The sequence below is a fragment of the Neofelis nebulosa genome, chromosome 3, assembly GCF_028018385.1.
Source record: "Neofelis nebulosa isolate mNeoNeb1 chromosome 3, mNeoNeb1.pri, whole genome shotgun sequence".
In the NCBI taxonomy this organism is placed as follows: Eukaryota; Metazoa; Chordata; class Mammalia; order Carnivora; family Felidae; genus Neofelis; species Neofelis nebulosa.
This window is the reverse complement of record NC_080784.1, coordinates 165,800,773-165,944,951: the sequence shown is the minus strand read 5'-3', so window position 1 is coordinate 165,944,951 and position 144,179 is coordinate 165,800,773. Positions and strand designations below refer to the sequence as shown.

General features: G+C 42.0%; 1 protein-coding gene across 2 annotated transcripts; it reads left to right on the top strand.

Annotated features, from left to right (window-relative positions):
• Positions 1 to 63,440: 63,440 nt before the first annotated feature.
• Positions 63,441 to 120,903, top strand: CWH43 (cell wall biogenesis 43 C-terminal homolog). 2 transcript variants are annotated; one of them, XM_058722628.1, is made up of 16 exons: positions 63,441 to 63,569; positions 65,394 to 65,585; positions 70,045 to 70,165; positions 70,547 to 70,701; positions 73,278 to 73,479; positions 78,088 to 78,176; positions 83,292 to 83,549; positions 85,862 to 85,984; positions 89,981 to 90,060; positions 97,385 to 97,490; positions 98,567 to 98,702; positions 100,400 to 100,549; positions 105,870 to 106,014; positions 110,827 to 110,888; positions 117,264 to 117,419; positions 120,639 to 120,903. In XM_058722628.1, the coding sequence occupies exons 1-16, from the start codon at positions 63,527 to 63,529 to the stop codon at positions 120,715 to 120,717; spliced, it is 2,097 nt and encodes a 698-aa protein (XP_058578611.1). In that variant the 5' UTR covers positions 63,441 to 63,526; the 3' UTR covers positions 120,718 to 120,903. The 2 variants fall into 2 exon arrangements, with proteins under 2 accessions (XP_058578611.1, XP_058578612.1); XM_058722629.1 differs by lacking the exon at positions 63,441 to 63,569 and adding an exon at positions 63,672 to 63,959.
• The last annotated feature ends 23,276 nt before the right edge of the window (positions 120,904 to 144,179 follow it).

Here is a 144,179-nt window from a genome sequence, read left to right as displayed (position 1 = left end):
TTACACAGCTGCATGGTCCTTGTGGTTCTAAAATGGAAGCCAAATATTGAAGCCACCACCATGTGCCTTAAATATATTACATCCAGCTTATTACAGAGCAGAGTCAAGATGGGAAGAAAGAGGTTCTTATTACATGATTGAGGATGTTGGGTGAAATTCGAATAACCAGTCTACCCTTATTATAATTTGTTTTCCCCATAAATCCAGAAAGATGGAGTTGACGTCACAGGAGCTATGGATTTTAATAAATATTTGAGGGCCTAGTAAAGTACCCAGACTTCTGTAAGTCATAGGGGACACAGCTGTGAACTGAACAGAACAAACATCCATATGCTCAAGGAGTTTGTATTTTAGTGGGAGGAGGCACACCATAACCAAAATAAATAAGTAAATCATGTAAATAAATACATCAGTATAATAGTACAATGTAGTGGCCCAGTGTCTGAAATCAAACAGCCTGGGGTCAAGGGTCCATCACTTACAAACTGTATGACCTCTGGGAAAGTTCTTAACTTCTCTGTGCCTCAGTTTCCTCATCAGCAAAATGGGGTTAATTAAACTTGAAAAAAAGCAAGACAGGAAAGCAGAAGAGAGCAGGTGAGGGAACCACGCAATGGCATGGCCTCAGTGGGTACAGCCTGGCCCATGGGGAGCTCCGGAGGGGGAACTGCACGTACAGAGTGTGTCCCCCACTTTGGGACAGGTGGGCTGGACTTTGGTGTCCTTGTGTCAGTGAGTCATTGGCAGCGGGCTGCCAGGTGAGGTGGTGGCTTCGTCCCTTTGGGCTGTTCTATCAAAACCACTGACTGGGTGGCTTGTAAACAATAGAAACTGTCATAGTTCTGGAGGCTGGAAGTCCAAGATCAGGGTGCCAGCGTGGTCAGGTGAGGGCCCTCTTCTGGGACGCAGCCTCCTCATTGTATCTTCACGTGGTGAAAGGGGGCAGGGAAGTCTGTGCGTTCTCTTCTAAAGCACTAATCCTATTCATGATGCCTCCACCCTCATGACCTAATTCCCTCCCAAGGGCCCCACTTACTAATGCCATTGCACTGAAGGTTAGGATTTCAACATATGAATTTGGCAGGGACATAAACATTCAAACCATAGTAGGTGGCTCCCATTGGCCAAGGGCAGTTCCCAGGACAACGAGCTGCCATGAGCTATTCAAAGCAGCTGGAAGGTGGTGCACGAGCCTAGGGAAGGGCATCTAGGCAGGACTCAGAAATGTCACTACAGGAGGGTAATAGGAGATGAAATCACTTTTTCTAGGGGACTTGAAGGTCTTTTGTATCACAGTTCTCAAAGATTGGAACCTGAATGCGGTAAGAGTCCCTCTGTCTCCACTCCAGGAACCAAATCCAGGCATTGTGAAGCTACATACAGTCTTCTCACTTCTATTTTCTTTAGAAGTTTATTTATTTATGTCATGTCCACCCCCAACGTGGGGCTCGAACTCACACGCTGAGATGAAGAGTCAAATGTTCTTCTGACTGAGCCAGCCAGGTGCCCCTCTTTTCCCTCTTTTCACTTCTATCCTTATGCTTCTGAAAAACTGCACAGTGAAGGCAGCATGGTGCTTCTACAGATTTTTGGTTCTGACTTTTGATAGGCCCTTGATACTGCTTTAGAAAATTATGCCGTAACTCCCTGGTTCACCCTGGCTGTGGGTTCAGGACTAGTATGGGCTAATGAGAGGATGAGAGATTCCCCATCAGGTGGAGGCTCTCGCTTGCATGAACCTTTTCTCCAGATGGGGTGCCGAGTGCAAACACCAGCACTCCAGGAGGCCTTGGAAATGATCCTCTCCTTTTTCAGATAAGCCAGGGAGAGGATGTAGGAGTCAGCCTGAGACCCCTCCTTGCTTCATGGGCTTTTCTGGGAGGAGCAGAAGCCTGTGGTGGGACCCTGTTTCCAGGCAGACGCAGAGAACTTCATCGGAGGTAAGCTATCTCAGTCCTCTGTTGGAGGGAATCCTAATGCTGCTGACTTCTCAGAGGTAGAGCAGTGAGCTGAGGACACCCCAGACCCAAGAAAATCTCCTTGAAGCCGTCTTTGGAAGAAAAGTGAATCAGATGGTTAAATTATGTGTTGGAGGGGTCTTCTAGGAGGATTTCTACAGACAAGTTATGGGCTTGCGAAAGAATCACTGTCTACTGAGTCTCAGTGGAAGATTCAAGACCACCTGGTCCCTGGTTCAAAGCAGAGCACGAGACTCATGCTGAAGATCTCTCCCTGAGTTGACCCTTCTAGATAATAATGGGCACATAAATAAACAGGCTTGTAGGTTCCTTTCTGTATGCTAAGCACTTTTCTAAACACACCACTTCAGATGTGGTAACTTATTTAATCCTCCTAACGTCCACACTAAGTATTGTTATTACACTTCCTTTTACAGATAAGGAAACTAAGGCACTGAAAAGTTAGGTAACTCACTTGAGGTTGCCCAGCTTGTAAGTTGTGAGGCCAAAGTAGAATCTATTCAGGCTCTCTCTGTGATCTGTGTTGTGCACCTCGACAGCATCCTGCCTTCCAAACTACTCCCTGCACCTGCTGTATGGAATTCTGTTCACCTGGCTTTCCCCAAATCCCATGGTTGGGTGGAGTGGAGACAGGGCCTGACCTAGACATCTGCTGTTCCAGGCAGGCTAATAATTTGATGCTTCTCCAAATTCTTCTTCTTTTTCTTCTCTTTCTTTGAAGGCGACCTGAATTTAATTTTTCAATTTTTTAAAAATACTGAAACACGAATATGGCTCAAAAATTCATATTATATGCAAAGGTATACCTTGAGAACTCTGGTTCCCATCACTGTCCTTGTCCACCACATTCTTGTCACCCTACCCCCACCCCATAGGTCACTACTTCTGTTAGTTTCTTGTAACCTTTCAATGCTTTGAACGTACGAGCAAATCCAAGTGTGTGTAATTATTTTCCTCTTTGTCTTATATAAAAGTGAGCACACTCTAAACACCGTTCTGTCATTGAATTCTATGCCACATTTTATTTACCCAGGCCCCCATAGATAAATGCTATGGTTGTTTCTAATTTTTGCGTATGCTGCAATGAATACATCAATAGCAGAATTTTGCACATGTGTAGGTATATACAAGTTCACATAGTTGGTAAATGGTGAGGGCAAAATTCTCAGCAGTGGGATTGTTGGCCCAAAGAGTAAGTGCATTTATTGCTTTATTTTATTTTATTATTTTTTAAGTGTATTTCTTTTGAGAGAGAGAGAGAGAGAGACAGTGCAGGGGAGGGGCGGGGTGGGGTGGGGAGAGAGAATCCCGAGCAGACTCTGCACTATCAGCACAGAGCCCGACTCAGAGCTCAAACCCACAAACCGCGTGATCATGACCTGAGCTGAAATCAAGAGTCGGATGCTCAACTGACTAAGCCACCCAGGCACTCCACATAATTTTAGGAGCTGTTGTAGATTTCTCTCCAAACCTATATTCTATAAATGATTCCAGGTTTATTTCTAGGGAAGCTGAACCCACAGTAGGCAAAGGCAGCTAAGAAGTGTCGTAAGAGGCATCCCACTGCCTCACTCCATGATTCCGGTCTGGTTCCAAACTGGAATATTCCACCCACCAAGCAATAGCCCTGCAGGGAGACAGCTTCACATCCTTAGAAGGCGGCACAGTTATCCTGGATTGTAATTGGAGCTAGAGCTTTGGGTGTCTTACATGCTACCCTGAGCAGCTTATCAGACTACTTACTGCTTCCAGCCACACAGTGTTTGTCTCTGAGAGGAGCTGTGCTGGCTTTGTACAATGTCGGCTTAGCTAAATTGAAACTGCAATTTCCAGATACCCAGATACAGGAATACCTTGTATGGCTCAGAGTCACTACCCAGTTGCCACAAGGGACATTTGTATGATATTTGAGAGCCAGAAATGAAGCAGCAGCCGTTACATTTTGGAAATCAGTGGAAGTCGGTAGGGACAGCTGCAGAGGCCCCAGCGGGTTCCATTTTGTTCATGCTTTTCCTGCTCTGACTCCAGCTCTTCTTCCCGACTGTTGGCCCTACTGACCAGCAGTGACTCCAGATGCACCATGAGATGCTTTGCTGTGAGCTCACAGAGGTGGAAGCCACAAAGAGCCAACAGCTTTCCAGATGCTTCTACACCAGCCTCCTTCGTGGCTCCTCTCCAGCGGATGGATTCACCAAGCATCAACAAGCTCTGACTTGTTCACCAGCCACAGGGCCGGTGAGGACTTTTCTGTGATACTTTTGGAAACTTTTCTTCCTCAACTCCTCCCCAAATTGTGTGAGGTCTAACACTATAATAACTAATCTATCCTACAATACACATAGTGGTCTTGCTTCCCTGATTGAACTTTACTGGAGGGAAATCTAATTATCTTCATCTTATTACATTTCCAGGGACATTTTATCATTCTTTATATATTGCCACACAAGACATCTTTCTGGATCGTTGTCCTTGAATATAATCAATATATAGCAGTATGATCAGTGTGACATTGAATACAATGTCCTTGAATATCTGGTAGGGGAGGCACAAAAGAACTCTTTCCGGGAGAACCTTAATGAGTCAATCTAAAGATCCTTGTCGGTGAGGGATGCCTGGGTGGCTCAGTGGTTTGAGCATCCAACTCTTGGTTTCGGCTGGGGTCATGATCTCACGGTTTGTGAATTTGAGTCCCGAGTTGGGCTCTGCGCTGACAGCATGGAACGTGCTTGTGCACTCTCTCTCTCTCTCTCTCACTCAAAAATAAATGAATGAATGAATAAATAAATAAATGAATAAATAAATAAATAAATAAATAAATATTAAAAAAAAGGATCCTTGTTAGGGAGACAAACAGTACCTGGGGGCTGGAGACACAGTGGAAAGACCAACTATTTCCCCTCATATCTTGCAAAGAGCCAAAAATCTCCTTCCATCTCGAGGGCTGAACGTGTCACCTCCTGGTTTCTGCTTGTTGTTTTGGCCTGAGTATTTCCCCCTCATCATATAGCACTATGCTGAATGGAGGCCAGCAGGACTTAACTGAGTCACAAAATTGCTAACTTTCCTCATTCGTAATCTTGTGGTGTAATGGGAAGCATGTTGGCCTGAGGCACAGGGGATCTGGTCTCTGGTCCTAATTGCCAAGAGCCATCTGTGGGATTAGGGGAAAGTCGTCCAGCCTCTTTGGGCTTCAGTTTCTTTGTAATTTGTTTTATGATAGCAAAATGGTAATTGAATAGATTATAGATCTTCTGCCACATACCTGAATTCATTGCTCTTGTAAAGGCCTTTTTAGATACTTGCATTTCAATTATTTACACAGTATTCCCCCCTTATCTGCGGTTTTCGCTTTTTGTGGTTTCAGTTACCCACAGTCAACCGCAGACTGGAAGCAGATGATCTTCCTTCTGACACGTTGTCAAAAGGTCAGTAGTAGCCTAATGCTAGGTCACAATGCCTACGCCATTCACCTTGCTTTATCTCTTTACACGGGCATTTTATCATCTCACATCAGGAAGAAAGGTGAGTACAGCATGGTAAAATACTTTGAGAAAGAGAGGACATGGTCACATAACCTTGATTATGGTATATTGTTATAATTGTTCTATTTTATTATTCTTGTTAATCTCTTATTGTGATGAATTCATAAATCAAGCTTTATTGTATGTATGTATAGGAAAAATATAGTACATATAGGGTTCGGTACTGCCTGTGGTTTCAGGCACCCGCTGGGGCCTTAGAAAGTATCCCCACCGATGGGGGGGTTGTATTATAGTTGTATGGAGTATGACACATGCATCCCAGAAGCATTATAATGTTAAACATATGGATTGACATAGACAGCCTCACTTGATCCAAACGTCAGATGGTCTTGTGTCCTGGTTGTATCACATGGAGCCTCTCTGAGGAGAGACTACTGGGAATTCTAGAAGATTGAAGGTGGTTTCCTCACTCTTGCATTTGTTTTTAGCACAGTATGATGCATCACCATTTTGCCATAAAAGCCCTTTGTTTTCATTGCATTAACTATCATAAAATAGACACATGACTTAAAAGGCATTTCCTGCAAGGGAACCATGGATTGAAGTGAAAACAATAACACAAGTACAAGCAGACAAACAACAAAAGTGACAAAACAGACACTCTTACTCCTAAAACAAATGCTTGGCTATCCACATTAAAAAATAAAAAATAGGGGCGCCTGGGTAGCTCAGTTGGTTAAGTGTCTGACCCTTGATTTTGGCTCAGGTCATGATCCCGGGGTCATGGGATGGGGCTCCATATTGGGCTCTGTGCTGACAGCATGATGCCTGCTTGGATTCTCCCTCTGTATCTCTCTCTCTCTCTGTCTCTCTCTGTCTCTCCCCTGTCCCTCCCCTGCTTGTGCTCTCTCTCACTCTCAAAATAAATAAATAAACATTAAAAAATTTAAAAGGTAAAAATAATGCAGGTCAAATTAGATCTGAAAAAAGTCAGGCAGGGGTACCTGGGTGGCTCAGTCGGTTAAGCGTCTGACTTCAGCTCAGGTCATGGTCTCATGGTTCGTGAGTTCAAGCCCCGCGTCGGGCTCTGTGCTGATAGCTCGGAGCCTGGAGCCTGCTTCGGATTCTGTGTCTCCCTCTCTCTCTGCCCCTCCCCTGCTCATGCTCTGTCTCTCTCTGTCTCAAAAATAAATAAAAAACATTAAAAAAAAAGTCAGGCAAAAATACTCAAAATTATCAAGAAGTTTACAACTGGATTTGCATCTACTATCACTAGCGAGGAATCTTTCCTGAAGGGCATCTTGTGTCCTAAAATATTTTTTTTTAAATTTTTTTAACGTTTATTTATTTTTCAGACAGATAGAGACAGAGCATGAACAGGGGAGGGTCAGAGAGAGGGAGACACAGAATCTGAAACAGGCTCCAGGCTCTGAGCTGTCAGCACACAGCCCGACGCGGGGCTCGAACCCACAGACTGAGAGATCATGACCTGAGCTGAAGTCGGCCACTCAACCGACTGAGCCACCCAGGTGCCCCATGTCCTAAAATATTAACTAGGGTAGTATGATGCCATTGTGATTAGCAAGGCATTTCAAAATGTTATTTATTTCACTTTTACATGATCTTTTAATTTTCTTTTTTGTGTGCATTCATTGTAACGCTCATAACACTTTGGTAAGTATGCATATTGGAGGCATGTACTGAAGGCTTCTTACTGAATAGAAGGGCAGGACCAAAATGCTGGTGACCACTGCTTGGGACTGAAACTGACGTGTCCACATGTCCATCTGACATATGATGAAGTGGTGTGGGTCCTGGCCCAGCTCAGACTCTGCCTTTCAGCTTTCAGGATTGTTAGACATTTATCACTCTACTTTTTATGACCTATGACATAATTGTGGAAATTAAGAGAAGGATTATACTTTAGAAATTCAGTGTTTTCTTTGCATGGTCAGACCTCTCCCTCCCCCAACTTCTATGAAAAACAACACTATGTTTAGCAATCTTTCAGTGAGTTGTTTTCTTTCTCACTTTCACCCAGGTCAACATCTAAGTAAATCACCATTTCTAACCTGTTGGTTTTTTGCAACAAAGGGAAGCTGTGAAGATTTTTCACATGCAGAAAAGACTTCTGTTAGGGTGTTGAATACGTGCAATATTTATTTTTAAGTCTACTTTGCAGATCTAAAGTTGGGAACAATAGGAACAACAAACTCCTTGGTTTGCTCATAGATTATTTATGGTATACTTTTTATTTTATTTTATTTTATTTTATTTTATTTTATTTTATTTTATTTTATTATTATCTTTTAAATAGGCCTCATGCCCAGCACACAGCCCAATGCGGGGCTTGAACTCATGACCCCAAGATCAAGAGTTGGACACTGAACCAACTAAGCCCCCCAGGCCCCCCAATGGCATACGATTTAAAAGTGTACTTTGTGCAGAGAATAGCCATATTTAATACTCTAAGTTATTTTTAAATTTTGCAAAAATATAGACAGAGACAGAAAGGAAACAGGATGTGAATGAGGGCTAAATTGTGCACCAGTAACAGACAAGCCCCTAAATCTTAGTGACTCAATGCCATAAACGTTTATTTTTTACTCATACTATGTGTCTAGCGCTGCTTGGCAGGTGGGGTTCTGCTCACTGAAATCTCTCAAGGACGCTGGTAGAGGGAATAACGGTCTCCAAAGATCTCCACATCCTAGTCCCCAGAACCTGTGAATATGTTACCTTATATGGCAAAAGGCTCTTTGCTGATGTGATGAAGTTAGGGCTCCTGAGATGGGGAGATCGTCTTGGATAAGCCAGGTGGGCCCAGTGTAATCACAAGCATCCTCAAAAGAGGGAGGCAAGCAGATCAAAGGCCATAGCAGGAGATACGGCCGTTGTAGGAGGAGGCTGGAGTGATGCAAGGGAGAACCACAAGTCAAGGAGTGTAGGCAGCTGCTACACCCTATGAAAGGCACGGAGAGGATTTTCCCCTGAAGCCTCTAGAAGGAGCCAGCTGTCTGGCTTAAGTCTGGCTCTGACTTAAGCTCAGTGATACTGATTTTGGACTCTGACTTCCAAAACTGTAAGATGACAAATTTGTATTCTCTTAAGGCAATTAGTTTCTGGCAATTTATTACAGAAGCAATAGGAAACCAATAGCGGGGCCTGTGTTCCGGCCTGACAGACTCTCTCAGGGGCCCCAAGGCTGAAAACAAGAAGCGGTGAATTATGTGTCTGCTCTTAAAGCTTCAACCAGAAGCAGCAGCATGTATGCGTCTGCTTGCGTTTCATTGGCCAGCGTAAGTCACGTGGTCGCACTTGATTTCCGAGGGTGGGGGGTGGTGTGCGGTGCTGGCACAGTGGGGAGCCAGAGCGTCTGTGAATAGCTGTAGGGACTAACATGCAGGAAGAGCAGAGCTGGAAAGAATGGCACTTAGAACAGCAAAAGTGTGACTCATCACAGGAAAACTCAGTAGGTGACTTAGTGGACACCATCAGACTTTTCTTAAAAAAAATTTTTTTTTATGTTTATTTATTTTTGAGATAGAGACAGTGTGAGCAGGAGAGGGGCAGAGAGAGAGGGGAAGACACAGAAGCAGAAGCAGGCTCCAGGCTCTGAGCTGTCAGCACAGAGCCGGATGCGAGGCTCGAACTCGTGAACCGTGAGATCATGACCAGAGCCGAAGTCGGACACAACCAACTGAGCCACCCAGGTGCCCCAGAATTTTCTAAAAACCAGTTCAAAATTTCTCACTACTAGATTTGGAGTGGGCACTGGTGAATGAGGCGGTGGCTGCCAAGACTTCGTCTGAATCCCAGAGACAGGACGATTCCACCTCTCCTGGGCTCTGTGGATCTAGAAGAGACAGCCCACCCCTGAGAAGAGAAGGGGCCCTGAGGATCAGGGTCGGTGAGCTCAGACTGTTTTAGACTGGCTGCAGTTCTCAGGTGTCTTAGATAGTTACTGCCTGGGTTTGGCCAGTGGGAGGCACTGGTAGGAAATAGGCTGGTGGGAGGAGCCAGCGTATTTCTCTCTCCTTTTCTCCTTAGGTGGAGACAGGCATTGTATCTCTTTTTGTCTCCTGCTTCTGCTGCATCAGGCTTCTTCCAAGGTAAGGTCTGCCAGATGACCTCAGACCTTGGCCTCAGTAACCCCATCCCCTTCTTTTGTCCCTCCAGGCTAGGGATGGGAATAAACGTTACCCTGTTACTAATCTGTGAGTTACTTCATTATTTTCTGTTTCTCAAGCCTCTTACATCATCTGTAGAGCCACTTCTCTATATTAAAATTCCATTTGATTTCTGGTTTCCTGGTTGGACCCTGAGTAACCCAGAATCTGACAGGCACACTACCATCAAGGGCAACTCTGGACAAAGGAACGGCCTTCTGGTTCCAAGCAGTAGGTGGGAAGAGACTGTAGTGAAAACAGCACAAATCAGCAGATTGAAGACAGAGTGGGTAGAGATATAAGGTGCCCAGATCAAATGTAGGTATGTTTCATGCAATTTATAAACGATATAATTTTTTGTTGTCAGGGCTGTCCCATGTATCATATGATGTTTAGCAACATTTGGAAGATACTTGCGCTAAAAGATTATGCATTGTAGGGGCGCCTGGGTGGCTCAGTCATTAAGCATACGACTTTTGATTTTGGCTCCGGCCGTGGTCTCATGGTTCCTGGGTTCACACCCCGAGTTGGGCATTGCGCTGAAAGCATGAAGCCTGCTTGGAATTCTCTCTCCCTCTCTCTCTTCCCCTACTCCACTTGTACTCACTGTCCCTCTCTCAAAATAAATAAATTCACTTAAAAAGAAGATTATGCATCGCTTGTATGAAATTCAAATTAAACTGGGCATCCTGCATTTTTATTTGCTAAATCTGGCAACCTTAATAGAGAATAAGCTCATGTTGTGAGCTGGCTTCAATGCCAGATGCCCAGGCATAAATACGGGGGTACAAGGGTTCAGTGTTGGAAAAAAGTTGGGTGCTGGAATCAGACCTTGACTGAAGTCTTTGTTATAAACTACAGTCATTGTGACTGAGGCAATTAGGAAACATGGAGTAGTCCAATCAGAGGACTGTGGAATGAAAACCCTGAAAAATGTCCGTGCATATGTGTTTGCATGGTTAAATGTACAAATGCATTACAGGAACTCACCTGAAATAATGGCCTAAGTCTAGCCATTGCTAGAGAAACATTCTCAATTATTTGGGAGTTTAAAGAAATATAGATAGTGACCTAACATGTGCTTTTTCAGGACAATGATTGGAAAAAAAGGTATCTTTTAAAGACCAAATGTCCAAACTTGGTGATCTCTCTAAACCAGTGGTTCTCAACTGGGGGAGTTTTGTCCCTCAGGGAATACTTGGCATGCCCGAACACATTTTTGATCATCACAAATGGAGGAAGGTGCACCTGGCAGCTAGGGCGTGCATACCGTGTACAGGACAGCTCCCCAAAGAATCCCCTGGCCCAGAAGGTCAATAGTGCCACTGCCGAGGAACCCTGGCGTAAACGCATATGGAAAGGGAGTAATCAGCACACATTCCGTAAAGGCATCTACAAAATGTGCCATCCTAAAAGTGAAACCAGATAAGAAGGCTGCAATTCCATGAGGACAGATTCCACACTGAAATAGAAGCAGCTGGCCCCACAGAGGCCCCTCATTTGTCATCCCATATCTGGGATTTAGCCACCTCCGCAGGCAATCAATCACCATTGCATGGCATCGCTATCCTGTGTAATCAGTATCCCTGAATATTTTAACCGGAATACAGTGCCACTGTTTCTTCAGGATGATTTATAATGCTGAATGATTCAAGAGATGGATATATGCGTGGCAATATGGTTCATGTTCAAGGAGTTCATTGGGGGAAGTTGTAAACTAAACCAGGCCAAGGACATGGCTGTAAACCAAGAGAATTTCAGTCCCTGGGAAAGGTAACCGAATGCATTAATCAAAGCTGTGTCGAGTCCAGGGGACAGAAATCCACTCCAGTTGGTTTAAAAGCGGAAGAGAATATATTGGTTCACACACCTGAGACAGTTCTGGGTTAGTTTATAAGCTTGTACGCAGCAGTGCCTGTTCCCGGGATGGGGCACCACCAGAACTCTCTTGTTTTCTCACTGTTTCTCATCTCTGATTTCATTTTGCAGACACGTTTTCTCCCCAGGCTCATAATAGGGAAGATGGTTGCTGGCAGCCAAAATGTCACAGCCTCCCAACTTGGAACTTCTCTTTCCCGTTATCCACGTATCAGACTCAGGAAAGTCTCTGGCTCTATTTGAGGCATCACCCACTCCTGGATTACTCGTTGTGCCTGGGGAAATGCGGTTATGATTGGCCAGGTATGTGTCATGGGCCCACTCCTGACATCAGGAGTGAGGTTACACTTTCAGATAGTAGAGTCGGAAACTAGAATCACTTTCCTGGAACCACATTACTATGCATTTTCTAGTCCTGATGCCTCTTGACACAAGAAGGCACCAGCTGCTGGCAGGAGCTGGACTGGTGACAGCTTTCATCCCTGGCTGAGCGGGGCTACCTTGGAGACACTGCCCTGAGCTCTTGGGCTCTCTTCATGCAGGGCAACTGTCCTGCACTAATGAGCCCTTTGTATTAAAAAATTACAGAATCAGGGGTTCCTGGGTGGCTCAGTTGGTTGAGCACCAGATTTTTGATTTTGGGTCAGGTCATGATCTCACAGTTCGTGAATTCAAGCCCTGCATCAGGCTCTGCGCTGCAGAGCCTGACTGGGATTCTCAACCTCTCTTTCTCTGCCCCTCCTGTGCGTGAACTCTCTCTCTCTGCCCCTCCTGTGTGTGCACTCTCTCTCTCTCAAAATAAATAAAATAAACATTAAAAAAAGCATGACAGAATCAGAATCACATGGTAGGAACTCAATGATGCATGATGGTGGGTTAATGGCATTTTTTTTCGTTTCTGTTTTTGTTTCCACGTTTATTCAAGAACTCATACAAAACGTTTCAAGTAAACAAGTTTTAATCCCATCTTCCTCCCCTTCTTCATTGTGGTTAGTGTGGTTAAGGTATTTGGTAACTCTGTTTCCTATTAGCAATTACATGCAGCCAAGCATGTTGATTATTGAAACATATATTATATATATATATGATATATGTACATATATATGTATATATATGTATATGATATATGTATATATGATATATGTATATATCATATACATATGTATACATATATGTATATATCATATATATCATATGTATATATGTATACATATATGTATATATCATATATATCATATGTATATATGTATACATATATGTATATATCATATATATCATATGTATATATGTATACATATATGTATATATCATATATATCATATATATGTATACATATATGTATATATCATATATATCATATGTATATATGTATACATATATATGTATATATATCATATATCATATATGTATATAGATCATGTATGTGTGTGTATATATATATATATACATTATATATATATATATATATATTTTTTTTTTTTTTGATGAGATACTTCAAATACTTTTTAGAAAAAGTCACTTCAGGAGTTAAGGTGATCTTGCTCTTGCTCCTTTCAAGGTATACAGCCCCTTCGCCAAGATTCCCAGCTTTTCCATTCACTTTGATTCTTTCCCCAAAAAATTGTTCCACGTTGGCAGCAGCCTTGATTCCATCTTCTACAGGGTGGATGCAGCCAACGGTGAACTTCAGAACCCGCCTCTTTATTTGCCCCCCACAAGTTTTTTCATGGGTGCCATTGAGGCAGTGGAGGCAGAAAAGGGTTAATGGTATTTGCATACCTCCTAGGGTGCATGAGGGTAGTGGGCAACACACAGTCTGCAGCCCCTGGAGGCTAATGGCTTCCCCCAGTCATTGAGTGATGTAAGAGAGAAAGCACAGTCTGTGGGGTCCTGTAGACTGAGTTCCATCCCAGTTCTACCACTTACTAGCTGAGTGACTTCTCTAAGCCCCACCTTCCTCACCTGTACAATGGGCCAACAATCCCTACCTCCCCCGGATTCTGACATGATCTATGAGATTACCTATGTACCGTGCCTGCATACAGTAAGTGCCCTAAAATGCTTCCTTCCTCTCTCCTCTTCTGTAGATTTTGGCCTGCTTTTAGCAAATTTGGAAGGTGCTGGATTTCTTTCGGTTTGGTAATGGACGGCTCCACCTGTAGGAGCAATTTGGAATGTTGAAAAGAACACCCAAGTAATATATTTGAAACTATCTAAATAAATTATACTTTAAAATAGAAGACATCATACATGATATTTTGGTAAGTAAACTAAGCTAATCATAATTCAATCTTTATGTTCCCGGACAAAATGACTTTAGATCTGAAGGGATACTAAAAATAAATATTGGAAAAAATTCCATTCACTTCACCCCACCCTTCCAAGGTCCAAATTCTATTTTCACTCTGAAGTTTCAAAATGGCTATAAATTTCCCTTCTCTGGTGGGTGAACTACCACTAGGGTGTAAATGTCTCACAAATGCTAACTCATAGGATGCTCTGCACACCATCCCAAGTTACTAAGAATAAAGAACATAGAGCCTTTCCAGAACAGTGCTATCTGAATAAATATTCTGGGGAAAGTACTTTGAGAACGGACTGTATTTCTAAAGATTTCTTAGTAATGATAATTCATCTCAGCCTGAGCAAGAATGGAGATTTGTACTTTAAAATAAATGGATAATGTATCCTAGCAACCTGGGGTTTAAAGCTTTTTATTAGTCTTCCTCTGCACTTGGCATATCTAAGAGGAGAAACCCAAACATCATTAAATAGAGAGTTTATGTGTAAAGTGTGAGGTCTAAGAGACCTTCATTTTCTATTGCAGCTGAGAATATCTTTGTCTAGAGTGTTGGTTGGCATACACAAGATGAAATATACACTTAAATTATGGCTTGACAAGTTTTATGTACCCGAGGAAGGTCTCAATTCTCGTTGATGGTTTTTGGGTTTTTTTTGCTGTTTCAATTGGTTTACTTATAAAGTGAGTATGTTATATTTATGCAACTATGTTGAATTTATGAACTTTATTTCTCATTTTATTTATCACCCTACTTCAAAAAAAAAAAGAAAGAAATTGTGCAAAGAATGCATACCATTAGCGTCATCATTTATTTAACTGGGCAAGAGTCAATAAGGGGAATTAATTTATCGGGATTATCTAGGATTCTTCATTGCCTTACTTTCTTTAAAAAAATTTTTTTTAATGTTTATTTATTTTTGAGACAGGAGTGACAGAGCATGAGAAGGGGAGGGGCAGAGAGAGAGGGAGACACAGAATGGGAAGCAGCCTCCAGGTTCTGAGCTGTTAGTACAAAGCCTGATGCAGGGCTCGAACTCACAAACTGTGAGAACATGACCTGAGCTGAAGTCAGACGCTCAACCAACTGAGCCACCCAGGCACCCCATTATTGCCTTACTTTCAACTGGGGTTGGTTTCTCTTCCTAAGGAAAGATGTCCCTTCTTCCTGAACCAAAGACCACTAAGAAGATTAAATGAGATAGCATGTAGTCAATATTGGCATAAAGCAAGTTTTCAGTAAACATTGCTTTTCTTTTCAGCCCCTTCCTATAACGGGTCGTCATGCCTTCCCATAACTGCTGACTTAACAGACGAGTAGTTCTCAAATTTCAGAGCATATCAGAATCATCCCAGAAATTTGTGAAATATACCACCACCTGATACCCACTTCAAAAGCACAGAATCAGAATTTTCGGGACTATATCTCACAAGTATATCTACGTACTTGATGGACACCAAGTATCAAAACTGCTGATCATAAGCTTTGTTTAAGTCAGAGCTGACACCAATTTCTGGGTTGATTTTGTCTCCCAAGTGTTGAATGAGTTCTGTATCAATTACAAAGAGAAATTTGGAGCTAGAAAGGAATTTAGAGAGTATCTGTTCCAACTTCCTCTTTTGCAGCTGAGACCGAATGCCAGAGAGGCTAAGTGACTTGTTAGGGGCACCCAGCCAGTTGCTGTGCATGGCATGGCTATTCCTGGATGCCATCCCACACCAGGGCTGGCTTTGAGCATTAAGTCCTCCGTGGCTTTATGTGGTAGGAACATTCACTTCGGGATCAGATTTTCCTACTTTTGCTGCTTCTACATAGGTGGCTCCATCCTGAATATGTCACTTTTAGGCTGTCCTGTACTTTTAGGCTGTACTTTGTACAAAAATAGCTTCCCAGTTCTTATGGATGGCTATTTCTCACTTTTATTACCTGATATAATTACCCCTTGCCCAGTCTTCTGTGTGGTTCATGTGATTCATGGCTGTTATTAGCTGCAAGCCCAAATGCACTTTGGAAGGAGTATTATGAGCAAGGCCATTGATCAGGTGCTGTACAATCTCATTTGATTATTTTAATGTCTCAGGAGCACCGAGAGATTTAGGTAGATACATTTTGAAAAGATTGTTTCTTTTTATAGTTTCCAGGCAAGTTGGCTTTGGGGAGTATAAAGCTGTCCCATTTTTCAAATACAGGAACAGAATTTTTAAACAGCCACCCACCTATTTAAGAATTGTATTCTGTGAACGCTGGATAAAAGACCATCATGTGTGATTGAGAGTGATGTTTTTGAAGTTTAATTCCCAAAACTGAATGAGTAGCTCAGGATTAGGTATTACCAACGTGTCTCTCTTTCTCAGCGATCTGAATTGATCTTTCCTTCCTGTAACTCACATTATTGTTCCTGGAGATTAGTCCCTCGCAGCCTGTCCCTTAGTGATTTCTGAGCCATCCTCAGGATGTACGTCCCACACCTCGCCACCTGTTCCTCCTGCTGTGACCTTGTCTGTGGCTGACCCTCAAGGGGGTCTTTTCTGTTGGTGGAGGTGCTCTTCTATTACTCACTGAGGATATCATCTGCACTCTGAGCAGGTGAAGGGAATGCAGCTTACACTCCTATCGCTTCATTCCCTATGCCTCTATTTTAAGGATAGTTTCCTGGAGATTTGGTAATAACGAAAGGGATGTGCAATATAGCAGAGAAAGACCAGAAAGACTCAGTTTCCCTAAAAGTACTCAGTGTCCCTGCCTAATCCCAGATGTCCCTGCACTAGGCGGGGGCAGCTCGCTCTCTACCGGAGGTTCTAAACACTTCGTGTTTCGTACCAACTGTCTCCCATCCCTAGAGAGAAATGGGAGCTTCTTCCTCGCTTCTGTCCTCGGCCTGCTTGCTGCAGATGATTATTCTATGCACGAATGATTAAGAATTGGAAATGATCATTTCTTACTGGGGAAACTGTACGGGAGAACATGGTCTGGCCCTATGGCATCAATAACATAATCCGGTCATGGCCTCATGTTTAGTACATTTCCCAAAAGCTGGTCTATTCAATCTAAAATAAAAGCGTGTAGGAAATATCAAAAACCCAATCCAGGTTGAGTTGTTCCAAGCTCAATCCAGATAATTCCATCTCTTTTCATCAGGCGTTCATAAATGGGTAGGGTGAGAGGTCTAGTGGTTCCCGCAGTGTCTGGTGACACAAAGAAACATTTCTCAATGCAGCACTTTCCAGAGTGTAGATATAAATGTGCCTTCTCTGTGAAAGCTGCACTCTGGGGATTCCTCCACCACTCTGATATTTGAGTGTCCTCTCTTCCCTCATCCCTCCTCACACACTCTTCTCGAAAGCTGAAGGCCTGAATGGACAAGGAAGCCCAGTGGGGAAGTCCCTAGGGGTCAGCCCCCTGGAACACAGAGCATGGCAGTAAAGGGCAGTGGGGGCATCTGGATGCTCAGCCGGTTAAGCGTCCAGCTCTCGATTTCCACTCAGGTCATGACCTCGCAGTTGGTGAGTTCGGGCCCCGTGTTGGGCTCTGCGCTGACAGTGGGGAGCCTGCTTGGGATGCTCTCTCTCCCTCTCCCTGCCCCTCCCCCACTCATGCTCTCTTTCTCTCTCTCTCAAAATAAATAAGTAAATTAAAAAAAAAAAAGAGGAAAGAGCAGATGAATTCGGTGGGGCATGTGGAGAATAATCAGCACAGTGCCTGAGGTAAGAGTATTTAGGGAAATTCTGATCCCCACTGGGAATTCTCGAATGTTATCGCTCAACCTAGACCTTGGATTTTTCTTAAAGATAGGTTTCATAACTGTAACCTGGCTGTATCTGTGTGTATGTGTCTGTGTGTGTGTCTGTGTGTGTATGTCTGTGTCCCTCTGTGTGTCCGTGTGTAGGTATGTCTGTGTGTGTGTGTATGTATGCCTTTGTGTTTATGTCGGTGTAGATGTATGTCTCTGTATGTATTGTGAGTGTCCCTGGATGTGTGTGTGTGTGTGTGTGTGTGTGTGTGTGTGTGTGTGTGTTTCCCTGAAAGCAGGGGCTTGGGCTGGGAGAGAAAAGAGGGGAACTTCTGAGGTGGAGGGCCCAGAACTCACATGCTGTGATGGTTCTGAGTCCATGAAGCAGTGCATACTCAAAGCTGACCTGGCCAGGCATCTTGGGGGCTGACCGGTACCCGGGAGAAGGATCTTGGGGGACTGAATGATGGTGATTTTGATTATGCAAGGCAAGTTTTGTTGTGGCACAATAGGATCATCCTTCTTAGAAAAACCATCAGGCCTGGACTGCCCCTAATATTTGAGGGGCTCATTCAATAGTATAAATGAAAGCCTGCATGCCACATCTCTAAATGTTCCAAAAGTATAAATCAAGCTCTGTTGCAGCCTAGCCCTTGTGCCCAGCATGGTCACAGCACTCCCCAGGGATTATCCTGGCAATTTAGAGGCTAAGGGAGACATACCCGCCCCCTGCCCTCAAGGGGTAGTTCAGCTCCCCTGAGGTAGGCAGCACAGACAGGCCACCGCAGCCCAGGCTGTGGGCTCAGACTCTTGTGAGTGAATTCACCTGCCTGAACTGGGGACAGGCCCTGACGTGGACCACGCTTCCTGGGGAGTTCTCAGCTGTCAGTGCGTCCACCATCAGAGCAGAAGGATTCTATTGTCCAATTGCTTTGGGGGATGCGACATCCCAATCTCTGTGTTCCCCCTTTTGGAGATACACAATTCATATTATAGTGTAGAGTAAAAGTTATGATAGATCATACGATGAGAAAATCTGCCTGACATTGTTTAACTCAGCATTTCCTAGATGGAGTCCTTTTTTGGGGAACCTTCTTTTTTTTTCTTAAGCCTTAGTAATATCCTAGGGCATTAGGGCTCTCACCTAAGGAACTACTTTTTTTGAGAAGGTTTTTTTGTTTGTTTGTTTTTCTTTTTCTTTTGAGCCTGGGCTTCAGCCATTTTTTCCTCTTCCTGCATTAGGCCAATGTGTAAGTAATACTGCTCCTTAGCCTTCAAAGGCACTGCAGATTTTACTGACCCCTTTCTCTCCAGTCCCTCCCTCAGCTGACCTGGAACATGTTGTTCACTCATTATTCCAGAGAAGGTGCCACTGAGCCTTAGACTTTATCATCAGAAGTTCAGGCCTGTTGTGCTGCCTGTGGAAAAATCCCACGTAGCCACAGTCTATTCAGTTCTAAATTTGCTGTTTTTCTTATGACTATGCAGTGAATTGGTTACAGAATTTTCCCTCTAGATCCCTTGAGGTCTAGGACTTTAGAGAGCAATCAAATGATAGTGAGTCAGTAGTTTAATTCCAATGCCTGGCCCCCAACACTAAGGAAGAGTTTTTGGACCTCAGGTGCAGAGGACTGAATGAATCATACTCCTCAGTTTGTAGCACATGATTATTCCTGGTTCATACAAAGCCCCTCTCTAATTCAGTCATTCATTATCTGGAGCCAATTTATCATCGGGCACAGTAAGCCTGGTGCTTTAGGGCTGGTCATTAAAAATATGATTTATTTTAAAAAATTTTTTTAGCGTTTATTCATTTTTGAGAGAGAGACAGAGTGTGAGTGGGGGAGGAGCAGACAGAGAGGGAGACACAGCATCTGAAGCAGGCTCCAGGCTCTGAGTTGTCAGCACAGAGCCCAAGGCAGGGCTTGAACCCACGAACCGTGAGATCATGACCTGAGCCAAAGTCAGATGCTAACTAAATGAGCCACCCAGGCACCCCTAAAAATGTGATTTTTAATTTTTTTATAGAAGGAGCCACAAATGCCAAAGGCCCCGATTTCCCAGGGCCTGTGTAAATCAGAATGTAGCCCTGCATTTATGTATTCTCTTTATCGTATGTCTCAGTCCTATTGTCTCCAGTAAGTTACCCTTTTGATGTGTACATTTATTTTTTTAAGTGTATTTGTTTTTATTTTGAGAGAGATAGGGTGTGCAAGCAGAGGAGGGGCAGAGAGAGAAGGAGAGAGAGAGAGAGAGAAAGCATCCCAAGCAGGCTACACGCTACATGAGCAGAGCTTGATGCGAGGCTCAAACTCGCGAACCACGAGATCGCGACTTGAGCTGAAACCAAGAGTCAGATGCCCAACCAACTGAGCTACCTAGGTGCCCCTGTGTATATCTCTTCCTATTTTGTGTTTTTGAAAAATGTATATTATTGCCTTGTGTAATATAGTTTTTATTTAAGTGATGTTGTATTATTCTGCTTCCTGAATTTCTCACTGAGCACTATGTTTTTAAGATCAACCCATGCTGCTGTAAATATGTCCAATTCATTGCTTCTGCTTCCTGCAAAATCATCCACGTTATGCTCACACGTTTCCCCATTCATTCTCCCAGTGATGCATGCCCAAGACCCCAGCTCCCTGCCACTACTATGCTGCAGTGACCTACAAAGTCTTTTCATGGGCCTGGGTGGGAATGTCCCCAGGAGGTATGCTCAGCAGTGAATTTTTGAGTCAGAGGGCACACACATACTTCATTTGGCTAATAAAACCAAAAGGCTCTCCAGAAGGAATGCTGTTTTCATATATTTTTTTATTTTGGGGGTTAGTCACGTCAGGGTTTGCTATCAGTTATGTTATAGAATAAATTGGGTAGTTCTATTTTATCTGCCAGAGCAACATACGCTGCACTGGAATTAATTGTCCTTTGAAAGTGTGAGAGTGTGGGCTGTATGACTGTTTGGTGTTAAAGCCCATGGATACAGCCAATTCTCTGAAAATGTTTTCAATTTCTTCCGTAGGTGTTGGGTCTAATAAATTTCAATGTTTTTTTTGTTTTTTTTGTTGTTGTTGTTTTTTAATCTGATGTTGGCACCTCGGCAGGAAAAACTAGGTCCATGTGACACCAGGATGTATATTTCTGTTATTTATTACTTTGTAACTTGCTGTAATACTTGAGGAAGATGCTCTGTGAGCACTGGATGCCTCCAAACACTAGGATTTCATTCTCTATGTCTTGCATAAGATTGCCCTGGTCAATAAATGGGTTTTAGTTATTTTTCATGATCTCAAATTTTTGCTTTTAAATTGATGGTGATTTCACGTACTTTTTAGGTATTACATGTATATATATGTATACATATATAATTATAATAACGTAATTGTATATTATGTTACATATATAGGAGATATATATATATATATATATCTCCTCAAGGATTTTTCCCTCCTGAGGAAGCGAATGCTGGCAAATGACTACTTATAAATCATGTGATACTTTTGGAGTCTGAATCATCCTGACTACCCAGAGAGCATTTTCTTCTTCCTTAATAATAGGCATTCCAAAATTGCACTTGTATCACAAAACTGTCCTGTCCTAAATCCTGTTTCAGGAATGACTAGTTTAAAATTTTTTTTAAGGTTTTTTATTTATTTTTGAGACAGAGAGAGAGACAGAGCATGAACGGGGGAGGGGCAGAGAGAGAGAGGGAGACACAGAATCGGAAGCAGGCTCCAGGCTCTGAGCCATCAGCCCAGAGCCCGACGCGGGGCTCGAACTCACGGACCGCGAGATTGTGACCTGAGCTGAAGTCGGACGCTTAACTGACTGAGCCACCCAGGCGCCCCAGGAATGACTAGTTTAGAGAGTGTGTGCCCCATTCCTGACTAATCACTGCACTGGAGACAGACATGTTTCCAAAAAGGAAGTCATCAGTAAAGATGAGTTAAGTGTTTTTAATTTCTCAAGTTCTTGGCAAATTACATTATTCAGATACACTCCATTTTAAATAAACCCACAATAGCTAAGTTAAAATTTCTAGAATTATGTAAGAGGGGGCTCACATGTCTTCCTGAAGACTGTTCTATTGGATCTATCCATAAATGATTCCTCCAACCCACCCAAGAAATATGCCACTAATTTTGCTAGGCATTGAGAGAATGAGATTTCCTATTCAGATATGACTACTATAACATATTTTGCTGGAATATGACTATTATAAAAAAGAAAAGGTATGACAATTGGATACTAGGATCCAAAGTGACTCAGAGGCCCAAGTTTCTTCCTTTCTCTGACGTTTTCCAGCAGTAACCTAAAATCCTAGGTGTTTAAGGGAAGTTTCCAGAAGAAAATCCTGATATGAAAGCAACTTTGTGGACTTCATATCATTAATTCCGGGCAAGAAAGCACAAAGCCCATTTTCTAATCTTAATTTGTTGTACTTGGGTATCTTATGGTGTCTTTTGGTTATCTGTGGGAGGTTGGTGCTTTAATCTACTAATCGACTCAACAAGCACTTATTGGTATCTCCTCTATGCCAGGGATACAGTGGTGAAGAAGTTCAACCACCAAAAACAATCCCTGCCCTCCACAAGCTTGCATTCTAATGGAGGAAACAGACCACAAGCAAAGTAACAAGGGCTGTTCTAATTTGGTGGGGCTGCTGTGTGGAGTATGGAATGTGATGCGGGAGGGAGGAGGGATGGCTAGTGGCTGTGACTGCAGACAGAGATGACTGAGACAGAGAGGTGGTGCCTTGGATAAGAGTGGTAGCAGTGGAGACAGAGAGAAATGGGCAGATCTGGGATGGAGTGTGAAGCAGAGCTACAGATCTCAAGCAAATGATGTCAGGCTACCTAGGTTAGACTCTGGAAACAGATTCTGAGGTGGAGGTTCAGGGGCAGGACTTGCCTGAGGGGTGCTCTTGAAAGCCCATGAAAAACTGAGGAACATAGATAAGGGGTGCCTGGGTGACTCAGTTGGTTGGGCATTTGACTTCGGCTCAGGTCATGATCTCAGTCCGTGGGTTCGAGCCCTGCATCAGGATGTGTGCTGACAGCTCAGAGCCTGGAGCCTGCTTTGGATTTTGTGTCTCCTTTTCTCTCTGTCCCTTCCCTGCTCATTCTCTCTCTCTCTCTCTCTCTCTCTCTCTCTCTCTCTCTCTCTCTTTCTCTCTCTCTCAAAAATAAAGTGAGGAGCATAGGGTAGGGCGCACAGAGAAGTGGAGCCACACTTACAGCAATGGCCTCAGGCAATTGCAGAGGAAGACCAAAGCTGAGATAGTCCCTGTGACATGTCCCCAATTGAAGCAAGGAAGGTGTAGGTCTTTGTTCTCCCAGTGGAGCAGTCATTGGAAGGGGGCTGCTGCTGGAGGGAGGACATTACCTTGGGCACAGCTGCTCCCTTCACTTCACGGGAGGGCAATGGCCGCAGAGGGTCTCAGCTGGGAGTGGTCCTGGGCCAGCACTCTCCGCAGCTGGGGAGATGAGCGCCCAGGCCATAACTGAGCATTTGGATGCTCAGCACCCCTCAAGCACACCATTCATTAGAGCCCACGTAGCCCTCACTTGCAGCGAAGTGGATATGGTGCTGTATTTTATCCCAGGCTGATGAAATGCTAAGCTCAGATTTTAAAGCCTCAAAATTTTTTTTTTCAAGATTTTATTTTTAAGTCATCTCCATACCCCACGTGGGGCTTGAACTTACAACGCCGAGGTCAAGAGTCGCATGCTCCACCGATCTAGCCAGCCAGGTGCCCCTAGATTCTCAAATCGGAGTGAGCATCAGCATCATCTGAGAAGTGAATCCAGACTCCTAGACCCAGTGCCCCCAGAGAGTGGTTCAGGGGTCTGTGGTGTCACCAGAGAATCTCCAGTTTTAATGAGTATTCCAGGTTACTCTAATGCAGGAGTCCACAGACAACACTGTGATGGGAGAATCCTGAGAAGCTGCCCGGATGTCCTGCCTTTGGGGTACGCATCCAGCAGGATCCCAGGATTGTGAATGAGGTGGATTTGACTCCTGTGATTACGTTAGATTATGCCGCACAATTGATTATCCGGGTGGGCCGGACCTGATCACATGAACCCTTTGAAAGTGGAGAGTTTTCTCAGGCTGGTGGCAGGAGAGGAAGTCAGAGCTCAGAAGCACAAGAAGGGTTGTGGTGGTGTTGCTGTTTTGAGGAGGAAGCAGTAGCAGGGAGTATGGACAGCTTCTAGGCAGTGAGAGGGGCCCCCAGCTGACAGCACTGAAACAGGGACCCCAGTTCCACAATGGCAAGAGCTTGACTTCACCAAAGACAGGAAGGATCTTGGAAACAAATTTTCCTCACATCAGGCATGCTGAGCTAATAGATGGGTATTGTTTTAAGCTATTGAGCTTCTGGTATTTGTTGTGCAGCAATAGAAAAGTAAACCCACGGGCTCCTGGGTGGCTCAGTCGGTTGAGTGTCCGACTCTGGCTCAGGTCATGATCTCATGGTTCGTGGGTTCCAGCCCCGGTTAGGGCTCTGTGCTGACAGCTCAGAGCCTGGAGCCTGCTTTGGATTCTGTGTCTCCCTCTCTCTATCCCTTCCCCACTTGTACTCTCTCTCTCTCAAAAATAAACATTAAAAATTAAAAAAAAAAAAAAAAAAGAAAAAGAAACCCATACCATTGCATTAAACATATCCTGGAGAGCGAGCAGAGAAGAAATAAAAGGGACGTGATTCTGCCACCGGTCGATCTAGGGGAGCGCATGGCAAGAAAGAGAACCTCCCCCTAGGTTCCTCCCGGTAAGCTGGAGATGATAGGCTCACCCTGCCTCCCTCATGGGATTTTGGGGACTCCAAACCAGTTATAAAAATCAGATACGAAGACTGACATGTTAAGACAATATAAGCTCCGGGACTTGTAGCAAGCTTCCTCACAAGGATTCTTCTACATTGACTATATCGCTTTTTGAGTGAAACAGTTGCTTTCATTCCCGAAAGATACACAGAAAGTACTTCCCCTGAGACCGAAACAAATTACAGAGCACCAAGCTATCCACTGGGGCTTGTCTGCCGAGTGCCAACAGGCCGTGGTACCCTCGCGAGTTTAGATTCATGCGCAGTCTTGAGCCTGGGATTCCTCTTCCTTGCACCTTGTAGGGCTCGGTCTAGAGCCTCTTCGTGGAAGCAGCCGGGATGGGCAACAGGGAGTGGAGTTCACGTAACAGCCGGATTCATGCAGGAAAACAGAAGCCACGTTGGCTGCTACAACAGAGAGACTTTAATATAGAGAATCGTGTGGGAGGACTAAAGGAGCAAACAGGGCACACCGGCCTTAAACACAGAACAACTACAGGAAGTAGTACCCCACCCCCAAGGGCGGCTGGAACAAAAGGGAGCGGTGGGGGTTGCCAGAACCCAGAAATTCAGAGGACGGGCCTCTGGGAGCCGGGATGTAGATCTCTGAGTTAGAAGCCATGTCCCCGTGGTGCTGGCACCACCGAGGGCGGTAAAATGAGGCTGTTTCCAGGCAGGTTGGAAAAAGCTGGAGTCTAAACCACTCCAGCCTCTGGGGCAGAAGGCCGCTGGTTGTTTTCCAGTCTCTCTAGTGCCCTCTAATGGCAGAACCAGGGGAGCAAGCAGGCAAAAGAAAAATCTCGTTTGTACAGTCCAGCCTCCGCATTCCCGCTTCCGAACCGGCGGGTTTGGAACCGAGAAGCAACGCCTTAATAACCAGCACAGATGGTTTTCCATTGCAAGCCGGGGAAGCCCAAGCTCATCTGAAGGTCTGGAAGACAGTGGCTGGGGATGGGGACGTGAGAGGCTTATTTTCAACTCCCCTTTTGCTCTAAGCAGAGATCCATGATCCAAGGTCATCGGAAGAGGACAGATTTCTCCTGCAATAGAACCCCGGTATGAGCTAGAGGCGTGGGGGGTGGCGCTAGAGAGCACCCGTTAGGGGGCGCTCACGTGAATGAGGTTCCCCAGCACAGCTGGGCGGATGGCCTAGGCTTTTGCTTCCCCAACAAGCGTGCTTGTCCCCTGGAAGGATCCAGAAGAATGCCAGGAAGTGCATGAAGCTACAGGATAAGCATGATGCCTCTTATTGGAATGTCAATATTCCTAGAGCGTTTTTAGGGAAAATAATTTTCATATGGAAAAAATATTATGGAATGGAATGCCAAATCTATTTAGATTAAAAAAAAAAAAATCCAAAGAGAGTGGAATTGGCCATCTCCACTACCACCCATCCTTCTAGAGCACTCCTCCTCATCATGATCTGTTACCTGAATTTTTTTTTTAATGTTTATTTTTGCGAGAGAGAGTGGGGGTGGGGGGCAGAGAGACAGGGAGACCGTAGACCTGAGGCAAGTTCTTTGCTGACAGCAGAGAGCCCCATGTAAGGCTTGAACTCACCGTCGGTGAGATCATGACCTGGGCCAAAGTCAGACACTCAGTGGACTGAGCCACTCAGGTGCCCCTGTTCCCTGAGTTTTTGAATGTTCAGGAAGTGGTCTTTTTGTCTGGAGAGGACTATTTACAGGTTTTTGTTTTGTTTTTGTATTTGAAATTCCAACTGTTTAAAAGTCATAAATATTAAACCGTCATTTTCTTAAGCCGTTATGTTAAATTTAGAAATCTCGTTAGACTTTTTATAAACCTAATAAAATAAGATCAGGTTAATGTTCGATTAACTCAATTTGAATAGATTAATGTCCCCCAAACATTGGTCCCACTTACAAATTTAATTAAATTCCCTTAAACATTTTCAACTCTATTTATATATGTAATATACTTAATTTTCTTAAGTGCTTCAAGTGTCTGACAAGGCAAATTTATCACCTAGGAAGCAAAAGCTTTCTAAGCATTTGGATAACTCTTGTACATTCAATAAATTAAATTTGTAAACGTAGTTATCTTTTTATTCTCTTAAGTAGTTCAGTACTGGTTAAATATCTCTTCAAGTTTTCTTTTGCTTTTCAACTTAAAATTACAGGTCAAAAGCCCATTACACCTTTCAAATTGAAGCCACAAGCATAATCCAGTAGATTTTTGAATCTGCCATATTTGTGAAACTTTTCTTAATATTTTTAATGTTTATTTTTTTTTATTTTTGAGAGAGAGAGAGAGACAGAGGGTGAGTAGGGGGTGGGGCAGAGAGAGAGGGAGACACAGAATCTGACGCAGGCTCCAGGCTCTGAACTGTCAGCACAGAGCCTGACATGGGGCTTGAACCCACAAACTGTGAGATTATGACCTGCGCTGAAGTTGGACGCTTAACCGACTGAGCCACCCGGGCGCCCCACGAACTTTCTAATAACACCTGCAGATAGTCTTAGTGATTATAAAACTGATTCCTAAAGTGAATATAAAGCTGTTATGTATAGCTTTGATTTGCTTCATCTGTGTTCAATTCCAATCTTTTCTAGGGTTGAAAAAGCGTTTACCCAATTACCAGAAACAATTGTACCACCGTGCCTAGGTCCAGATTACAGGATTAACCATTCCTGAGCACAACATTGGAGTTTAAACAGCATACAGACCTGCAGGCTCCATGCTGCATGTCACAGATGATTATCTTGGATCCTTGCCATAACATTGGTGAAGATGGAGTTTTGTAGCCCCCTTTTGGGTTACATTTAACTAATTTATTTTCTAGCTGATTCATTTCTATATTTTTCTACTATATTTCTACTCTTGTCTGAGTCTGATCGTCATTTAAAGACGTCCTCATTTCTTATCTTCTGGCTTTTCCAGAAGAGCATTATACTCTTGCTAGTCACAGGATGGCAGATATGGATACATGTGGGAGAAGGCCTTCAATTGCTTCCTCTGGATATAACCTCAGGTGCAGAAAAGAGATGCTTAGGGCAAAGGACCCAGTGTTTGTTCTGAAGGAGGGAGGAGAAGCATGCCCCTGAAGGAGGGGCACTCACCCCTCTCATTTCCCCTCTCGTCATTGCCATGGAAGGGGTGTAAAATTTGTGCTTCCCGGACAGGAGGCTTGTGCTCTAAAAAGTGCCTCTTGACACTCCCCTCCCATGAGGGGGTTTTGAGCTTAGAGTATGGCCTCAAACAGATTTGGGCTTGAATCTTGCCTTCACAACTTAAAAAAAGCATGCCTATCGGGAAAGTTATCCAACCCTCAGATCCTATTTTATTTAATTCATTATTATTTTTTTAAAATTTTTCTTGAGAGAGGGAGAGACATAGGGGGAGAGAGAGAGAGACAATCCCAAGCAGGCTCCATGCTAGGCATGAAGCTTGACACGGGGCTTGATCCCAGGACTGTGAGATCATGAGCTGAGTCGAAATCGAGTCGTACGCTTAACTGACTGAGCCACCCTGGTGCCCCAATTTTCTCAACTTAATTTTTTTTATAACATTTATTTATTGTTGAGAGACAGAGACAGATAGTGCATGAGCAGGGGAGGGCCAGAGAGGGAGGGAGACACAGAATCCGAAGCAGGCTGCAGGCTCTGAGCTGTCAGCAGAGAGCCTGACGTGGGACTTGAACCCGCGAACCGTGAGATCATGATCTGATCTGAAGTCGGACGCACAACCGACTGAGCCACCCAGGTGCACCTATTTTCTCAACTTTCAAGCACCCAATTCATGGGATTATTGTTATAATTAGTTGAAAGTATGTACATAAACCAGACAGCATTGTGTCTGGCACGCAGTTAACTATAATCACCAATAACTGCTTTATTCTTATCATCCATGTCTATATTTTTTGTAAATTAACTTTTATTTTTTAAATTTACATCCAAGTTAGTTAGCATATAGTGCAACAATGATTTCAGGAGTAGATTCCTTAATGCCCCTTACCCATTTAGCCACAACCCCTCCAGTAACCCTCTGTTCTCCATATTTAAGAGTCTCTTATGTTTTGTCCCCCTCCCTGTTTTTATATGACTTTTGCTTCCCTTATGTTCATCTGTTCTGTGTCTTAAAGTCCTCATATGAGTGAAGTCCTATGATATTTGTCTTTCTCTGACTGACTAGTTTCACTTAGCGTAATACCCTCTAGTTCCATCCACGTAGTTGCAAATGGCAAGATTTCATTCTTTGGATTGCTGAGTAATACTCCATTGTGTGTGTGTGTGTGTGTGTGTGTGTGTGTGTGTGTGTATATATATATATATATATATATATATATATATATATATATCACCTCTTCTTTATCCATTCATCCATCGGTGGATATTAGGGCTCTTTCCATACTTTGGCTATTGTTGATAGTGCTGCTATAAACACGGGGGTGCATGTGTCCCTTCGAAACACCTGTATTCCTTGGGTAAATACCTAGTAGTGCGATTGCTGGGTTGTAGGGTAGTTCTATTTTTAGTTTTTTGAGGACCCTCCATACTGTTTTCCAGAGTGGCCGCACCAGCTTGCATTCCCACCAGGAATGCAAAAGAGATCCTCTTTCTCTGCATCCTCGTCAACATCTACCGTTTGTTGCCTGAGTTGTTAATGTTAGCCATTCTGACAGGTGTGATTTTGATTTTATTTTCCTGATGATGAGTGATGTTGAGCATTTTTCATGTATCTGTGTGCCATCTTGATGTCTTCTTTGGAGAAGTGTCTATTTTGCCCATTTCTTCACTGGATTATTATTATTATTTATTTTTTTTTTTGGTGTTGAATTTCGTAAGTTCTTTACAGATTTTGGATACTAACCCTTTATCTGATATGTCATTTGCAAATATCTTGTCCCGTTTTGTCAGTTGCCTTTTAGTTTTGCTGATTGTTTCCTTCTCTGTGCAGAAGCTTTTTATTTTGATGAGGTCCCAATAGTTCATTTTTGCGTTTGTTTCCCTTGCCTCTGGAGACATGTTGAGTAAGAAGTTGGTGCGGCCAAGATCAAAGAGGTTTTTGCCTGCTTTCTCCTCGAGGATTTTGATGTCTTCCTGACTGACATTTAGATCTTTCAACCATTTTGAGTTTATTTTTGTGTATGCTGTAAGAAAGTGGTCCAGGTTCATTCTTTTGCATGTCACTGTCCAGTCTTCCCGGCACCACTTGCTGAAGAGACTGTCTTTATTCCATTGGGTACTCTTTCCTGCTTTGTCAAAGATTAGTTGGCCGTACGTTTGTGGGTCCATTTCTGGGTTCTCTATTCTGTTCCACTGATCTGAGTGTCTGTTCTTGTGCCAGTACCATACTGTCTTCATGATGACAGCTTTGTAATACAGCCTGAAGTCAGGGATTGTGATGCCTCCTGCTTTGGTTTTCTTTTTCAAGATTGCTTCGGCTATTCGGGGTCTTTTCTGGTTCTATACAAATTTTAGAATTTTTGTTCTAGCTCTGTGAAGAATGTTGGTGTTATTTTGATAGGGATTGCATTGTATATGTAGATTGCTTTGGGTAATATTGACATTTTAACAATATTTGTTCTTCCTATCCAGGAGCATGGAATCTTTTTCCATTTTATTGTGTCTTCTTCAATTTCTTTCATAAGCTTTCTATAGTTTTCAGTGTATAGATTTTTCACCCCTTTGGTTAGATTTATTCCTCGATATTTTATGGTTTTTGGTGCAACTGTAAATGGGATCAATTCCTTGATTTCTCTTTCTGTTGCTTCATTGTTGGTGTATAGGAATGCAACCGACTTCTGTGCATTGATTTTATATCCTGCAACTTTGCTGAATTCATGAATCAGTTCTAGCAGTTTTTTGGTGGAATCTTTTGGGTTTTCTATATAGAGTATCATGTCATCTGCAAAGAGTGAAAGTTTGACCTCCTCCTGGCCAATTTGGATGCCTTTTATTTCTTTGTGTTGTCTGATTGCAGAGGCTAAAACTTCCGACACTATGTTGAATAACAGTGGCAAGGGTGGACATCCCTGTCTTGTTCCTGACCTTAGGGGGAAAGCTCTCAGTTTTTCCGGATTGAAGATGATATTAGCATTGTGTCTTTCGTGTATGGCTTTTATGATCTTGAGGTATGCTCCTTCTGTCCCTACTTTCTTGAGAGTTTTTTTTTTTTATCAAGAAAGGATGCTGTATTTTGTCAAATGCTTTCTCTGCATCTATTGAGAGGATCATATGGTTCTTGTCCTTTCTTTTATTGATGTGATGAATCACATTAATTGTTTTGCAGATATTGAACCAGCCCTGCATCCCAAGTATAAATCCCACTTGGTCGTGGTGAATAATTTTTTTAATGTATTGTTGGATCTGGTTGACTAATATCTGTTGAGGATTTTTGCATCCATGTTCTTCAGGGAAATTGGTCTGCAGTTCTCCTTTTTAGTGGGGTCTTTGTCTGGTTTTGAATTCAAGGTAATGCTGGCTTCATAGAAAGAGTTTGGGAATTTTCCTTCCATTTCTATTTTTGGGGACAGCTTCAAGAGAATAGGTGTTAACTCCTCTTTAAATGTTTGGTAGAATTCCCCCTGGAAAGCCATCTGGCCATGGTCTCTTGTTTTTTGGGAGATTTTTTGATTACTAATTCGATTTCTTTGCTGGTTTTGGGTCTGTTCAAATTTTCTATTTCTTTCTGTTTCAGTTTTGGTAGTGTGTAGTTTCTAGGAATTTGTCCATTTCTTCCGGATTGCCCATTTTATTGGCATATAATTGCTCATAATATTCTCTTATTATTGTTTGTATTTCTGCTGTGTTGGTTGTGATCTCTCCTCTTTCATTCTTGGTTTTATTTATTTGGGTCCTTTCCTTTTTCTTTTTGATCAAACTGGTTAGTGGTTTATCAATTTTGTGAATTCTTTCTAAGAACCAGCTTCTGGTTTCATTGATCTGTTCTACTGTTTTGGTTTGTTTTTTGTTTGTTTGTTTGTTTTGTTTTTTGGTTTCAGTAGCATTAATTTCTGCTCTAATCTTTATTATTTCCTGTATTCTGCTGGTTTTGGGTTTTATTTGCTGTTCTTTTTCCAGCTCCATAAGGTGTAAGGTTAGGTGGTGTATCTGAGACCTTTCTTCCTTCTTTAGGAAGGCCTGGATTGCTATATACTTTCCTCTTATGACCGCCTTTGCTGCATCCCAGAGGTTTTGGGTTGTGGTGTTATCATTTTCATTGGCTTCCATGTACTTTTTAATTTCCTCTTTAACTTCTTGGTTAACCCATTCATTCTTTAGTAGGATGTTCCTCAGTCTCCAAGTATTTGTTACCTTTCCAAATTTTTTCTTGTGGTTGATTTTGAGTTTCATAGGGTTGTGGTCTGAAAATATGGATGGTATGATCTTGATCTTTTTGTACTTGTTGAGGACTGATTTGTGTCCCAGTATGTGGTCTATTCTGGAGAATGTTCCATGTGCACTGGAGAAGAATGTATATTATGCTGCTTTAGGATGAAATGTTCTGAATATATCTGTTAAGTCCGTCTGTTCCAGTGTGTCATTCAAAGCCATTGTTTCCTTGTTGGTTTTCTGATTATATGATCTGTCCATTGTTGTAAGTGGGGTGTTGAAGTCCCCTACTATTATAGTATTATTAATGAGTTTCTGTATGTTTGTGATTAATTGATTTATATATTTGGGTGCTTTCCACATTTGGAGCATAAATGTTTACAATTGTTAGGTCTTCTTGGTGGATAGACCCCTTAATTATGATATAATTCCCATCTTCATCTCTTGTTTTATTTTATCTTTATTTTAAAGTCTAGATTTTCAGATATAAGTATGGCTACACTGGCTGTCTTTTGTTGACAATTAGCATGATAGATGGTTTTCCATCCCCTTACTTTCAATCTGAAGGTGTCTTTAGGTCTAAAGTGGGTATCTTGTAAACAGCATATAAATGGATCTTGTTTTCCTATCCATTCTGTTACCCTACGTCTTTTTAAAAAAATGTTATTTTTTTTAACGTTTATTTATTTTTGAGACAAGAGAGACAGAGCATGGGGAGGGTCAGAGAGTGGGAGACACAGAATCCGAAACAGGCTCCAGGCTCTGAGCTGTGAGCACAGAGCCTGACACGGGACTCGAACTCACAGACCACGAGATCATGACCTGAGCAGAAGTCGGCCACTTAACTGACTGAGCCACCCAGGTGCCCTACCCTATGTCTTTTGATTGGGGCATTTAGTCCATTGATGTTTAAAGTGAGTACTGAAAGATATGAATTTATTGCCATTATGTTGCTTGTAGAGTTGGAGTTTCTGGTGGTGTTCTCTGGTCCTTTCTAGTCTTTGATGCTTTTCGTATTTGTTTGCTTGTTTGTTTATTTATTTATTATCATCTTTTCTCCCCTAAAATTTCCTGCAGGACTGCTTTAGTGGTCATGAACTCCTTTAATTTTTGCTTGTCTGGGAAACTTTTAATCTCTCCTTCTATTTTGAATGACAACCTTGCTAGATAAAGAATTCTTGGCTGCATAGTTTTCTGATTCAGTACTTTGACTGTATCCTGCCACTCCTTTCTGGCCTGCCAAGTTTCTGGGATAAGTCTGCTGCAAACCTGATCTGTCTTCCCTTGTAGGTTAAGGACTTTTTTCCCCCCTTGTTGCTTTCATGAAAGCAATACTCCTTGCCCGAGTATTTTGTGGATTTGACTATGATATGCCTTGTTGGTGGTCAGTTTTTGTTGAATCCAATGGGAATCGTCTGTGCTTCCAGGATTTTGATGTCTGTGTCTCTCCCCAGGTTAGGAAAGTTTTCTGCTATGATTTGCTCACATAACACTTCTACCCCTATTTCTCCCTCTTCCTCTCCTGGGACCCTTGTGATTTTGATGTTGTTCTTTTTTAATGAGTCACTGATTTCTCTAATTCTTAAATTGTGCTCTTTTGCCTTAATCTCCCCCTCTTTTTCTGCTTCATTATTTTCCATAAGTTTGTTCTCTATATCAATGATTCTCTGCTCTGCCTTATCCATCCTTGCCACCGTGGCATCCATTTGAGATTGCAGCTCAGTTATGACATTTTTAAATTTTATCCTGACTAGCTTTTTCTTCTCTTATCTCTACAGAAAAGGATTATAATCTATTTTTGACTCCAGCTAGTATTCTTGTTATCGTGATTCTAAATTCTGGTTCAGGCATCTTGCTTGTATCTGTGTTGGTTAAGTCCCTGGCTGTCATTTTTTCCTGCTCTTTATTTTGGGATGAATTCTTTAATTTTGTCATGTTGAAAGGAAAAAAGGAATTAATGAGGTAAAAAAATATTAAAATTAAAAAAATTAAAATTAAAAAATTAAAAACAACACACACACACACACACACACACACACACACACACATCAAATAAATGATGCTAGATCCTAGGTGTGTTTTGGTCCAGGTACTGAAAGGGGCTTGACAGATTAGAGAAAAAAGGGGAAAGAAAAAAAAAATGTTTGAAAATATGAAAAAATGAATACACTGAAAAAGAATAAAATGAAATGATGGAAGTAAAATAGAATTTGAAAAAATTTGCACAAAAGTAAAAAATATAGTAGAAAAAAATTAAGGAAAAATATTTTTAATAAAAATTGAAAATAAAAATGAAGGTTTCTCTTTCTGTATTCAAGAAAAAGAAAAGAAATGAAAAAGAGAAAAAAAAGAAAATTCAATAGATGGACCAATGAACAGACTGAAATACAATTGAAATTACTTCATTTTCCCCTGAAAGTCAAACTATGAAGTGCTTTATAGTCCATAAACTAAGCAGGCAGAGAGATTTGTGTTCCTGAAGAGTGAGGTTGACCCAGTTGGGCGGGGCTTAGTGTAATGGCTCTATTCTCCACTAGATGGCTGCTTAGCTTAGGGGGTGGATTGTTGTGGCACTTTTAGGTGCGTATGTGCATGCTTGGGAGCGGTGAAAATGGCGTCTCCCAGCTACTCAGTCTCTAGTATCCGAACTCTGTTCTCCCCGATCAGCAATTGCGTGCCTGTCCTTTGTCTTTGGCTTCTGTCCACTCCCTGCTTTTACACTGTCTGTGACCAAGTCCCAGGCAGCATCTCCCTCCTGCATTTTATCTCAGATGCAGCTATTTTTCTCGACCCCTTATTTCTGAGGGACTGCAGCTTTGACCTGCTCAGATCCTCTGGAGGAGGGTCTCACTGAGCAATGGCTGGGTGCTGGCCACACCCAGGAACATTCACAGGACTGTGCTGCTGCCGATGCCCAGAGACTGCAGTTGGGTGCCAGCCCATCCCAGAGAAAGTTCATGCAATCATGCAGTAGCAGCATTTCAAGGATTATGGAAAATCACAACATATATCCAGCACCACACTTTACCCACAACGACCTTGTTCCAGAATGTGGTTGTTCTCCTGGGTCCACTGGGGGTTTTGCCTGTGGGGGGCCACACAGCCTCTACCAGGTGACCTCCTAGCAGGGGAACCATCTCTCCCTGTGTGGCCCGAAGATCCCCGGACTTCACTCTGCTCCTGGGGATTTGCCCTTCTCACCAGAGCACTGCCAGGTATTGAGCTGAGGAGTTTTAGACTCTGCATTCCCCCTGTTTATAGAGTCTTAATGGAATTTAAACCCTCTCCTTTCTTCCTTTTTAGTTCAGTCCCTGTGGCTGTTCCACTTTTCCACTTTCTCTCCAGCTGCTTTTGGAAGGGGTGCTTCTCCCCCCACCCCCTCCCGATCTCTGTCCTCTCTCTGCAAGCAAAAACAGCTCCCTGCCCTCTGTGGCTTCTTGCTCCCCAAGTTCACCTCTCTGCACTGCGTACCTGCTGAATTCTGTGGTTCAGGTTGTGCAGATTGTTGTGTTAATCCTCAAGTAAGTTTTCTAGGTGTGCAGGATGGTTTAGTGTTGATCTGGCTGTATTTCATGGATGCAAGACACATAAAAACTCCCGTGCTCTTCCGCCATCTTGGCTGCTCCCCCCTGATCTAAATCTGTCTTGCTCAGTGTGCTCTATCCAGGACCTAGCCCAGGGCTTGGCACCAAGACTTGAATGACTTCCAACCCATGATAATATTTGGGGTACTCTTCCTTAGTTCCTAGAACTGTTCATGTTGGATGTTACTTGTGCCTGAATGATATGCTTGAGGGCCATATATGGAGCATTGGTGTTATGTCAGTGTGATGATAATTGTTTTGCATAATGTATATTTATACTGTTGGACATAGGCAAATCCAGTCATGTGGTAAGGAGTGAGGTCATGCCTAAAGGGTAAGATAATTCATTGTGTCATCAACTAGGCAACAGACCTTGATCCCAGAATTGGGTGAGAGAAGTGTAAGGGGGTAACAGAATGGGGATCTTTCTTTCTTTTGTGTTTTTAATGTTTATTTATTTTTGAGAGAGAGAGAGAGAGAAGGGGCAGAGAGAGAGGGGGGCAGAGGATCTGAAGCAGACTCTGTGCTGACAGCAGAGAGCCCAATGTGAGGCTCGAACCTGGAACCCAGGAACCCTGAGATCATGACCTGAGCCGAAGTCAGATGCTTAACTGACTGAGCCATCCAGGTGTCCCAGGGTCTTTCTTTCTCTTGGACATGATCACTGAGATGTCAAGATGATTACGGAGAGACTTTGAGAAGGATGTCTTTACATGACGCCATCCATGTGGCCACTTTCTGTCTGAGTCCCAACCCTATCTTATTGTCATTGCCATCTGAGATAGCTATCCACTGATTCCAAAGGGCTGGGACCTCTTCTTTCTCCTGGTTCCTAACCTGTGACCAGGGATTCCCAACTTCATCACTACTGGGTTTTTGGACTGGATAATTCTTTGTTGCAGGGGGCTGTTGTGGGCTTTGTAGGAGAGTTAGCAGAATCATACTTGTAGGTACTGAAAGCAGGAAGAAATCGAATGCTCTACCCACTGGATAGCAATAACACCTCCCTGGGTGTGACATAAAAAAAATGTCTCCAGACATTGTCAAATGTCCCCTGGGGAAGCCTGTTTGAGAACCACTGAGCTAGACTGTTTCTTATGCTTTTGTACTTACTTCCCTTGTTTGACCTTTGGCATTTTGTAAGGTCTTCCTCAAAATTCTGTCCTGTCTCGGCTGTGCTAAGGGGTAAGGAAATGTTCCTTGGATATGCACAAAACAGGTTCTTAAAGGTGGAGCAAGCAGACATTGGAAGCCATGGGGACTGGGGTGGCAGTAGAAATCAAAGCAAAAGAATTCTAAGGGGAAATGAAACTCCCTGGTGTCCCACCTGGAGATTCAAAGATTCAATTTCAAGAGTTTATTCAATTTCAAGAGTTCATCGCCTTAAAAAGGGATGGTGGTTTTGCTTATATTGTTTTTTCCCCATGAATTTTTGGATTCCCTCCCCCCTCCGCCCCCCACTGTGAGGCAGGTGCACATTTAAGAAGTTCTGAATAAATGTCATGCCACTTTATTGAGGCCTCATTAGAGCTGAATTTTATAGTTTTTAACTGAGAAGGGAAAATACAAAGGGTAAAAGTTTAACATGGCTGAAAGCCCAAGAAATAAATTTGCAAAGCACTTTATGGCCTTTCCAGCTATATTAGAAATTAAGAGGGGATGACGGTGCTGTTTCCTAATGGCCGAGCATCTGGAAATGTTTTTTCCCTTGTTTTCATGGGCACCATGGCTGACTCACAAGGGACTCTCCCTCTTGGCATCTATTATGTGGAGTGCTAGTTGCAACTTGTTGGCACAGGTAAGATTTATGGATCTTTCAATTCCCCACAGCTTCTTTTCCTTGCCTGTTGAAACATTCCACCCAGACCCCGAAGTGCAAGCCAATGGAACACAATGGAATAGCTTGCAAAGCAGGTCCAAAGTGTGGGAAAAAATTTAATACAGATATCTCTGGACAAATGACAACTCAGTCCATATATGTGCTAGGGCTAATTTGTATTTGTAGACTTGAGACACTATGGAATAGGTAGGGACAGTTTGCATGTGAGATTGATTCCAAGAAACAGTATTTAATGATGCAAGGGATTGGACAAGACACTGGGGAGGGGAGGGGAGGGGAGGGGAGGGGAGGATCAGTCAGGCAAGATTGCTGTCAGGAATGTACGCATTTTGTAAGGGAGTGATGTCTAGCTTGAATGTAACTATGATGTATTTTAACACCCTGTGGATGGTCAAAGGCTGTGGGAAAGAAGAGGAGGGAGAGACTATTTGTGGTCCCGAAGGACATGGGGTGGCCTCATGAATGAGAGAGCATTTGAGTTGAGTCCCGAAGCTGTGTATTATTTTGATAGATGGAGATGGCTGGTGGTAGCAGCACTGTACTAGGGAGGGATGGAATAGTATGAGCAAAGGAACAAAGATGGGAAGGAGAAGGCCATGTTCTGGGGTTTAAGCGTGGCTGGGGTCTAAGATATGTTAAAGTAGCACTTTTTATCCACTAAAGACAGGAGTGGAAGATAAAGCTGGAAGGACACATTTATGTGTTTAGTAAATAAATACCCATTAGATGAGTACATTAAAGGCAGGCTGTGGTCACATCAGAGAGGCACTGAATGCCAGAATCAAAGAGCTAAGCAGTTTGGCTTTCCTGTTATAGGCAATATGGGGGAGTGGGCATTGAATATTTTTGAGCAGGAAAATAACATCAAATTTGTGTTTTAGGCAGATTAGATTAGCAAATGCATGAGCACGGGCAGCCGCAGAGTTTCCAAAATATGGTTAAGTGAGTGCACTGTGTGGCCGCGCACAGGATGATTTTAGGTGGGCTGGGCAGGGTGGACCCTCAGCTGGTAAGAATCGATGGAGCTCTGCTGCTCGTTCGTGGCCCCCCTGTCACTCTGCATTATTAAATGGTCCTTACATGACCCCCTAGGTACACGGACATGGAAAATGTTAATATTTGCATTCAACCGTGATTTAAAACTAGCGTCTAATATAAAATCTTCTCTTAAAATACACTTACTAAGAAGAAGCGTGAGTTGTTTTAAGAAGAAAAATTAGGGGCGCCTGGGGGGCTCAGTCGGTTAAGCGGCCGACTTCGGCTCAGGTCACGATCTCGCGGTCCGTGAGTTCGAGCCCCGCGTCGGGCTCTGGGCTGACATCTCAGAGCCTGGAGCCTGTTTTGGATTCTGTGTCTCCCTCTCTCTGACCCTCCCCTGTTCATGCTCTGTCTCTCCCCGTCTCAAAAAATAAATAAAACGTTTAAAAAGAAATTAAATAAGAGAACAGGTGGACAAGCCAACATCCTGAAGATGACACATGGGATTTGGGAAACACTGGATTAGGACCAGAGGTTAGAGGAAGATGATGGTTCATGGTCACTGAGCTACCTCCTGTGCCGTCTGAGTGATGGTGGCTGGTCCATGACCTGTGGCATGACAAGTTTGCAGTATTGAGCTTTTTATCTTAATTGTGCGTGAAGAGCACGATTCCAGTTAAAGGGATTTTAGGCATCAGGGAGCAACATGGGGAAAACTTGTGGGGCTGGAGGAATCCCAGATTATCAGGCTAGACTTTTTTTTTGTGGGGGAAGGCAAATGTTAAGATCCTTTTACAGAGAACTGTGGGGAGGGGAGGTAGCTAGAAGGAAGTGTCCTAAGTCTTTTTTCGCCATGGGTAATTGCTCACCCAGGGGACCAGCCCAGCCCAGCTAAGGCTGGAGGTCATGCCTCCTGTGCACACACACCAACTCTTTTTTTTTTTTTTAATGTTTATTTATTTCTGAGAGAGAGAGAGAGAAAGTGTGAACAGGGGAGGGGCAGAGAGAGAGGGAGACAGAACCCGAAGCAGGCTCCAGGCTCTGAGCCATCAGCACAGAGCTCAACGCAGGGGCTCCAACTCACGGACCGAGAGATCATAACCTGAGCCGCAGTCAGACGCTTAACTGACTGAGCCACCCAGATGCCCCACAAATTTTTGTATTCTTACAAAACAGATTAATAAATAGCTCCGTTAAAAACGAACAGACTTGTGAATGAGTCTCTACAGACTTTAAGGATGGTTTCTCAAGGGGAAAGAAAAAAGTCTCCCTAATTTTAAAGTATTAGCATTACAATTGGCTAGATAATTCCTGCTGTTTAGGGTTTGATAAAGGGAAAGGTGGTGAAGGCCTTCGAGGGTGTGGGGGGTGGTGGAGAGAGTCCCTTTGCCTGGATATTAAAGTTTTTACTGTCAAAAATAGTTACTTAAAAAGCACAGTTGCATTGAGATATACTTTACATGCCAAAAAAAATCCACCCTCTTAAAATGTACAGCTCAGTGACGTGTTTTTTGTTGTTGTTATTGTTTTTGGTAGAGTCACAAAATAACACAACCAAGGATAATCATTCGAAAACGTTTTCACCATCCCCCAACCCCCCCCCATACCCCTTTGGCAGTTACTCCCCCCTTCTTCCCCTTCCCCCCAACTGCTAATCTACTTCCTGTCTCTCTGGATTTGCCTATATTGGATATTTCATACCCATAGAATCATATAATGTGTGGCCTACTGTGACTGGCTTCTTTCACTTAGTATAATGTTTTCAAGTTTCATTCATGCTACAGCATACGTTAAGAAAGCGTTTTTGGGGGCGCCTGGGTGGCGCAGTCGGTTAAGCGTCCGACTTCAGCCAGGTCACGATCTCGCGGTCCGTGAGTTCGAGCCCCGCATCAGGCTCTGGGCTGATGGCTCGGAGCCTGGAGCCTGTTTCCGATTCTGTGTCTCCCTCTCTCTCTGCCCCTCCCCCGTTCATGCTTTGTCTCTCTCTGTCCCAAAAATAAATAAAAAAACGTTGAAAAAAAAAATTAAAAAAAAAAAAAAGAAAGCGTTTTTGAAAAACATTTATCTTTCTCATTAAAAAGAAAAAAAAAAAAAAAAACCTCCGGGTTCCTGGGTGGCTCATTCGGTTAAGAGGTTAAAAGGCCCTTGGTTTCTGCTCAGATCATGATCTCAGGGTCGCGAGATCTGTGCTGACAGTGGCGCCTGTTTGGGATCCTCTCTCTCTCCCTCTCTCTCTACTCCTCCCTCACTCTCTCTCAATAAATAAATGAACTTAAAAAATTATTTAAAAAACCCAAAACCTTCTCATTAGCTTCTGACGGGCATAACAACACATTCTTCCCAGAAAGGTGGCTCTTTTCCTCTCTTCCTTTCCTTTCCCTTCCTTCTCCTACCCTCTCCCTCCCATGCCCCCTCCTGCTTCCTCTTTCCCTCTCCCTCTCCCTCTCTCTCTCTGTCTCTGTCTGTCTGTCTGTCTGTCTGTCTCTCTCTCTCTCCTCCCTTCCTTATTTCCCTCTTTTTTCTTATGGAAAATAACCATCTGCCTGCTGGAAGGTCTTCAGGTCTTCTTAGCACATCTTAACGATCACATCCTTCACCTCTTTCCCCTTTTCTGCTCCAGTCCCCATCCCTTCCAGGCTTATTTAAAAAAAAAAAAAAGGAACAATCCCTTTTTTTAGCACATGGCTTTCTCATCTGGGTCTGCTGACTGATCATAGGAAATGTTACCTTATTCTGGGAGTGATGGTGGGGAACTTCCTGTCTGGACAATGTTGTATGAAGGGCAGGCAAGCCCTTTTTTGCAGAAAGCCAGAATTTTCTTAAATAACCTAGAAACAGGCATTTGCTCAGTGCACGACACCATACGAGGTGCTCTGTGGAATATAAAGTTGAGAAAACCAAAGACCTGCTTTGGGTAGCTTGTATTCTTCAAAGCTATCTAAAATATTCTTGATGATAATGATTCGTAGTTGTTCATTGGACTGCACTGCACTCCTAGATAGTAAACTCCTCACAGCCTGGAGCCATGTTCTGTTAACCTTCCCAGCACCTGCAATGCTCTGCGCAAAGTAGGTCTTACTTTTGTTAGGATGCCCTAAAGAAAAGGTACATAAAGTGCTGTGGAAAGTCAGATGAGGGGTGGGTTACTTCTAGATGGAGAGGTCCCAGAAGGCTTCATGGAGAAAACGGTTTCTGAGGTAAGTAGTGAAGAATGAGCAGGATTCAGGCACATGGAGTGGGAAAGAGAATTCTAGGAAACAAGGAAGTGTACAGAGGTGAAACAGTGGGAGGCATGGAAAGCAGATCATAAGTCAAGTTGATGATGAGTTAACTTTGGAGTAGAAAAGAAGGAAGTTGAGCAGATCACAACAGAGATGGCCTAAACTTTCAAGTAAGGAAAGAAATAAGAGTGTATTCAAAGGAGGAAAGAAATGGCGTGGAATTTGACTCCCAAGGAGTGTGGAAAAGGTTTGGCTGTAGGATATGGGTTGGAAACTCGACTAGACATTAAGACATGAGATCTTCAGGTGTTAATAGGTCATACAAATGGAGAGATCTACAAATATTGGATCACTCTGGTTATAACTCAATGAATTTCTTAAATATGTTGGCGCACATATTTTACATTTTAATAATTTATATTCTATTAAAAATTAAAATAGAATATGCATTCATTATTCATCGTCTGGTCAACAAATATTATTAAGCACTGCTTTAGATTCTGGGGATACAGCAATGAACAAGATAGACATTTTTGAACATGTACATTCCAGTAGGAGAGACAGACAAAAAACAACAACCAAAAAGCCTCAGTAACAGAAATGTGTCCAATACTAGCAGAAACAAGTATAGTTAAACATCATTAATTCAAAACTATTTATTGAAAATAATACACATTAACAATGACCTATTTTCTAACTCACCAAGAGCTGTTTTCTAATACAAAAAATAGAAAATCCAAACCCAGTTCAATCAAAGCCTATTTTCTCTAGTCCTTCATATGTCATATTAAGAAGGCTTTATTATATCAAGGCAGGAAGTTATTTGGCACAGTATGAAAGGCAGTCTGAAAATGTTGGAGACACTTTAACACGAGTATACTGAGAGTTAATTTCCAGAGAATCATGCTAAGAGTCATAAAGTCTTGGTAACACCAGGTAACACTGTAATTTTTTCCTCCTGAATATATTGACGTACATATTTAGATGCATCAGATGCAGATACATAGAGCATCCTTCCTGCTTTCAAAAAAGCTCCCAGTCGATAGGGAGAAAGAACCCACCAGAAAACCAACAAGACCCACTGTGTAACGCTGGTTCCACGTATTCCCCCAGCCCTCAAGGCAAGGCTCAGCCCTCAGTGAATGTCCCAATGTCACAAACAACTATTGGACTGACCTTGGAGGATGGTGGAGGGGGGTTCCTGCTCATGTAGAAAGTGCTGCATTAACAAAAGTAAAGAGGACGTAGGTATAGAGAGAACGAACTAATGTTTATTGCGTTCTGAATGTAACATTTGGTATGTAGGAGATACTCTAGAAATACTTGTTCAGCGAGTAGCCATCCTTGTGAGAAAAGGATCATCACGGCCATTTTGTAGATGAAGAAACTGAGGCACAGAAAGATGAAATAATAGTTTGAAAGTCATGTAACTAGAAGCGATGGAGTTCGATATCGACCCCGGTTCGATATCGACCCACGGTTATATTCTTTGCCAGCTGTGTGGCTAAGTGCCCACGTGTGGCTGACACTGAGGGTGTCCAGTGAGGGAACAGAGCCGGCCCTGGAGCCAGAGCGGGAACCAGCCTGCAGCCGTCCCTAAATGACATACTGAGGAACATACACGGTCCTCAGTGAGAAGCCACCAAAGATCTTCGAGTAGGAGAGTGACTCTGCTGGCAGTGTGTATTTGAGGGAGACGGGGGTGGGGTGGGGGGTGGGGTGGGAAGGGATAGGGTGGCCGGTCGGGCGGTGGAATGGGGCAGGATTTGAGGGAAAGGAAGGGAGGCAAGGTGGGGCTGGGATCTCCAGCTTGAGTGAGGGACGAGGCCATTAGCTGAAACAGGGTATGAGAGAAGGAATGCAGTTGGTGGGCAGAAGATAATATTGGGGCCCTTGCAGGGGACACATCTAAAGAGACATGTAGGAGGGACCGCAGGAAATAAGAGACAGGAGCAAAGGAGAGCCGCTGGAACCAGGAAGGGTTAGACACCTCCAGTCTGCATGTGGCAGTGAGGTTAGAAGGATGAGAGGGTCAGGGAGAGGGGTGGAGAGAAAAGTGAAGAGAAGAAAAGGCAGAGGAGGAATCAGCACTCAGGGCTAAGGAGGGGAGGGCAGGGCGGTGGGAGGAGGCCCGGAGGGAGACATGTTACACGAGCCGAGGGAAGAGGCAGGTCCCGGTTTGGGCTGATTGAAGGTTCTCGGGAACCTCAGGAATTTCAGCTTCCCAGGAGTGGATGGGGCGAAGCCGGGTCCGGGAGCGGGGGGTGAGTGGGTGACGAGGCGGCGGGCAAGGTGGGACCCGCCTAGTCTATCAGCGGTGCGCAGCTAGGAGAGCAGAGACTCCGGATAACCGGAGGGGAGCACCGCGTGGGGAGAAATCCCAGGGAGATGCCGTGTGGAGTTGCAGCCAGAGCTGGCAGCTGGCGGGGGCAGTCACTGCAGAAGAGACGGGAGGCAAGTCGAGTTCTCTCTCTCCCACTTCTGGGCGATGCAGGTTTCTGAGCATGGGTTGGGGGGGGGGGGTGGGGATGAGACTGAGCAGCAGCGTCCTCTGTAGCATTGGTAAGAGACGGGAATATGGCAATATTACTGTTTTAGGGGGATGTCCTGCTGACTATTTTACAATGACATTCTCTTTGGAAGGGATACGAATAGGACCGGATTTATAGCAGAGACAGTAGCAGGTGGCTGAAGTGCCTCAATTCGTGAAGCAGCCTGTCTAGGCTCAGAGCCCAGCCCTACCCCTTCCTGCGTGGCGTGTGGCAGAAGGCAACATATTTAACCTCACTGTGGCCCCGTTTCCTCATCTGAAAACAAGAGTAATAACAGGACCACCTGATAGGATTGTTGGAGCATTATTTAAACTGAATCAACACTGTGAATGACCTGGAACAATGCCTGGCATGGAGCCAGCCCCATGGAAGTATTTTCCTGTTAATTGTCATGTCACCCAAGGATCTAGGGTGTCAGCGCTGGAAAGAACCCTGGTGTTCAACTGACCACAGTCTTTCCACCTCCCGCCAGCCTATGCTGCTGCTATGGTTGCTTTGGCTGTTTTTCATCAACACGAAGTTCTCTTAGCTTTGCGTGTAACAGACGCTGTAAATTAGTATTTGCTTTTCCAGATTAGAAGAGGCCGTTCTTAAGTGGAAAAACAGCGGCTTCTCCTGCAGGGTAATGAGGAAGAAGACACCTTTTAGGAGAAACTGGTCGGGGTATAGTAAAACTCTGAAGCACAGTGCTCATCGTGGTATAACAAAATAATTATAACACGGCAGGGGGAGGGGGGTCTACATGCTATTAAATATATTATTGTTTTGGTATATTTTAACTGGTTAGGAAGGCTATATTTATGCTTCATATCTTTCTTAAAAATTCTTCCTCTAAAATACTCCGAAGCACCAAAGTGGAAACATCTGGTACCAGGCAGTATGCAAAAAATAACCTGTTACCTTTCAGCTGTTTTTGATGGCAGCTGAGGTTATTTGGAATTGCTCTCCCTCACTGCCACCTGCTGGTCAAGGCCCAGTCCAACTTACAGTCCCAGGACCGCAGGGTTGGGCTTCTGAGGGCTCCCCAAAGGTTGCAAAAAGAGGCCCTCATTTCTTCCTATTAAGAAAATACATTGCCATTAAAATTTGTTTTATTAAAAAAATTTTGTAATGTTTTTATTTTTGGGACAGAGAGAGAGAGAGAGACAGAGCATGAGTGGGGAAGGGGCACAGAGAGAGAGGGAGACACAGAATCTGAAGCAGGCTCCAGGCTCTGAGCTGTCAGCACAGAGCCCAACGTGGGGCTTGAACCCAAGAGATCATGACCTGAGCTGAACTAAGGCCCTTAACTGACTGAGCCACCCAGGTGCCCCTATTGCCATTTAAATTTAAATCCAGGGCCAGGTCCTTGTTTTGTGAGACCTGTAGCTCATTCAATATGAGGGACCCTCTTCAAGATGAAAGAATCCAAAATTACAAATACAAAATCAGATACGGAAGAGAGTAATGATCACAAGTTAGTAATGATCACAAGATGAGAAATGATCACAAGTTACAAGTCTCAAAAAGTGGACAACTACTACAAACATCACACAATCTAGAAAAAGAAAGTATTTTTTTTATTAATTATGTCTCACACACCTCTCTTAACACTTTTCCCCGACATGTAAACAATTATTTGTCTCTTCATAAAAAATGATTTTGTAATATTTTCTATGTGAGAGTAGAAAGATTGTTCACATTTTCTTCCATCATGGCTCAATGACATTTGTTTACTACTGACAGTTGAGAAGAATTTTCCTCAGCTTCACAATTCATTTGTAATGTCATGTATACATTGAGGTTTGTGGTCAAATCTGGGGAAGTATGTTATTCATATATCTGCTATATGATTTCAGGAAATTTTCTAGCTTTCTTGTACAGTGTCTAATCTAAAAATTTTTAAATGGTTATTTATTTTTGAGAGAGAGAGAGAGAGAGAGAGAGAGAGAGAGACAGAGCACAAGCGAGGGAGGGGCAGAGAGAGAGGGAGACACAGAATCTGAAGCAGGCTCCAGGCTGCGAGCTGTCAGCACAGAGCCTGGCGTGGGCATGAATTCACGAGTTCATGACCTGAGCCGAATTTGGATACTCAATCGACTGAGCCGCCCAGGCACCCCAGTGCAGTGTCTAATTTAAAATACTGTTGCGGGCGCCTGTATGGCTCAGTCAATTAAGCATCTGATTTCAGCTTGGGTCATGATTTCACAGTTCGTGAATTCGAGCCCGGTGTCCAATTCTTTGCTGTCAGCATAGAGCCCACCTCAGATCCTCTGCCTTTCCTTTTGGGAGTATACTGTGATTTCTGATCTTTTCAGATGCCACTCTTTGATGACAAGTTAGCGAGAAATTTAAATATCTTTCCAATTTACATATGGTTCTGTTCCTCTTCATTCGTGGGATTGTTAAACGATCTGAAAACCTACATATTACTTCTATTTGAAATTTACCTTTTCCTCTTGATGCATTACTGCTTTTGGTATGATCTGAAAAGAATTTTTTGTCACAAGTTTGCTTCTCAATGTCAGATTAATTTCCATTGATTTCATTCTTCATAGTAACCAGTTTTGTTTCATATTCTTCTAAATTTTTAATCTGAATTTTCTTTCAAAAGAAAAACTATGTGAGGTGAGGGATATGTTAAGTAACTTTATTTATTGGGGCAGTCATTTCATAACTTCTACATATATCAATCCATCACACTGTATACCTTAAATTTATGGAGTTTTATCTGTCAATTACACCTCAATAAAGCTAGACAGTTTTTTTCTTCTGGTTCTTTAATAAATTAGAAGTCCAATGATATCTGTTGTGTCTTACTCATTTTACTGAAACTTTCCAAAACACTTTCCAAATTGCAAGTGACACGACATATTCCCCACTCAATTCCTCCTTAGCGGGATCCCAAAATTTCTTGCAGATGCTCTAATACCCTTGCAGCAGCGAAATGTGACAGACAGGAAGTTGGAGTGGAAAGGGACAGTGGGTTGTCTGCACCAACTGTAGTTAAAATAGTTTATCTTTGGGACGCCTGGGTGGCTCAGTCGGTTAAGTGTCCGACTTCAGCTCAGGTCATGATCTCTCGGTCCGTGAGTTCGAGCCCCGCGTCGGGCTCTGGGCTGATGGCTCAGAGCCTGGAGCCTGCTTCCGATTCTGTGTCTCCCTCTCTCTCTGCCCCTCCCCCGTTCATGCTCTGTCTCTCTCTGTCTCAAAAATAAATAAACGTTAAAAAAAAAATAGTTTATCTTTGCAAATTGTATGTAAACATATGCCCATGAGAGCACATTGCTGGGGCCCTTTGCAGGGGTCACTGGGTCCACTGGAAATCTCCACACCTTACTGTAATTACTTCTGTTCCCAGGAAGTGCCGCGGTGTGTGGACAGCTTTGTGTCACTTCCTGATTCTGTTCTGCGGTTCCTGTCTGTGCAGAAAACTGCTTTAATTTAGATCAGGTAGATGGAAAGTCATGCTAAAGTAGAGAAAATTCAGAAATAGGAAATATTTTTAAATACACATTTTAAGGTATAGGCTAGAAAATAAGAGACTGGTCTGGTTTTGTCCCTGAAACAACTTGACCTTGATTCATCTGTAAAGTGACTTTACTCGTCTGTAAAGTGAGAGTACTTGGGTATCCGCTGAACTAAATAACTAGATGATTTCTAAGATCCTTTATAACTCAAAAACTCTGTGAACTTGATGTACATAAATACACATACACTGAGCTGTTTCTAAGAAGAGAACAAATCAGACCTTTTTCTCAAAAATGAACTTGCAGTAATTATTTATAATTAGGGGGATCATTTCTTATTTGTGTGCTACTAAGCTTGAACATTTTGGTTATAATAAGTGGTCTAAACATTTGCTTTAGTCACAATCTTAATATTATAGATTCTTCTGTTATAGTACACAATTTACTTATAGCTCAGTTCCATGGCGATTACTAGTGACTTATATTGTCCAATGAATGTTTTATATATATATAAATAATAAATATATACATATATAGTATTAGCAGTACTAGCAAAACATCATTGTCTCATTAGACTTTCTTTTGTATTGTTGAAAAATAATGAAACTTCTAGGGGAAAATGTTGTTTTGAAAATAAATAAAAGATAAAAGTCTTTTGCTTTAATCGGCTTTGCATTCCCAAATTGTATTGTCTCTTGGAAAGATTGATGCTATTTCCACCTCACCCAGCCAGTTTGCAAATCTTCAGATTTCTTCTTTCTTTTTTTTTAATTTAAATTTTAGTTAGTTAACATATAGTGCAATATTGGTTTGAGGATGAGAATTCAGTGATTCATCACTTACATACAACACCCAGTGCTCATCCCAACATGTGTCCTCCTTAATCCCCAGCACCCATCTAGTCCATCTCCCACCCACCTCCCTCCATCAGCTCCGTTTGTTCTCTATTGTTAAGAATCTCATGTGGTTTGTTTCCCTCTCTTCTCCCCTCACCTTCCCATTATAATCATCTGTTTCGTTTCTTCAATTCCACATGAGTAAAATCATATGGGATTTGTCTTCCTCTGATTGACTTATTTCGTTTAGCGTAGTACATTCTAGCTCCATCCGTGTCATTGCAAATGGCAATATTTCATTATTTTTGATGGCTGAGTAATATTCCTTTTATATATATATACTGCATCTTCTTTATCCATTCATCAGTCAATGGACGTTTGGGCTCCATAGTTTGGCTATTGTTGACAGTGCTGCTATAAACATTGGGGTGGGTGCAACCCTTTGAATCTATGTCTTTGTATCCTTTGGGTAAATACCTAATAGTGCAATTATTGGATTATAGGGTAGTTCTGGTTTCAGTTTTTTTGAGGAATCTCCATACTGTTCTCCAGAGTGGCTGTACCAGTTTGCATTTCCACCAACAGTGCAAGAGGGTTCCCCTTTCTCTGCATCCTTGCCAACACCTGTTCTTTCTTGAGTTGTTAATTTAAGCCATACTGACAGGTGTGAGGTGGTATCTCATCATGGTTTTGGTTTGTATCTCCCTGATGATGAGTCATGTTAAGCATCTTTTCATGTGTCTGTTAGCCATCTGTATATCTTCTCTGGAGGAGTGTCTATTCATGTCTTCTGCCCATTTCTTAACTGGCTTGTTTGTTTTTTGGGTGTTGAGTTTGATAAATTCTTTATAGATTTTGGATACAAAGGCTTTGGATTTCTGAAAGCAATGTTGGATTTCAGAATTTATTCTGAAATATCCAAAATGTTGGATCCTTGATTTATTCTCTCCCAGAAGGTCCTGGGCATTGTGCAAATTCATTTCATCTCTCTCCAGCAACCTGCTTTGCACTCTAGAGATCTCTGGGAGTTGCAGTGCTGGGGTTCATTCTTTCTGATGCGCCCTTTGCCCTCCTCCAGTGCCACCTGGACAATGTATATCATATGATCAGATTATTTTCCTGAGGACAAGAAGGTGCACTGAAGCTTCCATCACCAGAGAGGATCAGCTAGAATAACTGAGCACTTCTGTTCAATGGACCTCTTATTTCAAGTTGACCTTGGTAAGTTCTCCATCACATAGGCAATCCAGTGCACACATGGTTCATAATGCCACATATTGGGGGAGGGACTTCTTGGCCCCTCAGGACACCTAATAGGCAACACATCTTGCTTCTCATGCATCCTGCTCAAATGTCTCCAAGGTGCTATTGATTTGGGAAGGAGTTCCTAGCATACAATGCTCAGTCCTTCCTCCTCCCTTTCTCTCTGGAATCAATCTGCAGAAAGCAGGTGCTCTGTTCTGCAACTGGCCACCCAATGAAGGGTTTGCCCAGTAGGTGGAGACCTGTGGTTTCCTAGGGTGCTTTGTAGCTGTGTGGGTGAGTCTGCCTACTTCTTTCATTGTTATTAAGACATCTAGGGTTGTTGCCAATCTAAACCACATGCTCCCATTCAGCTTTTTACCTGTAATTAAGCCGTTAATTTTTAAATCTCCATCTGCTTGTTTCCTTTGTATTTCTCAGTTGGTTTAGGTATTGAGTGGGGAAAAATGGTGCTATTTATTGATCCTTCAACCCTCACACCATGTGCCAAGACACAGGGAACTACATTAATCAAGATGGAGTTCCTTCCCAAGGTGAGTGGACAATCTAGGAACTATGAAGATGTAAAAATGACAAATTTACATGGGTAACATTTACCCCAAACTGAGCAAGCCCAACTCTTTCCCCCTTTATCCACCAGCACAAGCTATTCTTCCTCTGGATGAGCCATCGGGGCTACTCCTGGACATAACTGTGTATGATGAAGCTAATGGTGTGGGCAGTGTTGCAAAATATTTTCTTTGTGTGTGTTAGAATGGGAGAAAATAGACAGGAGATGAGAGAAAAGGAGGAGGAAGCTAACTGGTGTGAGGAATAAGTTTAGGAATTCCCCGAGCCTGCACCAATGGGTTACTAAGGCATAAAGAATTAGAAAGCCATAGGATGTTCACACCCAAGTTTGGGTAAACAAGATTAGGTAAATAAGATTAGGTAAGGCGGGGTAAAGGCCCCAGTAGGACAAGGTATATGTCCAGTAGGTATATGAGGTAAACAAGATTAGGTATTCAGGGTGGAAATCCCCCCCCCCCCACCCCAACTTAGTACTATAGAAGAAAGCTGCTTTCCCAGGAAGGAACTACCAAATTAGGTAAACAGGTAAGTAGGGCTATAGACAGTTGCCCAGAGTGGAGCTAATTAGCAAAAGATAGGTGCCCTGTTGACCCTGAGGTAGCATGCTCTCTTTCTTGTCCCCTAGGCCAGTTTAGGTAAACAGAGGTGGTGCCTCACATCTGCTCTAAACAACCTTCTGCCCTATTTTGTTTTGTATTGACCCAAACCCCTAACACCACATATCTTCAAAACCCCCTTTCCCTGACGCCCATGACTTAATGTTCCCGATTTCATTGTCTCTTTGTGCACATCCATCACCATGTTTGTAAGCCTTCTGATCCTAATAAAAATGGAGCAAGAACGCTTACTCGGGGCTCTTGTCTTCCCCCGGACATTAGCCTCTCTCGCATTTTTAGTCCTGTGTCCCACTTTCTTGCTGGACAAGAAAGAACTCCAGACCCAGAATCTACAACAAACTGGAACTATTTCAGGTTGATTCTGGTCCTAAACGTGTTTTAACTTGCCAGGGAGCAGTGGAGTACATTATCACATCTGTCTAGTCCTTTTCACGCAAGTCAGCAAACTTCATTTGAGCCTGTGTTCAGTGGCAGGTACATTTCACATTCTTCGTCTTTGGGTTCAAGGTTTCTTCGTTAGACTGTGCTGGCATGCTTGGTGAAACTTCTGTTTTAGATCTACTGGTCACTCCCTGAATTCCATATACAAGTTTGCTTTTCCTGACTTTGTCCCTTTTCTAGATGTCATTCTGCTTATCTGGAATGGGCTTCTCCCAATCCCTGCCTTTTGGAATCCCCTTCCTACCTGCAAGCCCATCTGCCTTAATCACCCTAGCAATATGAGATTTTGCTCTATGTGAGGAGGACGCTTTCTTTTCTCTACTTAAATCTGTTTCCTTAATGAGCTACCTGTTTGAAGTTCCTTTTATTCTTGAAGTTTCTCTAGTGGGGCCCCTGAATTGTTTTTTTCATAGTTTTGTCGTGTAGGAGTCTACTAGGAAGTGATTTCATAAACACAGAAGCGATCTCTTACACTTCTCAAAAGACACACCTATGGATTTCTATTTGATTGATTTGCTCAAGTATTTTGTTTCAGCTCAGGTTACATACTCTTGCAGGGATGTTATTTTGCATCTCCCGAGATGCTTATTTAACAACTGGTGTTCAGTTAATGGCAGAAAAGAATGGACAAACCTCCTTCCTCCTCCAGCAAATTCTGGAGCAAATTCTCCTCCAGCAAAGACACACGACAAAGAAATCTACTATGAGCCTCAAGTGCTCTATCCTGAAACTTCATAAGCATTCTGCATCCTTCTCTGTAGTATATCCACATCTATTTTAACATAAAAATGTGATGAAATGCTTACATGTCATGAAAGACATGTGATATTGAATTGCCGAGTCTCCATATTCAGTGTATCAGAGAGATACACTGCTGCTCAGCCCTGTTGTTTAGTCCAGTTTGAGAAGCACGGCTCAATAGATGTTCAACAAATATTTATTGGATGAATATATGATATCCAAATTGGACAATACTAATACTAGGTAACTCTTTCTGGAAATTTATTATTTTGGGTCACAGTCTTCCAAGGGAGCTCACCTTTGTAGGTGGGCAAATGGAGGCTCAGGCATGTAAATGAGCATCACATTATGCTACAAGTAAATAGACTCTAACAGCCATGCCTCCAAAGGCCTGCAGGCCTACTCCATCCTGTGAGGATTTGCAGCACTTTCCACCCTGGGCTGTTAGTACTTGAGCAATTCCACTCGACCACTGGACCATGAGCTCCTCCCTTGTGGGACTATGTCTCGATGCTCTCTGTGCACTCGGGGATGACAACATCCCCTCCCACACAGAGGGCTTCCAGGAAATGCTAGAATGAATAAGTAAAAATGTATAAAATGGGGCGCCTGGGTGGCTCAGTCGGTTGAGTGTCCGACTTCGGCTCAGGTCATGATCTCTTGTTCCATGAGTTCAAGCCCCGCGTCAGGCTCTGTGCTGACAGCTCAGAGCCTGGAGACTGCTTCAGATTCTATGTCTCCTTCTCTCTCTGCCCCTCCCCCGCTCGCACCCTGTCCCTCTCTCTCTCTCTCTCTCTCTCTCTCAAAACATAAATAAACATCAAAAAACATTTTTTTAATGTATATAATGTATTCTTGACTTTCCAGGCCTGTCTCCTAAGTAAGTCTTCTTTGTGACCTGTGCTAAAATAGTGCTCTTGATGATAAGTTTCATTGAAAGAAAACCTAATGCTTACATTGCATTGTGAACTCATTATTTCTCACGACTTTCTCATTGTATTTTTACTGTATTGAAAATGTTCACTCAAGCAGATCTTCTTTACTTTGGCCAACATGACTGATTTCCTTTCAACTCTTCGAGAAACCCCCGTGTCCCAGGCCACAGTAATTGTTTCTGCTGGTCTCTGAGAAGGGGCACTTCCTGCTCTGCTGTTGCAGGAACACAACCTGCCTTGTGTCCTGTGGGGATGATCGTAATCTTACAGGTGTAAGAGTGAGTGAGTGTAAACTGGCTCCAGGTAGATATAACGAGAATCCATTGCTAACTATTTGATAGGCACAGAATGAAATTCTACAAGTTATACTGGTTTTTAAAAACAACTTTATTGAGATACAGTTCACATACCCTAAAATTCCCCTATTTAAAATATATGATTCCATGGCTTTCTGTGTGTTCGTAGAGTTGTGCAACCATCACCCCCTGCCCCCCCCCCCCCCCCCAGTTCTGGAACATTTTCATCACCCCGAAAAGAAACTTTGTATCCCCTATCCATCACTCCCTAACCTCTCCCCAGGAAACTAGCGTGCACAATGAGAAAGCTCTGTTGCAATTACAAGAAGGTATTTTGTTTGAATATGAGCTAGTCAAGACTATTGTGTTTTCAAGTGACAGAAACCTGAATCATGCTGGCTTGGGCAAATGGGAGGATTTATTGTCTAACACGTTCCATGGACGCATTGAACAAGCAAACTATGGGAAGGCCATACATGCAGCTGGATCTTAGAAACATAGAATGAGGGACTTGAACACTTGCCAAGACTGTTCTTTCTTCTCTGCCCTTCTTTTCATGTGGTCATTTTTCCCAGTGCAAAGCACTTTCTTCTGCGAGGTGGGAGACATGCACCACTTCCCTGCCTTACATTGTGTGACATCCACCACCAATGGAGCTAACTAATTCCGAAGCCTAAAGCCACCAACACGGACAGAATTCCCATGGAAGACAACAGGCCAGCCTTCAAAAGTCATTAATCTGTGGGATGGGTTTTCCTCTGTGGGTGGTGCTGATAATTGTGCTTCAAATTGGGTATAACTTATCAAACAGAAGCGCTGGTTGGTGAGACCCAGCATCTGGGTTGCAAATTGAAGATACGAACGTCATAAAAATTAAGATGCATGGTTACTTCACACCATGTCCTTAAAATACAATAACAATCATGATGCAGACATAAAGTACAATAAAATCTGTGTAAGAATAAAGTGAAAAACCAGGGTAAAATAAGCAAAGAATGTCAATGCAATCATATGATGGAGTTCTGGTCAATGAGATGTAAGTGGAAGCAGTGGGTGCAACTTTGAGGGAATGTCCTTCAAGGGCCATCGTTTCTCCTCCTCCTTCTCCTCTTTCCTTATTCTTAGTTGTTTTTTTTTTAATGTTTATTTTTGAGACAGAGAGACAGAGCATGAATGGGGGAGGGGCAGAGAGAGAGGGAGACACAGAATCCAAAGCAGGCTCCAGGCTCTGAGCCATCAGTCCAAAGCCCGACGCGGGGCTCGAACTCACGGACTGTGATATCGTGACCTGAGCTGAAGTCGGACGCTTAACCGACTGAGCCACCCAGGCGCCCCACCTCTTTCCTTATTCTTGTTGGCTTGACTGAGCATATGAAGTCTGGAGCAGAAGCAGTTATCCTGGGTCATGAAGTGGGATCTGCCCATTGAGGATGGTGAGCTACAAGATAGAGCCTAGGTTCCTGATGACTGTGGAGCCATCAAACGAACCCAGGGTTACTGATGCTGACATTCATGTGAGACAGACAAAACCCCAACTTGTTGAAGTCACTGCTATTTTGGAATTTGTGCCATTTTTGGTCAAGCCTTGGGATGAATCATTGCAATGATATGTTTCCTATTCTGATAATTTCTCAATCTCAGGGGATTGTATTGGCAGGGTGGATAATAACATTTGCAGATAAAGCCTCAAAAAACCTATGTGCTTTCTATGTCCTCTTTCTCAGGAAGTCACTGGAGTAAACCAGTCAAGAGGAAGACATGGAATCCTGGGAACAGGGAGTCCAACACAGAAGAGAGGTAAAAGGAGTATCTCCCATGGCGCTGATGGGAAGCTCTGGGACAAGAGCCCCGGAGAAGCCTGGAAGGCAGCCTGCCATGACTGGAGCAGAAGAGTGGAGGGAACCAGGAGAAATGATTCCAGGGGAAGAAGGGAACTGGTAGGATATCTCATGGGTTTGACTATCAGGAAGTTTTACAACTCTGGGAATAGTTTGGGAATGTATCTGTGGTTGTCACAGGTAAGTAAATGAAAAAAAATTAAATCAATCAATTATAAACTAAAGAGGACACAAAAACTATAGGAGAAATAAAATAGAATTGCAGTATTCTGCAAGGCTCAGCAGTGACATGATCCTAATACAACAAACACACTGCTAACTTATGAAAAGTTTGTGAAATCACTGTAACAACTGTACTGGATAGAAGGTAAGAATTATGTGTGTGTGTGTGTGTATATGTGTCTATGTGCATAGGGAGAAGAGATTTAAGCCCGCATGTTCTACAATAAAAAAAATCAACAGTGTCCAATATTTTTATTGGACACTTGATTCTAAAAAATCAAGAAATAGAAACAGGAAAGTAAATACCAAAAAAACTAGCTAAGGAGTTGAAACCGGTTGCCTCTGAGGGATGCGGATCAAGGGTGGGGAGGGGTGCACCAGGGGAAAGATCTTTTGTCCTTACTATGTGACTCTTAAAACCATATATTCTATTACTTTGATAAGAATAAAGATTAAATTAATGAAATAAAATGATTTGACTATATAATTCCTATGCTCTTTGGAGAGGTTGGATTGAATGTGAGAATATTGGGAAAAAATAAGAAGGGAAGACATTATCAGAGAGGAATAATCTGCAAAATAAAATCCTAGTTTAAAATGATTTATGTAGCTTTGTCTTTGTTATCTATCCTTAAGAAAAAATAGTTTTATCCATTCATTCATCAACAAGTGTCTATTGAAGGCCTGACATATGCCGCGGTTCATACTGAGTGCCAGGCCTCCAAGGATGAACACAGCAGAGTGCCCACCCCCCCCCAGAGTGTATACTCTAATTTTGGTGCTCCTTTCTCTGTTCACTACAAAGTAACTATAGCATTGCTCTTTTCTCAGAGCCTACTTGGGCCAATCATTTTCCATATAGTAATGCAAATCTTCCCAATGACTCTGCAAAGGACGCTTTACAGATGTGGAAACTGATGCTCAGGAAGGTTAAATCACTTGCCTAATTTCATTGGAAGGCTGGAGTCAAGATCTGAGCCAGGGAGAGACTGATTTAACAATGAATCCTCCCATCACCTTCCCTGACATCCCTGGTGTGGTTAGTGAGGAAATCAGCTTCCATCCATCCAGGGTCTGTTACACACCAGGCACTGGGCAAAGTGCTTTGCATATTTTACACTCATTTATTTTGACCAATATCCAAGAAGACTTTTTCCTCCTTTGGTGCTGAAAATGCCAGTCACTTGCTCCCCTGGGCTTCCTTGCAGTAAGGGCACGTGGTCTAATCTCCATCAATCAGACTTTGACTTAGGAGCCAGTGATGCCAGAGGAAAAGATGGGAGCGCTTCTTTGACAGCAGGGAAATGTGCCCCTCAGATCACCCTTCAAGAGAATCTTGCTGTGAGGAGTACAATTAGCAGACAGCCTCTGGCATCCACTGAGGCGTTGATTCCATGTCTCTAACCAAGCAACTCCATTTAACAGAGGGGAAAAGGGGTGTACAGGGGGGCTGGGCTACTTCTCTCCCATGCAGGATCCTCAAACAGGCTCCTATTCCATCCTGCTGAGACTTTCGCGCGGTCACTGCAGTCTTAGGTTCTTCTCACCCCATCCTCCTTCCCACCTGCTCTCTTTTCCTGAGTGTCAGACCTGCATCACCCTCTGAAGGCTCTCTCTGCCTACCCCTGCTCCCTCCCCTGTTGTTTTTCATGAGTATTTCCCCTCATAAATATCTATGGGGAAATAGGTTCTATTTATGTAAATGGTTAGAAAAAAGCTTAGGTTGAAAAGCCACCACCACGGGGCAAAAGCGCCTGGGGTTAGCTAGCGAGATATTATAATGGAATCATGAGTAGCTTGTTATATCACCTGCAGGGAGTTACTTTCCATCTGACACCAATGTACTATTGTATTTTGATCACAAACTCCGCTTGTCCCCTAGACCCTTTGCTTCTTACACACACAAGTTGATTACTATCTGATTGTTTCCTTCACGTTCACCGTGTGTGTAAGATCTTGAGCACTCAATAAATATGGAGCTGAAACCCCTGTTTGGGGCTTTTGTCTTCTCATAGATGTCAGCCTCTCTCATAGTCAATTCTGTGTCTGCTCTCTTCCTGGACAAGTGAGCACCCCAGACGCGTAGTATGCGACAAATATCTTTCACTTCCAATTCTGTCCTGGTGTGTGCTTCCTCGCTAGGGACGTTAACGGACACACCCTCTCTGGAGGTGCTGGCAGATATGACAGCCAGAAAGGGATGATCTGGGGGCCATGGTGGCTCTGATGCCGGTAGCAGGAGCAATTGCAGGATAGTTGGGTTTCTGGCATGGACATGTCAGTGCAGCACCTGTGGCTATTGAATATGGGTTGGTTTATCTCTGAAGCCCCATTTAAAAAAATTTTTTTAAGTGTTTGTGTTTGAGAGAGAAGGGGGGGGAGAGAGAGAGAGAGAGACAGAAAGAGGGAGGGAGGGAGGGAGAATGAGCAGGGGAGGGGCAGAGAGAGAAGGAGACACAGAATCCAAAGCAGGCTCCGGGCTCTGAGCTGTCAGCACAGAGCCCGACATGGAGCTCGAACCCATGGACTGTGAGATCATGACCTGTGCCGAAGTTGGACACTCGACTGACCAAGCCACCCAGGCGCCCCTAAAGCCCCACTCTTAATAACTGTATTATGGTTCCCATTTTTCCAGTTCAAATGAATGTGATGATTTTATAGGTAACCTTAGTTGAAAATCTGATAGAAGACTCTGGCGATTGAGGAGACTGATTTCCCTAGAGAGTGTTTACTGACCAAATATTCATGAGGGGCAGCATCACAATTCCTAGAGGACAAATTAGTACAAACATCACACTCACATTTTGTAACCTGATTATTCCTCGTTCTCTTTTTTGTGCCTAGAAGGGCACAGGATGAGTGCTTAATGGCATTCCCTTAAATTTACATACCCACTTAACCAATATGTGGTCATATTGGTTGGGGCAATGCTAGTTCTCTAATGAATAAACCCCAGCATTTCAGTGGCTTAATCACATATACCAGTTCAAGGTTGGTGTTCCCAGTCAATGGACTAGTTTTCCACCGTAATGAGTCAAGGACCTAGGCCCCCCTCCTCTTGTGGCTCAGTCTTTCCCTGGGGCCTCATTATCACAAGCAGAAGAGGAGAGAAGGGGAGAGGGCAGCACGTTTCAACCTCCTGTCTGGCAGTGACACATGTCACTTGGTCACATTCCACTGATGAGAACCAGTCACACAAGACCCCGTGGAGATGCCAGAGAGCTGAGAAGTGCAGCCTCTGGCTAGCAGCTCCTTTCCAGTAACAACACTATCCTACGGACAGGGGAGGACAGACAGGAATGTCTGGTAGATAGCCAACCTTCTCCACCACGGAGAGCTTCCACTTTGCTTCCATTCAAGGAAAGAAACTTAGTCATCCAAAGGGGAGAGAGGCAGGCAACGAGTACTCTGTTTCTTCACAGGGACAAGTTGAAGTCAGCTAATCTCAAGTAAAATCCAGTGCCTTGAAGACATTGGCTAAAGCAAAGCCAAAGATCATCAGCTTCTTAGAGAAGTTCATTACTTTTTTCATTTTGTTAAGAGACGTGTAAACTCTCTCTTCTCATGTTTTCTAGGTAGGGAATCTGTTTATTGAATACTATCATAAACAAAGCAACCTCAATATCCACCAAAAGGGGAATGGTTAAGTAAATGATATATAACCATCCTGTGAAATAACATGGCCATTTAAAGTCACATTGCAGAAGACTGTTTATGGACAGGAAAAAATATTCTCAATGTATTAGGTAAAAAGAAGCAAATAATCAAAGATAATTAAATAACTACTAATCAATTATTAATTAAAATGTAAAGGACTAACAGAACTATAAATTTTCTGTATATGGCATACTCCCTCTATGTGTGTATATATGTATATTTATATGTGTATATATATATATATTTATATGTATATATACATGTATGTGTGTATCCATGCTGTAATAGATTGCATTATTGTTCAAAACCCTTCCTGCCTCTTTTGTACAGACTTTGCCCCACTGAGGTCGGCTTGACCACTGTATTTGCTGAGTGTGATTGGAAGAAATGTGGTTTTCCATGAGACCCACAGATAGACGCTGCTCCTTCAGCCTGAGTCCCAGATTCCTGATGATGGAAAGCCGCCGCAGCCGACCCACCATGGACATGTGATGTGAGGGAGTAATAAACATTTGTCATTGTAAAACATGAACTTGGCTTATATGAAGCAGCACAGACCCTTTTAAAAAAATCATGAGCATAATTGAGGGCTTGAAGTGACATGAAGGACTTTCTTCTTATTTTGCCTCTTCAAAGAAAATCATTTCTGTTTTTTGTTAGACCAGAAGATCTTCATGATTCCATAAAAGTATTATCTTCTAGTAGAGATTCTTGTCTTCTGATACAAATAGTCTCAATATGCTCAGGCTGACCTTGACGTGTTCAGGCTCCAAGTAATAGGGAAAGAAGAAAGAAGCAGTGGGCAATGCCATAATGGGTTTCATTCACTTCCGTGTAAAATAAGAATGCAAATAGCATTTGGAGGTCAAAGAAGAGATAATGACAAAAATGAAAAGACCATGGCCTTTGAAATTAAATTAAAGCCAGGCAGATTGTAAATACAAAATGTGAGGCAGCAGCAGTGGATTATATATAATAGATGCATTCACAGAGCAGGTCAAACTGAATGGTGGTGATATCAGCTATACAGTAACATATTCTGTATGTAATTAGTAAAAGTTATATCATAACAGTAGTTAAATACCAATGAAATTCAATGGAGAGCAAGCTAATTAAAAGTTCATATAAGCATTCTATTTGACTTACGATATTTGGGAATGAAATTAAAAGCAACTTCATAATTAACCTTCTAAGGGAACAATAATTCAAACTACACTTACAAGCTACATAGGAAAGGATCAGGAATCATGATACATTTTCCCACAATGCGCCACAGAGGGACAAAATGGTAAATCAGAAAAAATTACTGCAAACACAACCGAAATATTATTATCCCTTTGTAGAGGGTAAGGGGAAAAAAACCTTTGATGAAATTTTCATTGGCATACTGACGCCATTCTTCTCTCTGCAGTTGGAAAAAATTCAGAATATATTGGAGAGTGCCTAGAAAAGGCAATTAACATGAGCTCAGGATGGAGAGGCTATTGACGTAATGGTCAAATGAGTACTTACCTACAATATGCTTAGCATGAGGTCAAATATTATGAAGGAATATACAAATAATAATGCAAGCTACCATTTGTTAAATACCGTAAATACCATAGGCGATGTGCTGAGTGCCTTAGTACGAGGTCTATTTAAACCTCAAGTCAACACTGTGTATAAAGTAGGTGTTTATAGCAAAGGCAGACAACTGCTCACCATAACTTGGTTTCTTTCCTTTCTGGGCCCACAGCTAGACTGCATTTTTCCAGATTCTCTTGAAGTTAGCTGTGATCAAACAGTTAAAGAGGAAAAGAAAATACTAAGACTAAAAACTGAGCTCTGAGTGGAAGAGAAAACACAGTGTATCCTTAATAGAAGCAAAGTTTTCCCTAAAGCTTAGCTTTGAAACCTACATGGCACACAGAGCACTAGGTTAGATGCTTTTCATATGGGTGTATGAAAAATAAACCTATGTGGGCAAAAAGGGAGGAAAATGCAGTGTGTGCTGTTTATATTCGCTGAAGTCCCTCACATGTTGAAGAATGGCTGATACCAAATGACTGAAACTCAGCCAAAACATTTTTACAAAAGAAAATAACCAGAATGAATTGCATTTTCAAAAACTGTCTTCTTTTTTCAAAAAAAAAAAACTATCTTCTTGAGATATAATTCACACACCCATAATTCACCCATTTAACAAGTATTATGCAATATTCTTAGTGTATTCATGGAATTGTGCAACCACTGCCCCAATCTAAGTTTAGAGCGTTTTATCCCCCCCTTGAAAGAAACATATACCCACTAATTCCCTTTCCTTTGCCACTTGGCCCCCAGCCCTGAGCAACTATTAATTTACTCTTGGTCACTATAAATTTGCCAGTTTGGAAAATTTCATTTAAATGGAATCATACAATATGTGGCTTACATTGTGATTGGCTTCTTTTACTTAGTGTAATGTTTCCAAGCTGTATTCATCGTGTAGCATATATCAGTACTTTATTCCATTATTGCTAAATATTATTCTATTGTTTGGCCATACCACATCTCGTTTATCCATTCAACGGTTGTCGCGCATTTGGGTTTTCCCACTTTTTGGCTATTCTGAATACTGTTTCTGTGAGCATCTGTGTACAAATTCTGCACTTCCATTTTTCTTAGGTATACATACTCAGGAGCAGTGATAGGTCATATGTTAACTCTATTTAGTCATTTGAGAAATTATCAGACTGTTTTCCAAAGTGGCTACGCCATCTTATATTCCCACAGACAATGTAGAAGGGTTCCACTTTCTCCAAATCTTTGCCAATACTTGTTATAGTCTGACTTTTTGATTACAGCCATATTAGTGAGTGTAAAGGGGCATCTCGTTGTGGTTTTGACTTGCCTTCCCCTAATGAAATGATTTGAATATTTTTTGCCTGTGTTTATTGGCTACTTGTATATGTTCTTTGGAGAAAGGTCTATCACATCTCTTCATCTTCAAATTGGGTTATTTGTCTTTTCACTGTTGACTTGTATTTTTTTTTAATACATATTCTAGATACCAGTTCCTTACCAGATGTATGACTTGACAACACTGTCTCCTAATATGTGCATTGCTTTTCCACTTTTTTGATAGTGTCCTTTAAAGCACAAAAGCTTTTGGGGTGCCTGGGTGGCTCAGTAGGTTGAGCATCTGACTTTGGGTCAGGTCACAATCTCATGGTTCATGGGTTCGAGCCGTTCATCGGGCTCTGTGCTGACAGCTCAGAGCCTGGAGCCTTCTTCGGATTCTGTCTGTCTGTCTCTCTCTCTGTCCCTCTTCGGCTTGTGCATGTGCTCTCTCTCTCTCAAAAACAAATAAATAAACATTAAAAAATGGAAAGCCCAAAAGCTTTTAATTTTGATGAGGTCCAACTTACCTCTTACGTCTTTTGTTACTTGGGCTTTGGGTGTCATTCTTAAGGATCCACTGCCCAACGTAAGACCCTGAAGATTTACTCTTACGTGTTCTTCTCAGAGTTATAGTTTTATGTCTTACTGTTAGGGCTTTGATCCATTTAGGGTTAGTGTTTGCATATTATGTGAGGTAAGGGTTCTACCTTATTCTTTTTCAGGTGGCTATCCAGTTGTCCTAGAACCATTTGTTGAAGACCATCCGTTTCCCCATGTAATTGTCTTGGCAAGCTTGTTGAAAAGCATCTGACCCCAATGGAGAGGATTTCTTTTGGGGCTCTCAGTTCTATTCCACTGATGTATATGCTATCCTTGTGACAGGAGTACTAGGAAGTAACTAAGTGATTTTGGAACTCTTTGCCTAAAACTCCTATGGACTTTTAGCAACAACTGCTCTTAAGGGATTCTGAGGCTTTTAGGCAACTCATCATTGTTTCATTTCAGAACAAACTTTCCAGCAGTGATAAATGATGAACTCTTCTAAAAAATTAAAGCGAATTAAAATAAATTGCTCTGAGAAGGTTCAAAAAAAATTTCACGACATTCTGGGGTGTGGTAATATGCGAGCGAGAAACCACCGGCCTTCTTCACTGGCTCCGCTGTTGATTGGAACTCCTCTCTCTTTCCCCTTAGGGATGGGCACTCTCAGACATCATTATTCATGAAGTTGAGGAGGGCAGAGTTTGCACTCACCTCACCTGTTTCCTCTCCCCTGAGCAAGTGTTGCAAGGTCTCTACAAGCCATAGAAAATCCTGGAGCCTCTGGGATTTTCGGACCACCCTTCCAGAGTGCAATTTGTTTACCGCCCGGCTGAAGAGTAGCTCAGTCTCGGGAGGCTAATGCCGCCTCCCAAGCGTTAGCCCCGGCTTAAAGAAGGCCCACGGTCCTGTTGTCACCTGATGGCCCCGGGCGCCGGAGCCCGTCCTGCAGGCCCCCTCCCGTCCAGCCTGCGCCTAGCAGCGCACCACCGTGGGGCTCCTTTTAGACCCGGCATGACCGTCCTCCGGGGCTCCGGCAGCGCTCCATCCCCGCGCTGCTCTGCGGCCGGGCCGGGCAACCCCACCTTCGCCCCGACAACGGGGTTCCAGGCCCCCGCGAGTCTGCCTGGCGCCGCGGCGCGGGGCGGAGGCGGCCGGCCGGGGGTGCGGCGGCGGAGCGAGCAGGTGGTGCGGGCCCGGGCAGGCTGGGCTGGGTGTGGTGGGCGGGGGCGGACGCGCGGCGGCCCCACCCTCTCCTGGGCCCGGCCCGGCCCGGCGCGCGGGCCTTGGGGCTGGAGGTGGCAGCAGGCTCGGCGAGGGAACGTGCGCGCGGACCCGGCCCCGGAGGACGCGGCGGCGGGCGCGGGGCGTGCGCGGCGGGGCAGGCGCTCGCTGCTCTCTCGGGAAGCGCCACTGCGCGTCGCGGCCATGTCCTGGCTGTGGCGAGAAATCCTCCTGGAGAGCCTCCTGGGTAAGCTGAGGCCGCCCCCGGGCGCGCGTTCGCGGGGGCCTGCCCCCCACCCGGCCCGGAGCCGCGGCGCTCGGCCGGTTGGCTGGGCTCGGGAGGGAGCGCGCCGCGCGCCCAGGATGCAGAAGTCCTCTGGGAACTTTTGCTACCGCCGTCAAAAAAGACAAGACCTAGACTGAGGTTCGGAAGCCGAGGATTCCGTGGGGGAGACGGTGCCTCCGAGCTCCACTCCACCCTGGGATGGCGCTCTATTCTCCACGTGTCGACCTAGACCCCGCGCGGCTGGGACCGCTCCCGAACCGGCCCCCTCCGCGACCTTTACGTTAGTAAGATTCAGTACTGGACCTTAACTTTCACAAGGAAAGGGGTGCCCGTGTCCCCCAGCGGCTTGAGGTGAGCACGCAGGGAGGCAGCTGCTGCCTGTGTTGGCCCCGCACGAGTGGCCTCGGTGGCGGCTGCTCGTTTGGGCATTGCGCGAAAAGCGTCGAACTGGGGTCCCGTGTGCGCACCTCGCAGCTTTGCAAAAACCCCAAGGACAATTATTGGGCAATTCTCTCGGAGTCGTGTGACTAAAGTCAGATTTCCCAAATGTTTGGGACAGTGTTAAAATCTCGCTGTTCATTATGAAACATTCTTTTCGCTTGGGAGGGGCACCTTCCTAAGAACTTGATTTTCTGGGAGCTGCTAATACTCGGGAGGGTACCCCCCACTTTTTTTCCCCCCTAGCTTCAAATGTATTAAGTACAGCGGTGTAAAGTGAATTACGTTCAGTAAGTACCCAGGGTGCTAGGTATTCTGTGTACTGGATCTCATTTAATCTTAGCAACTCGGTGAGGTGGCTGAAAGGACTACTTTGCTGGTTCAGAAAGGGAGCCTGAGAAGTACCTCGGGAGAAAGTTACTACACGTGACGGTTAGATGGCTACGTTTGGAGGCAGTCTGCGTGGGTTTAAGTTCACTCTGCCGTTTGCCACTTTTTCAACTTTAGACAATTACTTTCTGAATCTCAGAAGTTTTTCTGTTCGTTTGTTTTTACGCTTGTAAGAGGGGAGTAAAAAGTGTCCATTTCCTAGGACGTGAGCTGTAGGAGGAATAAGATCTCTGTAAATACTTAGCACAGATGCTGCCGCATAGTAAGTGCCCATTAGGTAATTATTGTTGTGGAAGATTATACAGTCGGTAGTTGGCAGAAGTGAACCTGACTCCAGATCCCGGAATTTCACTACGCCATACTGTCTTATAAGGCTAGGTTTAAAAAAGTCTACTTAAAAGTAAATGATTCTTGCCTGACTAACCTGCCTTTGGATGTAGTCTGGAGTGGGAGCAAAGGAGGGGCCACCTGCTGTTTGTTCCTTTTTTTTTTTTTTTTTTTTTTGGTAGTTATCTCTACACCCAGCCCAGAGATCAAGAGTGGCATAGTCCTCCTTTTGAGCCAGCTGGACACCCTTGTTAGTTCCCCTTTTTGATTTTCATGTTATTGCTCTTTATAGAATGGTTGACTTAGGTAAAGAAATTTTATCAATTTCAACCTAGATGGTCCAAATGAAGAGGTTTCAATAAAGGGATGACCTGTGTGGGTGTGAACAAGGTTAAAGGAATAAACAAGGGGTGTCAAGGGACTCACAACAGCAGGAAGCCATTTTCATCCTGGGACATTCTCTTCTTGTGGAGGAAGGGGAGGAATTAATTCTGTACAGGAACCCAGTTAGGGTCAGAATCGTGAAGGAGGGTGGTCAGCTGGAGCCCTTATAGTGGAGGGGCAGGGCTACTGTTTGAAACAAAGTCATATTTACAGTTTCTCCTTAATCATTTTTTTTTTTTTCCCTAGGGTATGTTTCTTGGTCTCTCTACCATGGCCTGGGACCGATGATTTATTACTTTCCCCTGCAAACTCTAGAACTCACTGGGCTTGAAGGTTTTGGCATAGTGTTTCTTTCTCCAATATTCCTAACGCTTACTCCTTTCTGGAAATTGGCTAACAAGAGGTGGATGCTAATCCTGTTGCGGATAATTACTATTGGTAAGATTTAAAAGTGCTTCTTGAAGGTGTTGTGTGTGTGTGTTTATTTTTTGTTCTTTTGTTGTTTTTTTTTTTCCAAGATCAAGTGAAAATATGTACACTGTTCTTTGTATGCTAAATGATTAAATGAAAAACAAAGATCACTCTTTCTCTTACTCCTATCTTAAAGAGTTTTACTAGAACTGGAAGACTAGACCAAGAGCCAATGGCTTTTACATTTCTAACTTTTCTGTCAGATCGGAAAAGCCTAAAAAAATCACTGAAATCAAGAGGGAGAACAGGTCAACTCTTGAAAATTTTGTGTACTTTTTTTCCAACTATGACAGAAAACTCAGAAACCATTAAAAATTGTTGAATCATACTGCATGAAAGTAGGAAAATTATACACAATGAACACTATAGTAAACAGAGTCAAACAAATTAGGAAAGATATTTGTAACTCTTTTGTCAAAGGGCTAATATCACTAACATGGAGTTTTTACAAACCAATAATAAAAAGGAACAACAATTCAATAGATAACAGAGCAAAGGATATGATCAGTTTACTGGGAAAAAGGTAATTTTTTAAATATGTATTTTAAAATTAAAATGTGTAGAATACAACTTACACACACACACATATTTGTATGTAGCTTCATATACTGGATTGCCAAAGAACAAAGTCGAGTAACACTGTATTGTAAGGATGGGAAAGCGGGCACTCAGACATTGCTGGTGGGAATGTAAATTGGCACAAGTTCTGCAGAGGATAATTTATCAGCATTTATCAAAATTACAAATACGTATATACCCTTTTGCTCAGCAATTCCATTTCTAGAAATATACCCTACAGATATACTTACATATGGCTTAAAATGGTAAAACTAGGGGCACCTGGGTGGCTCAGTCAGTTAAGCGTCCGACTTCAGCTCAGGTCATGATCTCGCAGTCCGTGAGTTCGAGCCCCGCGTCGGGCTCTGGGCTGACGGCTCGGAGCCCGGAGCCTGTTTCAGATTCTGTGTCTCCCTCTCTCTCTGACCCTCCCCCGTTCATGCTCTGTCTCTCCCTGTCTCAAAAATAAATAAACGTTAAAAAAAAATTTTTTTTAAATGGTAAAACTATAAGGTTGTTAATCATTACAGCAATATTTGTAATAGCAAGTTTGGAAATAACCTACATGTCCTATATATGGGATTGGTTAAATAAATTATGGTTTTGAAAATTGGAACACTGTAGAATACTGGGCAGCTATATAAAAGAACGAGAACATTATGTATGGAATGGAATGGTCTTTAAATATATTATTAAGTGAAAAAAAGTAATCACTAAACAGTGTGTGCAGAATACTAACATTTGTGTAAGAAAGTTTAGATGGAAATATATTTAGCTTTTAATGCATTAGATGGCCCTAGAAGGATTTAAAAAAAAAACAAAAAACAAAATCCTGATAGCATTTTAGTTACTTGAAAATGGTATCTAGACACAGACATAAAAGGGAAACTTTGCAATACATACCTTTGGTATCTTTTAGATTCTGAATTTGAGTATGTTATGTCGCCATTAGCAATTATCAATTAAAAATTTTGAATGTACACTTACTGTCCCAAGGAATTGAGATTATTAATATAAATAAATATTGAGAGACCTTGAAGAAGTACTGGGAGTAAAAGAGTAAGAGGGTGGGGTCATGGAAGAAAAGGTTTAGAAAACAAAAACACCAGACTGTGATCTGGTTGAATCTGTAGCTGAAAACTCCAGATGTCTTACTCTTCTGTTACAATGCAGTGCATTCGGTTTCTCTGGAGTTTTCCAAGTGGCACATATTTCTTCTCTCTGGATACAGTCATTTGACTTTTTTTCAGAAACAGTGACAGGAATTACTATGAAATTGCCTTCTGCTTTTCTGTGGGCCAGTCCCCGAAGAAGGCAGAATGAGGTTAGGGCAGTGAGTTCTGTGGATACCCGCAAGGGTGTAGGACTCGGCTTCTCAAGATCTTGGGCTCCGAAAGGATAGTGGTAAAGAGCACTGAAAAATGCACCCTTTATGCAGACGACGTCCAGAGAAATGGAAAGACCAATCAAATGTGAAAATGTCAGCTCCAGAAATAATAGAAATGAGGCGTTCTACCCTGAGTTGAGGGTATAGTGGCCAAGCTACACTGCCTTCGGCTTACAGTACCCTCCTAGGAATTACTGTGGCCTGAGTGTTGCAGGCTTCATTTTCTCGTCACACTCCTTGGTTGGCTTTATGGGAGTGGTCTCATCAGTGGTACTTCTTTGTTGCCTTTGCTCAATGCTGCCTGGGTCAAGCCTTATCTACAGAGCTATTGACTGAGAGTTACTGGGGTGGTTTTTTGATTGTTTAAATCCACTTCTGGCCCAGTAACTTCTGGTGGCTATAAGGGATGTTGATATTAATAAGTTTGGGGTGTGTATGGTATTTGGGATGCTTCCTGTTGTTCCCATTTCACCTCCTTCCTCTGTGCAGATCCATCACTTGAGTTGAGGTGGAGATCAATTTGAGAAAATGGAGTAGGTAGGAAAGTGATGTAGAGTTTGAGGATGAAGAGACTGTTTGGGCCAGATCCTCTTCTGGGTAGTCACTGAGCTCTGCTGATGCTAGACAGAGGCTGCTGTAAGCCGTGGCTTACCTTAAAACTCCCTTCAGATGCTGCTAAGGAAATGAAACAACTTTGTCTTTGAAGACAAAGTCCTAAGGAATCCTTATATAACGACAGAGAAGATCTGGGTGTTACATGCTATCACCTCATCTGGCACCTCAGACGTTTTGGGTTAATTACTATGTACTTAACTACAAACTAGTTCATATTCCTATTGGTTTAGGTTTTTTTCTTGCCTGATAAATTTTGACCCACTAGGATGGCTCTAATCAAAAAGATAGGTAGTGATGAGTGTTGGCAAGAATATGGAGAACTTGAACCCTCACACATGACTGGTAGGAATATAAAATGGTGCAGCTGCTTTTGAAATCAGTTTGGCAGTTCCTTGAAATGTTAAGCAGAGTTCTCATATGACCTATCTATTCCACTTCTCAGTATATACCTGAGAAAAATGAAAACCTATGTTCATATAAGACCTTGTTTGCACACAAATGTTTATAGCAGTATTATTCTTTTTTAAAAAAAAAATACAAATGTTTATTTATTTTTGAAAGAGAGAGAGAGAGAGAGAGAGTGTGTGTGTGAGCAGGGGAGGGGCAGAGAGAGGGAGACACAGAATCTGGATGCTTTTATTTTTTATTTTTAACGTTTATTTATTTTTAAGACAGAGACAGAGCATGAACGGGGGAGGGGCAGAGAGAGAGGGAGACACAGAATCGGAAGCAGGCTCCAGGCTCTGAGCCATCAGCCCAGAGCCTGACGCGGGGCTCAAACTCACGGACCGCGAGATCGTGACCTGAGCTGAAGTCGGACGCTTAACCGACTGAGCCACCCAGGCGCCCCGAGGGAGACACAGAATCTGAAGCAGGCGCCAGGCTCTGAGCTGTGAGCACAGAGCCCGATGCAGGGCTCGAACTCATGAACTGTGAGATCATGAACTATGCTGAAGTCACTTAACCGACTGAGCCACCCAGGTGCCTCCAGTGTATGATTTATATATTTATAAATGAATGATTAAGTTAATAATTGTCAATGTTTTTTCTGCATCCTGATTTTAAAAAAAATAGTGTTCATTTAGTTTTGAGAGAGAGAGAACACGCATGCATGCAAGCAGGGAAGGGGCAGAGAGAGAGGGAGACACAGAATCTAAAGCAGGCTCCAGGCTCTGAGCTGTCAGCACAGAGCCTGACGTGGGGCTTGAACTCACGAACTGTGAGACCACGACCTGAGCCGAAGTCGGACACTTAACCGACTGAGCCACCCAGGCACCCCTAGCAGCATTATCCTTAGTAGCCAAAGAATGGAAACAACCCAAATGCCCATCACTGATGAATGAATGAAATGCAGTATATCCATGCAGTGGATATGATTCAGCCATAAAAAGGAACGAAGTACTCATACATGCTATAATATGGATAAGCCTTGAAAATATTCTGATTAAGTGGAAGAAGCCAGTTACAGAAGGCTACCTATTATAGGAGTCCACTGATATGAGATGCCCAGAATGGGAAAAATGTATACGACAGGAAGTAGATTAGTGATTGCCAGGGGCTGGGGCAGTAGGGAGGAGGAAAAGGGAGTTTCTTTTTGGGGTGGTGAAAATATTCTGGAATTAGTGGTAATAGTTGCACAACTTTGTGAATATATTAGAAACCATTGAATTGTATAGTTGAATGTAGTGAACGTATTGTTAAGAATGACATCACAAAAAATTAAAAATTTTTTAATTTATACACACAGTCCATATTTATCTTCCTGGGTGTAGAGGTGGTATCAGACGCAACAGTTATCGAATGCAGACCATTGTGTTCCAATGCATGATTGCCGGAAATGTTTAGCTCTCTTTAATTTGTTTGTAGGCAGCATAGCCTCCTTCCAGGCTCCAAATGCCAGAGTTCGGCTAGTGGTCCTTGCCCTTGGAGTGTCTTCCTCGTTGATAGTACAAGCCGTGACATGGTGGACAGGAAGTGGCTTACAAAGGTATGGTATCTTATATCCATTGACAAAGGTTCGTATCTTAAACAAGTGTGATCATTTACCAAAGGGAAAGTTGGGACCAGGAATTTCAGTGATAGTATTTACTTTGCATACAGCTTCTGGAAGTCTCACTTTCTCCCCCTTTTCACAAAATCGGAATGCGAATACTTGCCATCAGTCTCCACGATGTTTTGAGAATTAGGAATTTGCAACAAGTTGCCTAGGTAATGGGCTTTATAAAGACTGAAGATTAAGGCATGTTCATTATGCAAATTACCAACAGGGCTACTTTATAGACTCATTCTATGAAACTATGAAATTCACTCTGACCATGGTACATTGAAAGCACATAAAAAGTTATTAAAAATACTTTTGTTCTTACAGGTACCTCAGAATCTGGGGATTCATCTTAGGACAGATTCTTCTTCTTGTTCTCCGCATATGGTACACTTCACTAAATCCAATCTGGAGTTATCAGATGTCCAACAGAGTGATACTGACATTAAGTACCATAGCCACACTTGATCGCATTTACACAGGTAAGCGTACGCCCAATTTATTTAGGGATCTGCTCTCTTGCATAGTTTACTTATCTGAATGGAACACATCTTGAAAAGATAAGAAGTCTTTCTGCACTATGCCTCTGTTTCAATTTTTTGCTCCCTCTGAAAGAGTAACCAGCACAGCCAGTGGATTATTATCTAAGCAGAAGGCACCTTTTCCTTGCCAGAACCGAGGATGAAAATAATAAGCCATTTCTGGCTTGTATCAGTGTGGAGTGGGAGAGTAAACCAGGCTTGAGACTCCCAGCTGGCTTTCAGTTTGTCTTTCTCCCCTCTCCCTCTGGATGGGGCTGAGGGATGAGACCCTTCGTCTCTCTTCCTCCACACTGACCCCAGTATATCTCTAACACTGTGAGAAGTTATTCATGAGCAAAGGCTCTGGGAACTATCTGGGTTTTTGGTTTTTTGTTTCTTTTTTTCTTTTCTGGGAGTCTGAGGATGTTTAAGCTCCAAGTCTGAGGGTTGAAAAAGAAAGGAAATCTTGCATATTTATACCAAATCACCTGTCTCTCTTTGGAGCTGACTTTCTCAGAGACATACACATCCCCAGCTTGCATATTTACTCCATATGCTAACTTGAGATCCTTCTGAAAAGAAGGGAGAAGTGTTACTAGAGTCTGGTTAACTTGCACCTGGCTTTTTGTGTGAGTCTCAGTGAGTCACTGTTCTTTTGTTAATACAAGGAGAAATCTCACAGATTAATGGAAGTTTAGAGGGTTTTGGCTCAGCATGAACAAAGTGCTTGTATAATCCGCCTCTCGCCCCAATTTTGGCATGAAACAGGGACAGTGAGAACAAGGGAACATCATTCAAGGATATTGGTCAAGTGACATTACTATTAGAACATTTAGAACTCAGTCTGGTGCCCTAATATATGCTTTATGTTTCATAAAACACTAACATTGGAAGGTGGAAACTCAGGCAGCAAATTTCACAGGTACAGGCTGATAAGGATCTGAACTTCAGGGTATCATTTACATTTCCTGACTTGAGTTTTCTTTTTTCTCGCCTCTGTTTTAATTTATGTGACCCAGTTGTTGGTCCCTTCCTGTTTTTGCCCCGTACCTCATTTACAAAACCCCAGACTCCTCATCAGTTTCCCCAGAATATCAGATCACACCAGGAAGTTTTGTAGTTTTAGTGAAGATTTGCTGGGTCCTGGGAGAGGGGTCCCCGACCAGAGTCCACAGCAGTGGTGCTCCGCAAATTCAGTTTAGGTCTCCCTCTTCCCCACCCAAAGACTGCTCAGTCTCCAGGCCCTGGCCTCCTTTGTCTTCACCACCCTCCCCATCATCCCTGTGGCTCACAGCTCTGCTTCTCTCCCTCTGACTCCTTTATTGGCAGAATGGCTTTCCTCCTCCTCATGAAACAGACCCCAAGACTTTCTTCTGTCCTGCAGAGAGCTTCCCAGTAGCACGAGCCATCTGCCCAGCAGGCTGTCTGTTCTTACAAAGACATTCTCCTGCCAGCATTTTCTCTGGTTGTTACGTTTTTGTGTGTGAAGTCATTGGTGCAGTGAAATGAGACCTCTTGGTGAAACAGCCCCGGGAAGTAGGGAATAGTTAGGGACACAGGTGGTGGAGTTGGTCTGCCTAAGCTCTCTTTACCAGCTGTATGATCTTGGACAAGTGACTTGTTCTCTCTGGGCCTCAGTTTTTGGATCTACTAAATGGGTCTAGTAACAGAGGTTACCTTGTAAAGTTGTTGCCAGGATTAAATGAGTTCCTATCAAAGGCGAGGAAGAGACCTGAAACTCAGGAACTGCTCAGTAAGTGTACGACTATTACTCTGGATGAACAGTGGGGTAGATGAGAGCCCTCTTTGGGGGTGGGGGGAAGGTGGGGACATAGCCTGGTATCCTGGGGAAGGTGGGGACATGGCCTGGTGTCCTGAATATGTTCCACTCAAGTAGGACTGCATCTGTTCCCCCCTGAACATACCGGTCACTTTTCCTGTATATATATATATACATATATATATATATATATATATATATATATATATATATATATATATATGTATATATATATGTATATAAATTTTTTTTAACGTTTATTTATTTTTGAGACAGAGAGAGACAGAGCATGAACAGGGGAGGGTCAGAGAGAGGGAGACACAGAATCTGAAACAGGCTCCAGGCTCTGAGCTGTCAGCACAGACCCCGACGTAGGGCTCGAACTCACGGACCGCGAGATCATGACCTGAGCCGAAGTCAGCCGCTTAACCGACTGAGCCACCCAGGTGCCCCTTCCTGTATATGTTTTTGCTCATACTGTTAACTTCACATGAAGTAAAGAACTCGCTGCATTTTCCCTTGTGAAATCCCAAAATGCTTGGTTCTCCCCAAAGCATTCCTGATCTAGCCTGCCTGAAATCATCTCTCACACCAACTAGCTCTCAGCACGTTCCGCTTTGTATTACAGTGCCACATCTCATCTTCCCTTCTAAAATAAGCTCCTTGAAGCCAGGTACCATTTCTTGCTTGCTACGAGTCTGTGAAATATAGAGGGTACATTTTCATGTAATTGATCATTTCCCATTTTTTATCCTAGATGGCGACTGCAGTAAGCCAGAGGGGAAAAATACTGGAGTGGCAGTCAAAGGCGTGGCCTCCAGACCTACCTGGTGCCTGGCAGGGGCTGCCTTTGGCAGTCTCGTGTTCCTCACCCACTGGATTTTTGGAGAGGTCTCGCTTGTTTCCAGATGGGCCGTGAGTGGGCACCCCCATCCAGGGCCAGATCCTAACCCATTTGGGTGAGTGTCGGTTTGGAAGCCATCAAGGAATTGGCTATTAAAGTTGAAGGAAGAAATACTTCTTTTGTTGAGCAGCTAGATCTGCGCCAGCCAGGTGTTTCATATTCCACTTTCCCTAGATAGCAACAACGTTGCATGACGTTACTGCGTACTGTGGAGGGTGTTTGCCCCGGTGCTGAAGGGTTGCAAGAAAGCAGAGGATGGAGGGCTGAAGGTTGTGCCCGGCCAAGTAAGGTTTTGGGAGCTCCTGCTTGGGTGCTCTGAGGAGTTTCCACATGGGGGAGCATTCTCAGGGGCAGAGAAGACATGCTGTTGCCATTTCCTTCAGATCCCTCCTTACAGTTACGGGCATTTGATGGGACGAGACCATGGTGACCTGATGAGAGAAAACAGGTTGGCAGCCTGGGCATCGATCTCTATTCTCTGCGAAGGAGGGACGCCCAGAGAGATCTCTGCATCCTGTGATATTTTGGGACTTGCTCCAACCATGGGGCACCCAGGGAGTCAGCAGTCTTGAGATTAAGTGTTGGAACCAGCATATGCCTGGTCCTCATTAACCCTGTCTCTACTCTTTGGGATACGTCTTTTCTCCTGTGTTCAGGCCCAGCCTTTCATGTACAAAGATTGGAGGAACCTTTAAAACATCTGCCTCAGATAACTGTTTGCTCTCACAGTGTGGAGGTTCCCACATTTGGCAAATGCCTGGTGGATCCTTCCCCAGCAGGCATGAAAGCATACCCCCAGGTGTCCAGGTCTGGACTCAGAAGTTCCCAGTCCCCAAACACGTCCGTCTTCCTCCATGCCTTGCTTCACCCTTCCTAGCTATCACTCCGTCATCCGAGCCAGAATCCAGGAGTCCTCCTACAACTGTGTCTTTCTCATTTTCTGTGTCTATTTGGCATTAAGTCTAGTCAATTCTACTACTTCTCTCAGATCTATCCCTTCCCCTGCGATCCCCACCCTATCTGCCTCAGTGGAGCCCTCACCATCTTTCATCTAGGCTTCCTCTCTTGCCTCTTCATGGTCTCTCTTCAGTGTGGCCTTCTCTGCACTGCCCCCACTAGCCCCGCCCCCAGTGAACTCTCCAGAAATGCACATCTAACTCCATCACTCCCTGGCTTAGAACCTTTAAGTGGTGTTTCCATACAAGGTCATGTGAGACAGGATCTGTTCCCCCACCCCTCTTACTTTTACAGACACTTCCTACCTTATCCCCGTGCTTCACCTGGGCTGAAATCACTTCCAGTTCCCTAGAAGTGCTGGACTGTTCCAGGCCTTTGTCTGCAAGTATGTGCTCTTCCCTCTGTCTGGCTGCCTTCTATGCCTTGGTGTCCTGGCAAGCTCTTCCTCACCCCTCTAAACCCAGCTCAAGCATCTGCTCTGTGAAGTCTTCTCTGATTATCCCAAGGGTTCCTTTATGCTACATACTACCTTAAATTCCACCCTTACCCTCTTCTGTCTTTTATTATTACTCTGTATTACAATTTTAAAAAACATTACAGTTAGGGGCGCTTGGGTGGCTCAGCCAGTTAGTTAAGTGTCTGACTTCGTCTCAGGTCATAATCTCACAGTATGTGGGCTCAAGCCCTACATTGGGCTCTGTGCTGACAGCTTGGAGCCTGGAGCCTGGAGCCTGCTTCAAATTCTGTATCTCTCTCTCTCTGTTCCTCCCCCGTTCATGCTCTGTCTCTCTCTCTCTCTCTCTCTCCTTCAAAAATAAAAACATTAATAAAAAAAATTAAAAAAAGACCATTACAGTTATTTTAGATCTTCCTGCTAGACAGTAAGCAACTTGAGGGCAGGGAATGGGAAAAAGAACTACTATTTATGATTTAACTCTGTCAGGCATGGAGCCAGGAAGTTTCCATATGTTAGCTCATTCACAGTTTGTATCTTTTGATCCTGGATGCCTTCGCATATTTGGGAGGAAGGGAAAGAAGGAAGAAAGGCACAAAGGAAGAGAAAGGAAGGGGTTTCTTCCCATGCATCAAAGCTTTGTTTCGAAAATTCCCTTTAAAAATAGGCATCGGTTATATGGAACAGCAAAAGGAGAATTGGGCCAGGACCCCGAGGCCAGGCTTGAGGGCTGGAGTCCTGCTCAGCCAACAGTAACTCATCATTCGACTGTGGATGAGTCACGTCGTGTCCCTGGCTTTGTTTTTCTCACCTGTAAAATGAGGGGCTTTTTTGGTAGACGTGTTGTAATTCTGTCTGTTGGAGGGAGGCATTGAAGATGGAGATGTAGCTCACGGGACCAGCATTTCCCTAACTGTGTTCTGTGGGACACTGGTGTCTTGAGATGTTGATAGATACCCTGAGAGAAAAAGGCAACGTCTCCTAAATCTGCACTTCATACTCCTCTCTTTGTGATTCACAATGCACATCTGCAGACGAGAGACCTCCTGGGAGTTTCTCAAACTTATTTGAAAATAGAATTCCCAGGTGCCTGGTTGGCTCAGCTGGTTAAACATCCGACTCTCGATTTTGGCTCAGGTCATGAGTTTACCATCATGAGATAAGGCCCCACGTAGGGCTCCTAAGCTCTGCTGAGCGTGGAGCCTGCTTGAGATTCTCTCTCCCTGTCTCTCTCCCTCTGCTCCCCCCCCCCCCAACTTGTGCACGCTCTCTTTCTCCCTCCAAAAAAAAAAAAAAAAGTAGAATTCCTCTTTTAGAACACCTGTGAGCATCTCATAAAATTAGTGTTTCTCAGAACCCTGCTGGAGAAATGTTGCATTAGGCTTTCATGAGTCATGACCATCATAGTAGAAATCGCTTTCTAAAATCCATAAGAGATTGCATCCCAGGTAGGTGTTGATGCGGTAAAGAGGTGAGGGATGGGAGAAGGGTGAAGGAGGGGCCCAGAGCATACCGATGGGACGTTGGGAAGCCAAAGGATCAGTGCTGATGGTAGACCCCGAGAGAATGAGGGAACTAGATAAACTGTGTCTTCCTCATGCTTCCAGTTTCCCATCAGCCCGCCCCAGTGCTCCCGGCCTTGGGACTCTTACCACTAGTGCTTTCCGCCTTCTGATATCCTGAATTATTTATTAATTGTGTTTACTGTCTGTTCCTCCCTCACTGGAATGGGAGCCCTCGGGAGGAAAGGGATGTTTGTTCATGGATGTATCCCAAGCCCCTAGAACACAGCCTGCACATAGTAGGTCCTCGTAAACATTTGTCGTTGAATTGGGGATACAAAAAAATCAACAGTGTCCTCCACGGCCTTTTTTCACATCTGGTCTTCTGTAGACCCAGGGTGATCCTTCACCTTGGAAGTGGGGGTGGGCAGGATAGTAGCCGAGAACCTCCCTCCAGGGCCTGATGACCTTTTTTGGTTTCTGAGTCCTAGCAGAGCTGCTGTGTATGACCTCCGACAGGTTATTTAAGTGCTCTTTCCCCCAGTGTCTGCCTCTGCAAAACGGGGATAATAAGAGCATTTACCTTAGAGACTTGGGAAGATTGAGAGCCTAATAAAATGCAAAAGTCTTAAAACAGTGCATGGGAGGTAGTAAGTGCTGTGTTTTTTAGCTTAGTTTATGTTGTAGCTATTTAATTGAGTGCCACGTGGTAGCTATTATTGCTTCTGGATATTCCCCTAAAGTGGAGTTAAATTTTTTGATTCCTCCTCCTGCAAGTTTTTGCCAAAGTAGCAAAAGAATGAAGCAGTTTGTGGTTGTTTTAAAACTCACACAACTGTCGATTATTTATACAGTTGACAGCAGTCCCAGAAAGGCCCAGACTGTTTTGAGGCAGAGGAAGGAAAAAGAGGCAAACTAAATAGAAACAATTCCCAGTGACTTTTTCTCTTTGTCTTCGGCAGAGTTGTCACATGTCACATGTTACATGGCCAATATGGGCTATAATAGTCTGAGAATACTCAATCGCCGTGTTTTACATCGACCGTGAAAGATCGAAGATATCATTTATTTCAAGTCTGAGTTGCTATTACTTCAGTGTTCTTTTTTCTTGATTTCTAATGTTTATTTATTTATTTAAAAAAATTTTAATGTTTATTTATTTTTGAGAGACAGAGAGAGACAGAGTGGGAGTGAGGGAGGAGCAGAGAGAGAGAGGGAGACACAGAATCTGAAGCAGACTCCAGGCCCTGAGCTGTCAGCACAGAGCCCGATGTGGGGCTCAAACTCACAAGCAGTGAGACCATGACCTGAGCCGAAGTTGGATGCGCCACCCAGGTGCCCCAATGTTTATTTATTTTTGAGAGAGAGAGGGAAAGAGAGAGAGCACGTGCCCACATGCGTGCACACCTGAGCTGGGGAGTGGCAGTAAAAGAGTGGGAGACACAGAATCCAAAGCAGGCTTCAGGCTCTGAGCTGTCAGCACAGAGTCCGGCTGGGGAATCGAACTCCGGAATGGTGAGGTCATGACCTGGGCTGAGGTTGGACACTTAACCGACTGAGCCACCCGGCTACCCCTCAATGTTCTGACTGGATATGATATTGGTTTTCAATGAGCTCTCATTATCTCACTGGGTTTTTTCACACTCATATTATCTCTTGGATGTACCCAGAGGTAGGAGATGTATTTTCTATTTGGGACAATAAAATATTAATGATGGTAGATGTCCTACAGCACATTATTTTCTTACAGAGGTGCAGTTCTGCTGAGCTTGGTGAGCGGATTGATGCTCTCAGCTTGTTCATGGTTTCCTGGTACCAGTTTACTCTGGTGGGTCACAGGTACGTGGGTTTACCTGTACTTGTCTGTGCCCGGCATTCCACTCAGTTGACAATTTACTTCCTCCTCCTTCATTACCTCTCTCCTCCTATAGCTGCCATACTGCCACCTCACGGTGCTCACATACTCTCCCCCATCTGCCAAACAAGGCATGTGTGTCAGTAGCAGTTTTTTTTAAGTTTATTTATTTATTTTGAGAGGGAGGGAGAGAGAGCGCGCGTGCCTGAGGGGGGAAGGACAGAGAGAAAGAATCCCAAGCAGGCTCCACGCTGTCAGCACAGAGCCCATCTTAGGGCTCAAACTCAAGAACTGTGAGATCATGACCTAAGCCGAAATCAAGAGTCAGAGGCTTAGCCGACCCAGCCACCCAGGTGCCCCTGTTTCTACTGCAGGTCTGAGGAGATGGAAATCAGACATTACCGCATTGCCAGACCTCTTGCCCTCTCCAAGATTCCCTGCTTCTCTGGTTTTCGGGAATGCCCTCCTGAGCTTCTCACCTCTCGACTTACCTTTGGGGTCCACGTTTGCTTATTCAAGGCTGAGACCCTCCACTCCCAGTCACACTGGTTAGGATTACAGGATATTGATGGAAGCCGTCATATGTTAGGAGCAACTACTTATTTTTATGATTGACTATTTTATTACTATGCCTGAATTACATCACTCCTCTCCCTTCCCCTTAAAAGGCAGAAAATGGCTAGAATTGGTTTTAGTGTTCAATAAAAAACTCCGCACTCTGTAACAGAGCAGTGTACTTGGTCTCTGGGAAGAGAGATGCCCTCTTACGTGTTCATTAACCAGGTGATTCAGAGTGTTGTACTGGATGCCCTGTGTGGGTTCGAGACTGTGGATTGGTAATAGAAGGTGTGGATCGACTAACGTAATGAAATTTCTTTACATCCTAAGTGCTATTACTCTTGCATGGAGACATACGTGTAATTCATTTTTTTAAAACTATATTTTAATGTTTATTTATTTTTGAGGGAGACAGAGACAGAGTGTGAGCAGGGAAGGGGCAGAGAGAGAGGGAGACAATAGAATCTGAAGCGGGCTCCAGGCTCTGAGTTATCAGCACAGAGCCTGACGCAAGGCTCGAACCCGCAAACTATGAGATCTTGACCTGAGCCAGAGTGGGACGCTTAACCGACTAAGCCACCCAGACTCCCTGACATATGTGTAATTTGAATAGATTGGCTCATTTGATGAAGTTAGCCAGGTCCTCGTCGTCCTGGAGTGGCATGAACAAACTGTTGTAGTCGTGTTGAGCCCTTTTTACTTGCACATGTGTTTTGTGGTAGGCATTCTCTATGGCGTCTGTGGAAGTTAGTATGAATAGAATTTAAGAGTAACCTTTCTTCTCATCAGAGAGATGCCTCATGAGATTCCTCAAGAAAAGGGCCAGATACTTTTGTAAATGCTGAGTTTGCAATGAGCATATATAGCTTCTTAATCTCTATGCAGTTGGGGAAAGGAACATGAAAGGAACATCGGAGGTTTGTTCAGCCCTGATGTCATGCCTATTTTCATGGAATATAAGGAAAATGCTTACTGGGTAGGTAATTGGCAGCTTAATTTTAAACATGGAAAACTGGGGGCCCCAGAAACATACATTGTCAGTTAAAAGACAAAAGCTGTGAACCTATAGTGTTATGCTTATACTTATTTCCCGAGATAAGTAGAGTCAAACCTAATGTAGTTTTGCTGTCTCTCTGAAGTGTTAAATAGTAGTTTAAAAGACCTCAGGGCCAAGCAGATTTCAAGCTTCTAATGGGCTTTAAATCTTGGTGGCAATTAAATTACTAAAATCAAATTTCTATTAAAAGAAAAAACAGATGTGCTAAACGTATTGATAGGACCCTGGTGTACTTTACAGTGTTCCTATAATTTTATTGTATGAAAAATTTGATCTATTGAAAACTAACATGTTAGTTATTATAAATAGTACTGGAATATTCAGTTACTATTAATTCTGCTTGGTGTCGTGGCACCTGGGTGGCCCAGTCGGTTAGGTGTCCGATTCTTGATTTCGGCTCAGGTCATGATCTCATGGTTCGTGGCCTTGGGCCCTGCATCAGGCTCTGAGCTGGAAGTGCAGAACCTGCTTGAGATTCTCTCTCTCTTCTTCTCTCTCTCTGCCCCTCCCCTGATTGCTCTCTCTCTCTCTCTCTCTCTCTCTCTCTAAAATAAATAAATAAACTTAAAAAAATAATTCTGCTTGGTGTCTTAGATGTTGTAAAGATTTGGAGAACGTTATTTGGAAGGACTCAGTCTCCAACACAAAACAGTTAAGGTATAGAGGTAAGTGAAGAAGGCAAAGTGACCAACAGTGTGGGTCATATGCCACCACTGGTATAGAGGTTCCTGGTGGCTCAGTTAAGCATCCGACTTCAGCTCAGCTCAGGTCATGATCTCGCGGTCCGTGAGTTTGAGCCCTGCGTCAGGCTCTGTGCTGACAGCTCAGAGCCTGGAGCCTGTTTCAGATTCTGTGTCTCCCTCTCTCTCTGACCCTCCCCCATTCATGCTCTGTCTCTCCCTGTCTCAAAAATAAATAAATGTTAAAAATATATATATATAGCCTATTTAAAAATATAAATTAAAAATAAAAACAGTAATAGTCAAGGGAATTTGAGAAGATGTTTTCTTTCCCTCCAGACAATTCTTTGTAATAGAAACAACAAAGTCATTCTAATGTCTTTCATTTGGAATATCAACTCAGGAATCATTGTTTTTAAAAAATAGCCTTTATAAGCTGGTAAACAGGAAAAAGTCACTCTCACTAATCATTAGAAAAGTGAAACTCAAAATGTGATACTGTTCTCATCATTAATTTGGTAAAGATTTTTAGAAAGGAATAATTCTGCAGGGCTCAAAAGGTGAGACTTCTGGCAAGTCTTTTTTTTTTTTTTTTTTTTACAGTTTATTTATTATTTACTTGGGGAGGGGGGAGGGAGGAGTAGGGGATGGGCAGAGAGAGAGAAGGAGAGAGAGAAACCCAAGCAGGTTCCGTGCTGTTAGCACAAAGCCTGATGCAGGGCTCAAATTCACGAACTGTGAGATCGTGACCTAAGTTGAAACCAGGAGTCAGATGCTCAACTAACTGAGCATCCAGGTGCCCCAGCAAGGTTTCTTAACCTTTCACAAAAGCAGTTGCCCATAATTAATGATTCTTTAAAATGCTTTTACCTCCTGACACATTACTTATACTTCAAAAAAAATTTTTTTTTAGTGTTTATTTATTTTTGAGAGAGAGACAGAGGATGAGCGGGTGGGGGAGGGACAGAAAGAGAGAGAGCGCAAGAGAGACAGAATTCGAAGCAGGGTCCAGGCTCTGAGCTGTCAGCACAGAGCCTGATGCAGGGCTCGAACTTGTGAACCGTGAGATCATGACCTGAGGTGAAGTCGGACACTTAACCGACTGAGCCACCCAGGCAGTACTTGTACTTTTAATACTCTTTTTAGAGGACTATTTTAAGGAAATGAGTGGAGATGTAGTAAGAGATTATTAACAAAAGAAAGATATTCCTCACAGCATTGGAAGCTTCATAAATGGCCAACAATAAGAAAATGGTTGCTTGTATTGTGGTGTGTTTATCTAGTGGATGGTATATATACATAAAAATGATTTAGAAAAAAACACTAATAATGTGAGAAGATTATTCTCGGTATAATGTTACATAAAAAGAAGAATATAATCTTCAATAAGTGGTATTGTTCCGTTAGTATAAAAATATTTTCATATGTACATAAAACAAGACTTAAGGGAAAATACATAGGAGTATTGGCTGTGATCAGCTCAGTCTTAGACAATTCTTTTTTTTTTTTTTTTAGGCAATTCTTAATTGCTTCTTTACAGTTCTGTATTTTTAAAATTTCTACAGTAACTAGTCATTACATTTATTTATTTCAAAATGAAAAAACTTTTTGTTATGAAAATAACCATTATGAGATCTAAGTATTATAAGGTCTCACTGTGAGGTTAAACTCTGTGGGTTGTAGAGGGCTCTGGAATCTGGTTCTCATGTTGGTCTTAGCGATGATCTTGAAGCAGGGGTGGGGAGGATAGGCGGTTACGTGGCATTGCCCTGTCGTTGTACAAGTAGAACTTCCTGATGGATGGGCACCACGGGGCGCCAAGAGGCTGGCTGGAACCACTTCCTGTTCCTTACTCCTTTTCTGCAGTTCTCACCCCAGCAGCGAGGAGCCTGTGGGAGACATCCTTGAAGGGTGGGTCACACTTCTAACAAAATTGACTGAATTGTCTCTAAAAAGTCATATTCTGTAGAAAGGTGTTACACAGATGGCTTGAAAGTGGGGTGCCATGAGACCCTGATGTGCTGTTTCAGAACTGATTTCCCAGGAATTGGGACGAACGTTATACTCTCAGGTTTAGCTCAGCAAACTAGCAAACATTTACTAAGTGCCTGCTGTGGACTGGGCAGATGGCATAGACTTCAACACCTACCAGGCTATTGGGTAACGAATGAACTGACTGCAGCATTGCTAAAGCAGCAAGCCCACTGATCCTCCCCCAGTCACATCTTTTGGGGATGTGAGCTTGGGAAAGCCACCTTACATATTGTAGGACAAGGGGCAGCGTTTAAGCGGATGGAAAGTCCTCAAGAAAATTCCTTAACAAAAATGTTCTAGAAGCCATGCTGACTTTATGTGTTTTCCAATGTCCTGGATCCGGCTGGTTAAATTAAATGGACACAGTTTTGGTATTACAGAAAATTTCACTTCTTTAGAAGTTTGTTTTGTTTTGTTTTGTTTCACTATTAGGGGCTTAACACAAATAAGCTAAAAATGCCATTTCATTCCCCCTGTCTTTCCGGAAGAAATAGCACTGAGATTTACTAGAGTCACACTCTGCTTCCACCTGTGCAAGTAACTAGCCGCACGACCTTGAGCAAATCACGTTAACCTCGCTGGACCTCAGTTTCTCATCAGTCTGGAAATTGGACCAGGATGCCCTCGAGGTCCCTTCTGGCTCTGAATAGCTAGCTATAAATTGGTCATCCTATGAGCCCATTATTCCTTTTTTTTTTTTTTTTTTAAGAAAATGGGAGAGACTCTTCTGCTTTTCCTGTCTGATTGTTTTCTTTCTCTGTCACAAACAGGAGCAGCTTCAGCTGCGGGCCTTCTTTACCTCCCCACGTGGGCAGCTGCCGTTTCTGGCTGTGTGCTTGCTGTCTTCACAGCATCCATGTGGCCTCAAGTGCTTGGACATCTTATTAGCTCAGGGTCGGGCCCTGGGAAAGCCATGACCATTGCCATGCTATTTTATCTCCTGGAGATACTTTTCTGTGCATGGTGCACGGCTTTTAAGTTTGTTCCAGGAGGTGTCTACGCTAGAGAAAGATCTGATTTGCTTTTGGGTGAGTATATTTGAAAGGTCTGGATTAAAGTAGCTGCTTGAAAATACCCGTCAGGCTGACTAGGATTTAGCACTTTACATGACCTAAGATATTGTGTCTTTTTTTAAATTATTATTAAAATAGACTCTCTTGATAAAAATAAAACAACTGGAGGAATGTCTAAATTACTACTTAAAAGATTTCTTAATTCATCAGTGAGTTTCAGTAATACTCATTACTGTAAAGGCCTTTTAGGTAAATTAGTTGTAAAAAAACAAACCCAAGTTTAATCCTTAGTAAAGTATAAAGAGGTACTATGTAACAGTTGTATTACATGCTAGGCTAGGAAAAGTATGATCATGATGCTCATGTTGCTACTTGAGTGCTGCTCATAAATATATAAAGAAATTGGGATTTTTCTGGTTCTCCCAAGTCTTAGTGGTGATTTTTATTTACCATATTTTTAACCAATAAAATATATTTTATATATATGAATCTTAGTCTAAATGATAAATTGCCAAATCATAGGATAAATATTTTCCATGCGCCCAATTAAAATTTCATAGACTTAGCTCAGTTGAGTATTTCAAAAATTGCCTTCTGGCAGTGATGAAATTACTGATGTATACAGGCATCCACAAATCAAATGTTGCCTGTCATTTTAGTTTAAGTAAAACATGTCAAATGCTTCCAGGATAAAAATTGTGAAAAATTCAGGAGACAAAACATGTCAGTTAGGGATTCGGTTCTTTTGTGTTCACAAATGCAGTTTTCGCTTTGTTTGTTCGTTCATTCAAAAAAAATCTTGGGTGCCTGTATGTTCCAGACACAGTGCCATTTGCTGGAGACTTAAGAGACATAGGGTCCTTGCCCATCTGGCACTTGTAGTAGGGGAAACACCATACATAAAATTAGACAAATCCTTACAGAATTATGGTTGGGGGTGAGGGCTGCACAGAGGTCTGGGCTTCTACCTGTCCATCCCCCTGTGCCCTTGGTATTTTTCCAGTAACTGTACGTTTTCGCATAAACTTTTCTACTCCCTGAGCTAGACATCAAGCAAGACAGGCTGATTTGGAAGATATATATTTTTAAATTACATGAAATATTTTAAAACAGCTGAGAATTTGCTATTTCGGGTAAACACCCATGCACTCATCCAGCTGGAGGCATAAATTGCTGCATTTCTTTTCCAAGAACTTTGGCTTTGCAAACTTTGTATTTCTTCTGGTTTCTTTCAGGTGTGTGTACTCTGTCCTGCTCTATCTCCTTGTCCAATGCCCTGCTTTTTCCTTACTCCAGCTTGCTTAGGGATCTGCCATGTGGAGAAAACGAACAACAGTAAGAGCCATTCTAAGCATATGTTTATTTCTTCAGAATGTTACGAAGTTGTGCTTTTTGAGTGCTTGCTACCCCGAAACTGCAGAAAGTGCTTTTTTTTACAGCTGCATACAACTAAACATTTTTTTAAGTAAGACTGCCATACTGATAAGGCCACAAAAACTAAGGAGAGTTGGTAATGCTCAGTGTAGCTTTTAATACAATTGAAAAGAATCTGTATTGAATCAGAAACTAGCAATAAACTTATTGTCAAGGTTACTCCAGCTATTTCCTGAAAATTGCATATAATGTTTTTTTGCTAGCCTTCTGCCTAAGCTTAACTTCTGCTTGACATTTTCTAACTTACATACCGTTCAATCATTCTGTTTCCATTCTCATTGTATACAACTTCAGAAGTATGTAAACTTTACATGTAAGTTACATCGTAATGCATCCGAATGGAGCTCGTCTTGATTGGCCTTATTGGCACGTGTGGTTGGTTCTAGCGTGCATCCACTGTGAGAACCCACATCCCAAGCCAGAATTATTGTCCCAGACACGGCTGTAGTAAGAGTCCACCTATCTTCCTTTCGAGTTCCTCAACCTGGTGCATTTGAGGTCTTTTCAACGGAGAAAACTCAGTCCCTAGGGCAATTCAAAAGGCGCCTTTCTCTTGGGCTCCACCCTCCTCTGCAAAATCGACAGCGATACCCATTACCAACCTAACAACGAAGAAACACTCAGGAAATTAAAAGACATTCCTCATCAAGAAAATGCTGGAGTCTTCTCATTTGAAGCAGGGTTCCTAGAACCTCCCGTCCCCCCAATTTCTTATGATCAATTCCAATTATCAAAAGCACTGCTGGAGTAATTGCTTAGGTACTGAGATAAATTAACGCAATCACTGAATTTTCCGGGTATGTCCACTGAAATGAAATCTAGGAACCTGAAATTTACCATTGGGAGGATTTTTGGATTAGAATGTAATACATTCTTGCTTTCTCTTTTAACAGGGACAGTGATGCTAATTATTGGACTAAATGTGCTATTTAGTCCTAAGAAAAGCCTTGACTTTCTTCAAACAAAAAACAGTCCTAAAGTGCTTTTCAGAAAGAGTGAAAAATATATGAAACTTTGTAAGTTTTGCTTTCTTTTTTTAAAATCACTTAATTGTAATAACATTTCAAACATGTATGAAATTAAAGAGTATAGTGCACCCCCATATGCCCCCTTCACCCAGTTTCAATAATCATTAATATTTTGCCAGTATCCTTAACAGCTGTCTTCCTTACTTGTTTTGGTGAAATACTTTGAAGCAAATCTCTGGTGGTAGCCTCTCATGTCAAGCACAAATACTCTGTTGTTAGTTTTGCTTCACTTCTCATGTAGATAAGATTATTTAACAGGTAGAATTTCCAAGATGCTTTGTTCTCATTAGAACTATTTTCTATTTCAAACTATTTATTTCATTTCTTGTTCTTTTTTGGGAGCTTAAATATGTTAACATTGGGAATATTGATGAACTGGAAACTCAGACATGAAGTTAGTTTACTATTCAATCTGACTGATTTCAAATGAACTAGATTAAATAGAAATGTTTAGTGAAAGGATTGCATTTGCAGGTAGTGTGTTAGGATACAATACACTACCTAACTATGTAGCATTATGTCGGATGTAAAGGCATATAAAAACGGGTCTCCACCCTCAGTGACTTGATACTTGTATAAAGAAGACAAAATGTTACAGTGTGAAGAGATAGAAAACAAGCTAAATAAAGTTTTAATGTATTTCTGAAAGAAATGCCACAAAGCAGCACCACCATTATGTAAACACCTTTATAATTTGAAAAGATTGTACTAAAATTTAGGGGATATTTTCAAAATTTGGAGTTTTGTTTTATTGCTCTTATGTTTTAGGTAGGTCTCTTAAACTAAGATCTGGCAGGTTTTGTTTGCTTATTTTTAATACTTTTTTTTAATGTTTATTTTTGTGTGTGAGAGAGAGAGAGAGCACAAACGGGGTAGGGCAGAGAGAGAGAGGGAGGGACAGAATCTGAATCAGGCTCCAGGCTCTGAATTGTCTGCACAGAGCTCGGTGCAGGGCTCAAACTCAGGAACTGTGAGATCATGACCTGAGCCGAAGTCAGATGCTTATTTAACCAGCTGAGCCATCCAGGCACCCCTTGTTTGTTTATTTTTAATCCTGACAATCTTTGTCTCTATTGTTGCTGTTGTTGTTAGTAGTAGTAGTAAGAGTATTAAGAACCAGAATTCTTTAGTTCATTCATCAAATTGAGGCATTTGGAACAGTTTATTTACAAAGTTATTTAGACAGTTTTGTGTAATTTTTAAAAGTGGACTTTATTTTTTAGAGCCATTTTTGGTTGGAGCAGAAAGTATAGAGGTTCCCCATATACCCTCTGGCCCCACATACACACAGCCTCCCCCACTACCAGTAACCACCAGAGTTTATTATTACATTTATCATAACAGAGGAATGTATACTGACATCACTGTCACCCAAAGTCTCTAGTTTACTTTAGGGCTCACTCTTGGTATTGTGTGTCCTGTGGGTTTTGATGAATGTATAATGAAATGTATTCACCATCATAGCATCGTACAGAGTAATTTACCGCCTTAAAATCCTGTGCTCTGCCTGTTCATCGTTCCCTGCCTCTATCAATGGCAACCACTATCTTTGTCTTTAAAAAAAAGAAAAGAATAGACTCTATTTTTTAGAACAGTTTTAGATTTACAGATATATTGGGCAGGAAGTATAGAGTTCCTTCTCATACACCCCCTCACACCCCCACCTCCACAGTTTCCACCATTATTAACATCTTGCATTAGTGTGGTGTATTTGTTACGACTGACGAGCCGATACTGAGTCCATAGTTTACATTAGAGTTCACTCTCTGTTGTATGTTCTGTGGGTTCTAACAAAGGTATAATGACATCTAGCCACCATCACAGTATCCTGCAGAATAGGTTCGCTTCCTTAAACCTCCCCTGTGCTGCACCTGTTTATCCTTCCCTCCTTGCTCCAAACCCTGGCAACTACCCATCTTTTTACAGCCTCCATTGTGCCTGTTCTAGACTGTCAGTCTCGTCTTGTAACTTGAAAATGTAGTTTATTTTTGTTGTGATTGCTCATGCATTATGATTTATTTCTGTCATCTTACTTTGCTTTTTCTACTTTAAGTAGATTTCCCCCTATTTTTCTTCTTGCTTTCTTTTGCATTGATTGGGTTTTCCTTTTCTCGTTTTCTTATCCTCCACCTTCCTACTCCTCTTTCTAGTTTGGAAATTATATCTTCACTTTCTGTTCTTTTAGTACTTGGTTGTTATTTTTTTCCTCTGCACATTAAAGATACTACTCTGTTATCTGGCTTTAGGTTTTGCTATTGGGAAGTCAGCTGTCGGTGTAATCTTTGCTCCTTTGGAAATAATCTGTCTTTTTTGCCTGGCAGCGCTTAACGATTCCTCTTTGTTTTGGTGTTCCAGAGTTTCCCTGTGATATGTTGGATGTGGATTCCTGCTTCTGCACTCCCCCTCCCCGTCTTCCCTCCACCTTGCTTGTTAGTGTTTGGGCTTTCTGAATCTGAAGAGTCATGTCTTATATCACCTGTGGAAAATTCTCAGTTTTATTTCTGCAAATATTGCTGTTTTTCCATTCTTTCTCTTTTTCCTTTTTGAATCCAGTTGGACTGTGTTGGATCTTCTTATTATCTCTCCATGTCCCTTAACCTCTTCCATATTATCTACCTTTGTTTTTAAGCCGTCCCTTGCACTCATTCTCTATTCAGCTTTGTCTGCTGCTACTTATCTTGTCCACTGAGTTTGTAGTTTTATTTCTAGAAGTCTATTTTATTTCTTCACACATGTTCCTGATCATCCTATTGAATAACCTCTTTTATTTTTCTAAACCTGCTAAGCATGCTTATTTTATATTCTGATTCTAGAAGTTTCAACATCTGAAGTATTCGTGGGTTTGATTCTACAGGATTATTTTTTTCCCTGCTGGTGTCTGCCCATGGAGACTTGTTTTCTTGTGTATTATTTCTTGTACATACTTATGATTTATTTTTACCTGAAGCTCATGGTCCTTGGAACATTTCAGGGAAGATTCCTTGAAGCCTGAGTTTCAAGTATGGGTTGTACATGCATGTTGCATATGAAAATTAACCCAGGAATTAGACATTTCTCCTTTGCACAAAATCCTTGCCTAATAGATTTAATAATTTCATAAAATTATTTTTTATTCAAGTATGATTAACGTACAGTGCTATATTAGTTCTAGGTGTACAATATAATGATTTAGCAATTCTTTATATTACACAGTGCTCATCACAAGAGTATGCTTAATCCCTTTCACCTATTTCATCCATCCCCCACCCACCTCTCCTCTGGTAACTATCAGTGTGTTCTCTAGAGTTGAGAGTCTGTTTTTTGGTTTGTCTCTTTTTTCTTGATTTGTTCTTGTTAAATTCCACATGTGAGTGAAATCATATGGTATTTGTCTTTTTCTGATTGACTCATTTCACTTAGCATCAAACCCTCTACATCCATCCATGTTATTGCAAATGGCAAGATTTCATTTTTTTTATGGCTGAGCAATATTCCATGGTGTATATATACCACATCTTCTTTATCCATTCATCTATGCAAGTTGGTACAGCTACTGTGGAAAATGGTATGGAGGTTCTTCAAAAAATTAAAAATAGAATGACCATATATATGATCCAGTAATTCCTTTTCTGGATATTTACCCAAATAGAATGAAAACATGAATTTGGAAAGATCTATGCACCCCTCTGTTTATTGCAGCATTATTTATTTATTTTTAAATTATTTTTTAAATGTTTATTTATTTTTGAGAGAGACAGAGTGTGAGCGGGGGAGGGGCAGAGAGAGAGGGAGACACAGAATCCGAAGCAGGCTCCAGGTTCCGAGCTGTCAGCACAGAGCCTGACACGGGGCTCGAACTCAAACCGTGAGATTGTGACCTGAGCGGAAGTCGGACGCTTAGCCGACTGAGCCACTCAGGCGCCCCTATTGCAGCATTATTTAAAAAATTGTTTATAAAAAGACAAACTTAGTTTCTTTTAAAAAGTATTTCTTCTTTTTGTTTAGTTTTGTGGCTGCTTGTTGGTGTGGGGTTACTGGGATTAGGACTACGGCATAAAACCTATGAGAGGAAATTGGGCAAAGGGGTAAGTAATGAAAAATTTGGATATAGAATGTTATGTGTTATGTACGTATATGCATACATTTGTACACTTTATCATTGTGTTTGAACTGTAGATCTGGATCTCATGACTTCAGGGCCCTGAACCCCATTTCTTTAACCCTTAGGTCATAGGCTAATAATATAATGGAATTATTTCATGAAGTTGGGTTCTTGGGACAGGATAGACCCATTTATTAAAGGCAAGCTGCTCAAAATTTTGTTGTATGACGTTATCTTTGCCATTCTATCATTTAATATATCCAAACTATGAAGTAAAGAACTACTTTATTATGGGCTTTTTTTTTTTTATGGGCAGATATTGCTGAAGGCAACAATATGAGAGCCTTTGATTTAAAAACAATCTTCTAGATAATTCTTGATCTTGAAGATTATGGGTAGTTTGTGTATTGATGAGTCATGGAAGTTTTCCTGTTCTTCCTTTCCCTGCTTGCGGTCGACAGGTTTAAATGTTTTATTGTCCCTTTCTCTTCTAGATAGGTGGGTAGAAGAAAAAGTAAGTTATTGCCGTGTTGTGCTTGCTTTCTGCGCTGATGAAGTGTGATGTGTTTCATAATGCACTTAGAATTACAGTTTTGGCTAAAACAGAATTTGAGGGTCAGCTCTGAATTTTAGTAATCTGCATCAACCAGGCAAATTTTTCATGAAAATAAAAAGCTATACTGAGTACGGAGAGCATGCTTCTCCTATTTACCTTTGCACGTCCAGCACCTGACAAAGTGCTTGCCACACACTCGGAACTCAGTAATGGTTTCTTAGTAAGTGAATAATTCATTACGTGGTCTCTTTCTTTTGTCCTTTGTTACTTGTTATCATTGCAGCATGTCGGTCAAATGAAGATACCTAATCTTCCTCTTTTCAAAAGGAGTCATTTCAGTTAGATTTAATACCTGTTCTTTTCCTTCCTTCCCTCCTTCCTTCCTTCCTTCCTTCCTTCCTTCCTTCCTTCCTTCCTTCCTTCCTTCATCTGATAAATGCATACTGAATGTCTCCTGTGTGCCTGGTTCCCGGGGTACAGACATAAACAATTTGGACAAGACCCCTGCCCTCATGGAGTTTACATTCTAGTAGGGAAGAAAGACGGTATTCAGAGGAGGAAATAGACTGTCACTTTAGATCAGGCTGCTTGGAAGCAAAGAGGATTAGGGAGTAGAGAGTAACGGGACCGGGTGGTTAGAGAAGGCTGCTCTGAGGAGGTGATATTTGAGTGGAGACTTGAAAGCTGAGATGAAGCCAGTTAATCACAGAGCTAGGGGTAAAGGATTCAGGCAGAAGGCACGTGTGTAAAGGGCTGAGGGGAAACAGGTGGGGCATGTTTGAGGCCACCAAGGTGGCTGGTGCAGCTGAAGCTTGGTGAGTAAGGGGAAGAGTCATAGAAGATGAGGATGGGGAGGCCGGGAAGGGTCACATCATACAGGGCCTTACAGAGCACAGTGAGGTGTCCTGATTTTAGTTTTCTTTTCTTTTTTTTAAATTTTTTTTTTTTTTTAAATTTTTTTTTTTTCAACATTTTTTATTTATTTTTGGGACAGAGAGAGACAGAGCATGAACGGGGGAGGGGCAGAGAGAGAGGGAGACACAGAATCAGAAACAGGCTCCAGGCTCCGAGCCATCAGCCCAGAGCCTGACGCGGGGCTCGAACTCACGGACCGCGAGATCGTGACCTGGCTGAAGTCGGACGCCTAACCGACTGCGCCACCCAGGCGTCCCTTTAATTTTTTTTTTAACGTTTTTATTTATTTTTGAGACAGAGAGAGACAGAGCATGAACGGGGGAGGGGCAGAGAGAGAGAGAGGGAGACACAGAATCGGAAGCAGGCTCCAGGCTCTGAGCCATCAGCCCAGAGCCTGACGCGGGGCTCGAACTCACGGACCGCGAGATCGTGACCTGAGCTGAAGTCGGCCGCTCAACCGACTGAGCCACCCAGGCGCCCCCTGATTTTAGTTTTCTTTCAGTGGAAGCCATAGGGTATTTCAAGCAGGAACATGAAGAAATGGGAGATCTATATCAGGTTGGCTGCTCTGTGAAGAATGGATTGTAGAGTAGAGACAGGGAGATAAGTGACAAGGCATTTTCAGTCATCCAAGAGAGAGACTATGGAGGTTTGGATGGGTGTGGTGGCAGTGCCATTGGAGACAACTGGGCAGACTTAGAGGATAGACTTGACCCTTGAACAGTGTGGATTTGAACTGCACTGATCCACTTACATGCAGATCTTTTTTCAATCAGTATACTGGAGGGGCGCCTGGGTGGCTTAGTCGGTTCAGTGTCCGACTTCGGCTCAGGCCATGATCTCATGGCTCGTGGGTTTGAGCCCTGCAGCGGGTTCTGTGCTGACAGCTCGGAGCCTGGAGCCTGCTTTGGGTTCTGTGTCTCCCTCTCTCTCTGCCCCTCCCCCACTCACATTCTGTCTCTGTCTCTCTCAAAAACAAATAAACATAAAAAAAAAAAAAAAAGAAAGTATACTGGAGGTTTGTGACAGTTTGCAAATACTTGCAGGCCACCCACACAATATAGAAATAGTGAAAAAATTAAGAAAAAGGTGTGTTGTGAATGCGGAATATATATGTAGAGACTAGTCTGTTTTGTCATTTACTACCAGAAAGTGTCAGTAGGTTTATTATCAGAAGTTACAATGTACCAAAACTTACACACACACACACACACACACACACACACACACACAGACTGTACCTGGCTCATTTGCAGTGGAGAGAAATGTAAACATAAAGATGCAATATTAAATCATAACTGCATCAAATTACCCGTAGTCCATACTGTACTACCTCACCTCCTGCAGCTATCGTGGTGAGCTCAAGCATCGTATCAGTTTAAAACTCGGTGTGATGCTGATCTCCAGGTGAGCAGTTTGTCCCTAGTGAATTTCATATTACAGTAAAAAGTGATCTCTCGTGGTTCCCAGGTGGTTTTGATTGTAAACAATACTGTAGACCTTGAACATCAACATGGGACTCATATGAAGTGCCTCGAGTGATGCCTGAAGTGCTCCCAAGAAGCAGAGAAAAGTCATGACCAGAAAGCGTTGAATTGCTTGATATCCTGTAGATTGGGGTCTGCAGCTACATTCACCAGCTGTCTTGACATAAAAGATCCAGTGTAAAAAGAAAAAGGAAAAAAGAAAAGGAGATTCATGAAGCTGTCGCTGCGGCCACACCAGCAGGCATGAAAACCTCACACTTTTTTTTGCGAAATACCTTTCTATGTCATACTGAAAATGCAGCTTTTAGGTAGGTGTGGGATTGCTGTAAGAGAGGCATGCCTATAGACTCCATTATGACTTGAGAAAAAGCGAGATCATTATGGAACAACTTAGCGTGAAAGGCAGGGGAAGGATCTAAAGCTGGGGAATTTAACTTTAGAAAGGTTTTGGCTTAAAAACTGTCAAGATAACAGGAGAAGCAGCTTCCGCCCACCAAGGGGCAGCAGAGAGTTCCCAGACCCCATTAAGGAAATCATTGAGGAGAAAGGATACTAGCCTGAACAGGTTTTTCTTGCAGAGGAAAGGGCCCTATTGTGGAAAAAAAATGCCACAAAAGACACCTGTTTGTATGGAAAAGAAGCGAGCACTAGGATCTAAGGTAGAAGGGATGTGCTAACTCCACTGTTCTGTGCAAATGCAGTGGATTTATTATCAGGGCTGTCTTTATCTATAAAGCTGCTAACCCTGAGCCTTGAAGGGAAAAGATAAACACCAGCTACCAGTCTTTTGATTGTATAACATGGAGGCCTGGACAATGAGAACCCTTTTTCTGGATTAGTTCCATTAATGCTTTGTCCCTGAAGTCAGGAAGTACCTTGCCAGCAAGGACTGCCTTTTGTAGTTCTTTTGATATGAGACAATGCCCCTGACCACCCAGGATCCCATGAGTTCAACACCAAAGGCATCAAAGTACTCTGCTTGCCCTCAGGCACAACTTTGCTGATTCCGCCTCTAGATCAGGGAGTTCTATGGCCCTTTAAGGCTCATTACACACAATATTCTATGAAAGAATTGTCAGTGCTGTGGAGGAGAGCCCTGACACATACAACATCATGAAAGTCTGGAAGAATTACATCACTGAAGATGCTGTTGTTTAGAAGAAGTCATGAAAGCCATCAAGCTCGAGACAATAAATCCCTGCTGGAGAAATCCGTGCCCAGATGTTGTGCCTGACTTCACAGGATTTATGACAGAGCCAATCAAGGGAATCACGAAAGGGACTGTAGATAATGGCAAAAAAAAGTGGAGGCTGAAGCGTTTCAAGATAGGGATCTTAGAGAACTTCAAGAGGTAACAGACACCACACCAGAGGAACGAACAGATGACCCACTGGAGATGAGTGCTTCCAAACCAGAGCCAGATGATGAGGAAGATGTAGAGGACGCAGTGCCAGAAGACAAACTGACATTAGACAGTCTAGCAGAAGGGGTCCAGTGATTCAAGACTGCTTTTGACTCCTTTTACGACACGGACCCTTCTACGATAAGGGCACCGAACCTAAAGCAAATGGTGGAAGAAGGACTGGTACCATGTAGAAACATTTTTGGAGAAATGAAAACGCGAAAGAAGTCAGACAGAAATTACAGTGCATTTCCAGAAAGGTATACCAAGTGTGCCTGCTCCTCCTGCCTCCCCTTCCTCTTCTTCCACCTCTTCTCCTCTGGCACCCCTGAGACAACAAGACCACCCGCCCGCCCCTTCCTCTTCCTCCTCAGTCTACTCAACGTGAACACAATGAGGATGAAGACCTTGATGATGATCCACTTACACTTTATGAATTGTAAGTAATCATCACGCTGTACACCTAATAAATCTGTCTGTTGTGTGTGTGTCTTTGTGAAAATCTACTACCTGTACAGCAAGAACTGTTTAGACATTTGGTGTCCCTGTCATCAAAGTATTCACCATGCAGAACACTCTGTGCAAGACTCCTATGGAGGTGGACAGCCTATCCTTACGTAGGCATAAGGTGAGTGTATGTAATGCAAAATTAATCACGTCTTAGTTTTCCCACTGTTTTATAACTCTGCTTTCAAAGAATTATATTAGCATACAGCATGCCTCTCTCTTATCATTGGAGAAATTGTGTATCAGCCTATCATTACAAGACAAGTGGTTAAAAAAAATGGAAAAGTGTTTCCAAAATTGCATTATAACGATGACTATAATACTGTATGCCATAAAAATTTTATAATGATTCATTCATTAATTGTATAGGCTAGGCTAGCATGAAGCTGTCATATCGATTATACTAGGTTACCATAAAGCAAACATATTGCTGCTTCTTCATTATCAATGCATGAATTGTTATAGCTGGAAGTAAATATGAATTTCTTTTTCACATCATCTTTTTTTTTTGTTTAAAAATTTTTTTTTAATGTTTATGTCTGAGATAGAGAGAGAGCATGAATGGGGAGGGACAGAGAGAGAGGGAGACCCAGAATCGGAAGCAGGCTCCAGGCTCTGAGCTGTCAGCACAGAGCCTGACGCGGGGCTCGAACTCACAGACTGTGAGATCGTGACCTGAGCCAAAGTCGGTTGCTCAACCAACTGAGCCACCCAGGCGCCCCTCACCTCATCTTTTCATTTTTGACGTCTGCTGTTAGTAATATGTATAATACCTATAGTGTTTTGTATCATATAAGACCATGTTGATTTAGACACTGACACAAGATTCATCTTGTAAACAGATGATACAAACTTACAGTATCGATAACTATGGTACACTACTGTAAATATGTCTTGTCTTCCCTATGATTTTCTAAATAACATTTTCTTTTCTGTAGGTTATATTTATTATAAGAATACATTACATAATACATGTATATAATGTATAAAATGTGTGTCAGTCGACTGTTATGTTATTGGTAAGGCTTCCAGTCAGCCGTAGGCTATTAGTAGTTAAGGTTTTGGGGAGTCAAAAGTTATACATGGATTTTCAATTGTGCAGGGAGACAGAGCCCCTAACTCTCGTGTTGTTCCAGAGTCAAAGGTATTCTGAAAGAGTTGACAGGATTTACTGATGGATTAGATGTTGCTCGATAAAGAGAAGGAAGAAATCAAGAATGACTTTGATGTCTTTGGCGTGAGCAACTGGATGGAGGGTGTTGGCGTTTACTGACAGGGGAAGAATGAGAGAACAATAGGTTTTGGAGTGGTGAAATCCAGAGTTAATTATAGTTACATAGTTACATGAAAAGGGATAGTTTAATGAATATAATCATGCCTCTTGAAATCCCTGATGATGGCTCCTTTCTCTTTATATGACATTCACTAAACTGAATAATTTTCCTTGTATGAAGATGAAAAGCCCAGCTTACTGCTGGTAGCATACCGAGTCACCAGTGTTTACATGGTGGTATTCCGTTGCAAGAGGTTGCTACTTAAATCATCCTCCCAACTTCAACCTGTATGGTTCACTCGAAGTTGCTTTTCCAGTTGCGGTGATAGATTTGTTCTAATGCAGCCATACTATTTCTCAGGATCCCTGTTATAGATCAGTGAGGTATTTGCTTAAGATGGATGGTGAGGGTTGGGCAGTGATTCTCTGACTGAGCCCATGAGCCCAAAGGATGAACTCTCAAAGGCGGCTGTGCTCCTGAATATTGGCTTTGTCAGTGCCGTAGAGGAGTAACAATATGTATAACTCAGAATCGGCAGGCTGCTTTACAAATACGTGGAAGGACTCTGTATATCCCTCTGTGATCTCATTCTTCTCCTGTGCAAGGGTTACCTCTGTCTGGAATATGGTGTTTATCATTTTTCATACATTTCTTTATATTGTGCTTACCTATGAGATAACCCCAGGCAGTATCGTTTGTTCCGTGTTTTCAACTTCACCTCTATGACATTTGACATATACATTCTGCAACTTATTACTTAAAATCACTTTTATGAGATTCATCCCTGACTCATTTATTAGGGCTGGGTAGTATTCCATTGTAGGTCTGTGACACCATTTATTTATCCATTTTCCTATTTTTCCTATTGAAACAACAGCCAGGTTGCTTCTAATTTTTTGCTGTTATAAATGATGCTTATTATAAATGCTCACTTTCCAAATATTCCTCCTCACTTCCAAGCTTAAGCTGGAAGCTCATAGAAGATTTATTATTAGAATATCACCTAGCAAATAGCTCCCTGTTTTAAGAATTAAATGTGGGAAAATTCACCAAGAAAATTCCTTTGCTGAAATACGAATTTTGGTAGAGAGAGGTGGAGAAAGCTGGGTGATTGGAACCGCCATTGTTCCTAGTCATTGTAAATTACCATTAAAATTACTCCTCAGGGACCAGCCACAGAGGTGTCTGCTGCCATCTGGCCTTTTCGGTTTGGCTATGACAATGAAGGATGGTCCAATCTAGAAGGATCGGCTCAGCTGCTCAGTCAAACAGGTAAGCCTTTTACCGGAATTAGTTCCAGGTTTTGAGAAACCACTGCTGTTATTTTTATTTTGAACGAGATCATAAGGAACAGGAGGAGGCTTTGCTGGATCATAAACTAATCTCATAAAAAGGCTTCATTTTGGTAGGCAGCTGCAGAAGGATTAAGCTACCATAGCCACATCTGTCTTTGAGAGCAGTCAATTCAGTTGATCCTGAACAAAGCCTCACACTGAGTATCTGCAGGGAATTCTTGGCAGGCCCCTGCTCCAAGAGATACTCTTCCTGGTGCTTTCTGTTGCTTGGGGACCCACTGTGGGGACCCGAAAGCAGTCGGATCAAAAGGCAGAATGGGTCAGAGTGAGGGCTCATTTGGGAAGCACATTGCTTTCAAGAGCCTAAGGGCCAGTTTTTAAGTTTCTGTGCCCTGGGGTGCGCCTCTTTGTATGAAGAATCCTTTAAAAGGTGCAGGTATTTAGTTCTTAGATCAACTTTGTGGAACGTGGAGCAAGGTTCGTGAAGGTCTAAACTGTTCTGGTTGCTCCTAATGATAAGTATGTCCCCTGAGACATACTTATGCTGAGAGTCTATATGATTCTACTGCCAGTAAGGAATTTCCGTGGCCTTTCTTCTTGACTATAGGCCCTGGGGGCAGCTGGTCCGAGTCAGAGAAAGCCAGTAAACTTACTTCTGTGCCAATACCATGGAAGTGTTTTCCCAGGAATAAAATGCCGTTACATACCACTTTGTATTTCTGAACATAAGTTGCGTATTTGAAACAAACATTATGCTTATTTGAAATCTTGGGAAATCTTGGGAAAGATGTTAAAAATATTTGAAAATGTAAAAGATACATTTTCATCCTTTTCTGTGTTTTCTCCAGGTGTCCCATGTTTTAATTACATTCTAAACATGGGAAAACTCCTCTTATGGCTCAGGTCTGACCCATTTCACTTTAGTGACTCATTAGAAACTACTTTGTTTTTTGATTTATGAGGAAAGGCAAAGGGTTGAAGAAGAAAGTTTTACTAACTGTTTTTGCACAGCTGTGGTTAATCACTACATACTTTTTTTTTTTTTCTGAATAGGTGCAGATTTCATAACAATTTTGGAGAGTGATGCTTCTAAGCCCTATATTGGGAACAATGACTTAACCATGTGGCTAGGGGAGAAGTTGGGTTTCTATACCGACTTTGGCCCAAGCACAAGGGATCACACGTGGGGGTGAGTGTACTTTGGGAACACAGCCCTGAAGACCAGGAAGCTTGGGCTTAGAGCGGAAGGTTGATGTTCTCATTCCTTTGTCCTATGAATATGCCTTAGGGGTGCTTCCTGGGAGGGTCATTCCTTTGTCCTATGAATATGCCTTAGGGGTGCTTCCTGGGAGGGATGAGAAGGTGCCGAAGATAGCGTATTCTGTGATCGTTTTTCATGGTGGCCCGGCTGCTGGATATTTTCAGTTCTTCAGCATTATAAACCATTCGGTGTAGGAGCTAAGGTTTACAGCGCTAAGCGTGTCTGACCTGGATGCTGTCCTCACAGGGCTTACATTCTGGTGTGAAGAAACAGAAAATCAATATGTACACATGGAAATAAATAGGAATTTGAAATCGTGATAAGTGCTATGTAGAAAAGGAACATGACTGGGTAGGAGGGGCAGGGGATGCTGAGGGATGGTCAGGAAGGTCTCTCTGCAGACTCACCATGAGGAGGACCCAGGACCTAGCCGTGGGCAGTGCTGAGGGAACTGCCAGTGCAAAGACTTGAGGCAGGGTTAGGCTTGATGGGCCTGAATGTGGGGACTGAGGGGGAACCAGTAAGAGATGAGGTCAAGGGCAGGCCCCTGATCTTAGAAAGTCACATAATCCCTGCTGGGGACTGAGGAATTCAATTTTGACGGGAAGCCATTGGCTGCGTTTTAAATGGGAGCCATCTGATCTGATTTACATTTCAAAAAGATCCTTCTGGCTGTTCCTAGAACAGCTTGTTGGGGGCAAGGATGGGAGCGAGCAGGGAGACAGGTGATGAGGTAGGTGCACTAGCACAGGTGAGAGATGGCAGTAGGAGCCGTGGTCATGGGGAGGAGGGGGGTGGGCAAATTTAAGACCTACTTTGGAACAGAGCTGACAGGACTTACTGATGGTTTAGATGTCAGGGGCCAGGAAGTGATAAAAGACAGCATCTATGTTTGTTACCCAAATACCTGATAGGACATATTGTTGTTTAATGGGACGGGGACAACTAGGCAGAGCAGACAGATTGTGCTAAATTTGAGATGCCTCTGGACAGTCAAGTGACATCTAGTAGGATGTTCTGTGCAGCGTGGAGGGCCAAGTGGGACAGGATAAGCTGGACATGTGCACAGATTCAGGTGACATCACTGTAGAGGTCATCCTGTTGGAGGGGCTCCATGAGGGGCCAGAGAGAGTGCATGCAGCCAGGGACCAGGGAAGAGACCTGGCTGAGGTCTGAGCTCTGCTCATCCTTTTTATATATAGTTCTTTGACGTAGAGTGAGGTAGAACATGTTTTCATATCTTTTTTCGACAGTTTATAATTCCTAATTTTGTAAATTGTTACTTTGTGTCCTTGCTGGCAAGATTGTACATTCCCAAATGTGTTGATTAATATTAGAACTATTTATGCAAATATGTTGCCAGAGTATCAATTTAAGGAAAACAGATTTTGTGTATTGCTAATTCAGCCCTTTTTGTGTCTCCATAGTATTTAATAAAACAGAGTTGATGGCATTGTGCTTAGCGACATGAAGAGACATGCTAAATAGCAGAGACGCAATGTATTGTCTCAGACAGCCATATTAGTGCTTTGAGCACATCCCTTTTTAACACATGTGCTTAGTCCTGTCTCCATGATATGGTGGGACCAATAATGATGCACATGTTTCTTTTCATTCCAATGCAGGATTATGGTTTTGTCCCGATACCCAATTGTGAAGTCAGAGCATCACCTTCTTCCATCACCAGAGGGCGAGATCGCACCAGCTATAACAATGACTGTCAACATCTCGGACAAACTGGTGGATTTTGTCGTGACACACTTTGGGAATCATGAGTGGGTTTCTTTGGTCTTTCTAATAGTACACAAATGCCAAGAAATATTATTAGTACATTACTTTGATTTCAAAGCAGTGACTTTTCTTTTTTTTTTTTTTCCTCCCAAAGTATTTTTCCTTATGTAGCTGGTTTTAAAAAATGAAGCATAAAACATTTGTGGGTGGTCCTTAGAGATGGTACGGGGCAGCAATGATGGCTGTGTTAGCCAGCAATGGCCGAGCAGGTGCTGTGCTAAGTACATTATTGCATTTAGTCTTTACTCTGTATAATGTTAGTACCATTATAGCCCCATTTTACAGATAAAGACTGTGGACTGAGAGAGGTTAGATGACTAGTCTGAGAGTGTCACCCAATGAGGCGTTAGGTAGACCTAACTCAGAGCCTGCATGTACTTGGGACCATGTGGTAAACCGGACTACAGAAAAATGAAATATTCTTTTCCTACAGGATTATTACAGTTGGAAGTACTGTTAGGATTTGAGGGTACTAAATGATACTCCGTTTTCCTCATGTTTTCAGAGTCCACTGATGGGTAGGTAGAGGAATTTGGCAGGGACATCAAAGTATCTCTTAATTCTGATAAATTTATGTGGATGGCATGGCTTAGTTGTGTCTATGTGCACCTGATAATTCATCCGCCAACAATACATGAAACTGCCCCAAAGCAGCCGACCCACCAGCAGGTGCAATGTCTGCCTTGTCAAACTCTCCCCTTGGTAGAGAGAATATCCCAGAAATACCCTGTCTGCAAACTGGCAGGCCCCAAGGAGAAGAGAGAGGAAGGACTTGAGACAAGCATGCCCAGTTAATTCTGCCAAACTCAACTAGTTAGGAAAGTTTTCCCCAAGTGTAAAAGGTGGGAGATAGAGGCCAGACATGGTTTTCTAAGCAAGTCCTTCTATAAGGAGACATGAGGAATGGGGAATGAATTTTATCCCCAAAAGATAACATTTACAACCAGTGACTTAGTACTGAATAAATCATGAATGATGCTAACAATGTAATATAAAAGCAAAGATAAAAGTATATAATTCGTACTCTGCCATACTAAACATTCTGTAATAATAATTGAAAACGGTAACATAAAGTGCTATAATACAGGGCATATAGGTCCTATCCACGTTCATGACAAGAGGCCACAGAGCTTTGAAGTGACATACAGTACATTAGAACAACATGGTTGTACTATAAGTTTCACCTAAACAAAACTAATGTGTCTGCTACCTTTATTTTCCTGTTACCTCGCTTTTTTCTCACAGCATCATGTGGCTCTGTGAAGGTATACTTGAATATTTTCTGAACGAAATCAGACTTAGCAATATAAACAAACCATCCAAATGTAATTATGTGAACCATTCACTCACCAGACTCTTGCTTGTCTTAGAAATAAAAAAGGTGTTCAGAGGACAGATGATATAGATGATGGTCCATGTCTCTTTAGAAAGCTATTTGAAGAAATGCCTCTGTTTCTCTCAATAATTTTCATGTAGCAAGCACAGGCATTCCAAAGTCATTCCACTGACCTTAAATTGCCCTGGGTTTAGCTTTTAAAAAATAGCACTTTTATGATTAAAGTTGCAAGGTCTTAACCTGAGAAACAGTTGAATAAAGTCCTTCCCATTTTTCCTTTGCTTTTCCCCCTTGCCCTCTTCAACCCCCTCCAACCTCCAACATGTAAAGAATAGACTTGAAAGAGAAGACTAAAGATAGCCCTCAGAATGTGTTTGGAAAAGAGGAGGAAAGGATTACCTTTTCTAACTTTCTATTAACTACATATTTTTAAAAAAATTTTTTAAACTTCGAGAGCAAGCACTAGCAGGGGAGAGGGGCAGAGAGAGAGAGAGAGAGAGAGAGAGAGAGAGAGAAAATCCCATGCAGGTTCTGCACTGTCAGCACAGAGCCAAACTTGGGGTTTGAACCCACGAACTGTGAGATCATGACCTGAGCCAAAACCAAGAGTTAGATGTTTAACCACTTAACCAACTGAGCCTTCCAGGCGCCCTCTATTAAGTGCATATTTAAAGCTCTCTAATCAAAACCACACTTTTCACATGTTCTCACTTATTCACTTGATTTAATAATACACACACACACACACACACACACACACACACACACACACACACATATATACAATGACAATGACAGCAGTGACAAAGCTAGCTAACATTTACTGAGGACATGTAGCACCAGGGAGGGAGGCGGTGTGTTTGAGTGGTTAAAAGCATGAAATTCCAGAGCTTGGAATCAGACAATCTGGTTTGAGTACTAACTGAAGGTGTATCCTTCACCAGGTTATTTAATCACCTTGGGCATCAGTTTTCTCATTTGTAAATCAGGGGCAATAATCCATTATAGGGTTCTTGTGAGAATTAAATATTATCTCATGCAAACTACATGAATACAGCAAGTGCTCCATTAATACTGGCCATTGTTATTGAACCAAATCAGATAACCCTAAATGTAAGGTCTGTTGGGCAGCTAAAAAAAGAATTCATCAAACGCAGATCAAGCATTTGCCGTGTCCCAGGCACGGTGCTAGTTGCAGTCTTTCCCCTTAGAGCCACAGTTCTGTGTCACTCCTTAGAAGCCCTGTCCGTGAACCCTGTAGCCTTCCAACAGGTGACATGAAGATGTTCATACATTGAAGGATTTGTGAAGCCATCATTACATATTTTCATTTGCCTTTGTTTTCTACAATACTAGATACAAAATTCTTACTGTGAATAAATATTTAGAGATTTCGTTCGCTACTGATTGTGGCATATAAACACGAAGTCATATTAGGAATGAATTACGGAATGCTTATGCATGTTGTTAGCTGATTCAACAGGATTTTTAAAATTATTGACTACACAAATACCTCTTTACAACCAATAAATAGGAAATAGCAGCATTCCTTAGAAGCATTTAGGTATACACCATAACTAAAATCAATGTTATTTTATGTAATTAACTGAGCCACCAGTTCATCACCACTTTGTTTTCTGTAACATCATAAATGTGCAAAGAAGAAAGAGTGCAGAACCGGTAGTCTGTAGTTATACTTTTGGCCCTGCTGTAACGTAACCTCAGTGAGTTCCAGTCCTTTTATTTCTGAATTGGATGAAGTTATTTTTTCCAGCCCACATTATAGGGTTTTGGGGCTGATCACATATTAACTGATAAGGAAATATAAAATGTGTTCTCTCTCTTGCTCTCTCCCTCTCTCTCCCCCATCTCCTTTCCTCTCCTTTCTTTATACTCATACATATACTATTTATTTTTATTATCATCACTGGATAAAATTTATCGACTGAGAAAATATGAAACCAAATTCATAGATTATTTTCCAATATATAGCTAATATATTTGTATGAAAACACTATCTATGGTACAGTGACCTTGGAATTCTCTAATGGTACAGTGACCTTGGAATTCTCTAGACCAGATTTGAATCCCAGTTGTGTGTATCAGAAGGAACAGAATTCACTGCAGACCTAAAAAAGGGACTATTTGCCAAGAGGCTGGAAGGATCAAAAGAAGAGATAAGAGATACTATAGTATTCAGGAAGAGGGGCCACAGGCAAAAAGAATGCAGCTAATGGGGAAGAAATACCACAACTTCTCTCTCCTTTTTATCTCCTACTCGTGCCTGTAGTTGACCAAACCTAACTGGAAATCAGCAGAAAAGGGAGCCCAGGACATGAAATCTGCCTGGGTTAGCTTCTCAGGGCACAGAGAAGGACTGAGAACAGATCCAGACAGGGCAGTTGGAAAATAACCATAGGCGTGTTACTTAATCTCATTTAAAAATAGAGCTAATGATGAGCACTGGGTGTTGTATGGACACCAATTTGAAAATAAATTATATTTAATATATAAAAAAAATAGAGCTAATGCCTGCCTCGCAGTTATTGTGAATATTCAGTATCAAAGATATTTAATAAATGGTCATTCTTTTCACTCTTTTATTTCTTAAGGCATCTTTGAATGGTACTCAGCTGTCTATACATTCTTATCTAAGCTTAGTTCTGCCTTCAGATCCTACCTTCCTACATCAATGAGGTTTCTCCAATCTTCTCAGTACTTGGTGATGTCTATCTGCCTTTGTCACTGTTTTTTGTCTGTTTTTTTACTGAACAGTCATTTATTAGCTACTTTTCTCTATAAATGCCTGTGTTGGTTCTGCTGCCCATTTGCTCTTGGATCCATTCCTGGCTCGTGTCCCTCTTGGCTACACATCACAGGGAACCACATTTCCCAGAGTCTGTTGCCTTCTGGCTGCTGGGTAGGTTTAGCTAATGGAAGACATTAGTGCAAGGCTGGAGAGCAGGAGGAGGAGAGAAGAAGAGGTGTTTCTCATTCTCTCTCTCTGCTTTCTCTGTTGTTTCTGGCTGCAGCTGAGTCTCTCCTGTGACTCTAACTCCTCCTTACATAGCCCCAGCAACCTCTGGGCTGCCTCCTCCATGGCTGGCTTGCAGACGCTGGGAATATCATCTCCTATTGTTGTCCCTCTAGCCCAACAAGTGGTACTGGTTGCTAAACTCTGGTTGCCTCACTGATTCCTGTTTTGCTTCCTATCAACTAGGTAACCAGTTTCCTATATTAAATTCACCCTGTTTGAAACACCTAGAGTGGTTTCAGGTTTCCTGGCTGGATCATGTCAAATATGATATCCCTATTTTTCCCCAGACAGACCAACTGTAAAACCCTCAAAAGCATGATGTACCTACCTAATTATCTCAGTTACACATCAGCGGTGCTTAGACTAATAGAAGCCTCATGTTTAGCCAGGATTTGACCAGGAGAAACTCGGGAGGCTTTTAGTAAGTGTTCAGTCGATGGAGCTGAGTAGGTTACATAAGCCTGGTGTGCTCTGTGAGTGTTAGGATTCTCTCTCTTACCAGTACCTCTTGCTCTTTTTAAATTCTATTTTATTATTATTATTATTATTATTATTATTGTTATTACCTCCTAGTCTTTAACTGTAATACTGGTGATCAGGTCTCAGATTACTGACATAACGTCTTCTGACGAAAGTTGAGCAAATGCTAGTTTAGAATAGGTATTTAAATCAACTTGACTCCAACTAGTTTGTGGGGAGAGATCATGATCTTAGTCCAAAGTTTGTCAGCCTACCCAGCTGAAGCACTGGGTCTCTGTCTTGTTCATTGGCATAACATTCAGTCATTTGTCCCAAGTAGGAATCACTCGGGTTGTGTACTGTTTGAAGACCCTCTTTGGGAACTTAGATACCTAGTGCTTTTAAAAAATGGTCTCGCAAGTACAATGACGAAGTACATTTTTTTAAGAAGTACATTTTTTTTGCATTTTAGAGATGACCTTGACAGGAAACTTCAGGCTATTGCTGTTTCAAAACTACTGAAAAGCAGCTCTAATCAAGTGATATTTCTGGGATATATCACTTCAGCACCTGGTTCCAGGGATTATACACAGCTCATTGAACACGGCAATGTGAAGGTAACATAATCTTAATAGGATTTCTGATTTCCTAACTAAAATGTTTCTTCTTCACGTTAAAAAAAACCCCAGTGCAACAATTTAATATGTATTCTGATTATATACTGCTGCGTAGAAAACCAAGAAACATAGGGGCTTTAAACAGCAGCAGTCCTCGGTTGCTCACAGATCTGCAGTTTGGACAGGGCTGGGAGGGCATAGCCTATCTGTGCTTCATACAGAGATGTGGCTCAACTGAGGACTGGAGGATCCACTTTGCAGATGACTCACAGGGGGCAAGTTGCTGTTGGCTGTTGACCAGGAGCCCAGTTCAGGCTTTGGGTGCGGGGTCCTGGGTTCTCTCCATGGGCTAACTTGGGCTTCCTCCCTGCAGATGGCTGGGTTCTCAGAGTGTGTTTCAAAGAGAACCAGGAAGAAGTTGTATTGCCTTGTATGACCTAGCCTTGAGTTACATAGTGTGACCTCTGCCATCATCAGAAGCCTGCTCACATTCAAGGAGGAGAAACAGAAATCCCATCATCTCCATGGGAGGAGAATCAAAGTCACATTATAAGAATACCATATGGAAAGTGGGTTATCGTAGCCATGTTTAGGAACTATAATCTGACACATTATGCAAGTTAATTATGATGTTGAGTGTAAAAGATAGAATGAGATATATAGAGAGGCTGGCTGATCAGCCATATAGGGCCTCACTAACTGAATTTAGTCCTTACCTGTTTGGGTCCAAAACCTGAATTTGTCAGTGTACCCAGATATAATCATGCTCTGGGGAACTGACACACAAATCAAATCCTTGAGACATACATACACTAGAATGCTAATAAATGCAGTGACTTATAATGAGAAATATAATTGTTATATTCCATTAAGTCCTGTGTAGATTTCTTGGTCCTTTACCTTTTGTTTTCAATTTCATCTTCTTGAGATATTTGCAGAGAAAAAAGCTTACCTATTTTACCAAGTGCTTGGAAAGATATGAGAAAGAGCATAGTATGAATAGGGTTTCTACTGTGGCTTAAATAGCAGAGAACTGTATTTCTTTTTTTTAATTTTTATTTTTCTAAACATGTTTAAAATTTTTTTTTGATTTTTATTTTTGAGAGAGAGAGAATGAGAGAGAGAGAATGAGAGAGAGAGATAAAAACGTGCACAAGCAGGGGAGGAGCAGAGAGAGAGGGAGACCCAGAATCCGAAGCAGGTTCCAGGCTCCATGCTGTCAGCATAGAGACTGATGTAGGGCTCAAACTCATGAACTGTGAGATCATGACCTGAGCCGAAGTCAGATGCTTAACCAACTGAGCCACTAGGGCCCCCCCTTATTTATTTATTTTTTTAATATTTAAATTTATTTTTGAGAGAAAGAGACAAAGCCTGAGCAAGGGAGGGACAGAGAGAGAAGGAGACTCAGAATCTGAAGCAGGCTCCAGGCTCTGAGCTGTCAGCACAGAGCCTGATGCGAGGCTTGTACTCAACAACCGTGAGATCATGACCTGAGCTAAAGTCGGATGCTTAACTGACTGAGCCACCCAGGTGCCCCTTAAATTTTTTAAAAATATTTTTTACTACTGTATTTCTTTATGTAAAATTCTGGGCAGGTGATCCAGTCCTGGTACACTCCATGGTTTCAGGAATGTGTTCCTTCTATCCTGTGGCATCACTTTACAAGGTTTCTATTCCCAAATTTGCCTCATGGTCCACGATGGCAGCATCCATGTTCTAGCTAGCAAGATAGAGGAAGGGATTAAGAAGGGGCTAAGAGTGCAAATTCCAGGAAACTGACTTCCAACACAGGACTTACATTTCATTGACTGGATGTATAAGAAGTCAGGAGGCACACTCTTAAATCTTGATGATACACCCAGCAGCTAAAAATACTACAAGCTGGGGAAAAATACAGTGAGATATCGGGGAGATGAGTGAATCTCTGTGACAATGGATAAAGCAGGAAGTGGAGTCAAGATGGACCCCTGATTTTGGCTTTGGTCGGAGGGTTTATGATGGTGACATTATTAAAGAGAATACTGAAGGAAGAAGAGCTTTGCAAAGATGATAATAAATTTAGCTCTCGGCTAACTCAAGGCATCTGTGGGATATTCATGGAGATGTCCAACAGGCAGCTGGATATATGGATTTGGAATTGAGGAGAACAGTCAGGACTAGAAAATAGATTAAGGAACTCCCACCATCTAGGTAATCGTGGAAGCCTTGGAAGTGGATGATACGGCTACTACGTTAGAGAAGTGTAAAAGGAAGGCCAAAGAGAACCTCTGATAAAGTTGCATTTAATGTGGCTATCAGGGTGCTTGGCTGGCTCAGTCGGTTAGGTGTCTGACTTCAGCTCAGGTCATGATCTTGCAGTCCCTGAGTTCGAGCCCCTTGTTGGGCTCTGTGCTGATAGCTCAGAACCTGGAGCCTGCTTCCGATTCTGTGTCTCCCTCTCTCTCTGCCCTTCTCCTGCTTGCATTCTGTCTCTCTCTCTCTCTCTTTCTCTAAAATAAATAAACACTGATGTAGCTATCATGGGGATGATGGTGAGAGAAGAGAAGGGAGATTATCAAAGATGTATTTATTTTGGGGAGCGCGCAAGTGGGGGAAGGGCAGAGAGAGGGGGACAGAGGATCTGAAGAGGGCTCTGCACTGACAAGCTCACAGCAGCAAGCCCGATGTGGGGCTTGAACTCACAAACTGCAAGATCATGACCCCAGCTCAACCGACTGAGCCACCCGGGTGCCCCAGGGAGATTATTTCAGAAGAGAGATTAAAGAGAGGTCAGAAGAAAAAAAGGAAATCCTGATACGTGTGGAGTCAGAGGCCGTATCGTGTGGAGTCAGAGGCCGTATCGGTTACTTAACACTGTGTAACAAACCACTTCAAACCTTCGTGGCTTAAAACAACAGTAGTTTAAGACTCCTTTGATTCTGTGGGTTTTCTGTTCTTGCCTGGGTTCACTCGTGTAGTCAGCTGGTGGCTGTGGCCAGGGTTCGAAGATGGTCCCATCCACATGCCTGGGGCTTTGGTGTTGGTCGATGGCTGGGCCTCTCTCTCCATGTGGTCTCACTAGCCCAACAGGTGCCGCATTTACCAGCTGTGTGACCTGGGGGCAAGCTATTTAAAATTTCCAGGCCTCAGTGGCCACATCTGTAAAGTGGTGAGAGTAATATCTGTTGTATCACAGGGTGGATATGAGGATGAAATATAAGATAATGTCTGCAGGGCCCTCAACCTTGTATGTAGGGGGCACTCAGGAAGTGGGAGCTCTGTATATGTATATGCACTATGTGCATCTGGCTGTACACATGAAATCAGATAAGATAAATGTATGAGTACATAGTCTATAAAGTATAAAAGAATGTTAGATGAGCATATTGGGCAAGTCTAAGAAACAATTGCATCCTAATAAGAGAAGGAATTCGTATAGTGTGTGTGTGTGTGTGTGTGTGTGTGTGTGTGTGTGTGTGTGTAAGGGATATGGATGGTGTTAAGGAAGAGGCATTTTATTTGATTTTTATTTAATCCTCTGTTGGTTACCACTATCATGGTCAAAAGCTGTGTCAAGACTGGCAGTGAATTCTCATATAGCTTTTTCTATTAGGAAGTTTATTAATGCGGAGAGGAGTTTTAATCATAAATGCTTGGATGAACAGATTTTTCTCTTTAAGAAATGAGTATTTGAATTCTGCAGTCTTAAAGTTTGACAGCATCTTTTTAAAAATCTAATAAAAAACATGACAGTTAAACATATTCATAGTTTATGGTTCCCAGTATATACAGCTGAATGACTAAACTTTTATTTCTTTCCAAGGCAAACCAAACAGTACTCTTTCAATTTTATTTGCTTTTTTCATCATTAACATTTTAAAGTTTAACTTTTAAAATGTGGTATAATTTTTTCCATGTATGCAAAGGCATGTAAATGGGTTGAGTGTGGCATATAAATAATAGTAAAGATTAACAAGCATCTGTGTGTTCACCACTAAGCTTATGAAAAAAATTAAGAAATAGGTAATAAATGTGTTTTCTTTTAGTGATTTAAAAACATATTTTAAGTTAAATTTTAATAGTAAAATTGAGAAATGATCAAAAGTGACGTATATTTTTTATTGATAGGGTTTTTAAAAAGAAGGAGATGGAAATTTGTTCAGTATAAAAGCTCCATATTTAGTTTACCACCACATTACAGAAAAAGAATATGTTTATGTTCTGCTTCTCTGATGAAAAATAACACCGGTCTTAAGCTTTCAACATCTAAAAGACTCATGGTTACTCCCCAAATGTGTTTATTTCCAATGATTCAATTTAACAAACACAGATTGAGCTCCTGCCGAATGCGAGGCTTCGTGCTAAGTACCAGGGAGGCAACGTGATGAAGGGTCCCTCCGCTCGGGAAGGGGAGGGTGGAGACCTAGAAACAAATAACTGTCCAGAATGGTGTAGCTGGTGTGTATAAAGTACTGCAGGGCATGAACGATGAGGATGCGGTAAACTCTGCCTGGGATGAAGGACGTGGAAAGCCACAGGAAGCCAGTGCCTGCATTGCCGATTCACCTGCCTAACCCTCTCTGTAGACCACCTTCACCTTTGTACCCCCAGCACCCAGTAGAGGGCCTAGATGGGCACCCAGTAGGTGCTCCAGAAATGTCTGTAGGGTGAATAAGTAATTTGGACCTTGACAGATCATTAGGAGTGAGGCAGAGAAAACAGCATGCACAAAAGCATATTTATTACTGTCCTTCACACATTTCCTTGGCAATTCAGAATAGAGCACTGTTTTTTATGCTTTAAACATTCTCTTCTCTGTTCTTTATGTAGGATATTGACAGCACAGATCGAGACAGATGGTGTGAATATATTATGTATCGAGGGCTGATCAGGTGAGCATAGGTTTTTGACTGTTGTTGTTTTATTATCTATTATGACTGCGATCTTTTGTGTCTATCCTGGAAGTAAAAAACTTTACAGACGTCATTTTGTGACTTTTTATAAACATTGATTTGGCTAGTTACACAGTTTAACCATTTTTTCAAGGCATGGTCTAATGATACAAGAAAGAATAAATGACAGAGTAAATTAAGCTTGATTGTATAAAAAGGATACTGTGTAAGTTATTAAGCATGAGAAACACATATTAACACATGTTAGGAATGCTCCCAGTTTTGACTGTATGCATGGTGGGAACATCATGGACCATGGAATAAGTTGAATTCCAGCTTTGCCAAGTTCTAATCATGTAATTTGGGATAGGTTAACTCACTTGTTGCAATCACTACTATATTGTGGTGAGATCTCTAGGTAAGTTATATTTTTAAAAAAATCACCCCAGGGGCGCCTGGGTGGCGCAGTTGGTTAAGCGTCCGACTTCAGCCAGGTCACGATCTCGCGGTCCGTGAGTTCGAGCCCCGCGTCAGGCTCTGGGCTGATGGCTCGGAGCCTGGAGCCTGTTTCCGATTCTGTCTCCCTCTCTCTCTGCCCCTCCCCCGTTCATGCTCTGTCTCTCTCTGTCCCAAAAATAAATAAAAAACGTTGAAAAAAAAATAAAAAAAATAAAAAATCACCCCATATCAAAAAGTGAATACTATCCACATATGCATATATTAGAGTATGTATATTCCAAAATAATACACCTGAAGGATCTTAAAATTCAAATATGTAACTTTGTAAATCTGTTTTGAAGGTAGTATTTCCTTTAAAGAAGCTGAAGCAGTTTTAATACCAAAAAAGGGACTAGTCATTTATTCTTGGATTCACTCATTTATTCAACAAGTATTTATTAAATGCCTGTTACGTGCCAGGCATTGTTCTAAGCAATGAGGCTGTCACGGGAACCAAACAGAACCCTTGACTACCATACAGCTTACATTCCAGTGGAAGGAGACAGAAGGTAAGCACCTAAGAAAGAGAAGGGCAGGTGGTGGTAAATGTGACAAAAAGATGAGTGAGGCCAGGTAAGAAGGATGGGGATGGAGCGTGTAGGCTGAGGGGTGGCTGTGGTGTGATCTTTAGGGTGGGCAGCAGCCTGGAAGACATGAGGAAGGTCCCCTGCGTATATCCCGTGACGAGCACTGCCAGCGAAGGGAAGAGCAGCTACAAAAGTTTGAGTGGCGCATGCCTGGTGTCGGTTGCTAACAGTGAGGAGGCCAGCGTGGCTAGAATAGAGAGAGATGGGAGGTGACATGAGAGAGGTAAGTGGGGACAGATCCTGTGGACAGCGGATCGAGTCACAGGTCCCTCCACTTACAGGGTTCTTCAGTGGAGGGAACATGCTGGAGACAGTCCCCAAAGCTCACAGCTCTCTCCTGCTAGTACACAATCTGTTTGGAGATATTTGGCCCGAGGTCCCTAACTACCCTCCTTGGGAAAGTGCTGGGAACTCTGGTGTGGGCTTCTATGAATGGGCCTCCCTGGGCCTTTGACCCTCCTCCGCACAGAGCCCTTCATCACCCAGAGGTGTCCTGGCATTGGCTACCTGGTGAAGTTAGGGGTAATGTTGAACTGATCACCCCTAAGTAACATTCTAAGATCTGTGGTCCACATTTATGAAAGAAAACAGTTGCCTTCTAGGGATGACACAGAATCACAGGGTCAGCTTCTCTCCCGTTGGAGACATGGCTTGTTCAGTTATGAGTCATAGTCTGGTGAAAGCAAACCATTATGTCCAACTGTTCTTTACCTTATTTGTCATTCAACAAGTATTGGTGGAACATAATATATGCGGAACACCAGGGGTATAAGTAGTAAATAAGACAGAGAAAGATCTGTACCCTGGCAGGAGAAAGAAACACAATAATTCCATGATGTTGTATTTTAGGAGGTGATGAGTGTGGTGGGGAAACATTGAGCAGGGTAAAGAGCATCCAGAGTATGGAGGTGGGGTGCCATTATAAGTAGGGGGTTGGGTAGGTCTTACTGAGAAGGTGACATTGGAGCTAAGATTTAAAGCAGTGGACCATGTGGCTATCTGAGAGAAGACCCTTCCAGGGACTAGCTAGGGTAAAAGCCCAAAGACAGTGCCAGATGTATCTGAAGAAAAGTGAGGCTAGTGGGGCTGGAGTGTGTGTAGCTAAATGGAGGTGGGAGAAGAGGTAAGGGGAGTATATGGGCAGGGAGGAAGGCAGCAGGTCACAAGTTCTGTGGACTCTAATTGAGAACTTTGGCCATGGCTTAATGGTGACCTTTATTAGGTCCTGAACAGTTCTACGGGTTCATATGCTTACTGGGGTGAGACAAGGAGATGCTTGAGATGTCAGGATCATTCTGGTTACACTAATAACTCAGAAACTCCAAGAGGCCCAGAACATGCCCACATGGCTGCAGGACAGACAGGTCGACTATTATTTTGGGGTTTCCAAAGGGTTAAGGTGGGGAGGGAGATGCTAAAGTATTAGTTTTGTAACATGTATATCAGATTGAAAACATTGTATCTGTTTACATTCATATCAAAGTGGTTGTTTTCATGGGAATTTCTAGAAAACAGTTTATGATATAGACCGAAATAGGTATAAATTGAAGTTGTAATATTGTTAGTTGCCAAGGGAAAGTGCTGTTTATAATACCAGTGCCCATAATAGCTAATCATTTGGCTATGTATACTTGTGGCCCAAGACCTCTATCACCTTTCCTTGGAAGAGTTGGGGAGCAGATTTTTATATATAAATATTTACACATATATGCTAAATATAGCTGGGTGGCTTAAACAACAGCAATGTATTTTCTCACTGTTCTGGAGACAGAGAGAGTGGGCACACGTGCTGTGTGGTGTCTCTTCTTAAAAGAATGAGAGTCCTATTGGATGAGGGTCCCACCCCTGTGACCTCATTTAACTTAACTACTTCCTTTGAAACCCCATCTCCAAATAGGGCTATATTGGGGATTACAGTTTGACATATGAATTCAGGGGATGATACAAACATTTAGTCTACAACAGATGGAAATGTAACAGAACTAAAACCAAAAAAATCCTAAAATGTATATGAAACCACAAAAGACCCTAATTAGCCAAAGCAGTTTTGAAAAAGAAACACAAAGCTGGAGGCGTCACAGTTCCAGACTTCAAGTTATATTACAAAGCTGTAGTGATCAAAACAGTATGGTCCTGGCACAAAAATAGACACACAGATCGATGGAACACAATAGGAAATCCAGAAACGAACCTGCAACTCTATATGGTCAATTGATCTTCAACAAAACAGGAAAGAATATCCATTGGGAAACAGACAGCCTCTTCAACGAATGGTGTTGAGAAAACTGGACAGTGACATGCACAAGAATGAAACTGGGCCACTTTCTTATACCATACACAAAAATAAATTCAAAATGGATGAAAGACCTAAATACGAAACCTGAAACAATAAAAATCCTAGAAGAGAGCACAGGCAGGAATTTATCTGACTTTGGACATAGCAACATTTTTCTAGATTTGTGTCCTGAGGCAAGGGAAATAAAAGCAAAATAAAAAGCTTCTGCACAGCAAAGGAAACAGTCAACAAAACTAAAAGCAACCTGCTGAATGGGAGAAGATATAGAACATACTTGCAAACGACTTACCTGATAAAGGGTTAGTATCCAAAACATTATATAAAGAACTTACAAAACTCAATACCCCAAAGACAAATAATCCAACTAAAAATGGGCAGAAGAAATGAACAGACATTTCTCCAAAGAAGACATCCAGATGGCCAACAGACACATGAAAAGACACTCAGTATCACTCATGAACAAGGAAATGCAAATCAAAACTACAGTGATCACCTCACACCTGTCAGAATGGCTAAAAGAAAAAACACAAGAAATAACAAGTGTTGGCAAGAATATAGACAAAAAGGAACCCTTTTGCACTGTTGGTGGGAATGCAGACTGGTTTCCAGCCACTCTGAAAACAGTATGGAGACTCCTCAAAAAGTTAAAAGTGTAAGTACCCTACAATCCAGTAATCATATTTACCTAAAAAATACAAAACACTAATTCAAAGGGATACATGCATCCCTATATTTACGGCAGCATTATTTATAATAGCCAAATTATGAAAGCAGCCCAAGTGTCCATTGATAGATGAATGGATAAAGAAGTGGTGTATATACACAACGGAATAATATTCGTCCATAAAAAGAATGAAATTTGCCATTTGCAATGATGTGGATGGAGCTAGAAGGCCGAGAAAGACAAATACCATATGATTTCACTCATATGTGGAATTTAAGAAACAAATAAAAAACAAGCAAAGGAAAAAAGAAAGGCAGTCCAAGAAACAGACTCTTAATTATGGAGAACAAACTGATGGTCACCAGAAGGGAAGTGGCTGGGGGAGGGGGGGGGGATGGGCTAGACAGGTGATGGCGATTAAGGAGGGCACTTGTCATGGTGAGCCTTGGCTGATGTATGTAAGTGTTGAACCCCTAGATCGTACACCTGAAACTAATATTACACTGTATGTTAACCATCCTGGAATTTAAACTTTTAAAATACCCAAATTAATGAAGTTAGGGATTACTGTTTTTCAGTTTCTATCCATAAGACCAATTCTGTAAACGTTATCTCAATCATCTGCACTCAGTCAAGCACTTAATAAAAACTTATGGACAATGAGAAATCCCTTGTTTTAGTAGATGATTTGGATTGTCAGGTTCCTTATCTTCAAGGACTTTTAGAAGGACCTTGAAGGCAGTGTCCATGAAAGGAGTTAGAACGTTGATCTTAGATATTTGAGCAATAAAAAACCCTAGATTCACTGGACAGAATGACCTAGAATTACAGGGTACCGCACGGATTTGGGACCTGAGCTTAGTAAACACGTCAGCCTGTCAGACAGCTTCCACCCCATTCCGATGCTGCCGTGGCTCTCCTTTTACCCTTCGTGGTGCGCAGACCTGCTGCCTCTACTTGTCTCAGCTCTGGGTTCCTGTCTCTATTTTGTACGTAGGTACGGGTTTTGTTTTAAATGTTTCTCCTATTACTAGTCTGGCTCAAGCCCCCACCAGCATTCACCTAAATTATTGCAGTGGCCTCCTACCTGGTCTCCCTTCGTCCCCCCTTTCCCTGGAGTCTATCCTCTACACAGTAGCCACTGCATTTCTGCACAGAATGCCTTGGATTGCCATCTCACTGTCGGAAAAATATCTGAAGTCTTTACAGTGGTCTGCAAGGAAAGTTGTATCGTCTACTATCCCCAGCACCCGTGCAAACTCACCCCCAAGGTGTTTGCCCGTAGGCACTCCACTCTGGTCATTGTGGAACTGGCCCTCAAAAAAGCCAGGCACATTCTCCTTCGGGATGTTTGCATTTGCTATGCCTTTTCCCTAGAGCGCCCATCCTCCAGTATCCGTACGGGATTGCTCCTTTACTTCAATCAAACTTTTGCTCAAATGGCACTCGGTCAGAGCAGTATGCTGTGAGCATTTACTCTAAGATAGCAGCCTCTGTCACTGAGCAGTCCCTGTCCTCTTTACTCTGCTTAGTCCCCTAGGGGACTTCGGCCTTTTCACCACCTGATAAGAGTGTACACGTACATATTTAATCTGTCCTCAGCTAGAACGAAAGCTCTATGAAGGCAAGGGCCTTGTTTTGTTCACTGTTTATCCCCAATACCTGGAACAATGCCTGTATGTAGTAGGGACTCGATACATCTTTGTTCCTCGAATAAGTGAATAACTGAAGCTGATAGGTATTTTTTAGAGAGACCAGATATAAATAAAATAAAATAAAATAAAAATGAATTCTTGGTTGCTTATGGTTCCCTCATTTTTCCATCTGGGCTTCTCTGTAACTATTTGGATAATACCTATAAAATGCTTTGATTTCCTGAAGAACTGACAGCTCTAAGCAAAAACAGGATGTGCAGTTTTTTTCAGACATTCAAAATCTTTTCTATTAGACTTGTAAATGTGTTTGAAAATATGCATGTGATATTTGAATTTTAAAGGTAAGAAAGAATTTAGGCATATGCTGCTGTCATTGTGGAGAACTCCTTTTCTCGATGCAAAATATAATCGTGTGATAGGCAATTTGTAGAGACAGAATATTCATTAGTGTATGTTTAGTTAATTAAGCCTGGGTGCATGTTCCTTATTCATTTATATAGTAAAAGCAATGTTTTGATAAATATTTGGAGTAATAAATCAAGCTAATTGTAGTGATGTACAGAGTAGAGTTATAAATGGGAAACTGGCTTAATAATGCAGATGTTATCTATTAGATCTCATCAGATTTCTATTTGGTGATAAAACCTTTACAAACCATTTCTATTTCTGCCACAGATTGGGCTATGCAAGAATCTCCCGTGCTGAACTGAGTGACTCTGAAATTCAAGTGGCCAAATTTAGGATCCCTGATGACCCCATTAATTATAGAGACAACCAGAAAGTAGTCACAGACCAGAGGGCAGTTCCTAAGGAAATTCATTTCAATCCTAGGTGAGTGAATTCTTTCATGTTGTTGACTACAGGTGAGGCACCACATCCCCTTTACAGACCTAAATACTATCTCACAATGAGGCCCAAATTATGTATGGTTCTAGAGGTTCATTCAGGTAAGGGATCTCATGGTAAAAAAGATACTATCCCACTTGGGTTGAAGTTATGGTCCCTGCTTTCTGGGATAGAGAAACATGTTATGGTCTCAGGCTCAGGTGAAAAAGATCACATTGGCATCCTCTTCATCACCATCACCATCAACACCATCACAAGAGTGAATCTGTGAGTGTTCTGTGTCCCAGGCCCTGTTCTAGACGCTTTGGGTATTACCTCAACTAATAGTCATTGGGTTGGTATTCTTGTTGTCCTCATTTTATAGGTAAGTTCAGGCTGAGGAACATGAAGTAACTTCATTAGGGTACATAGCTAGTGAGTGACAGAGTTAACAACTGGGAAGGAAGCCCGTTAGCATCGTTAGGTTGCTGAGATTCTCAGCTCTGGCTGCATGTGCCACTCACGTGGAGAGCCCCACCCAGACGGACTCAGCAGGACCTCTTGGTGGTGTCGGCTTTGAGTTTTACAAAATCGTTCCCAGTTATTCAGACGTACAATTAAGACTGAGCCTGCGGAGAGTGGATAATTCATTTTCACCACAGAGATTCTAGCATGCGAAATATATTGGATTTTGTTTAGTTCTGAATAGAGGTTATCTGAGAAATCTATTTGCAGCAAACTATGTGCTTTGGAGTATGTGCTCTTTTTTCTTCCTATGACTGGATAATGAGAAGAAATGTTTGCATAAAACCAAAGCCAGAACATATCTATATATGTTACTATTATTTGATATATATACTACTTTTACCAGCTAGTCATTATGGAAACTTCTCAGACTTCATTTTATTTGCCTGGGTGGGGGGGGGTGTGTGGTGTTGGTGATGGAATTTATCCATTTTCTTTTTCTTCCTTGTCTCTCCTTACAACAAGAAAAAACGGTACCGAAGTATAGGGAACACATGTAAGAAGAGCTACAGTCAAGTCTTTTTTATTTTTTATTTTTTTTAAGAGAGAGAGTGAGGGGCAAGGATAGAGGGAGAGAGAGAGAGAATCCCAAGCAGGCTCCACGCCCAGTGCAAAGCCCAACGTGGGGCTCCATCTCACAACCGTGAGATCATGACCCGAGCGGAAATCAAAAGTTGTATTCTCAACTGACTGAGCCACCTGGGCGCTCCATATAACCAAGTCTTGATTGCTTGCATTACTGTTTGATCTCATCCCTAGTGTGTGAAATGTGTTCGTGAACAGCATGGGCTCTGGGGTCAAGCTACCCGGTTCCAATCCTCACTTTTGTCAGAAACAGCTGGGTAACTGCAGGCAAGTTGGCTAATCCCTCTAAGCCTCAAGTTTCTCACCTGCAAAATGGGAAAAATCGTAGCACCTACCTCCTAAGGTTATTTGAGGTCTGACCGACACCTAGAGCTCTTAGAATAGTGCATGGTGATACATGTGGTGTTTTCCTGTTCATACATTTGTGCTGACCGTGTGCTCTTGGCATATTTCGATAAAATTGTTTAGAAAAAAAAATAGTGCATGGTGAGTGCTTATTAGGCAGTAGATACAATAGCAACAGTAATATTTATAGTAGTCGCAGTAGAAGTGAAATAGAAAGTTTTCTTCCTTTTGTCAACTGAGGTGGCTTCTTATATGGAAGCTAGAAAATCTAGGAAGGAAAAAGGTCTCCCTGTTTCCTTATTCTCATATACCAGGAGTGTGGAGAAGTCCAAATAAAATATTTTTAGCTAATCACAACTGCAGACTGATCCAAACCACCTGTGAAGGGAACTAGATCTGTTTTCGCACTCAGTTTAATTATGAAAATAACAGAAGCATAAGTAGAAAGCGTGTCTTAATTTAAAAATTCCATATATATATATATATATATATATATATATATATATATGAAGATGTATTAAATAAAGTCAACGAATACTGAGTTCACCAAAAATCCCATTCTTTAAGTCAACAAGTACTCACTGCCAGGCCTGAGGCCAGGCCTGGTGCTAGATACTGAGGACAAAATGGTGAATAAGACCAAATTTTTGTCCTATGGAGCTTATGTTCTACTGGGGAGACAAGCAATTCAGAGGTTATCACTGGTAATAGTTTTGGTACATCTCTGCTTTTTATGTGCATATATATCTATATATCACACAATTATCCCAACTTTATAAATGTATGAATCATATGTGTGTATGTGCATATGTCTGTATAGTCATTTTATGTATTAACCTGATTTTTTTCATCCAAACACTACATGATGAGCTTCCTTCCATAACAGTATATTCTTCTGAAAATATTTGTAAATACTTCCATAATATTCCATTATATGGATGTAACAAATATAGCTAACCAAATGAGTTGTTTTTGCTCATTTATTCTTTTCATTATTATAAGAAGTCTTCTGGGGACTTCTAATTATAACTTTAGGCACATCCTTGATTACTTCCTTAGGACTCAGTTCTAGTCATCACAGATCAGAGGTGCTATTTTAATATTCCTTATTGTTGTTTTGAGATGACAAATTAAACAGACCTCCTATCTCCTGTATTATGAAGGTTATTTGGATGCTGTGATTGCTGATGAAGAAAAGGAAGTCAGTGGCTTCATTCGCTCATGTCTTAGGTTCCTTTCTAGTGCCTTTTATATTTCATCATACCAACAAGAGCTATAGAATTAATTATTCATCAGTAAAGTAAGCTGTTCTTCTGTAGCATCTGTAGAAGACTAAGAAGTTGAAATTGCAAGTAGGTTGCACGTGCATTAATGTAACACGAATAACATTTCGGGTTTCATGATCCCCTCATCCATAAAATGGATATTTTGCAAACTGAACACTAGAGAGAAAATCCAGACTTATTTTCTGCCAATGTTATCAGCTAATAATTCTTAAACGGTTGTGCTTTTGGAATGATTCATATACATGGAAAGAGGACTTCAAAGGTTAAAATTTTAGTCTGCCTTTCCCATATGCATGAATCCTTTTTTATTTCTTCATTTACTGATTTGTAAATTGATCACATCTCTCTTGGTTTTATGATAGGTAAGTAAAACCAAAGTAGATTATGGTTAAAATTTTATATAAGAATGTACCTTCATGAATGGTTTTTACATGTCAGTTACATGTCTTTTTGTTTGTTTGTTTTGTTTGTTTTTGTTTTTTAGATTTGGATCCTATAAAGAAGGACACCATTATGAGAACAATCACCATTTTCATATGAGTACTCCCAAATACTTTTTATGACCTATTTAAAACAGGATTCACTGACTGAGCAAGTCTGTGGAAAACAAAAGTATATAAGAAGAGAGATGCGTGAAAATGGGAAACTACACACAAAGAACCTCAGTTTTGAAAAAATATGGTATTTATGCAGTGGGAAATTCTATCAATTTATTTAAATAGCTTACTAAATAAAAGCATTTCTCCAAATTGCTTTTCTTAAATTTCTGATAAAATGTAGAATGTGGGGTAACATAAGAAAGTTTTACTACTAGAGACAAACGAATAAAAAATGCCTTACCTTTTTAATGCTTAAAATAGAAAAATTGATTTACTGATGAGCTAGAAGGACTACTTACAAACATTAAATCCAGACTTATTTTCCTCCTGGGACAAAGCAAGGAAAAAAAATGTTTAACGATTAAGTCTAATTGTTAGAAGAATAATGTGTCCATATAACTGTTGTTGACTCATCAGGAGAAGCATGCCCATCACCATTCTTCCTGGAGCTATGATAGAATCATCTGTCTTTTCTCTCATGGCTATACATGACATACTGTGGTGTTATCTCCAGTCAGGCCCCGGCTGTCAAGGAGCACACCTCAGCACACAGGTCCCACAGAATGCATTTTCTTCCCTAGAACCAAGCAGGTAGGTGATGGAGAGAATTCAGCCCAACAGCACCATCTCTGTGGGGAATAGTAATTTAAATGTTCATGGGGGCACATTTCATCTTAGAACTGGAAAGGGCCCTAAATCTTGGTTTATCTTTTGGGATAGAGATCAAAAAATATGAGAGAGAAATTCAGAGGTTTTATGTCACAATCTAAGGGGCTTCCTTACATCTATTTAGTAAACATGTACTGAGCACACTGCCATATTCAAAATATTACGTCCCTCGGGTTTTAAAATATATCTACATGATACTTTCAGGGATCCCACGTCAGTAGTTCATTACTAGAGCAGTTTTTCTGAATGTGTAGAATACTCAAGAATTTTTTTTTTTTAAGGATGCATTTGAACTTAAATGACCATCAACTTAATTTAGACTGCTATATACTTAGGATGCTATATATGAACCTCATGGTAACACAAACCCAAAACCAATGACATAGACACAAAAAATAAAGAGAAAGAAAACCAAACATAACACTACAGAAACTCATCAATCACAAAGAAGGGGAGCAAAAGAGGAGGAAAGGAATAGAGAAGAACTACAAAAACAATCAGAAAACAATAATATGGCAGTGAGTTCACACCTGTCTGCTAGAACTTCACATACAAGTGGTCTAAATGCTCCATGCTCCGATCAAAAGACATAGGGTGGCAAAATATATTTTAAAAAACCCAACTCATCTGTATGCTTCCTCCAAGAGACTCACTTCAGATGTAAAGACACATACCAACTGAAAGTAAAGGGATGTAAACACATTTACCATGAAAATGAAAGCAGAAAAAAAATATATAGTATCAAACAAAATAGACAAAATCAGAGAAAACAAAGACTGTAGCAAGAGACAAGAAGGGCATTACATAATTATAAAGTGATCAATCCAACAACAGAGAATAACAGTTACAAAAATATATGCACCCAACATTGGAGCACCTAAATACATAAAGCAAATATTAACAGACATAAAGAGAGAACTTGATGGTAATACGAAAATGGTAGGGGACTTTAACACCCCACTTACATCAATGGGTAGATTATCCAGGCAGAAAATCAATAAGGAAACAGTGTCTCTGAATGACACACTAGACCAGATGGATATAACAGATATATATAGAACATTCTATCCCAAACCAACAGAATACACATTCTTTTCAAGTGTACATGGAACATTCTCCAGAAGAGATCGCACAGGTTAGGCCACACAACAAGCTTCAGTAAATTCAAGAAAATTGAAATCATACCTGCATCTTTTTTTACCACAATGGTATGAAACTAGAAACCAACCATAAGAAAAAACCTGGAAAAAGCACAAACACAAACATGGAGTCGAAACATAATGCTAAACAACCAATGGATCAATGAAGGAATCAAAGAAGAAGTTAAAAGCACATGGAGACAAATGAAAATGAAAACACAATGTTCCAAAGTCTTTGGGATGCAGCAAAAGCACTTCTAAGAGGGAAATATATAGTGATACAAGCCTACCTCAGAAAACAAGAATAAGTTCAAATAAACAATCTAACCTTAACATCTAAAGGAACTAGAAAAAGAAGAACAAAGAAATCCCAAAGTGAGTACAAGGAAGGAAATCATAAAAATCAGAGCAGAAAAAAATGACATAGAAATGAAAAAAAAAACATAGAAAAAAATCAATAAACCAAGACCTCGTTCTTCAAAAAGATAATTGATAAACCCTTAGCCAGACTCATCAAGAAAAAAACAGAAAGGACCCAAATAAATAAAATCAGAAATTAAAGAGAAGTAACTATGACACTACAGAAATGCAAAGGATTATAAGAGAATACTATAAGAAATTATATGCCAACAAATTGGACAACCTAGAGGAAATGGATAAATTCTCAGAAATATACAATCTTACAAAACTGAATCACTAGGAAAATCTGAACAGACCAAATACTAGTAATGAAATTGAGTTGGTAATCAAAAAAACTACCAAAAAATAAAAATCCAGGACCACACGGTTTCACAGGTGAATTCTACCAAACACTTAAAAAAGAATTAACACCTCTTCTCCTCAAACTATTCCAAAAAATAGAAGAGGAAGGAAACCTTCCAAATAAATTCTATGAGGTGAGCATTACCCTGATGCCAAAACCAAACAAAGACACCACAAACCGCGCCACCCCCCCCCAAAAAAAAAAAACTATAGGCCAATATCCCTGATGAAATAGATGCAAAAATCATCAGCAAAATATTAGCAAATTGCATTCAACAATACATTAAGAGGATCATCGGGATCGAGTGGGATTTATTCCAGGGATGCAAGGATGATTCAATGTGTTGAAATCAATCAGCGTGATATAACACCTCAACAAAATGAAAGATAAAAATCATATGATCATCTCAATAGATGCAGAAAATGCATTTGATAAAATTCAACACTGATGCATGTCAAAAACTCTCAACAAAGTGGGTTCAGAGGGAACATACCTCAACATAATAAAGGCCATGTATGAAAAATCCACAGCTAATAACTCAATAGTGAAAAACTGAGAACTTTCCCTTTTAGATCAGGAACAAGACAAGGATGTCCACTACTCTTGCTACTTTTATTCAACGTAGTACTAGAAGTCCTAGCCACAGTAATCAGACAAGAAAAAGAAATAAGAGGCATCTATATGGTAAAGAAGTTAAACTGTTACTATTTGCAGATGACATAATAATATACATAGGAAATCCTAAAAACTCTACCTAAAACTACTAGAAGTAACAAATGAATTAAGTTGTTGGATTCAAAGTTAATACCCAGAAATTGACAGCATTTCTATACACTGTTAACTGAGTAGCAGAAAGAGAAAAAAAATAATTCCATTTATAATTACACCAAAAAGAATAAAATATCTAGGAATAAACTTAACCTAGAAGGTGAAAGACCTGTACTCCGAAAACTAAAACATGAATAAGAGAAATTGAAGATGACACAAACAAATGGAAAGATATTCCATGCTCATAGGTTGGAAGAATTAATATTGCTAAAATGTCCATATTACTCAAAGCAATCTACAGATTCAATGCAATCCCTATCAAAATTCCAAGAACTAGAACAAATAATCCTAAAATTTGCATAGAATCACAAAAGACCCCAAACAGCCAAAGCAATCTTGAGGAAGAAGAACAGATCTAGAAGTGTCACACTCCCAGATTTTAAGATATACTACAAAGTTGTAGTAATAAAAACAATATGGTACTGGCAGAAAAAGAGATTTATAAATCAATGGAATAGAATAGAGAGCCCAGAAATAAACTTACATGGCCAATTAATTTACAATAAATGAGACAAGAATATACAATGGAGAAAAGACCATCTCTTCAATAAGTGGCATTCAGAATGCTGGACACTTACATGCAAAAGAATGAACGTGGACCACTTTCTTACACCAGACACAAAAATAAACTCAAAATGGGTTAAAAACCTAAATATGCAACCTGAAACTGTAAAAGTCCTTAGAAGAGAACCCAGGCAGTAATTCCTCAGACATTAGATGTAGCAATGTTTTTCTAGATATGTCTCCTAAGACAAGAGCAAAACCAAATTATCGGGAATTACATCGAAATAAAAAGGTTTTACATGAATAGACACTTCTCTAGAGAGGACATCCGGATGGCCAACAGGCACATGAAAAGATGTTCAACGTCGCTCCTCATCAGGGAAATACAAATCAAAACCACACTCAGATACCACCTCACGCCAGTCAGAGTGGCCAAAATGAAGAAATCAGGAGACTATAGATGCTGGAGAGGATGTGGAGAAACAGGAACCCTCTTGCACTGTTGGTGGGAATGCAAATTGGTGCAGCCGCTCTGGAAAGCAGTGTGGAGGTTCCTCAGAAAATTAAAAATAGACCTACCCTATGACCCAGCAATAGCACTGCTAGGAATTTATCCAAGGGATACAGGAGTACTGATGCATAGGGGCACTTGTACCCCAATGTTTATAGCAGCACTCTCAACAATCGCCAAATTATGGAAAGAGCCTAAATGTCCATCAATTGATGAATGGATAAAGAAATTGTGGTTTATATACACAATGGAATACTACGTGGCAATGAGAAAAAATGAAATATGGCCTTTTGTAGCAACGTGGATGGAACTGGAGAGTGTGATGCTAAGTGAAATAAGCCATACAGAGAAAGACAGATACCATATGGTTTCACTCTTATGTGGATCCTGAGAAACGTAACAGAAACCCATGGGGGAGGGGAAGGAAAAAAAAAAAAGAGGTTAGAGTGGAAGAGAGCCAAAGCATAAGAGACTGTTGAAAACTGAGAGCAAACTGGGGGTTGATGGGGGGTGGGAGGGAGGGCAGGGTGGGTGATGGGTATTGAGGAGGGCACCTTTTGGGATGAGCACTGGGTGTTGTATGGAAACCAATTTGACAGTAAATTTCATATATTAAAAAAAAAAAGAAATAAAAAGGTTTTACACAGTAAAGGAAATCATCAACAAAACAAAAAGACAACCTACTAAATGGGAGAAGGTCTTTGCAAATGATATATCCAAATAAGGGGCCAACGTCCAAAATATACCAAGAAGTTGTACGACTCAATACCAAGAAAATGATCTGATTAAAAAATGGGCAGAAGACCTGAATGTTTCTAAAGAAGACATCCAGATGTCCAATAGACACAGAAAAGACGCTCAACATCATTAGTCATCAGGGAAACGCAAATCAAAACCGCAATGAAGTATCACCATATACCTGTCAGAATGGCTAAAATAAAAAAGATAAGAAATGATAGTGTTGGCAAAGATGTGGAGAAAAGGAACCTTAGTGCACTGTTGATGGAAATGTAAATTGGTGCAGCCAATGTGGAAAACAGTATGGAGGTTCCTCAAAAATTAAAAATAGAGGTATCATATGATCCAATAATTCTACTACTGGGTATTTTCTTAAAGAAAATGAAAACTGTATGGAAACCAATTTGACAATAAATTTCATACTAAAAAAAAGTTATAACATACAACTAAAATAGCTACAATATTTAAATACAACAAATCATTACTATACTTTACTTCCTATATAATTTATCAATAAAAACGTTCTGATGAAAAAAATGAAAACACTGATTTGAAATTTGCAGCATTGTTTACAACAGCCAAGATATGGAAGCAACCTAAGTGTCCATTGATAGACAAATGGGTAAGGAAGATGTGATATGTACACACACACACACATACACACACAGGAATATTATGCGGCCATAAAAAAGAGTGAGATCATGCCATTTGGGACAACATAGTTGGACCTAGAGGGTATGCTAAGTGAAATCAGTCAGACTGAGAAAGACAAATATATGACTTCAGTCATGTGGAATCTAAAAAAGCAAACAAATGAATAAACAACAACAACAAAGCAGAATCAGACCTAGGAGTATAGAGAACAAACTGATGGTTGCCAGAGGAGAGGGGGTAGGGGGTTGGACAAAATGGGTGAAGGGGAGTGGGAGATATGGGCTTCCGGTTGTAGGATGAATAAATCATGGGAATAAAAGGCACAGCACAGGGAATACAGTTGATGATGTAACAGCATTGTATAGTGACAGATGGTAGCTACAGTTGTGGTGAGCACAGTATAACCTATACTTGTCAAATCACTATGTTGTACACCTGAAACTAATGTCATGTGCATCAACTATACTCAGATAAAAAATTTTTTAATTAAGTAAAAAGCAAAATTTCTAGAAATGATTTGGCATTTCCTTCAAAAAGCAGAGCCCATGGGTGCCTGGGTGACTCAGTTGGTTAAGTGTCCAACTCTTGATTTTGGCTCAGGTCATGATCTCACAGTTCAAGGGATCAAGGCCTCCATCAGACTCTGGGCTGACAGTGCAGAGTCTGCTTGAGATTCTCTCTCTCCTTTCCCCTCTGCCCTTCCCCTGCTTGTTCTCTCTCTCTCTCTCTCTCTCTCTCTCTCTCTCTCTGTCTCTCTCAAAATAAATCAATAAACATCAAAAGGTAGAGCCTAATTCTCTTTTTTGAGTTTGGGACAGACTTAATGGCTGACTCCTGATGAGGAGAGTAAAGCGAAAGGGAGGGCCTGTGACTTCCAAGCTTAGGTTGTAAGGGATATTGCAGCTCCTGCCTTAGTCTCACTGTCCTGGATCTGAGAAGAGCCAGCTTCCATGTCATGAGCAGCCCTGAGGAAAAGTGGTGAGGAACTAAGGCTCCTTGCCAATGGCCATGTCAGTCAGTGAACCACCTGAGATGTGGCACCTGCAGCCTCAGTCAAGCTCCAAACTCTACCTCAGCCTCAGTTGACATCTTGACTGTAACTCATGAGAGACCTAGGCCCAACCATCTAGCTTGGCTGCTCCTAAATTCTTAACAGACAATAACTATTGTTTTAAGCCACGTATGTACTGCAATATTTTGTTATGCATCAATAGATAACAAATATAGCCCTTGAACCTATTCATGTTGGGGGAACTTTGAGAACCCGACAACAGCAAATGTATTAGTGTCAGGGCCATAGTTCTCTGCTAGCATGAGGTGGTGGTAGGAGGTGTCACTTAACTGCAAAAGACATTGCCCTTTTCTCTGGATCCTAACTGCCAATTTGGAGAGGCAGAAAGATACAAAGACATCTTGAAGAGTAACTACTGTCTATTGACCGTCTATTGAGCCACGTGCTTTATCAACACTATCTCCTGACAGCAATACTGCAAAGTCATGTAACCTAGATGCCAAGTGAGGTCTCCTTCCCTTCCAGCTCTGGATAAGATGGCCAGAATCCACATTCCACTCCCTCCTGAAGACAGCGTCCTCCCCAAGACTTCTGTGAATTGTAGGAGGTTGAAAGGCAAAGTTCACATTTTTATGGTCTCTCTCATTTGGCTTCCACGGTCACATTTCCGTTCATAGATGGTCTTGCTCTTGCATTTCTGACACTTGGGTTATGCTACAAAGCAAGGTAAATGCAAGGAGAGGGTGCATTTAATGCACCTCGTCAGTGCCTGGCACTCAGCAGGTGCTCCGTACTTCCCAAAGTTCTGAGCAAATAGATCTACACTGACAGCAAGTGCCACCTATGGACTGTGACAAGTAAACATAGAACTCGATTCTTCCCTTGACTTCCTCAAAACAAAGTAAAATAGTTTCACCATGTGCTTCAGTGGATAGTGTATTTTACTGAAGATTTGGAAAGACAGAGAGGAGTTTACGTTATAGAAACCCTAAACATCTTCAAATGGAATAGATATTCTCTTGTTTCACAAATCTTTTGTTTCCTCCACATCATGTAGGTTAGGAATCTCCCACTTACCTTCTTTGATTTCCACATTCACCCAAGATATCTGTTAATTTCTACTGCAGATCAGATTATCTCTTTTTCTTTGTCTCCTTCTTTCTCATTAAGCTCTCAGGACCTACCTTACATCTTTTTTTTTTTTTTTTAATATTTATTTTTGAGGGAGAGAGGGAGAGAGGGATTGAGAACAGGGGAGGGGCAGAGAGAGAGAGGGAGGCACAGAATCTGAAGCAGGCTCCAGGCTCTGGGCTGTCAGCACAGAGCCCGATGCGGGGCTCAAACCCACGAGATATGAGATCATGACCTGAGCCGAAGTCGGACGCTTAACTGACTGAGCCACCCAGGCACCCCAGGACCTACCTTACATCTTAAATGGCTTTTCCATGGTGGAGATTTCAATACACCTCTCTCAGTAAATGACAGAGCAAGCAGAAAATTTCAACAACACTGTAGAACTTAACCTAATAGACATGTACAGAGCAGTGCCACAAGCAGCTTCAAATTATTCATTCTTTACACATGGAATATTTACTAAGCTGATCCTATGCTGTCCCCAAAACCCAAACTCAACAAATGTCAAAATACTGAATTAATAGAGTATATTCGCTAATGACAATGAAACCAAGTTAGAAACAAATAACAAAAAGATAATGAGAAATCTATAAATGTTGGAAATTGAATAATAAATTTCTAAGTAATCCATAGGTCAAAGAAGAGCTCACAATGGAAATTAGAAAATATTTTGAACTAAATAGTAGTGAAAATACGGCATATCGAGAGATACAGAAACAATGGAAGATACAGATTTAGATACGAGTAACTTAAATAGACTATTGACCCTCTATTGAGCCAAGTGCTTTGCCAAAATTATTTCCTGTTAATGGGTATCATCCAATCCATACAGATATACCTGTATCTGTATCTATTTGTATGTATGCTACATATAGGCTATTCTATCTATCTATCTATCTATCTATCTATTATCTATCTCTCTTATCTATCATCTCTCTCTCTTATCTATCTATCTATCATCTTCATCTCCTATTGTTCTGTTCTCTGGAGAAGCCAGACTAGTACAATATAAAACTGAAAAGAATGTTAAATGAAGGTAAAATTAAAGGGCAGTCTCTATCATGGCCACAGATGCAAAATTCCTAAGCAAAATATCGGCAAACCAAATCCAGCATTGTATAGAAAGATGTGTTAATGACTAAGTTAGGTTTATTCTAAGGATGCAAGGTAGGTTTAACACTTGAAAGTCAACCAATATAATTCTCCATCTCAACAATATATGTGAAAATATATGTAAGAAAGCATTGGATAGAACTTAATACCCATTCATTATTTTTGAGACAAAAAAAAACTTAGCAATTTGGGAATAAAAATAAAACTTTCTTAACTGAATAAAGTATACATATAAAATAGTGAACGTGACAACAGTGAATTATTGAATTTTTTTTTTAATTGAGACCAGGCATGGTTTTTTTGATGAGATCAATGGATGCCTGCTACGACTACTTTGATTGTACCAGAGGCCCTAGGCAGTGCAATAGGGCTAGAAAAGCAAATAAAAGCTGTAAGAATTGGAAAAGAAAAAATAAAATTGTCATTATTTCAGAACATATGATTGTTTTTGTAAGAAAACTCATCAGAATCTGCAGATAAACTTTTAGAATTACAGGAAGCAGGCATGCCTGGGTGGCTCAGTCGGTTAAGCGTCCAACTTCGGCTCAGGTCATGATCTCACGGTTCGTGGGTTTGAGCCCCACATCAGGCTCTGTGCTGACAGCTCAGAGACTGGAACCTGTTTCAGATTCTGTGTCTCTCCCCTCTCTCTGCCCCTCCCCCACTCACGCTGTCTCCCTCTGTCTCAAAAATAAATAAACATTAAAAAAAAATCTAGAATTACAGGAAGCAGAAATCAGATGGAAAACACCCATGTTAGGAGAAACTGGAAATAAGCTCTCAAAAGAACTTCAAACCTGCTTCAAGTCATTCTAAATCCTTCTTTCTTAAAGTACAGAACCATGGACCATCAGCACTAGACTATTAGGGTTCTTCAGAGAGACAGAACCAAGAAGATGGAGATCGATCTATCTGTCTACCTCTATGGATTTATTAGATGAAATTGGCTCATCCAACTACAGAGGCTGAGAAATCCTATAGTCTACCATCTGCAAGCTGGAAATCCAGAAAAGCTGGTGGTGTAATTCAGTTTGGGTGTGAGGGCCTGTAGCAGAAAAGCCAATGGTTTAGATTCCAGTCTGGGTTTGAAGGCCTGAGAACCAGGAATGCCGAGGGCAGGAGAAGACCTACATCCTAACTCAAGCAATTGGGTAGGAAGAAAGAAAGGGCGAATTCTCCCTTCCTCCACCTTTTATTCTATTCAAGCCCTGAACGGATTGAATGATGCCCATCTATGCTGAAGAAGGAAATATACTGAGTCTACAGATCTAAATGCTAATATCATCCAGAAAGCCCTTAATTATGTTTAATCTGGGTATCCTGTAGCCAGTCAAGATGACACATAAAATTAACCATCACAAGAACTGACATCACCCGGGAGGCTTGTTAAAAATATGGAGTCTCAAGGCTTGCCCCAGTTCTACTAAATCAAAATTTGCATTTTAACAAGATCCACAAAGTATGTCAGTCTGAGAGGCCCTGATCCTGGTGGACCAAAAAATCTGAAGCCCTGAACCAAGATTAAGGTGATTCTGGATGGCTCATGCCCCTAGACACCTGGCAAAATAAGTAAATAAAATATGATAAAACAAAATACAATTAATAATCCTCTTAGGGGGAAGATAATATATCTCAAATTATTTCTACAAATAATTTTCATACACAATGTCCACCTCACAATCAGAGATGATTGAGCACAGTAGAAGATAAGACACCATAAACCATGTTCAGCAGAAACAACAGAAACAGACATACTGAGACTTCAGGAGTAGGATTTATCAGAGACAGACTATAGAAAGTATGGCTTACTGGGTTCAGGGACATAAAAGCCATGCTTGAACATTCTGACAGGAAACTAAGGCCATAAAAAGTGACATGGCAGGTTTGAAAAAAAAGAAAAATTCTAGAATTCTCAAAAATACCATAGCTGAAATCAAGAATTCAGTAAAGTGTCTTAATATCAGAATAGAGAAATAGCTGAAAAACTGGAAGATCGGTGAGAAGAAACTCAGATCTAGAGAAGGAAGTCTCCCAAGAAATAAGAGATAAGGGGAAAAGACAAACACATGCATTTTATTTTTGCAAAGACATTATCCTTTGTCTACATTTAAATAAACTCAGGGCTGCCTGGGTGGCTTAGTGGGTTATGCGCTGACTCTTGATATCGGCTCATGGTTTGTGATTTTGAGTCTCGCTGCCAGCACGGAGCCTGGGGGTTTGCTCTCTTCCTCTCTCTCTGCTTGTGTGCAAACGCTCTCTCTCTCTCTCTCTCTCAAAAAGAAATAAACCTAAAAATAATTTGAGAGAGAGAGGCAGAGCATGAGTGGGGGAGGGGCAGAGAGAGAGGGAGACACAGAATCCGAAGCAGGCTCCAGGCTCTGAGCTGTCAGCACAGAGCCCTACTCGGGGCTTGAACTCATGAACCATGAGATCATGACCTGAGCCAAAGTAGGACGCTCAACCGACTGAGCCACCCAGGTGCCCCAAGAAATAAACTCTAAAAATAAATAGGCTCATATATCATAATCTCTTTATACCTTTACAGTAGTGTGCTTCAAAGTCATGTGCTTTGTGCAAGTCAAAGTCTACACCTTCCATTAGTTTTAGCAGAAAGTACGAGGAGCACTGGTATCACGTAATCCCCTTTAACCCGATGATTACTATTCCAATGCAAGTTTAGTAACTCAGAGTGCCTCTAACCATCTGGCCTGGCCCTTGCTTGCTATTGCTGAGTCTTGAGGTAAAACCAAGGTCCTGATGTGTTGGGTGGGGTGAGGGTGTGGCCGACCACAATTTCTCTGATTGCCGGGCCCTCCTAGCAGACCCTTGGAGTAGGAGACTAAGGCCTGTGGTAGTTTGAAGGAAGGGAAGGTTGCCATCCTGGGAGATCACGAGGACTATCTTTGGAGACTTTGAGAAGGTGGCCGACCTTGAGATGATTAATACATTGGTGTAATTGGTCAACCCAGCAAAACACAACATGTTCTTAGCTCTCTTTGCTTTCAGGGTTTCTGAGGAAATCTGTGGGTTAGAAATTAAATCAATTCTATGGGAATTTGGGGTTCTTGTTAATGAGAACACCACACTTCATATTCGATAATTGGATACAGGATGATTAGGGGTTCTGGAGACCTAATTCCTCTTCAGTTGTAGCTTACTTTGTAGAGAAGGAAAGTGTACAGATTCTTCATGTTTGCACTGCTTCCTGGCAGAGTAAAACACTATATAAACATTTTATTTTTTGTCATAACAGAAACTTTCTAACAATATCCCTGTAAACATTTTCTAACATTTCTGGCGGTTTTCCATTCAGGTTTTTTTTTCCCCCTTAAAAATTTTAGCTAGCTAGCAATATGTTAAATATGGCTTTTGCTTTCTTTCTCTTCTTTCTTTTCTTTCTTTCTTTCTTTCTTTCTTTCTTTCTTTCTTTCTTTCTTTCTTTCTTTCTTCCTTTCCTCAGATTCCTTTTAAATTTAAGATGAGAATTCACTTATTTCTTGAGTATGCCTTTAGGGGGACAGGTATTATGGACTGAATGTTTGTGTTCCCCTGAAATTCATATGTTGAAATCCTGCCCCCTAATGTGATGGTATCAGGAGAAGAGCCTTTGAGGGGAAATGAGGTCACAAGGGTGGAGCTGTCATGCTTAGGGTTAGTGCCCTTGCAAGGAAGAGACTCAAGAGTTTTCTCTCTCTTCCTCAGCATGGAGGATACAAGGAGACGTTCATCTACAGACCAGGAAGAGAGCCAGCCCCTTAATTCTGTGCTTCCTAGTCTCCAGAGTGGTGAGAAATATTTGTTGTTTAAGACACCCAGTCCGCAGGAATTTGTTACAGCAACCCAAACTGACTGGGAGGACAGATCTGATAACATGATGATTCTCACCCTAGGGTGGGGGTGGTCGGTAGAGAGAGGAGAGCAGAGTCCCGTGGGGAAAAATGGACACATCCAAATCCCTGTCCCTACTTGACAATGGACACCCTTGTGAGAACTGTCTCCTCCATTCTGGAGACCGGGCTCTCCTTTCTTCTCTACCTGTTCTCCAAACCAATTTTCTACTTAGTGGAATCTGGCAATTCAAGAGTTGTGTCCTGTTGCCTCATTTGTTTTTTGAATTCCAGGACACTTTTTAGATGATCAGATGGATTCTGGGAACAATGGAAAAGACAAGGGAAAAAAAAAAAAAAGGGAAAACTGCTTATCTGCTGTGGAGTGGTGAATTTATCTTACTTTATACAATTGGGTCAGTAGCTATTTTCATTCCTGTGCTTTTGGGAAGCATCTGATTATTTTAGTTACAGCTTCCTATGAGCTAATATTTCAATTTCTTATTCCCTCTTTCTCACTCTTAGACTACCTTCATCTGTATTACGGAGTTCTGGAAGAGTTAATGCTGCAAGCTGCCCTCATTCTGTGCGCAGCAAACCGGAGCAGTAATATAGCTGTTATTTTAGAGAAAAGACATTAAAGAAGACTCTAGAATGAGAGCCACTAAATCAAACATTGAAAACACAAATAATCAGACACCCTTAGTAAACTGTAATTTTTCCCTGTACTCAGCTTTTAGGCATAAGAGGCAAATCATAAGAGAATATGCCCATTTCAGAATCCTGGAATTCATAATCCCAGGGCTGGAGGAGAATCCAGAGACTGGGTAAATCAACTCTGGTTGTGCAGGTGAGAAAATGGAACTCAGAGGCTCTGGGTAGTCGACTCATGGAAGGATACAGCTAAATAATAGAAGCTGGAACAGGAATACAGTTTTCTTGACTCCCTGGCCCAGCATTCCACCTTCTTCATGATCCTGCCTCTTATAAAATTTGTTTGGAAATGAAAACATTTCCAGGGAGTCTCAGGAAGGTCTGATAGATTGCCCAAACCTCTGCACCATAAAAACAGGTGTTCCAAACTGTATTATGTCTGCCTGTCTTACACATGTCTCAAATACACAGACGGTGCCCCGGTTCTGGATTCACCACCCTACTAGGACAGAGCTGATTTTCCACCTACCGCTTGCCCCCCCCTAGCCAGGAACTAGCACAGGACCCGAATCTCCGATGCAGATTTCTTTCCCAGCCACCCCTCTGACCTCATTTCTCCCCTTCACTTGGTCAGACCCATTGTCAGCAGCCCTGTGGAAATTTGACTTCCTCCATCTCGTGAAGTCCCTTGACTAGAGGGAACCCAAGCCCACTCGCTGGCTAACTTTGTCACCGAAGGATTGCCTGGCTAGCTGGCTGTTTAGAGTTCATCCCACTTTCGCTTACTCTCCTTCTCTGTTCTCCCCTCTAGCATCCCTCCTGCCTCAAGGATGCAGGACTATGCCTCTCCTGGAGGCTGCAGGGACAGAGACTCAAGATCCCTCTTGTGGCTAAGGACTTTTAGCTCCCCCTACCCACAGCTGGGCTCCTTTGAGGCCAGTGTCTACCACTGCCCTTGCTTCAGTTCCAGTGACTTATTTGAAGGATCAGGCCAATGCTCCTCAAACATTTTGATGTGCAGCTATATTATTTAAAATTTTAGAAGTTGCTCCGGAAGATGGCGGCGTAGGAGGATGCTGGGCTCACCGCGCGTCCTGCTGATCACTTAGATTCCACCTACACCTGCCTAAAGAACCCAGAAAACCGCCAGAGGATTAGCAGAACGGAGTCTCCGGAGCCAAGCACAGACGAGAGGCCCACGGAAGAGGGTAGGAAGGGCGGCGAGGCGGTGTGCGCTCCACGGACTGGCGGGAGGGAGCCGGGGCGGAGGGGCGGCTCGCCGGCCAAGCAGAGCCCCCGAGTCGGGCTGGCAAAAGCGGAGGGGCCGGACGGACTGTGTTCCGACAGCAAGCGCGACTTAGCGTCTGGGAGGTCAGAAGTTAACAGCTCTGCTCAGAAAGCGGGAAGGCTGGAGGACAAAGGGAGGGAGAGCTGCTGAGCCCCCGGACGGCAGAGCTCAGCTTGGCGGGGAACAAAGGCGCTCGCCAGCGCCATCTCCCCCGCCCATCCCCCAGCCAAAATCCCAAAGAGAACCAGTTCCTGCCAGGGAACTTGCTCGCTCCGCGCAAACACCCAACTCTGTGCTTCTGCGGAGCCAAACCTCCGGCAGCGGATCTGACTCCCTCCTGCTGCCACAGGGCCCCTCCTGAAGTGGATCACCTAAGGAGAAGCGAGCTAAGCCTGCCCCTCCCGCCCCCGTGCACCTTGCCTACCCACCCCAGCTAATACGCCAGCTCCCCAGCACCACAAGCCTGGCAGTGTGCAAGTAGACCAGACGGGCCACACCACCCCACAGTGAATCCCGCCCCTAGGAGAGGGGAAGAGAAGGCACACACCAGTCTGACTGTGGCCCCAGCGGTGGGCTGGGGGCAGACATCAGGTCGGACTGCGGCCCCGCCCACCAACTCCAGTTATACACCACAGCACGGGGGAAGTGCCCTGCAGGTCCTCACCGCTCCAGGGACTGTCCAAAATGACCAAACGGAAGAATTCCCCTCAGAAGAATCTCCAGGAAATAACAACAGCTAATGAACTGATCAAAAAGGATTTAAATAATATAACAGAAAGTGAATTTAGAATAATAGTCATAAAATTAATCGCTGGGCTTGAAAACAGTATACAGGACAGCAGAGAATCTCTTGCCACAGAGATCAAGGGACTAAGGAACAGTCACGAGGAGCTGAAAAACGCTTTAAATGAAATGCAAAACAAAATGGAAACCACGACGGCTCGGATTGAAGAGGCAGAGGAGAGAATAGGTGAACTAGAAGATAAAGTTATGGAGAAAGAGGAAGCTGAAAGAAAGAGAGATAAAAAAATCCAGGAGTATGAGGGGAAAATTAGAGAACTAAGTGATACACTAAAAAGAAATAATATACGCATAATTGGTATTCCAGAGGAGGAAGAGAGAGGGAAAGGTGCTGAAGGGGTACTTGAAGAAATTATAGCTGAGAACTTCCCTGAACTGGGGAAGGAAAAAGGCATTGAAATCCAAGAGGCACAGAGAACTCCCTTCAGACGTAACTTGAATCGATCTTCTGCACGACATATCATAGTGAAACTGGCAAAATACAAGGATAAAGAGAAAATTCTGAAAGCAGCAAGGGATAAACATGCCCTCACATATAAAGGGAGACCTATAAGACTCGTGACTGATCTCTCCTTTGAAACTTGGCAGGCCAGAAAGGCTTGGCACGATATCTTCAGTGTGCTAAACAGAAAAAATATGCAGCCGAGAATCCTTTATCCAGCAAGTCTGTCATTTAGAATAGAAGGAGAGATAAAGGTCTTCCCAAACAAACAAAAACTGAAGGAATTTGTCACCACGAAACCAGCCCTACAAGAGATCCTAAGGGGGATCCTGTGAGACAAAGTACCAGAGACATCACTACAAGCATAAAACATACAGACATCACAATGACTCTAAACCTGTATCTTTCTATAATAACACTGAATGTAAATGGACTAAATGCGCCAACCAAAAGACATAGGGTATCAGAATGGATAAAAAAACAAGACCCATCTATTTGCTGTCTACAAGAGACTCATTTTAGGTCTGAGGACACCTTTAGATTGAGAGTGAGGGGATGGAGAACTATTTATCATGCTACTGGAAGCCAAAAGAAAGCTGGAGTAGCCATACTTATATCAGACAAACTAGACTTTAAATTAAAGGCTGTAACAAGAGATGAAGAAGGGCATTATATAATAATTACAGGGTCTATCCATCAGGAAGAGCTAACAATTATAAATGTCTATGCGCCAAATACCGGAGCCCCCAGATATATAAAACAGTTACTCATAAACATAAGCAACCTTATTGATAAGAATGTGGTCATTGCAGGGGACTTTAACACACCACTTACAGAAATGGATAGATCATCTAGACACACAGTCAATAAAGAAACAAGGGCCCTGAATGATACATTGGATCAGATGGACTTGACAGATATATTTAGAACTCTGCATCCCAAAGCAACAGAATATACTTTCTTCTCGAGTGCACATGGAACATTCTCCAAGATAGATCATATACTGGGTCACAAAACAGCCCTTCATAAGTTTACAAGAATTGAAATTATACCATGCATACTTTCAGACCACAATGCTATGAAGCTTGAAATCAACCACAGGAAAAAGTCTGGAAAACCTCCAAAAGCATGGAGGTTAAAGAACACCCTACTAACGAATGAGTGGGTCAACCAGGCAATTAGAGAAGAAATTAAAAAATATATGGAAACAAACGAAAATGAAAATACAACAATCCAAACGCTTTGGGACGCAGCGAAGGCAGTCCTGAGAGGAAAATACATTGCAATCCAGGCCTATCTCAAGAAACAAGAAAAATCCCAAATACAAAATCTAACAGCACACCTAAAGGAAATAGAGGCAGAACAGCAAAGGCAGCCTAAACCCAGCAGAAGAAGAGAAATCATAAAGATCAGAGCAGAAATAAACAATATAGAATCTAAAAAAACTGTAGAGCAGATCAACGAAACCAAGAGTTGGTTTTTTGAAAAAATAAACAAAATTGACAAACCTCTAGCCAGGCTTCTCAAAAAGAAAAGGGAGATGACCCAAATAGATAAAATCATGAATGAAAATGGAATTATTACAACCAATCCCTCAGAGATACAAACAATTATCAGGGAATACTATGAAAAATTATATGCCAACAAATTGGACAACCTGGAAGAAATGGACAAATTCCTAAACACCCACACTCTTCCAAAACTCAATCAGGAGGAAATAGAAAGCTTGAACAGACCCATAACCAGCGAAGAAATTGAATCGGTTATCAAAAATCTCCCAACAAATAAGAGTCCAGGACCAGATGGCTTCCCAGGGGAGTTCTACCAGACGTTTAAAGCAGAGATAATACCTATCCTTCTCAAGCTATTCCAAGAAATAGAAAGGGAAGGAAAACTTCCAGACTCATTCTATGAAGCCAGTATTACTTTGATTCCTAAACCAGACAGAGACCCAGTAAAAAAAGAGAACTACAGGCCAATATCCCTGATGAATATGGATGCAAAAATTCTCAATAAGATACTAGCAAATCGAATTCAACAGCATATAAAAAGAATTATTCACCATGATCAAGTGGGATTCATTCCTGGGATGCAGGGCTGGTTCAACATTCGCAAATCGATCAACGTGATACATCACATTAACAAAAAAAAAGAAAAGAACCATATGATCCTGTCAATCGATGCAGAAAAGGCCTTTGACAAAATCCAGCACCCTTTCTTAATAAAAACCCTTGAGAAAGTCGGGATAGAAGGAACATACTTAAAGATCATAAAAGCCATTTATGAAAAGCCCACAGCTAACATCATCCTCAATGGGGAAAAACTGAGAGCTTTTTCCCTGAGATCAGGAACACGACAGGGATGCCCACTCTCACCGCTGCTGTTTAATATAGTACTGGAAGTTCTAGCATCAGCAATCAGACAACAAAAGGAAATCAAAGGCATCCAAATTGGCAAAGATGAAGTCAAGCTTTCGCTTTTTGCAGATGACATGATATTATACATGGAAAATCCGATAGATTCCACCAAAAGTCTGCTAGAACTGATACATGAATTCAGCAAAGTTGCCGGATACAAAATCAATGTACAGAAATCAGTTGCATTCTTATACACTAACAATGAAGCAACAGAAAGACAAATAAAGAAACTGATCCCATTCACAATTGCACCAAGAAGCATAAAATACCTAGGAATAAACCTAACCAAAGATGTAAAAGATCTGTATGCTGAAAACTATAGAAAGCTTATGCAGGTAATTGAAGAAGATATAAAGAAATGGAAAGACATTCCCTGCTCATGGATTGGAAGAATAAATATTGTCAAAATGTCAATACTACCCAAAGCTATCTACACATTCAATGCAATCCCAATCAAAATTGCACCAGCATTCTTCTCGAAACTAGAACAAGCAATCCTAAAATTCATATGGAACCACAAAAGGCCCCGAATAGCCAAAGTAATTTTGAAGAAGAAGACCAAAGCAGGAGGCATCACAATCCCAGACTTTAGCCTCTACTACAAAGCTGTCATCATCAAGACAGCATGGTATTGGCATAAAAACAGACACATAGACCAATGGAATAGAATAGAAACCCCAGAACTAGACCCACAAACGTATGGCCAACTCATTTTTGACAAAGCAGGAAAGAACATCCAATGGAAAAAAGACAGTCTCTTTAACAAATGGTGCTGGGAGAACTGGACAGCAACATGCAGAAGGTTGAAACTAGACCACTTTCTCACACCATTCACAAAAATAAACTCAAAATGGATAAAGGACCTGAATGTGAGACAGGAAACCATCAAAACCTTAGAGGAGAAAGCAGGAAAAGACCTTTCTGACCTCAGCCGTAGCAATCTCTTACTCGGCACATCCCCAAAGGCAAGGGAATTAAAAGCAAAAGTGAATTACTGGGACCTTATGAAGATAAAAAGCTTCTGCACAGCAAAGGAAACTACCAACAAAACTAAAAGGCAACCAACGGAATGGGAAAAGATATTTGCAAATGACACATCGGACAAAGGGCTAGTATCCAAAATCTATAAAGAGCTCATCAAACTCCACACCCGAAAAACAAATAACCCAGTGAAGAAATGGGCAGAAAACATGAATAGACACTTCTCTAAAGAAGACATCCGGATGGCCAACAGGCACATGAAAAGATGTTCAACGTCGCTCCTCATCAGGGAAATACAAATCAAAACCACACTCAGATACCACCTCACGCCAGTCAGAGTGGCCAAAATGAAGAAATCAGGAGACTATAGATGCTGGAGAGGATGTGGAGAGTCGGGAACCCTCTTGCACTGTTGGTGGGAATGCAAATTGGTGCAGCCGCTCTGGAAAGCAGTGTGGAGGTTCCTCAAAAAATTAAAAATAGACCTACCCTATGACCCAGCAATAGCACTGCTAGGAATTTATCCAAGGGATACAGGAGTACTGATGCATAGGGGCACTTGTACCCCAATGTTTATAGCAGCACTCTCAACAATCGCCAAATTATGGAAAGAGCCTAAATGTCCATCAACTGATGAATGGATAAAGAAATTGTGGTTTATATACACAATGGAGTACTACGTGGCAATGAGAAAGAATGAAATATGGCCTTTTGTAGCAACGTGGATGGAACTGGAGAGTGTGATGCTAAGTGAAATAAGCCATACAGAGAAAGACAGATACCATATGGTTTCACTCTTATGTGGATCCTGAGAAACGTAACAGAAACCCATGGGGGAGGGGAAAAAAAAAAAAAAAAGAAGTTAGAGTGGGAGAGAGCCAAAGCATAAGAGACTGTTAAAAACTGAGAACAAACTGAGGGTTGATGGGGGGTGGGAGGGAGGGCAGGGTGGGTGATGGGTATTGAGGAGGGCACCTTTTGGGATGAGCACTGGGTGTTGTATGGAAACCAATTTGACAGTAAATTTCATATATTAAAAAATAAAGTTAAAAAAAAAAAAAAAAAAAGAAAAACAAAAAAAAAATAAAAAAAAAAATAAAATTTTAAAATTGAGCAATGGAGTGTATACTCTCAATATATTTATTTATAACTTACAAATACATACTACTATAAATCCAGGTATCAAATATAAGTAAAGCTTAATTCATCTCCAATATTTTTGGATAAAAAGAAATACAGAGAAGTTGTAATTGTTTCTCCTTGCACTTCCTGCCCTGGCCACTCCCCGGAACTGCTGAATTAGGCAGTGAATGGACCCACAAATGGGATATGTCTGAGTTCAGTAACGGTAATAATAATTGCTGCCACTTTTGGAGGATGCACAGGAGTGTGCCAGGCATAGTGCCAAGCTTTTGTTAAAATGTTCCATTGAACTTTTGCAGGAGCACTGTGTGGTTGGCATTACTGATTCCCATTTTATTGTTGAAGAAAGCAAGGCTTGCAGACGCTGAGCTCTGTTCACGGTCGCCACAAGCAAGAAGCAGGGCAGAATCCAAGCTAGGTCTCTCTGACTTGAACCGTGTTTTAGTCGCTGTTTCAGGGCTCAACAGTAGACATCTGCCGAGTGCCTCCCTGGGCTAGGCGTTGTGTTAAGCCCTGGACAGACACTGGCAACAGCATGCAAACTCTACCTTCTAAAGCTGCCTTCTAACTGGGCTCTGACATCCTGCAAAACCCCTAGGTCTGACTGAAAAGGATTTGATAAGGACGAGTATATTTTATGAGACTTAAAGAAATCACTGCATGGAATTGGTTGGGGATTTTTTTTTTAAACCTTAAAATATATAATTATGCAGCATTATAAAGCATTTGGAATTCTATTGGCTTTGTGTCTGCGAATTTTATTATCATTTATAGTGCTCTTTCAGTGGGAAATGCATTTTAAGTTTCAAACACTCAACTTATAAAGTAACTTTTCACAATCTTTTCAAGAGGCAAGAAAGTTATTATGGCATTTTGGAAAGATTTTCAACAAGAAGCATTGATGGAATTTTCACATACAGTACCGTGCTTTTGAATATTCTGGCTAACTGATTTCATTATATCAAAATACTCTAAGGTGAATGAATATAACCCTAGGAAAAGAAATCATTGTTCCAAATTTCCTTTATGAAATAAATAACTTAGAGCCTAATGGTATTCTTTGCTTTGCTGGAGTTTGCATTAGTATCCCTTGCTTACAAAGCCTTGGCCCTCCTCAAAATAAATATTTAGATGCTGAATGTATTTCTCTTAATCTCCACTATTATCACCTGATGGCAACTGACTTTGCATCCCTAAGTAGTAATGGCAAATGTCACCAAAGTTAATACTGAGTAAATGCCCGTGTTCAGAGACTGTATTTGTTCTTTTATACACTATTGACAAAACATGTTGCTTTGCAGTCTACAAGTCCTTTTCCATCTACACTCTCTTTTTGAGTCTCACAATCATATCTGTAACTAATGTGGATTACCTATTATTATATAGTAAACTGTGTCTCATGATTTTGTGGCTTAGAACTTGGCTACACAGGGGCGCCTGGGTGGCTCAGTCGGTTAAGCGTCCGACTTCAGCTCAGGTCATGATCTCACGGTCCGTGAGTTCAAGCCCCGTGTCGGGTTCTGGGCTGACAGCTCAGAGCCTGGAGCCTGCTTCAGATTCTGTGTCTTCCTCTCTCTCTGACCCTCCCCCCGTTCATGCTCTGTCTCTCTCTGTCTCAAAAATAAATAAACATTAAAAAAAATTTTTTTTAATTAAAAAAAAAAAAAAAGGAATTTGGCTGGGTAACATTGACTGGGGTCACTTGCTGGCATGTCCAAGCTAGTTTTACTCATGTGACTGTGCCTTGATGAGGACAGCTGGAAGGCTAGATTTAGCTGAACCCCTTAGCTGTTTTCTGTCTGTTGTCGGGTAGTTGGACTTTCTATATGGTGGCTCAGGGCTTCCAAAGTGAGTATTCCAGAAGATAGAAAACGGAAGCTTCCAGAAGAGTAAGGCCTAGGCTCGGAAATTGGAACAGTGTCACATCTGCCATATCCTATTCACCAAAGTAGTGGATAAATTCAAAGATAGTGAACTGGACTCCACCTCTCAATAGGAGAGGTGTCAAAAAGTGTGCGGCCATCTTTAACCTGCCACACCTAGATTTCAGGAGGTGTTGTTTGCATTCTCTAGCTGAGGAAACTAATACTCAGGCTAATGGAGTTGACTTGCCCAGAACAGCACACTTAGTAACGTGATTCTAAGACCGACATACATACATTGCTGGACACCGTACTGGACTCAAATAAATATTTTCTGAGGAACACAGTGTGTTAACATTGCTTCATTTTTGCTCCTCTTCTTTCATTATTTTATTTTATTTTATTTTATTTTATTCTTTTTTATTTTATTCTTTTTTATTTTATTTTATTTGAGAGAGGCACAGACAGGGCAAGTGGGAGACGGGCAGAGAGAGGGAGAGAGAATCCCAAGCAGGCTCCGTGCTGCCAGTGCAGAGCCCGACGGGGGGCTTGAACCCACAAAACTGTGAGATCATGACCTGAGCCGAAACCAAGAGTTGGACGCTTAACTGATTGAGCCACCCAGGCGCCCCTGCTCCTCCTCTTTTAAAAGCCATTGGAGAAGTCCAGGTATCTAAGGGCCCAGATGGGCCTTATGTGTCTGTTTCTGATGCTACATGGTCCCAGTGCCTCTCTTTTCCCATTTGACCTATTTCCTTTCTGAGGCAGGAATGAGGTGAGAGGCAAGAGGTAAAAGGTGGAAGGCTGTTTGTAAGAACTGGATAATTGTAGCAGTGCCAGATGATTCCCTTAATGCATGCTGCTGAGTTGACATTACTTTAGTTCGGAGCAAGTAAAGGCTTAACCCGTGGAAGAAACACCATATATTTGAGGCGAATGAGGGTGG

Bases quoted from the DNA above. Each gene is read 5' to 3' on its own strand.
- CWH43 (XM_058722628.1), top strand. From the start codon at position 63,527: ATGTCCTGGCTGTGGCGAGAAATCCTCCTGGAGAGCCTCCTGG. The intron at 90,061-97,384 runs GTAAGTAATGAA...ATTACTCCTCAG, and splicing joins AGAGGAAATTGGGCAAAGGG to GGACCAGCCACAGAGGTGTC. The intron at 97,491-98,566 runs GTAAGCCTTTTA...TTTTCTGAATAG, and splicing joins TCAGCTGCTCAGTCAAACAG to GTGCAGATTTCATAACAATT.